Source organism: Desmodus rotundus, chromosome 4 (assembly GCF_022682495.2).
Source record: "Desmodus rotundus isolate HL8 chromosome 4, HLdesRot8A.1, whole genome shotgun sequence".
NCBI classification, from domain to species: Eukaryota; Metazoa; Chordata; class Mammalia; order Chiroptera; family Phyllostomidae; genus Desmodus; species Desmodus rotundus.
This window is the reverse complement of record NC_071390.1, coordinates 125,825,960-125,970,138: the sequence shown is the minus strand read 5'-3', so window position 1 is coordinate 125,970,138 and position 144,179 is coordinate 125,825,960. Positions and strand designations below refer to the sequence as shown.

At 37.7% G+C, this 144,179-nt stretch overlaps 2 protein-coding genes and 1 non-coding gene across 4 annotated transcripts; all 3 read left to right on the top strand.

Moving 5' to 3' along the window:
• The first annotated feature begins 56,989 nt into the window (after positions 1–56,989).
• LOC112296408 (U11 spliceosomal RNA) lies at positions 56,990–57,122 on the top strand. Its single transcript, XR_002973879.2, has one exon. It is a non-coding gene; the product is annotated as a U11 spliceosomal RNA (small nuclear RNA).
• A 19,645-nt stretch (positions 57,123–76,767) lies between these two features.
• LOC112320054 (sulfotransferase 1E1) lies at positions 76,768–102,396 on the top strand. Its single transcript, XM_024577437.4, has 8 exons — positions 76,768–76,898; positions 82,227–82,388; positions 87,612–87,737; positions 88,544–88,641; positions 93,158–93,284; positions 94,875–94,969; positions 98,768–98,948; positions 101,452–102,396. The coding sequence occupies exons 1-8, from the start codon at positions 76,796–76,798 to the stop codon at positions 101,562–101,564; spliced, it is 1,005 nt and encodes a 334-aa protein (XP_024433205.2). The 5' UTR covers positions 76,768–76,795; the 3' UTR covers positions 101,565–102,396.
• A 4,125-nt stretch (positions 102,397–106,521) lies between these two features.
• LOC112320065 (sulfotransferase 1 family member D1) lies at positions 106,522–136,816 on the top strand. 2 transcript variants are annotated; one of them, XM_024577446.3, is made up of 8 exons: positions 106,522–106,679; positions 115,748–115,905; positions 119,016–119,141; positions 120,182–120,279; positions 126,650–126,776; positions 129,659–129,753; positions 134,270–134,450; positions 136,448–136,816. In XM_024577446.3, exons 2-8 carry the CDS (start codon positions 115,758–115,760, stop codon positions 136,558–136,560), a joined length of 888 nt encoding a protein of 295 aa, XP_024433214.1. In that variant the 5' UTR covers positions 106,522–106,679; positions 115,748–115,757; the 3' UTR covers positions 136,561–136,816. The 2 variants fall into 2 exon arrangements, with proteins under 2 accessions (XP_024433214.1, XP_045041428.1); XM_045185493.1 differs by lacking the exon at positions 106,522–106,679 and adding an exon at positions 111,349–111,483.
• Positions 136,817–144,179: the final 7,363 nt, after the last annotated feature.

Here is a 144,179-nt window from a genome sequence, read left to right as displayed (position 1 = left end):
ATAGAAATGTCTAAACAAATGAAATTGGTAAAGCTTGTTTTTTAAGTAAACATAAAATAATTCATATCATAAATTTATACATTTAAATGTAGAATTTATAACAAGTATTTTTTTAAGATTTTAAATAACAGGTCATCTTTCAGAAAAATTTTAAAACTCTGGTAAATATTATTTTGATACACATATATAGTGTCCACCTGCCTAATTAAACAAAGATGATTTATTGCATAACCTATTTAATTTTCTCTACTTTTGCTTTTTATCTGAGCATATTATATTGCTCTTTGATGCCACCTAATGACCAAAGGTGATACTTGATTTCTGGAAAAAAAAAAAAAAGAAGCAAAATTAAGACAGATCTACTGTTCCTTTTTAGATCAGGGTAATTCTGCCTCGGTTGTGCAGGTGTATATATGTGTGAAAGAGACAGGGGTGGAGGAAAGAAGTCGTACTTTGTAGTTTCTCTTAGTCCATTCGTTTAGCATTGCATGGCCTCCATAACTACATCCCTGTCACAAAATTCAAACATTTTCATTTGAAGTGGTCAGAAAACATCTAACCGAAAATAAAACTTCTAACTTCTTTAAGACTTGGAGTATGTCTCTCAAGGGTGTTTACAGTTAAAATCTATCTTAAACTTTGGTTTTCTGCTTAGCTTTCCATGTTTCTTCTATTGCTTTTAAAAAAATTCCTTAGGTTTTACCTCCTCCTACTGGAGCTAAAAAGAATATCACTTTTAACACCAACAAATTAAAAATATCATTTAAAAAAATATTTAGTAGGCTTTTCCTGTAAAACCATTCTCATATTTGTTTTCCGTATAATATTCCATTACTTATTACATTTTTAAAGGCTATACTACTATTTAAATGTTTACTAAATTATTTAATTTGTTAATAATGGTAGTAGTATAGTTTCCAATAACCATTAAAGAAATATAATCAAAATTATGTTTTAAATTTTTCTTTGTATTTATTATTGATTAAAGTCATATTTTATCAACATTGTCTCCATTTCATCTTTAACTTATTGGAAAATAAGGGTGAGTATGTTCATAGATGCCTTACCACTTTCATTTCATAAATCACTTGTTCTTATTTCCACCATTTTTATATGTGTGATATTTTAACTTACTCTATTTTGCTTGCATTTTTTCTATTTTATTATTTATGTAAAATTATAAAACCTGTTTGTTTTTCTCCTCTAAGCATTCTTTCATTTTTCTGATCTTATTTGTGATACTGACAGCCTGTCTGGACCCCTGGGAGTGGCCTGAGGGCAGGAACAAGAGGGGCTGCCAGGGGAGTTAGAGGTAGGCCGTGGGAATAGAAGCGGGGAGCCCCTTGTGCACCCACTGAACCACACTCCTCAGAGATGGAGGTTAGAAGTTTGGAAGGCATGGCATGAAGCCAAAGAATACCTTTGCAAACTGCCTCTTCTCAGGGCCATAGCAAGATCATTGAGTTTTACAGTGCAGTAGCAGGCTGCACTACCAAGGGACTATGAGGCCATGTTGCTGGGAAGCTGAGTACAGGCCTTTCAGTCTTCCTCTCCTGGCATGGAGCTGACTGAACACCACAGTAGTCTCCCCCATTGGCCACGATGGTGGCAGGATTAGCTTCATATACTTAGTGTGCAAAAGGCTAGCAAGATAACTGGACAAGGAGAAATGCCCTTTTCCCCTGCTCTTCCGGTACCAGATTTTGGGGTGGGATCAGGGGAGGGCAAGCACATGTGCCATAGATGTCAAGGTGGTGGCAGGGGGAGGTGCTAGACCAGAGAGGCCTGTCAGTCTGGCCTGGGGAAAGGAGGGGTTAGTTGGGAGGTGGGCCCAACCTGAAGCACATGAAAGTTTGGGATGTTAACTGGTCATCTTGGGAAAACACCTGTCCTGTTTTACACCCAAAACCAATACAGTCCTAGGGGTAAAAAGAAACTCTTGCTCATCATTCACAGTCCGGAACAAGCACTCAGATGGTACACTGGCCTGTCCTCTTCAGGGCCATGTGGCTTTAGTAGCAACATAGCCCATACCTCTAGGAGCTTCTCTCCCTCTCTCTCTCTTTCTCTGTCTGTCTGTCTCTCTCTCTGTCTCCCCAATCCCTGACCTGGTGAAGCATTTGTCAATGCATTCACGTGTTTTCTCATCTGGGAGCACGCAAACTTGTGGCCCAACCAGACCCATGGCCATGGCCATGGCCATGCCAGGTCCACATGCAGCCTCCAGGAGGGAGCATGAATATGAAGCCAGACAGCAGCTGGGAACAAGCTAAGCTAACAGAATGACCACTCAGCAGTCACCAGCAGGCCCCAAAGATGGTACTTTAAAATGGAGCAGGAATTCTGGGCCTTGCTTTTTGTTCTGGTCTTGCTGAGGACAGCTGGGCTTTGTCTGGGTTTTGCAGAGGAGATGAGCTATGTGTTGGGGAGTCCCACATTCTCCCAGATTATGCAACGTACAAATAAAACCTCTTTTCCTTTTCTCAGCACCCGCTTCACAAATTTGGCTTTTGTGGTGGCAGGCAGATCAACTTCCCTTTTTGTTTGGTAACATTTATAATATTGAATTCTGCATACTTTGAGTTTAGTCTGATTTTTCTAGTGTAAATTGAATTATTATCTCATTATTTATTTTAATTTTAATTATGTAATTTTGTTGTATTTCTATTTTTACAGAAAAATTATAAAGATAGTAGAGTTTCCATATACCCCACACCCAATTTTCTCTACTATTAACATCTTACACTAGCTTCGTGCATTTGTCACAGTGAAGGAACCAGTATTGATAATATTACTAACTAAAGTCCATTCTTGATTTATGTAAACATAAGAAATGTTCAAACCTATAGAGAATTTTTATGAGTTTATTTGAGGCAAAGTTATGACAATTTCCAGGAAGCAAAACTAATGAGTTGAGAAAATGCTTTGCAAAATGGTAGTTTTGTACCTTATTTACACATTACAATCAAAAGAGGGATGCAAGTGGGTTACATGAAATCCATTGGTGGTAGATTAGGGAGTGGGAGGCAGGAAAGGAGGGAAACCTCTGGGATTGAATAAAAAGGAAAATGATAGACACATACTTCTTCTGCATGGTGGGTACAGGATAGTTAACTGTCAACAACTAACATGATGACAATAACAGTGAGGGGATTTGTGGTCCCTTGTGGGGTGTGGTTGTTGTGCCCAAAGGAGCCTGGAGAAAGGGAAGTTACCTTGACCTTACAAAGGAATGCTACTGTAGATTCCAAAAGACAATATACAGGCCCAATTAAGATAAAGATTGACTTCCAGGGAAGATTCTAGCCTAAGACATGACTGCTCACCATAAACTGCTTTTAGTTAAAAAGTTTTAAGTTCAGACCGTCCTATACAGGCCTCCCCTGAGCTTGTCGGGTTTAGTATGTGGCCCCTTTTTGTCCACATTAGATTTCCTTAATTTTACTTAATGTCCTTTCTCTGTTCCAGAATCCTGCCTGGGCTACCCCATTTTGTCCTTGTTGTGTCCTAGGCTGCTCTTAGCAAGGACAGTGTGTGTGTGTGTGTGTGTGTGTGTGTGTAATTTTGGTTTTCATGATCTTGATAATTTTGAGCAATAATTCTTAAGCATTTTGTGAAAGTCTCTCAACTGGGATTTGTCTGATATTCCTTCCCATCATTAGACTGAACTCATGGTTTGGGGGAGGAAGAGCACAGATGTAAAGCTCCATTTCATTTCAGCATAGTAAGTGTATATGCTATCAACATGATTTATCATTGTTAATGTTAACCTTGATCTTGACCACTGACTGCAGTAATGTTTTTCAGTTTTTTCCTGCTCCAATGGTCTCCTTACCACTGCCCCCACCACCACCACTTCTACCATACTCTTTGGAAGTGAAAGGCACCAAAATTCTCTCACCCTAAAGCTGCTTCTTGGGATTGATTTTAAATTGCTTATTAAGAAACAACAACTCATAAAGATATTTTGACCCTCCCCTTTTTCTTGCCCAAGAGATTCAGACAGAGAAAATTGCTTCAGGAGTGAGAGTTTATGGTGTCCTCAGTCTAATCTGAATTAAGTATGATAAACAAAAGGGCACTGGGTCAGGAGGACTCCAAGCCTCTTAGCCAGATAGACCCTGGGTCTCAGTGTTGCTGTGTTGCCTAGCAAGAATTTGTTCCTTTCATCCTCAACTACCTATAAATTGTGCTTTCTCACTTTTGAAACCTAATTCCCCATTTCCACCTGTTTGGGATGAGAAAAACAGTCCTCTTACCTTTTTGGTTCTTCTAGATGGCTGAATAATTCAAACAATAAACAGCAGATTAACAGGAGAAAATCAAAGGCTTAATACATATGCACAGGGAATATATATAAGTATTAAAATGTCAAAGACAGTGAGGCAACATTGGGCATATAAGACAATTTGGACAAAGGAGATAAAAGGGGCAGGTGGTATTAGATTTTAGAAGTGAAAATGAGCGACTTACACGTATTTGAGAAAGAGAGGAAAATATATGGCAGGAAAACTCTTGCTAGGCAACTGGGAAACAATGGCTCACTACTGGAGGGGGTGGGTGAGATCAGGGAGCTAGAATATTCTAGCCCAACAGACTTGGTTTCTTCCTAGTGGTGGGATATAAAATTCTTAAGGTGGTTAAATTATAACTCTTGTCCAAAAGCAGGATTTTCTATATGAATATTTTTTAAGAAAAAGGGGAAGTAGAAAACTATTACTGAGTTTGTTGGGCTTTAACTGATTTTAGTTGGAAATAATCCAAATGCCAGGGTGGCACATTTTAAGGACACTTGCTGCTGAGAACTATAGCCTCCTTCTCCTTCATCCAAAATGTTTTATATACCCAGTGTTGCCTCACAGCCTTTGGAATTTTTATGCTTATGTGAATTCCCCATGTGCATGTATTAAAACTTAGATTTTCTGCCCTGGCTGGTGTGGCTCAGTGGATTGAATGCCAGCCTGTGAACTAAAGGGTTGCTGGTTCGATTCCCTGTCAAGGCACATGCCTGGGTTGAGGGCCAGGTCCCCAGATGGGGGCGAGTGAGAGGCAACTTCACACTGATGTTGCTCTCCCTCTCTTTCTTCCTCCCTTCTGCTCTGTCTAAATAAATAAATAAATAAATAAATAAATAAATAAATAAAATCCCTTTAAAAATCCTTAGATTTTCTCCTTTAAATTTGTCTCTGTTAATTTGATTAATAGCTCAGCCAGAAAAAAACTTAGAAAGTGGAAGGGCAATATTAATAGTTTTTAAGCTCCTGCAAAAGTATTGCCAGTGGAAGAGGACTCGCTCATGGGATTGAAAGAAAAGCATCCCAGGGACCTATATGCGAGGTGTGGTCTTGTGGTAAGGTTTGTTCAGGTGGAAGGGGGCCCCTGTGTCCCATCTCTGTCTGTCCCACTGTGCAGAAGTTCAATCCTGTCTTCAGCAAGGCAAAAACAAAAGCCAGTGTCCAGAGTTTCTGTGCTGTATTAAAGCTCAGTCCTTGGCAGCAGTGTCAGTCCCCATTCCCATAGCTTAGCTTGTGTTCCAGGCTTTACTGTTATATCCAGGCTCCCACCTGGAGGCTGTGCTTGGAGTCTGCTAGGGCCATGTGGTTATGGAGAATGAACACACAGGTTCACGGGGTAAGCATGAGTTCCATTGTTGAGAACTCATGGGGGCAGGGGGGACTTTGTTCCCCTGGGATTACATCATCTGGCTTGGGAAAGATTAGGAGCTTTTTCAAAGTAACCATGTAGCTTCCCAAGCCTTCCCAGTCTTGCACTGGGACCATCTCTCTAACAACTATATTATTTCCCCAAGCTAGACTGATAGTCTCTCTGGTCAAGCACTTCTCCTCTGTGCCATTTTCACGTGTATCCCTCATGTGCTTACCATGTCCTGCTCCCTACGACAATCCAGTACTGGAGAGGAGAAGGGAGGGTTGTGGGGAAATGTTCTGATCCTCTGGAGTATGTGAAGTTGTGGCTTCCTGGTGAAGCAAACAAGTTTACCCTCCCCAGCCCATTAGGCTCAACAATGTCTGATTATCTTTGTCCCCTTTCTTATTAATAACTAGTTACTACCTCCAGTTACAGAAAGAAGTTATTATGTGTACCCACACTTAAGGAGAGGGGAGTTATGTTCTGTCTTCTTAAAGGCAAAGTACTACACAATTACTTGAAATTCATTTGCATGGGAGATTTGTCTCTTCTCCATTTATTTATTTATTCGTTCATTCATTCATTCATCATTTATTTAATAATTTTTTATTAGTGAGGACTTTAATGAAAAGCTTGGAACAACATAATCAAGCTAAAGGCAACACCTTGAAATTTGTTTTATTGCCAAATAGCACTTTAAAACTCTTTTAAAAACCCACAAATTATCCAGAATCAGCTTAAAATGTTTTCAATATTCTAAACTATAACTCCTGTGATCAAAAAAGGAAGAATGGCAGGGCAAAAAAGAAAGAAAAAAGAAAGAATTAGAATATCAGTGGTTTCTGTGACTTGGTAAATATCCAACAAAATGCTCCATCCAAATATTATAGTAACATCTTACTTCTTTCTCGACAGCTTATTAAAGAGAGTGCATGAGAGGGCAGGATTTTGTTCCTAACCATGGAGAAAAACTGCGTAATAAGTTTATAAGTTGTAAAAGATCAGCTTATGTGGCAATGTTGTGCATGTCATTAAGAGATAAACCAGGATTAACTTTTTTGGAATTCTAAGGTGTCCTAGACATAATTCATTTGTTTCAGTCATAGTAAGCCATTTCAGATTGTGCAAAAACAGTTTCTCATTGCATTTTCCCATGGTTTCAGCAACACCGCAGTAAATAATTTCTGTATGGGGGTGTTCCCCTTTTAGTTGGACAACTAGGTAACTTAATTGTAGCAAGAAGTTAAGTGCAGAAAACCGCTGTAATATCTATAGTGGAACCAGTTATTAATCTGTACACATGACCATTTTATAATGCTCAAACTCCATAGGATGGATTGAATATATAGGGAAAGAATTGAATTATAATTGCATCGTTTTCTTTCCACAGTCCTATGTCCTAACTTTTGAGGAACAACACAAAACATGCCATCAAGGAGTACAGCCTGCAGATGCCTGTGGCATCACAGAAGGGGTTTGGCAGCTGCCTGGGCTGCTGCCCACAGGGAGGTGCAATTGCCAAGGTACAGCCCAAGGCCAAAGTTACAGAGCACCTACCACCTAACACCCTCAGACCTGGTGCAGCCCCTGCTGATGGTGCTCCTTACTATTCTTCCATGTCTTTAACTTGCTGAAGAAACCAGGTCTATCTGAATTTTGAGGAACTCCTGCATTCTAATTTTTTTCAGAGGGCTCTCTTGTGATGTTAACTTGTTCTTTTTTCCCACATATTTCTTATGACTGGGATTCAGATCTAAACATTAAGTTAAATTAAAGTTTATTATTTTTTCACGAACACTTCATAAACAGTTATAAACAAAGTTGCATCCCGTCCGAATACCACTGTTGCCTGGCTCTGTCACACTTAGGAATACTGACTGACTGTGCATTCAGGGGATGACAGACTTCCATTTACACAATGGTGTTGCTGTCCTACGAAAAAACCTTACCCTTGTAGGCTGACTTGCTGAGAAATACTGATTTTTCATGTACTGGGCCTCTAGAGACTCTGAAATCCTGTTTTTCTTGGAAAGACGAGATACATGCAAGGGACCAAAGCGTTTCTTTCTGAAGTGCTCAGAATAATTTGGTAGAAATTAAGATCAAAAGCTGGGGGGAAATATAGAAAATTATTTAACTTAAGAGTTAAAAAGCAGCAATATGTAAATCAAAACCAAATTAATCCTATTGTACTGTTTATGATCAATGTTATTGTTGGGGTTAAAGAAAATGTTAATACTTTTCCTCCCACCTTTAAGTTCTTCTAGGCTGAGCTAATAAACAATTCACAGATACAGATTAACAGGAGAACAATAAAGTTTAATACAAGCACACGGATTATTTACATAGGCATGATGTTTCATAAAAATTCCAAAGACAGTGAGACAACATTGGGTATATAAGACATTTTTGAACAAAGGAGAAAAGGTTGGGGAATGAGGTGTTAGATTTCAGAAGGGAGATTGAGAGACTTACAGGTAGTTGAGAAAGATCTGAACTTTCTCAAGTTGGCAGGAAAATTCTTGCTAGGTAACTCGGAAACAATGAAGGTCTAAGCACCTGGTGGGCCCCTCATCTCCTGGTCCCACAAGCATTCCTGTTCATGTAGGAAGCAATGCCAGAGGCCCAGAATGTCCAAATGCCAAAAGCCCAGAGAGAGGGCTTCCACACTCTAAGAGACCCTGTCCAAAGGAGCAACTTCTCCATACTAGGTGTGTGTTAGAGAGAGGGTGTGAGCCTTTCTGCTGTTAAGTCTTGCTCTCTTTAAAAACACCCCAAAATGAATAGCCCTACATCCTTCTGCTAAGCCAGACCAGTTTCAGAATATGCCACTCAGAAGTACTGTCCTTCAGAAACACAGAAGTCTGCAGCTTATTCCTGGTCCCAGTTTAGCTCCAACCATCTCTCACAAGTCTGGGTGCACCAGCCTGAGTCCTTCTCCCAACATCTATTTCCCTCCTCTGGAGCTGCCTTTACCCCAGCCATCAGCTCACTAGTGTGTCTGTGTGCTTAGCCAGGCAGGTCCCCTGCAGCTCTGCCAGCTCTGTTGTGGTCTTCTCCAGGCAAACCTCCAGGCTGACCTCCAGAACTCATGGCAGACCTCCTGGCAGATCCAAACCTCCTCTCTTTTCTCTCAGCCTGCTCCAATTTTAAATGCTCAGCTCAGAACATCTGGCTCTTCCCATGGTGCGTTAGCATCACCAATTTTTATCAGCTTCCCAGTCTTTGACATTCTTTTGGCTGCCATCTTTAGTTAGGGCAAGAGTTGACTGCCATGCACAGATATACGGGGCGGGCATCTGCCCCTGCAGCTCACGCTGGTGCTGTATGAGCTTCTCCAACTCTGGCTACATCATGAGTCACTCTGCCAGTGCAACAGTCACGTACACAATTTGCCCCACACAGCAGCAACCTCCTTCTGCAGCTCCTCCCTTCAGGAAAGCACAAGGTGTTGTTACAGAGCAAGGGAGGGTGTGGTTCACGATAAATTATTACAGAAAGGATTCCCCCTTTCTGTCTCTGGAGGTTCCTTCCCCCACGCCCACCTGCTAGGTTCGAAATGCCCGCCACCAGAGGAAAGACGTCTCTCAATGCCAGAGACTGGTGAAAAGGAAAGGAATTGTTTATTTAAAAGTTACACAAACTTAGAATAATGACCTAATGTTTTCAATAAGATACTAAAGTCCTTTAGAACACCCACAGATGCACAGTCCTTCCCTCTCCCTGTGCCCAGTCCGGGGTACCGTGTCTCAGGAAAAGAAGTAGAAGTCCATGATTCAGGCTCCCGGCATCATCAGCTGTGTGGCTGCTGCGATCTCCAGTTAATCCAAAGCCATGTGGCACCTTCTCATGGCCCAGCAGCAAGAGTCCTTTCTCCCCTTTTCTTCCCGGCAAAGTCTCTCCTGCTGCCTAAGCCACGTGGCAAAAAGAAGCACACCAAAACCTCGTGGTCCTCTTCCTTTCCCTTCAGAACCGCATGGTCCTCTCTTTACTTCACCAAAGCTGCCTGATCCTGGCCCTCTTTCTTTCCCCTCAGAACCTCGTGGTACTCTCCTCTTTTACTTCAGAACCACATGGACCTCTATCTATCTACTTGCTCCAGAACCTCGTGGTTCCCCCATTTACTTCAGAGCCGCGCGGTCTACTCCCTATTTACTTCAGAGCCGCATGGTCTACTCCTTTCTCCCCCAAAACCTTGTGGTCCTCCCCCAGTCAGCTATACCTGCCAGCATCTCCGTATTCTTCCAGCTTTACTGGGCTGCCATAGTAAGTTCGGGCAGGTGTGGCCCCATGGCATGGAGCCAATCATCTCCAAGCTCTCACGCAGGCCCTGTAACCAGGGGGAGTTGCTTCCTAGACCAATCTTGGGTGGAAGTCACTCCCATCTCCCTGGCTCAAAGCAGGGCCACAGCTATTTAACATATCTATGAAACCAGTTAAAGGTTATAGATATGTTAAATGACCGTGCCATCGGTTAGCTGCAAAGCTCTTGCTACCTAAAACATCTCTGAATGGCCCCATTCCATGGGTCCCATGCCCCCTGGCTCAGGCCTGTGGGGGTGAGGACATCCTATATACATTTTTCTAATATTTCCTGGACACCCCGAGTCTTGGACCCCATCACAAATCCCTTCTTGGGGCCCTCCTCTTGGCTGCACCCTGCTTCAGTGTTAATCTGCTTTTGTTATGCAATGTACTTCAAACTCTGTATTCTCCACTCTGTGGGCATTCCCCACTATGCCTTTTTGCAGGATTTAGGGGGATGGTGGAGTTCCCCTACTTTCAAGGGACCCATGCTCTGTACGCAGTTACAGCAGGATAGCAACCTTCGTTCATTACCTGAAAAGGCTGCTCTGAACCCTATAAGCAAAGTACCAGGATGTCTTCCTGTAACGGGGTGCCCCATATAGGGATTTGTAATGGGGTCCAGAACTCAAGGTATCCAAGAAATATTAGAAAAATATATATAGGATGCCCTCACCCCCACAAGCCTGAGCTGCAGGAAAGGATGCAGGGAGGTGGGCCATTTAGATCTGTTTTGTATAGCAACAGCTGTGCAGCTAACCCCCCCCCCCCTCCCTTGGCCATTTAACATATCTATAGCCTTTAACTGGTTTCATAGATATGTTAAATAGCCACGGTCATGCTTTGAGCCAGGGGGATGGGAGTGACTTCCACCCAAGATTTAACTGGGAAGCAACTCTCCCTGGTTACAGCACCTGAGTGAGAGCTTGGAGAAGATTGGCTCCATGCCATGGGGCCACACCTGCCCAGACTTACTATGGTAGCCCAGTAAAGCTGGAAGAATAGGGAGTGCTGGCAGGTGTAACTGATTGTAGGAGGAGTCTGAAATGGGGCTGCAGAGGAAGGCTGGTGTTGGGATTTAAACCCAGGTGTAGCAGCCATACCTGAGAGAGGACCACGCTGCTTTGGCAGAGTGGGGACCCCATGACGGTGACACAGCTGATGGTGCCGGGAGGCTGAATCACGGACTTCTACTTCTTCTCCTGAGTTACGATACCCCAGAATGGGCAGAGGGAGAAGGAAGGACTGTGTGAGTCTGTGGGTATTCTAAAGGACTTTAGTATTTTAATGAAGACATTATGTCATTACTCTAAGTCTGTATAACTTTTAAATAAATAATTCCTTTCCTTTTCACCAATCTCTGGCATTGAGAGATGTCTTTCCTCTGGCAGAAGGCAAGGTGAACCTAGTAGGTAGGGGGTGATCCCCAGAGAGAAAAGGGGAATCCTTTCAGTAATAGTATATTGTTCACCCCCCTCCGGGTCTGTTCTGTAACATTCCCAGGGGTCTTTTGTTTGTATTTAAAGTAAATATTAATTCCTTAAATCTTTCTGGTGACATCCAGAGTCTATGCATATCTCCCTAACCCTGCCATTCCAGTCAAAGTCTTGGTTAATAAAACCACTTTTCAATGGTATGTTATTATAAAGAGAACTAATTCTTGTTAAATTAATGTGAACAATTATATTACCATAAAATAATAATATTTATTAAAAGTTTCCAAATTCTGAATGGATAAAGTAGGGGAAAAATATCAATGTTTCATTATTGCTAACACAGGTATAATTTACCAAATTGCTCTAAGAAAAAAACAAACAAACAAACTAGTAAAAAGATTTCTTACATCTGGAAAACAAAAAAAATTAAATATCGGTAATATTTTGAACAAGAATATGTTAAAAATGATAAATATCCTCAGTTCATTCAGTCTTATCTAATGAATGTGTGTTTATACTGATCATTTGCCGATATTTTAATGAATGCAGTTATTTCTTAGAGTGCTATACATTTTCGCATAGTCCAAAGGTATAATATGAACACTGATTCTCAGAAAACTCCATTGTAGAAGGAGTCAGAGCCTTTTCAGGAATCTTGTGAAGACGAAGACAAGTCTGTACAAGCATCAGTCACACAGGGACACAGGGCCTGTAAGTGACAAGCCTTAAAGTGCAGGCCCATACCTCTGTGACTGCGAGAACTTAGCTTTTCTGAAACAACATTCCAAGACAAAAATTAAAATTGTAAATGAAATTATCTCAGGACTACACAGACTATTGGAGATTTTTATATCATCTCCAGATAGGTATATAAATACGACATGCTATTATATTTTTATTTGACAAACTACTCATTTAATTCAAGTATATTTAATATACCTTATTAGTTAATTTTTCTCTTATGAGAAGAAAAAAAGAGCAAAATTTTGAAGTATTCCAAGGGCCTTGTGGAATAACCCAATGCCAACTCCAGGTTAAGAAAAGAGTCTCTTTTTAAAATGTAAAACTTAAGAAGTCTGTGAAATTATTTGACCAAAGAGCATATCCCATTGTAAAACAATATTAAATTATTTATTTACACAAAGTGACAAGAAAAGTTATCAAACAAATACAGGCTACCAAAACTTTTGTTCTTAGAATTGAGAAGATTTTTTTTTAAGTTGTCCAGGACCTGATTAAGACAATATGACACAGAACTATCTTAATAAAACATAGAATCTTTGCTTTATGGGTAGAAGATTTTTCATAACACCTTATTTGGAGAAAAAGACAAAAAAATCTTTCTCCTTTTAACAAACTGAAAAAACTAAATTCTTGTTTTCCTAGAGCTTACTTTTGATATTTAAATTAATTTACTTAATTATATTTATTATTTAGCTTAACCATATATAAAGTTTCATTTCTTAATATTTCTTAAGGTGAAAAATACAAAGAAGCAGCCAAAATGGGAAGTCAAATTTACACGATGGAATACTATGCAGCAGAAAGAAAGAAGGAGTTCCTACCCTTTGCGAAAGCAAGGATGGAACTGGAAAGCATTATGCTAAGTGAAATAAGCCAGGCAGTGAAAGACAAATACCATATGATCTCACCTATAAGTGGACCCTAATAATAAACCAAACAAGCAAGCAAAATATAACCACAGACATTGAAATTAAGAACAAACTGACAGTAACCAGAGGGGAGGGGGGAGGGGATAATGGGGAGGAAGGGGGAAGGGTTTTCAAGACTGTATTAAAGACACATGGACAAAACCAAAGGGAGTTAGAATCAAGGGTGGGAAGCGGGGATGGCTGGGTGAGGTGGGAAGTGGTGGGGAGAAAATGGAGACAACTGTACTTGAACAACAATTTTTTAAAAATTACAAAAAGAAAGAAACAGACCCCAAATGAAAGAACAAGAGAATTCTCCTGAAAAACTAGATGAAATGGAGGCAACCAATTTGTTACATAGAGAGTTTAAGTAATGATTACAAGGATACTCAACAGCATAAAAAAAGACATAGAAACCATAAAATGGGACCAGTCAGAAATAAAGAATGTAATATGTGAGATAAATAATACCCTAGAAGGAATAAACAGTAAGTTAGATGAAGCAGAGGATAAAATGAGTGTTTTGGAAGACAAGGTAGAAAAAACACCTGGGCAGAGCAGCAGAAAGAAAAAAAGAATTTAAAAAAATGAGGAAAGCTTAAGAAATATTTTGGGCAACACGAAGTATAACAACAACCACATCATGAGAATACCAGAAGGGGAAGAGACTGAGTAAGGGATTGAAAACCTATTTGAAGAAATAATGACTGAAAACTTCCTTAATCTGGTGAAGGGAAAAGTCACACAAGTTTAGGAAGCTCAGAGAGTCCCAAACAAGCTGGATCCAAAGAGGCCTATGCCAAGGCACATCATAATTAAAATGACAAGACTTAAAGGCAAGGAGAGAATCCTAAAAGCCACAAGAGAAAAGCTGGTAGTTACCTACAAGGGAGTACCAAATAGACTGTCATCTGATTACTCAACAGAAACATTTCAGGCCAGAAGGGAGTGAAATATTCAAGGTAATGAAGCAAGGACCTAGATCCAATGCTGCTTACGCAGCAGGGCTACCTTTTAAAATCAAAGGAGAAATAAGGAGCCTCCCAGACAAGAAAAAGCTAAAGGAGTTTGTTTATACCAAACCAGTATAGCAACAAATGTTAAAGGGCTTTCTTTAGGAAGAATAAAAGGAGGAAAAAAAAAACCCAGAGGAAAACAGTCTAACAATAAAATGGCACTATATATGTATCTATCAATAATCACCTTAAATGTAAATGGCTTAAATGTTCTGACCAAAAGACATAGGGTAGCTTAATGCATAAGAAAACAAACCCCCTATATATGCTGCCTCAAGAGACTTCTCAGATCAAAAGATACACACAGATTAAAAGTAAAGGGTTGGAAAAAAATATTTCATACAAGTGGAAAAGAAAAAAAAGCTGGGGTAGCAGTACTTGTATCTGACAAAATAGATTTTAAAGCCAAGGCTACAGTAAGAGACAGAGAAGGATACTACCTAATGATAAAGGGAACAATCCAACAAGAGGATATAACCCTAGTAAACATTTACACACCCAACATAGGAGCACCTAAATATGTGAAGCCAATCTTGATGGACACAAAAGGAGAGATCAACAGAAATACAGTCATAGGTGGGGATTTTAACACCCCATTGACTTCAATGGATAGATCTTCCAGGCAGAAAATCAACAAGGAGACCACGGCCTTAAATGACACACTAGATCAAATGGATTTAATTGATGTCTTCCAAGTATTTCACCCCAAAGCAGCAGAATATACATACTTTTCAATTGCACATGGAACGTTTTCTAGGATAGACCAAATGTTAGAATACAAAACTAGTCTCAGTAAGTTTAAGTAGGGGGTCTGAGTCACCTGGCTGATTTGATGTTTCACCCAAAAACTCTGCATGAGATGTGATGCATGAGAGGGTGTATTGTTGTGATGAAGCTGCCAGTCACCACTTGCCCATACCTGCGGCCTTCTGAATCATACAAATAGTTTCTGAAGAGGAATGTTCAAGCTTAATGCAAAATTTGATGCAGATTCATTGCTCTACTCACTCAATCATTTTGAATGCGACAGCCACACAGTACACATGCTCACTCAGTTAGTGGGAGTCTACTGCACCCACTAACTAATACAATGAAGTCATCATTGTTCACATATGCACATTCCAGTCCACTCTCCTTGGCTGCTGGGTTACATGGATGCCACACAAGCCATTCTTGTTATATTAACAATGGCTGGACTTTTTCCAGACAGTCCCTGTATTTCTTAATTAATGTAAGTGCTTCATTTCTTCAAGCCAATAAAATATTACAACCTAGTAATATTTTATTACTTCCATGTGGAAGCAAAAAATAAATACATATACACATATATACAAATATATCACAAACAGATCATATATATAAACAAAATACTAAAAATTGTAGAAACGACACAAGATTTTTCCTTTGCCCTATAAAATTTTTAAAGAGGCTGGAGAATTGGGAGTATCAAGGGTGACTTAGTCACTTGTGTTTTTAAAAGTGTCAGATTTTTTTTCTTTCTTCATTTACCTCAGCCTCAGACTTCAGTGGGCTGTGTTTACATTTCTGATTACGCAGCAGTAAGACTTGTTGAGACTTTAAAAATATTCCTATCAGTCTGAAAAATCAGCTTCCAATTTTTGACAAATTTCTGGTTAGTTATTAAATTCTTGAAAAGCTGTTCAAATATACCAATTCTCATAAATCTTATATCTCAGTAAAGTAGTTTTTAAATAGGTTTCACCTAGGGAAATCTGTAACTTTCCTTTCTGTTTTTTTAAAAAATATTTTGTTAATTGACCTAATTAGTGTCCGTAAGACCCAAAAAGCTAAATAGCAAATTCAAAAAGTTTTAAGACAAATTATATTTCTGTGTATTTATTTTTTTTCTCCTTAAGTGACAAACAATTCTACTTCCAGTGTCTTAATTTTTTAACAATATCTGCAAATATCTGAAGTTAAAGAAGATGGGTTCTATGTGGACTTTGATTTTTGTTCCAATCTCTGTCCTTCAATCTCATTAAGGGTGTCTTAATGGCTAGTTATTATACAAATATGAGAGCTCTCTAAAATTTTCAATTTAGAAGTTTTTCCAATTCAAAACATCCACCATCTGGCCAGTGAAAGTAGGATTTTGTAGTGACTCAACTAATAAGCCTTTTATAGCTTAACTAAGTAAACAAAAAGGCTTCCACAAAGACAGTGCAAATTATACAGCCCTCATAGATGAAAGTGCATTTCCAAAGAAAGTCAGAGAAAGCACAGACCTTCATTGCACAAGTGATCAGAAGGGTGGGGTGTATGTGGTGTCTCTGGTCTCCCACAAAAGGTGATATATTTTTAGCTAGAAACTCACAAATTGTGGCATTAAGCAGGCTTTACTAAAATAGGATTTTTCAGCACTGCCGACTAACAAAGGATTTAGATAACAAAGGCCTCTTATGCTCCGGGACCCCTTATGACAAAGTCCCCTGAGAGCTGGTCCAGCTGGACAAAAAGACTCTTAGAAACAGTCTGCTGGGCTGCCCACCAGGTACATACATCCCAGTAAGTGCACCTTCCAGATGGTGGAGACCAGAGAAAATATTTTTGTTGGCCACGAGCGGGGCACTTAAGATACAGAACGAGATGAAAGGATTTTTCTCATCTGATTTTTATGTTAAGACTCACAGCAACATTTGTCTTGACGGACGCTGGTCTGGAGAGAATTGCCTAACTCCCCAGCCTGTGAGGCTGGCTCAGACATCAGGCTTCCAGAGAGTTACTTCCTGTGTTCTATCTGCTCCTTCTTATGAAAAAATGGCATAAGACATATAGACAGAGAATGACACAATAATCATCTGTCTGGGAGAAAAGGACCAATAAAAATATAATTAAATTAAAAGAAATTCGAGAGTCACTATGTCTGAAAAGCTAGCTTCACAAATATTTCCTAAATTTAGAAGAGGGAAAAGGACTCATCACTTTTAACTTCCACCTAACACCACAGACCGTCTGACAGGGTAAAACGTTCCCCACCTCTGTAGGCTGTGCTCAAACGTTCACGATCTCTCAGCTGTAGCAGGCCAGTACGCCAGGTACATACAGTAATGCTTCTGCCTGGTTTGCCAAAATGTGTGAGCTAAAAATATATCAATACTTTTCCTCCCACCTTCTAAGATTTTCTTAGAAGGTCTTAGGCTGGGGTAATAACCAAATTAACAGATTAACAGGACAAAACAAAAGTTTAATATGTGTGCATGGGGAATTCACATAGACATGATAATTTCATGAAAATTCCAAAGAAAGTGAGGCAGCTTTGAGTATATAAAACGTTTTTGAACAAAGGAAAAGGGGAGGAACAGAGTATTAGGTTTTAGAAATGAAAATGAACAATTCATAGGTGGTTGAGGAAGAGCTGTAAGCATGTGGCAGGAAAAATCCTTGCTAGGTGTAGTGAACAAGGAAGCATCCTTGAATTAAGTCACTCACACAGATTTGTGTCTTTCCACAGTGCCAGGTGTATTAGGGGAGTCTTCCCCCAAAAGCTAATAGAGTCATAAGCAGGTTACACACAGAAAGGGGAGTTTAGGTGGTGGAAGCAAGCAGAGAGCGTGTCAAGTGCACAGTCCCAGTCACTGGTGGTGTCTGCAAATGGAGATTTGGGAGTTAGCTTGAACCAGCAGCTATAATGGTGCCTCACATCTGGTGAGGTAGAAACTCAACAGAGCTCTGAGTGTGACTCATGGTACAGCCAAGCTTGAGCAGGGAATAGTCAAATCTTTGAGTTCTTATAGCCCACCATGGGCAGAGGTCCCACTCGTATCAGTGTCCAGATGGAGTCCTTACATTAAGTGTCCATACTTGTGATTTTGAGCTTTCCAGGCTCCTCCCAAAGGCATTCCCATCACACCCCAATACCTCAGGCTTGACATAGCGCTTGCAATAGCTGTCGTCTGACAATGATTCCATATTGAATTATCAAAAGTGTCCAAAAATTTTGCTCTGCTCTTGCTCTATACAGTAGGCAACTCAGAAACAACTGGACACAGGGGATATCAAGCTAACAGGCCTCTGCATGAAGCCCTTGTGTTTACCATATTTAATTTAAATTAGGCTAAGTCAAACGTTCTAAGATCTCCTTTCTGAAGCAGTCTTTTCTGTCTGAATCTCTTGGGCATAAAAGGGGAAAGGGTCAAAAGTTCTTGCTGAGTCTTTTGCTTCTTACTAAAGAGCTTAAAATCAATAATTCCAGAAAGCAACTTCAGGGTGGCAGGATTTTGATCCTTTCATTATGGTGTTTAAGATAATGTGATCTTGGATTGAGTAGTAATTAAGCAAGAAAAATGGAGTACATATGTATAGGAGGTATTGAAATAGATTTGAGCAATTAGAATCTTGGTATTTTCTGAATTAGCTTAAGATAAAACTAAGACATCCTTTCATCACATCTTTGGTAACATTTTTCTGTTTTTATGAAGTATTGTCATCCCGTATTTCTTCACATCTATTTAAATATATTTCATACCCTGATGCTGTCCCAAATGTCCTAATCTTTCTGTTTGTTTTTCCTTCTTTTGATGGGCACTAAGCACAGAACATGCCTTTTTCCTACTTCTCCAGTCTCACTCTTATCCAGTAAATACTCATAGATATCTATCGATGAAATTAAGTAAAATCTCCTTATTCAGGCAAACAAGGCCATTCTCAATAAGCCTCCACTTATTTTCAAACTATACCTCCTATTTAGTATTTTGTTTTCAATCATATTATATTAATTGATGTTCTACAAAAATGCACTTGATTTTCTTTTTTTTAAATTTCTGCATTTGTGCACACTGTTGTCTTTGGCTGTACTTGCCTTTCTAGCATTGTTGACCTACCAAAGTTCTACTCATCTTTCAAGGCCATTTCAAGGGTTATTTTGTTTTTCTACAAAAGCTTTCCATGTCTTAGGTCCATAATTCTCAGAGCTCTGTTTTTTATTTTCTTTCTTATTTTATATTACTTCATATAGCAAAATATTTATACAGTAAGTCATTAATTCATTTTTTGATTGTAGAGTAAATTATAGTGTTAGGGGAAGTAAAATTAAATGAATGTATTGTGGATCATTTGTTAAGTATAAAATAGTTCATAAAATATTTCTTAAGTATTCTTATCAAAGCTCTAACTAAAATAGACACCAAAGCAATCAGGCTAGAAACTATTATTTAAGTTATTTATTATCCTTTCAGTGTGTTAGTTTGCCTAACTTGACCACGTAAAAGACTTCTGGGAGAAGAATAATTGTGGTGTATTTTTTCTGTACTATGAGATAGTATCTAGGAGGTGAGGACAATCCTTAAAATGAGAAAGAAGCAAACAGGAACATGTAGAGTGTTTTCCAAAAATAACACTAGGAACTAAATTTAATTTATACTACTTTGTGGAACAGTAAAATCTAAAGCTAGAAGCTAATAGAAAATTATCCAAGGAAGTGAGTGGTAGCTCTTCCACTTATACAGCCAATTGTTTGAAGATAATTAAACATACAGGAAGAGTTTTGAAAAGTAAACATACAATATACATTAAAGTTTAATCAGAGGTTTGAGGAATTCCAAGTTCTACAAACATAGGCCAACAGGCCAATCCTTTTAAGGAAATTAAAACCAGCTGCATTGTGCTCCTTCATTGTGCGTTCACAAGTTTCTGTAACCAGTGGGCCTCCTCCCACGGCACTGACTCCAAGGTTGATGCTGTTTTCCTTTGAGTCCTTAGCCAAAAAAATCCCCAATATTTTCATATTTTTGTGCAGGGTGGGTGGGTGGAGTTTTTTACATGTAGAATGTATACTGGGGAAATTTTTTTGGTGGATGATGAGGAGTGAGGCACTAGGGGTGAAAATATCCAGTGATCTAGTATTCTGAAAGCTGAGATATTTAATAACCATTCTTGTAAAGTGATTTACTAGAAGGCGCATTGTAGTTCTTAGTTTACTGATTGCCTAAAAAATCAGGATTTTATCTCTTTTCCTATAAGATCCAAAGCATGAATTATAAAAATGTATGCAATTTCTAGAAAATGACTTTGCAAGCAAAATTATAAATATAATTGTCCACGACACTATTCAGATTGGTAATGGACAATCCACAAACATTATATAGCACTAAACTCCTTTGAACTGGCCCATAAAAGTTTTCCATATATGAAAAAAACTGAGTTTCTGTTAACTGTCAACTATTCTACACCCACCTATAAAAGAAGTGTGTGTCTATTTTTTTTTTTTTTTACTTTTTAATTCCAGTGATTTCCTTGCTTTACTCTCTCCCACTTCCCTAATCTATCACCTGTGGACTTTATGTAACTCCCCTAAGTCTTTCCCTTTGATTCTGATGTATAAAATAAGTGGTAAAACTGCCATTCTCTGGAATATTTTCTCAATCTGTTGAGATTCTATTTCCCAGCAATTGCCATTGGTTTGGTTCATATAAACTCACAAAAATTTTCTACAGGTGTGGATATTTTTTATGTCGACTTTTACTTGATGTAGTGCAACAGGATTCCAAAAGAGCCCATAAAGGACCACCTTGCAGACCTGGGCTCATTGTGGGTACCAGCAGGGGCCCATTATGCGCCACTGGCTCCTTGTTTTGCATCAGGTGAACTTGGGGGAATATCTCTTGAAATTCTGACCTCCCTGTTTTAAGGTAAGAGATCCTGGCATATTTTGAGCTGTTTTTGTTTTGTTTTGTTTAACAAAATCCTTGAAATGGTGTAAAAATTTAAGGGCTGAAGTAATCCAGGTCAAGACAAGGACAGGAACTAAAAATGGATGGCTGGTTTTAACTTTGGTTTTCAATTGGAATTGCTTTCTGAGGGTGTGAGCAAAATATTTTGCTGGTTAAATGAGGGCTTGAACTCATTTAGTTCCAAAGATAAGGGACACTTCCTTTCTCTAGCTTGAATCTCAAGTTTTCTTAGCTGACTAAGAACCTTTGTGGAAGTATCAGAGAGCATTCCTTATGATGTGCAGGAGCCCAGTGGAAGATGAGAGAGGCTAATAAGCCAGGACTAGTAAAAAAGGGAAGCTGAGACATATAGTTAAACAAGCAGTTTGCAGTCATCTCCCCCATCCCCAATGGTCTATCATTCAGCAAGACAAATGCTGACACTAAGACTTCCTAAATATTCCTAGCACTATGGAACCATGTTATACAACCAAAGGTTTGTCATCAATGCATCCTTTGGGTTGATTTGTGGCCAAATAAAGCAAGTGTAGACAACACAGGAGCCACACACTAAACCTGACAAGCTCAGGGGAGGCTTGCATGATAACCTTACAAACTCAGAGACCAAAAATAATCACATAGGATGGTCTGAAACTTTCTAGCTAAAAGCACATCATGGCAGGTAGTCAAGTTGGCATATTTTTTGACAAAGGTCAATCTTACATTAACTGAGCCTGTCTATTGTCTTTTTACATCTACAAAAGCATACCTTTGAAATATCAGGGTGATTTGCTTTTTTCGGACCCCTCAGGGCATGAACTCCCATAAGAGCAGGAGACCACAGAGCCCTTCATTGTTGTCGTTATTGTGTCCATTGTTAACTGTTAACGATCCTATACTTACCTATATTATGCTAAGTGAAATAAGCCAGGCGATGAGGGACAAATACCGTATGATCTCACCTTTAACTGGAACATAATCAACAGAAGAAAAAAGGAAACAAAATATAACCAAAGACATTAAAGTTAAGAACTATCTAACAATATTCAGGGGGGGAGTGGGGAGGGGATAGTGAGGAGAGGGGATTACAGGAACTACTATAAAGGAAACATGGACAAAATCAAGGGGGAGGGTGGAGGTGGGGGAGGGAGGTAGGTTCAGCTGGGGTGGGGTGGAGGGATGGGGAGAAAAGGCATACAACTGTAATTGAATAACAATAAAAATTTTTTAAAAAAGAAGTATGGATCTATTGCCATTTTAATGTTCATAGCTTTGATTTTCTTTTTCTTATATAAGTCCCTTTAACATTTCATACAATAATGGCTTGATGATAAGGAACTCTATCAATTGAATCTAAAATGCAAACTAAGCAAACATGCAGAACAGACTTATAGATATGGAGATCATTAGGGTTATCAGTGGGGTGGGGAAAGGGAGAGAACAGGGGAAAGAGTGCAGGGATTAAGAAGTACAAATCGGTAGGTACAGAATAGACAGGGGTTTGTTAAGAACAGTATAGGAAATGGAGAAGGCAAAGAACTTATATGCATGATCCATGGATGTGAACTAAGGGTGGGGATTGATGGAGGGAATGAAGGTACTGGGTAGAGGGGGCAAAAGGGAAAAAATGGGACAACTATAATAGAATAATCAATAAAATATATATTTTAAAAAGAAGTATGGGTTCTTCTGGCCAAGATGGAGGTGCAGGTATATGTACTTTGTCTCCTTACACAACCAAAAGAAGGACAATAACCAATTTAAAAACAAAAAACAACCAGAACTGCCAGAAAATTGAACTGTATGGAAGTTCAACAACCAAGGAGTTAAAGAAGAAACATTCATCCAGACTGGTAGGAGGGATAGAGATGGGCAGCCAGGGCAGAGAGGATGTGTGGCAAAGCACTGGCTGGGGATCAGGAGGTTCCACATTCATGTGTGGATAAATTAGGAGGAACAACTAGAGAAGAGGAAAACCAAGAAATTGAAAACTTATTTGAAAAAAATAATGGAAAAAAACTTCCCTGATCTGGTGAAAGATATAGACGGCAAGTCCAAGAAGCTCAGAAAGTACCAAAGAATTTGGACCCAAGGAGAAACACACCAAGACACATCATAATTAAGTTACCCAAGATTAAAGATAAGAAGAAAATCTTAAAAGCAGAAAGAGAAAAGGAGAGAGTTACCTACAAAGTAGTGCTCATAAGACTATCAGCTGATTTCTCAAAAGAAAACTTACAGGCAAGAAGGGGCTGGAAAAAAGTATTCAGTCATGAAAGGCAAGGACCTACATGCAAGATTACTCTATCCAGCAAAGCTATCATGTAGAATGGAAGGGCAGATAAAGTGCTTCCCAGACAAGGTAAAGCTAAAGGAGTTTATCATCACCAAGCCCTTATTATGTGAAATGTTAAAGGGACTTATCTAAGAAAAAAAAGATAAAAAGTATGAACAGTAAAACAAATGACAACAAACACAATTATCAACTGAATCTAAAAACAAAAACTAAGCAAACAACTAGAACAGGAACAGAATCACAGAAATGGAGATCACAAGGAAGGTTATCAGAGGAGAGGGGGAGGGGAGAAACTAGGGATAAAGGTACAGGGAAGCAGTACAAGTGGCAGGTACAAAATAGACAGGGAGACGTTATGAATAGTATAAGAAATGGAGAAGCCAAAGAACTTATATATATGATCCATAGCCATAAACTAAGGTGAGGGGGGAATCCTAGATGGAGGGGGGTACAGGGAAGTGGGAAGAAAGGGGAGTAAAAAAATGGGACAACTGTAATAGCAAAATCAATAAAATAGACTTAAAAAAAGATGTATCTATTTGTTTTATTTTTTATTCAATCCCAGAGATTTCCCTACTTTTCTTCCCTCCACCTCCAAAATCTGTCACCTATAAATTTCATGTAACCCCTTTACCTCTTCTCCTTTGACTCTGATGTCTAAAATAGGTGGTAAAACTGCCACTTTCCAAAGCATTTTCTCAATCTGTTGAAATTTTTGTTCTCAGCAATTGTCTCAATTTGGCTCAAATAAACTCACAAAAATCATTACAGATTTGTACATTTCTTATATTGATGCCACAAAAGTATCAGTTTCAGTGAAATTGAATACTGGTGTTGTAGTAAGGTTTTAATACCTTTTTTTTGTTCATGTTATCTAAATGTGAACATGACGTTTTTGGAGCAAAAATAAGAAGTATTATTACCTAACGTGATAACCTTCCCAGTTCCCCTTTGTCCTTTGTGGGGTGGTGCTGGACAGGGATCCTCCAACCCCCATAAAAGAAGCCTGGCCAAAGGGCCCCTGGCCAGGAGGAATGTGTGTCACTTTGGAAATGGATTGTAATTCCCTCCTTATCTCCTTTTGGGACCAGTCTCTTATCCTGTGTTACCACTCCTTGACCTTTTGTCCCTGCATGTACACACTGAGGTCATGTAGTTTAGAGTCACATGCAAGACACATGCATACCCTCCTTGTCTGGGACTCCTTAAAACAAGTCTCAGACTCAGGGAGGTGCGGTCCTGCTTGCTGATCCCTGTAATGTGCTCCCTGTAATGTGAGTAGTAAAGGCTACGTCTGCTCCATCCAGTCCTCCATATGGATTTTTCTGCTTACCCAATGAACTGTTGAGAGCCCCTGGCTCAATTTCCTGCTCTACATCCTTTAACCTTGTCTTGCTCCTTCTGCAGCAATGCGATAAGAGCCAAACAGGGAAACCTGTAAGTGGAAAGGCTACTTTTGCACTATGGGAAAGGAATCACAAAATATAAATTTGTAAGTTTATTTACCTGTTGCTCTCTTCTAGTCCTGAGAGAAAGAGAGGTTTAATCTGCCTAAACAAATTATTATATAATTAGAAATGTAAGAGAGAATTTTAACATTATTTTCCTTTGGAATGTAAAGAATTTCAAGGGGAGGAGGGCGAGGAGAGAAGCCAAATGCGTCCAGCTTTGCAGACTCGGGAAAAGTTCTCACATTCCACATTTTATTCCTTTTAAAATGTAAACATATACTTCCTGGGAAAAGTAAATTTCAATCCAGTCATCTTTTAACTTCCAAGCCTTTTTTTGTTAACCTAAATTCCATATTTATTTGTTCAGAGAGCCTTAACCATATAAAAATATTTTCTCTACAGTCATACCATTCATTCATTTTTTTAATCTATGCGTTTTTCTTCTACTGAGTATTTATATTTTTTGTTTTCACAAGTTGCTTTTAATTTCCCAAATAATAAACACACACCACACACAATTCTACACTGTCACATTGTATATATTCAAACCATTAGATAAAACAAAGTACTATTTGGTGCCACCCAGTTTCACATCCTTTTTGTGTGGTCTTTCCAGTCAGTTTGCAAGCGTTTGTTTGTATATGCTAATATACACACACATGTATTAAGAAATATACAAGTTTGGGTCATTTTTTTGCAGTTAGGTGGTCACACTATTTTCAGTTTTTGTACTCAGGAATGTCTTAGAGAACTTTATTTAAATATATACACATCATTTTTTTTTAGTGCTAAATATGTAGATGCCATGTATCTGCTCTGCTCTCTAATTAAAATGCTATTTCTCCCCTTTATCATTTGAGAAATCCTAGTTGTTTTTTAAAACATAACTTAAATATTGTCTTTAAAAAAGCCTTTTCTTAGCATTGAGGCCGTGGTAATTTCAGCTCTAATGGCCTGTGAGACTTTGGATGAAAAGAGAAAACCCCTGCAGGATTAAGGGAACTAAACTGTGTGGGGGGTTTGTCCCCTAGAAGAGAATTCATAAATTAAAGCACAAAATCCAGTGGACAGTGCATGTAAGTGTGGTCGCTATTCATATCTATAGGAAAGAAGTTTTTTAGGAGGGAGTCTCTGATAGTGGTGACATTTGTAAATCAGTGGGTAGGAGGGGGAAAGTGGTTTGTTGAGGTTCTAGTGCCTTTCCTTGTTTTGAATAAAATTTTCCTACTAACTATAGGGACTAGGGAAAACCTCTGATCCTAAAGAAGACAGAATAATGGCACATATAGAATATTATCCAACTAATCTGAAGTTCACAGAATTGCAGACCCAGTATAGGGACTATAGAAGATTTTTTTTTTTTAATTAACACACTTTTGAAGTTAATGACAAACCTGAAGTAACAAAGAAATAAAGAAAATTATTTCTGAGGAATAATCTTAAAATGTGAAAAATAATTAAAAACACACTTCTCCTCTACCAAGCTTTATTGCATTTGGTTCAAGAACTAGTGGGTATGACACAGTAGATTAAATTTTTTTCTCTGAAATTGATCAAGGATGGGAAGATTGAAGGTATTTACTCTCTTCTTTGTAGTTTCTTTGTGTTTTACCATCATGTTTAATGAAACTTCCTGGTAGTGTTATTACAGTGTGAGCTTTTTACAGGTAAGATTTACCTATGATTGAACTACGTGTATGCAGTGACTAACTTAATGTCTACTACTTAGCTGATGCAAAGAAATTGTCAATGCAAGGGACATCCAAACTTGTAAGAATTTTTGTGAGTTTGTTGCAGGCGGGCACAGTTAACCAGGCTTTTGGTGATCACAAACACAGAGTCCACTTCACTGAATTGAAGAAACACAGAGTTTACAGCAGAGAAAGAGTATATTTATTAAGTGATAATATACTCCACAGAATATGGGAACAGGTGAACTCTGAACAGAGATTGTTCAGTACCTAGAGAGACTTTATTCTTTTAAAAAAAAAATTTTATTTCTTTATTGTTTAGAGAGAGGAAGAGAAGGAGACAGAGAGAGAAAGATCAATGCGTGGGTGCCTTTCATGCACCCCTACTGGGGACCTGGCCTGCAACCGAGGCATGTGCCCTGACTGGGAACCCTTCAGTGTGCAGGCCAGTGCTCAGTCTACTGAGCCACACCAGCCGGGGCGGATTTTATTCTTGTAGGGTGGATATTTCCTGGCTAGTTTTGGTGGGCTTTTACCATGCCTGTGCAGTTAGTTATGTTACACTTAAGCTACTGCACATGACATCTCCCATGATTTTCCTTGATTGCCCACCAAGGGGAGGGGCAATGCTCACTTACTATACTGCTGTAATGATGAAGCAGGGGTCATGTAGCATCCTCTGTACAGATGCAGTCATGATTTGCCACAATTCAGCACTTTTCCAGAAAGCAGGGGCAACCAGTCTCAGAACAGGGTCTCTCCTTTATGGATGTCCTTTGTCTTAGTCCTGGGGTACCTCTGGAGTTTCCTCACTTCTTACTTTCTCCTGCTTCAACTTCCCCCTGAGAGACATTGTTCTCAAAAATCTTTTTGGGGTTCTTGGGCAAAGATCATTCTTCTATAACTTCATCTAGCTTAGATGGGACAGTAGTCCCTGCCTATTGAGAATCACAGAACACTTGCCCTTTTCTTTCTAGAGGCTGAAGAAGAACTCATGAGGCCATCATGATACTGCATGTTGGTCAGCTTCAACATCATCTTAGGGATTGGTTGGAAACCCCAAAGCATCATCATTTTGGTGTGGAACTGCTTAAGCCTAGAAGATATGAATTTAACAAGTAAATTAAACACACAAGGTCCTGAAAGTAATAAGAGCAGCAATGTTATTAAGGGACCTAGGAAGGGTAATAGCCATGTTAAGCTAGGGAGCCAGAAAGTCAGGTTATCCCCAAGTGATTGGCCCTACTTGTTGTATTTATGTAGCCACTCTGCCTGTTCACACATTTTTCTTATATTAGTGTCAATCACTCCAGAGTTATTTGTATAAGTACAGCAGGTCTTGTTAGTGACTGCACATACCTCACCCTCTTCTGCCAGAAGACAGTGAAGGGCAAAGTGGTTCGCCATGACTATCTTTGCCAATAAGTCTACTGATCTTCATAGTCCAGCTAGGGCATCGGTTGTACCTTTGGAGACTTCTTCTATAATCTTAGTGTGTTCCTTTAGGGTGCTCTCATGGTGAGTAAAGCCTCCCTAGAGGGCCACAGCCACTAGAGTGGCAGCAGCCCCAGCTACTGCTAGACCAAAAGCTTATTTTCTTTTTTCTGCTGAAAGACTGACTTCCAGGACCCTGGGTTATGTTCAATGGTAAGGTCTCGAAGTGCCAAGGTCCCTAAGGCACAGTCACGCCCATGTTTAGAGTTGCTGAGATCCGTATAAGAAATAGCTTCTTGAAGTAATGAATGATCTGTTAGCCAGTTATTAGGGGTCCCACATAGCTAGATGAGGCCCAGGGGTGCTGTGTTGACTGTGGCATTGGTGGAGTTATATTTTTTAAGGAGGACGTATGTCAAGGGAAATCCTGAAGAAACCCTAGGCTATTTCCCCAATCTTTCCTTCACACAAGAGGTGCTAAAAATTTTTCTAATACCCCTTGAGTGGTTGGCTCAATTTCCAACCAACACATTCTGTAGTATTGTTGGTATCTGCATTATGAGTTTTGTCAAAGCAGCAATGGGTATTTGCAGTTCAAATGCAGTTTGAATCATAATTCAGGTAGCATCTTATATGTGACCAATTCAAAGGTTTGAAAATTTCTCCCTCAGAAAGATTCTCTAGAAAGCTCCAATTTAAAAAAGAGGCCAGGGTTTCAAATGGTTTAATGGCCCTAGTATGAGTATTATTATAACATGGGGTGCATCCTATGGTACTGTTGTATTCAAGAAAGGTACTGGAATAATTAAATGACTTTAATTCTAGTGGGGTTATATGCAAGCAAAAGGAGGGTTCTGCTCCCATCTGACTCTTAAAGAAAAAGAGGAATGCAAGTAATTAGCAGAAGAGTTTGAAGCATTGATTAAAGATTCATTAGCTATTGGGTAAGCTTTTATATGAGTATTATATCTGGAAGAAGTTTCTAGGTTAGGGTGACATATCCAACATTGGGTCAGATTTTCTCCTGCTGTTAATGTTCAAGAAGTGTTCACTAAAAAATTTTTGACCCACTCCCCTATACAGGGTGTAGGTGAGTAAAGAATGGTTAATAGAAACAACAAAGAGATTTTCATTTTGGACATGCATAGATGTTATTCCACCCAGAAGGAAGTAAACAAGCCTTCATACAGAAGACCAGTACTAATAGAAAGATTCCGAGAAGGGTAACTATTTAGAACAATGGTGACTTTAGTACATCATCATCAATCATTACTTATCTTTTAGGGCTTCCTTTTTTTGAATAGGAATTTGAGGTCCTCCAGTGGCTCCCAGGTGTAATCTGAGTTTTGGGTCTCCAGCTGGTCCTGGGTCAGATTTGGATCAGCAGGAGCTGGCTTTACTCTGGAAACATGAACCCAGTTATTGACCTCTAAAATCTTTACAGCTATAGGGGTACTCCAAACTACCAGGTATGGTCCTTTCTATTTAGGGTTGAGTCGGTCTGCTAGTGATCCCTTTCTCCAAGTTTTAAGAAGTACCCATTCCCCTGGAGATACAGGAGTTTGAAAGTTCCTTTTCAGTGCTGGTAAAACTTTGTTTCCATATTCCTGTAAAGCTTTCTGCACTTACTCTGAATTTATTGTATACTTATTTGCTTGATGGGTGTCTGTATCAAATGTTAGATTTAGTGTTAAAAAGGGTCAACCATACAGTATTTCAAATGGGCAGAGCTTAGCATATGTGGGAGCTTCTAATTCTCATGAGGGCAATAGGTAGCAATTTAGCCCAGTTCTCAGAAGTCTCCTGACAAAGTTTTGCTAATGTTCTTTTTAAAATTTGATTTGCTGTTCTACCTGTCCAGAGCATTGCTGTCTCCAAGCAGCGTGGAGATAATATCTTATGTCTAGAGCTTCATAGACTGCTTGAGTGATCTTAAAAGGGAAGGATGGCCCATTATCACTTTGTAGTAATTTTGGGAGATTGACTCAAGGTATTATTTTCCTTAGGAGAGCTTTTTCTACTTCTGTGGAATTCTTCTTCCTTGTCAGAAAAGCCTCAATCCATCTAATAAAGGTATCTATCTGGACTAGTAATTATTTCTGTCCTCTACAAGGAAGCATTTTGGTAAAATCAATCTGCCAGTCCTCTCATGGATAGGTCTCTCTTCACAAGGGAGTAGGGATGGCTTTTGTCCAGGATTGTTGTAGGCACAAAGAGGACAAACCTGGCAAATATTCTTTATGGTAGTAGCTATTCCCCTGCTTATGAATAATTTATTAACCATTGTCATCGTAGCATCCCTTCCAATGTGGAAGGAGTCATGCAAAGTTTTTAAGAATTTCCACTGGGAAGCCTGGGGAAGGAAGAGTTTCTGGCCATTATATTTCCAAAGTCCTGCATGGACACCTCCTTTCCCCAAAGCCCAAGATATTTCCTCAGATTATATAGTTGGGCTTGATGTATAGTTGGGCTTGATACCTGAGCCCTTTATAGAGGGTAATAAGACCATTTGTTTGGCAGTCCCTAGTGCTGCTGTCTTTGCTTCTTGGCCTGCTCTCCTAGTTCAATGGGACACAGGGGACACATTCTTTTGGTGGTCTTCATAGTATATGACCGCCATTTGCTCCAGGTTACCTGCTTCCAATGGATTTAGGATTTCTGGTCTACATTTAATAGGAGAATTCTTAGCAGTGAGATGCCCTCTTTCTTTCCATGTGGCCTCAGGAGTGTGCAGAACAAAAACTGCATACTTGGAGTATGTATAGATATTAACTCTTTCCCCTGTCCTAGGATGAGTGCTTGGGTAAGGGCTATAATTTTAGCTGTTTGGGTCGAGGTTGAGGGTGGAAGGGGTTGTGCCTTGAAGGTGTTATATAAACTAACTATTACATATCCTGCTTTTTACTACCCATTCTGTACAAAGCTTCTTCCATTGGTGAACCATTCTTCAGGGTTTTCTAAGGGTTGGTCTAGCAAGTCTGTCCTGCTGGAATGAGTAAATGGATAATCTCTGAGCAGGAATGGGTCAAATCTGACGATGATTCCGTAGGCATTAAGGAGGCTGGATTTAAGCTGTTACAGGTTTTTGCAGTTACTTCAGGACTTTCCAGAAGAAGGATTTCATATTTGGTCAGTCCATTTCCTGGTAGCCAAAGATGCCCTTTCATTTCTAATACTCCTTGTACCTGGTGTGGAATTAAGACCTCTAACTTCTGCCTAAGAGTTAGTGTAGCAGCTTCCTCAGTTAACATGGCTGTAGCTGCAGCTGCTCTTAGACATGGAGGCAATCTAGTTGCAACAGTATCCAACATTTTAGAGAAATATGCAACTGGTTGAGGTTCATTCCCTAGTTTTTGGACTAAGACCCCTAAAGCAATTCCTTGCTTCTCTGCTATGTATAAAGAGAAAGTCTTGTTTAAGTTAAGGATGCCTAAGGCAGGGGCCAAAGCTAGGGCCTGCTTGATTTTATTAAAAGCCTGATCACATTCCTTTTCATATATAATGGGTTCTGTGTCTGCCCCTTAGTAACTTTGGCAAAGGTTACAAAGGTTTGGCAATTAGTCCAAAGTTGGGGATCCAAACCATAAAAAATCCTGCCATTCTTAAAAATAGAGTGAACCTGCTATTTAGTAGCAGTGGGAATTAACTCAGTAATGGCTTTAATTCTCTCCTGTTATAACTGCCTAGACCCAGAAGTCAGAATAAACCTTAAGTAATTTACTTTTTTTTTTTTTTTTGTAATCTGAGCCTTCTTTTTTGATACCCAATGTCCTTTTTCAGCTAGGAAGTTCAGAATTTGAATGGTGTTTTAATCAGAAGCCTCCTTGGAAGGACTGCAGATTTGTATATAATCTACATATTGTAAAATGGTTCCTCTTATAACTGTAGCTCTCTAAGATCCTTTTCTAACACCCTCTCAAAGAGGTGGGGACTGTCCCCGAACCCTTGTGGCAATACAGTCCCAGTATATTGCTGATGTATCATTGCCTTTGGATCAGTCCACTCAAAGCAAGCATACTGGGAGTCAGGATGCAAAGGGATACAGGAGAAGGCATCTTTCAAATTTAACACTGAATACCACTGAGCATCATCAGATACCTGCAAGAGCAAGGTATAAGTGTTAGCTACTATTGTGTGTAAAGGGGCTACTGATTCATTCACTCACCTTAGATCCTGGACTAGCCTATACTGTCTGGTTGGCTTTATCACCAGTAAGATGGGAGTGTTGCAAGGAGATTGCCAAGGAACCATGAGCCCATGTTGTGTAAATTTAGTTATGATGGGCTGCAACCCTTCCAAAGCCTATTGCTTAATAGGCTTCTATGAGGATAATTCGACCCAGGCTTTAATTGGATTTTAACCAGTTACACAGCCTTCACTCTTCCCGGAATCCCTGACTCCCGAACGAGCAGGTTTACTGTGTCCAGAACCAAACTTGGGATCTCCTCTTGGTTTTGGCTCCTACTGATTATCATGACCTTGCTTAACTCAAGTGACTCTTCAGGGAACAACAAGATGGTTCCCATTTGGGCTAAAAGGTCCCAGCCTAAGAGAGGGATAGGGCACTGAGAAACAATTAAAAAAGAGTTTGAATATTTGGCTTTCAAATTGACAAGTGATAGGAAGTGTATAGAAATAGGACATAAGGTTTCCTTTGACCCCTGTTGTCTTAGCTGATTTAGAGGAGAGAGTTCCGGAGTAAGAATTAAGAACAGAGTAAGTGGCCCCAATATCAACCAGAAAGTTGATTTTCTTTTACCTGCCACATCCAGAGTTACCTGGGGCTCCTCAGTACAGATGAAAATATGAGAATTCCCTGGGGTCAACATGTTCCCCAGGCACCCTCAGTCCTTGAGAGTAGCCATGGTCTTGGGTGTGACCCTTTCCCACGCTGGGAATGGGGGCAGTCTACATTCCAGTGTTGGGGCTCGGAACTGATATTCTTGCATTAGAGGACAGGGTCCCGGAGGCGGTCAAGTGCAGTTCTTTTCCCAGTGTCTGGGGTGCTTACACTTGTAACAGTTTTGCTCTTTTTGCTCCTGAATCTTTTGAAGCTTCCCTGAGCTGCCTGGTGGGTCTGGTCTCAGCCTACAGCACTACTAAAGGCTAGTGCAAGGGGCTCAGCTTGCTTCTCCTTTTCCTTCTTTCTGTTTTTCCCCTCCAAATCCCTACTGCAAAAGACTGAAAAGACCATATTCATGAGCTTGTCTAGGGGTTCTGTAGGCCTATTTGTAATTTCTGAAGCTTCCTGCTAATATCAGGGGTGGACTGGCTTATAAAATGCTGTCCTGTCAAGATTCAACCCTCCAGGGAGGATGGATCTAAGTTTGTATATTTTTGGAAGGTTTCTACTCATCTGTTTCTGAAGAGAGCTGAGTTTCCTTCCTTGATGTGAGTAATTTCCCTAATCTTTTCATAATTTGCAGGTCTCTTGATGCAGTTTTTCATTCCTGCCAGCAGGCAATCTGTCATTGCATCCCTCCTCCAAATTCCCATTTGAATATTGTATCCCCAGTGGGTATCCTGGTCTGGGATGGCCTGGGCAGCAGACTAGTTAGTGTTGGGGTCCTGGGTATGCAACAGGTCTGCATGTTTATGGGCCTCCTCCCAGATCTGCTGTTTCTCATCTGGGGAACAGCAGGTGGTCAGAAATATGTACAAGTCCCCCCACAACCTACTAAAGGCTCAAGTAAGAGTCTGGAAATTACTAGTGAAATGAAAAGAGTCCTCTGAAAAACTCTCTAGCCTGTCTTTACATTGTTGTAAATCAGTTATACAGAGAGGCACTTATACCCTGACAGTGCCTCTGATGCCTGCTACATCCTTCAAGGGTAGGAATGTAGAAGTGGTAGGGAGATAAGAAGCACCACTCCTAGTATTTCCTGCTGGGCTGAGTTTTTTCTCATCTGATGGCTTTGGATCATCTATAGCATAAGGCGGTGGAGAGGCTGATCCCTCTGAGGTAGGAGCAGAGGCTCCCGAACTCTGGAGTCCACTGAATTTCCCCTGAGAGACAGGTGGAACTAAAGAGAGTATCTTCTAATTGAGCAATACGCACCCCTAAGGTATGTCTGGCTGGGTCCAGAGCAAAACAAGAAATCTCAGTACAGAGCCATAAATGCCTGCACATGTGGCATTTTGGACCATTTGCCTTCCCTCCAGTAGAATAAATCTAATTGTAATATGGTATTATAATTATTGCTCTCATTCTCAGGTCATATTTCTTTGTCCCCTAGTTTAAATTGGAGCCACACAGTGTTACAAAAGAGAACTAATCTCTTCCTTTTTAAATTTTTAGGGTTAAATTTATCCCAATTGCTAAGCACGCTCGTCAATGGTAATTTGGAAGGGATGGAAGGTATGGTTCCCATCTCAACTGTGGCAATCCTAAAGAGAAGAAAAAGGCACAAGGATACTCCCTTGCAATCTAGAGGTGTCCCTCTTTGCTTGTCTCAGGAACTTTTCCTAGTGGGCTGTGGGGTGTCCCCTGGGATACCACCATCCTACTAGATGTCTCTGGTGAAAGAGGCCCTAATGAGAAAGATACTCCCTTGCAATCTAGAGGTGTCCCTCTTTTCTTGCCTTTGGAGCATCTCCTACTGGGCCACAGGGTGTCCCCTGGGATCCCACCAACCTACCAGATGTCTCTAGTGAAAGAATCTTAGCAGGGTGTCCAATCCACAGCCCATGTACCATACACGGCCCAGGATGGCTATGAATGCGGCCCGGTACAAAATCGTAAATTTTCTTTATGTATTATGAGATTTTTTTGTTTTCCTTGGTGTTTGTGTATTTAATGTGTGGCCCAAGACAAATCTTCTTCCAGTGTGGCCCAGAGAAGCCAAAAGTTTGGACATCCCTGTTAGTGAGTGTCAGCCAACAGAAATTTGAAGGACTTGAGAGGATTGCCATGGTCTAGCTGTGTTTCTTTTCCTATGCTCGATTTGGACATTCTGAGTTCCCTGGACACTATCTGTATGATTCATGGTCCTAGTGAATATCCAGTCTGTGAAGAACTGCAGGGAGAGAACCACTCCAGCATCCTTGAGCAATTGCCTGTAATCTTGAAGATAGACCCCAGACCTGCTGCTCTACCCAGGTGGCCTGAGTACATTTCCATTCCTGTATCTTCCATCTATGGAGATTCTCATCTTCCTATAAGCCTTCAGATCTGGGGCAAAAGAGGTGTCTTACTAGTAAAGTAGTTTCTGGCCCCCAAAACCACCAAGAGGGGCATTGAGACGATCTCATTATAAAATGACCCTTTTCCAAATCGCAGAGAGGACTCTCAGGTATTCTTCTATCTAATTTTTTCAGACCTGAGTCTGAAATTTCCCCAGAAGGGACATCAAGAGGTGTCTAAAGGTCTCCTCTTTATACTGGAGGTAGATCTCATAGGGCAATGGCGGCCTGAGATGGGAAGTTAAAATACCCCTAGAAAAGAGAGTAAACTACTGTAAAATTTGAAATTCAATTAATTGGGTAAGAGTAGTCCCTTGTGGCTACTCAGTAGACTGCAAAAGGAACTCATACTTCCTTTTCTGACATCCGATATCACATATGAAGGTCAAGTTATGACGGAGTGACCGCAGGATGGGTTGGTGTCTTATGGTTTTCATAGTGTGCCCTACCCATGTGCAGACATCTTCTTGCACCTGGTGGGGACTAAAGCTAACCCTGTTCTGCACCCAGGTTGTCCTATTATGGGTGTCTTCAAGAGGTGGGTACTCTTGTGATTTTTAACTGCCCCACTTTTGCCCACAATGTAGCTGGTGATCTTGCATCAGAGAGCATCAGACTCACCAAAACAGAATAAAAACATATGATCAAGTAGATGGCAATGGAAAAGAGACACACCCAAACACCAAGACAGTAAAGGGGGCTTACCACTCCAGCGTTTCTCCTAGCTGGTTTGCCAAAAACTGTCATAGGTGGGCAAAGGTAATCAGGTTCTTGGTGATCATGAACAATGAATTGAACTGAACATACAGAGAGTTTATAGCAGAGAGAGAGGGCAGCTTTATGAAGCAATAGTACACTCCACAGAACATGGGAGTGGGTCAGCTCCGAACAGATTGACCCTCAGTGGCCAGAGGGATTCTATTCTATAGTGTGGATATTTTCTATCCAGTTTTGGTGAGCTTTTACTGTGCATGTGCAAGTAGTTATATTACTTTTAAGCTATTGCACATGTAATGTCACATGACTTTTCTCTATTGCCCACTGTGAGGGGGCCCACAATTGTCATTTATTATAACACTATTATAATGAAGCAGGGGTCATGGTGTAGTTAGTGTCTTCTGCATAGGTGCAGTCATGATTTACCATGATTCGGTGCTTTTCCAGAAAACAGGGACAATGGATCTTAGAACAGGATCTCTGTCCTGTACCGATGTCCTTTTTCCTAGTCCTGGGATGCCTCAGGAGTTTCTTCATTTCTGACTATCTCCTGCCTCAAGTTTATTTCAGACAAACTGATGACAATTGGTGGGAAGCAAAATGTCAACAAATTGATAAAATGCTCTGGAAAATGACAGTTTTACCACTTATTTTAGACATCAAAATCAAAGGAAAAGACTTAAGGGGATTACATGAAATTTGTTGGTAACAGATTAAGGATGCAGGAAAAATTAAGAAGAGGTGGGGGAACCTCTGGGATTGGATAACAAGTAAAATGATTAGACACACATTTCTTTAACAAAGGTGAGGACAGGATGTTAACAGTCAACAAGTCAACAATTAACACAATGACAATGAAGGGAGTAGTGGTTATGGCTCTGGTGGTTGTGCTCTGACAGGTCCCTGGAACAAAGGAAATCCTTTATCAAAGGCATGTTATCAGGTATGTTCTCCTAAGTGCACAAAGACAACAGACAAGCCAAGTTAAAGTAAAGATTGACCTTTGTTAGGAAAAAAATAGCAGCCTAGGACGTGACTACCAGCCAGGAACCACTTTCAGTTACAAAGCTTTAATTTCAGACCATCCTATGTGGTTACTTTCTGTCTCTGAGTTTGTAAGGCTGACACACAGGCCTCCCTGAACTTGTCAGGTTTAGTATGTGGCCCTTTTTTTGTCCACAAAATTATTTCTTGAATTAATTTTTAAGTAACAATTTGAATTGAATTTAAAAATAAAACTCAGATTCATTAACTCTCACAGAACTTATGAAAACAACAGAAAAGGAATAGAAGTGACTACCTTTAAACTTTCTGATGAACTTTGGTACTTATTACACTGTAAGCCAGAAATCCACAAATGAAATAATGTTGCCTTGTCAATCGAGCAGAAGATACTGTTCTGTGGCACTAGAGTGCTGTGTGGTCCTCTACTGCCGGTAACAAAGATTTTCTTCTTGACCAAACTTGAGTCAGGCTTGTTTGACCCATCAACTTGACTGACTAGACCTGATCTTGGCCTTTTTTCTCAGTGCCTGTAGAGTCTAGTTTGGGCAAGAATCCTGTTAAATTCTTTTAGCCGGAATCCCCCATGCTTGATATCTGATCACTGTCAATATATGACCAAATTTTTCATGCTTTATCACTTCCCAGGTAGTTTCTAATTAACCTGGTCTACCTGCAGCAGGAATCGTGTCATATCAGTGTAGCAAAGAATTGCACTCTACTCTCTTAGTAATAATCTATCCATTGACTTTCTCTCCCCCTATGTTTAACCTGCTCCTTAGCTGTAATCCCCAACTTTCCTTGCTGTATTAGAAGCTAAATTCAATCTGTCTCCTCTACAGCCAAACCTCTTGCAATAATTTCTATTTTCATTGCAATAGCAGCCTTACCATCTTTAACAAGTCTCATGAATAATTTTATTCTTCAACCTAGCATAGTTTCAAGCCTCAGAAAGCTTGGGTTGATCAGAGGGCACAAAAATCTTCAATGGTAAATTACACTAGTTACTTATAAGGAAATGCACTATATGGATTAAAATCAAATAATAAAATATGTAGTTTTATTCTCAACGATCTGATATTTACATAATTAAGTGACCTTTTCTTTTACTATTGACATTGCATCAATTTTGTTCAAGCCCTTCCCAAATTCCCACATAGTGAGACTCAAATAGGAGCCTAAATACCAGAGTTTGGAATTATATTTATTTATTTATTTATTAATATACCTTCTTTTCTATAATATGTTTGAAGATATGCAAGGGGAGACACAAAAAACCCAGAATTTATTTATTAAAAATTTTGTATTTATTCTTACACATTTAAACTTTAGTCATCTTCAAAGTACTCTCTATTTGATGAAATACCCCTATTGACACATTTTTTCCACTACTCAAAACAGTTTTTGAACTCATTGATTTTGATGCCTTTTAGTGCTTCTGCTGTTCCTGTTTGTTTGTTTCACCTTTTCCACATGGCAAAATGTTTTCCTTTCGAGAACTTTTTTCATCCAAGGAAACAAAAAAAAGTTTCTCAGGGTAAGATCAGGTGAACAGGAAGGGTGGGGCATGGGGGTAATACTGTTTTTGGTCAAAAAACTGATCAACACTCAGTGTGATGTGGGCAGGTGTGCTCGTAAATCACCCACCATGAAATGGGCAAACACACTGAGTCTTCAAAAACCAAGTTCACTGAAGCTAAAGGCAGCCTCTCACAACAAGGTCAGCCGATTCACTGATACACATGGGTTCCTAGAACACTCACCTAGTAGCAGAAGCCTGTGGCTACAAGGGGCTGGCCCTCCAGAAAATAATTCCAGTGTTTTTTGCATCCCCCCACCCACATATATCACAACAGAATAAAAATCAATTAATGAGTGATTATTTATAGGAAGTGTAAGAGACTTCTGCTTTTTGTTTAATCTGCAATATTTTTGGCTTGTATGTTTTTTCATACAATGACTCTGTATGCCTTTTTAAATTAAAATGTAGATGTGGGGGAAATACTTAAAATGTTTTGTTTCAACTTGTTTGAGTTGATATTGGCCAAAGCTGATAATAAAGAAGTGAAGGCAAGAAGGGCGAGGAGAGAACTCACTGGTGAGTGCCTGGTAACCACCACCACTTCTGAATATGAAAGTCTCACGGTGACATGCGACTACAGTATGAAAAGCTGCAATTAATCAGGGAACCATTGGTAAAAGAGATAGTAAGAACCCCAGCTATTCACAAAACAACAGTAATAGCAAGAAAATAATGACAGCAACAAAAATGAACTACCCCTGACCAGATGGCTGGAATTATTTAAGACATATTAAAAACAAAAAACAGAAAAACATGAAACCTACAGAATGGTACAAACTAAGACATGAGTAATTGAAAGATTCTGTGACTTTACATAGTATGACACAAACTCATACATTTAATAATTACTCCTTAGTGAAACAAAAGTAACATTAATATTAAGCTCGTTTCATAACTTTTTAGACCTGCTGAATCTAAGGAAGATCATAAAGCCCCTGCGAGGTGGCACCTTCTTCTGTTCTCCCTGGGTTCTATGACACCCTGTCTTCTTGCCTCTTCAGGCCAAGAGTGGTGACACCTTCCTACTGAAACAGATCTCTGGTTGCCTGATTATTTCTCATTATCTCTCAATCTTGTCCAAATATTTAAAAACATCTCCTCATTAAACTGTCTTTGGTCAAACCCTTTTGAGGGGAATTCTTTCTTAGTGAAAATCAGTTATTGTTTATAAATTGTTTTCATTTGAGAGTTGTTTGTCTTGAAGATTTAAGCTGGAAGAGAACAAATCAAGCTTTTGAGAGACTATTTTAATGCAGTAATAGTTAAGTATATTATGATTTTCATTTAAAGTAATTATTAAGGTGGCACATGGTGTAGCCAATGCTGGTTTTATCTATAAAATACATCCCTTGCATAAATGCATGGATCATACATATGGTCTCTCCTTTGTATTTAATCTATTTGTATTCGACATTCAGTTTTACTTTCTAAAAACAAAAAGAGAATACATATTGAAAAGTTTATGTTACATAAATATACAGCTACTGAAACTACACATGATTTTCTAGTGAGGTACTTTGGGTTCTAAGGGCAGTGCGTAGCCTTCAGAAAAGCACTGAAGACGAAAGGGAAAAGCTCCCAGGAATGTATCTTTTCCTCATCTGTTCTCTCCTCTCCCAGTGTGGCTTTCTCTATTCCTCAAATCACAGTGCACATGAAATTTAGGTTCTCTTTTGCCCTAACTGACTTGCATGTTCAAGGGACCCACCCCAAATGATCCAGAACGTATAGATTTATATTTTCACTGATAATTTGATTAGTTTTACTTATGAAAATGTCTGCTTCCTCCTTGACCATCTCTGGCCAAAGGGAAAGGATGACCTCTATATAATTGACTGTAGAATTCAGATCATCACTCTGGAAACATGCCCTAATAGTGGTTTCTTACCTCCAGGTGTTGTGATAATCTTTTTCAACATGTAATATTTGAGAAACCCTGTGTAAATAAGTAACTGTATGAACCCCACTTATAGGTAGAGCCCCAAAAGTTGTGGAAATAATATAAACAGAACCACATCAAAATAAAGTCAGAGCCGCCATCACAGAAAAACTGCCCTTCATGTCTTACCCCACACACCCTTAGAAAGATCGAGCTGGGCAAAATAACCTTTGGACTGGGTCAAACCAACATTGCGTTCCAAACAACTGTTTGTTAAGCTAACAATGATTAAGTGACCCAATTTAGATTTACATTCAAGTCTGCCCTAAGTCTAAAGTCAAAACTAACCCTCCCCATTATATTCATGTATAGAGGCCTGGCTCGATGGAAATGTTTCTATGAGGAAATGAAACAATTCACTCTAAGTACACAACTCTTTGATGGTGTGGCTTAATCCAAGGATAACATTTTAAATATCAAGAGAAACAGATAGAATTCACTCCCTTCAAAGAGATCTCCATAAATATTCCTCATTATAACCAGGCTTTTTGTAAGTACTGGAGAGCAGAGTAGTCCAAGTCACTATCTCTGGCAAGTGAACCTTAATTTGTTCTTTTCACTGAAGCAAGATGTGGAGGCAACTGGGACAGGGGAAGCAGTGTGTTCTAACAAACTAGGAAAGAGGGAACACCGAGCACTTCCTGTCTTCTTGTACCTCTGCACTCACTGATTTGTTCAGCCGATGTTCATGTCACACATATTAAAATAACATGATTTTTACATTCACAAAAATATGTTTATAAAATTTTAGTATTTGTCCCATTTCACACAGTAAGAGGAGATAAAACGTGTCTCTTTGGCATAAGGGTTGTTTTGGGATGATTAGAAATCTCCATTTGTAAGGGTATCTGCCCCTCTGCACCTTATCGATAAAGAAGGCACTGACCAATATGCATAACAACCATCTACTTGTTTACTTGTTTTCCTGGCGACCTCACCTAACTCACTCCCCATCCCCTACGTCGTCTTTTGTCTTTAGCTGAAGATGGTATTTCAGGGGATGGTTTTGGCCATTTGGGGGAGTCACTAAGTTTTCTGGACTGTCTTCCATATACATGGGAGGTATACATGTTATTAAACCTCTTTTTTTTCTCCTGTTAATCTGTCTTATGTCATTTTAATTGTTTGACCAGGCCAAGGAACCTAAAAGGTGAAGATAAGGAATATAGAAAATGGACTCATTTTAACCGAGCTGCTAAAATTACAAACACTATGAAGGTTGACGCATGAGGAAAGGTTTCATTCTTACTTTAACTTGCTTGAAAACTTCACTTCTTTGAAATTTACAGTTCTGCACCAATGACTGAATATACATCTGGACTTCCATGTGACCATCTCATTATCCCTTGAGGGACTCATATATCTAGGCCACTGGATTACCTCCTGAAAATCTCAGAGATAAGTCTACTTGACATGTATTATCCAGACCGCTGGGACCTGAGCAGACACTCTGGCACCGCCTTCCAGAGCACCTAGCATCCATCGTCCTGACTGCCTGGCAAATGGCTGATGCACGTCCAGACTAATCCTGGCACGAAGAATGCGGGACCGATAATTCCTCCAGACTCTTTTTGAGTTCATTCCACAACAACAACAACAAAAAAAAAAAAGAAAAGAAAAGATTTTTTCCTCATCTACATTATCTTTTAGATTTAGAGATAGTGGTAAAAGTAACTATTCTGCATCACTCAATTGCTAATTATGGGGACTAAAAAACATTAATACTTTTCCTCCCATTCTATGTTCTTCTAGTTTGGCTAATATTCCAAAGACAATGAGGCAATATTTTGGGTATATAAGACATTTTAAACAAAGGAGAAAAGGAGGTAGATAGGGTTTTTATATTTTAGAAGTGAGAATGGGCTATTAACAGCTAGTGAGGGAGAAGAGAACATGCATGGCCCGAAAACATCTTGCTGAGTGACTCAGAAACAGTGGGAACCAAGGGTATCTAGCTCATAGGTTTGGAGTCTTCCTGCCTAAAGTCCTCTATTGACAATACTTAATTCAAATTAACACAAGGTGACATAAATATTCCAAGATGTTCTTTCTGCAAGAGGTTTCTTTGTCTCAATCTCTTGAGCAGGAAAGGGGGAAAGGTCAAACATTCTTTCTGAGTCTTTTATTCCTTGATAGCTGAAAGTCAACATCCCAAAAGGGTAGTTTCAGGGTAGCCAACTTCGGTTCCCTTTAAAACACAGCAGACTGCCTGACTACTAAGTCTATTCTTATTCACTGTCTTGTGTGGTTGGTATTGTATAAGTTCAGAGCAAGACACACCAAATGTGACTCTGTGGTATGTGGGTTATTTTGTGCTAAAAGCAATGAAGGTCCTGAAGGCTCAAGAGAAACCTTTAATCCACTCAGCTACCTAGAGAAATTTAAATTAGTGGTAGTGCACATGCTAAGAGATTATCAGACATAAGTTTTTGATCTACTGTGCCATATGCTAAGCCTGACATGCTCAGGAGCGGCCTGCACGGCAGCCTTACAAACCTGGAGACCTAAAGTTACCACAGAGGAGGCTCTGAAGTTAAAACCTATTGAGTTAAAAACAGTTCATGGCAGGTAGTCATGTCCTAGGCTCGAATATTCCCTGACAAAGGTCACTCTTTACCTTAATTAAGCCTGTCTCTTGTCTTTTTGAATCTCTGATAACATACCTTTAAATGTCAAATTTTCTTTTTCCAGACCACTCAAAGCACAGGCACAAATTTCTTCATTGTTATTGTTATCATGTTAATTGTTGACTGTTAACTATCCTGTACCCACCGTGTAAAAGAAATATGTAACTATCATTTTACTTTTTATCCAATCCCAGAGGTTTCACCACTTTGCTTTCTCCCGCCTCCCTAGTCTATCACTGATGGATTTCATGTAATGCCCTTATAAAATCCATAAAGTAAGGTACAAAGCTATCATTTTCTGGAGCGTTTTCTCAACTCATTGAGGTTTTGCTCCCTGACAATTGTTGTCAGTTTGGCTCACACAATCTCACAAAAGTTCTCTACAGGTTTGAGTGTTTCTTAAGTCAACACTGTCTAATGTCAGGACAAACTAGTAATTGCTGAGCACCTGCTCTTCTCATCCTGCACTGATCCTCCCCTCCGAAGCCCCACGGTACCTTACCTCATCCTTAGCTCAGAATATAATATATACTTTGTTTTTCCTTTTTGTCTCTGAACCTCTAATGTGTGGATAGTACCTGACTCTCTCATGTATTGGTGGGGGGGGGGGCATTCCCATGTGTGCAAATTGAATTGGACTTTCTCTTATCAATTTGTCTATTCAACCAGCCAAAAGAACCAGAGGAGGAAAGGGATAATTTTTCCATTCCCTCATAATAACTATAATAACTATGGAGGGCACTGTGAGCTTCAAGAGGAACAAATAACAACATCTGATTCCTCATTTTAATGTATGTACATTTTGTGACATTTTTGACAATGCTGAGTTTTACCTGAAGCCTGTGTTCCTGAAAAACAATAAAGGTTAAAGAAATCCCTCACCATTTTGTGTTCTAAAACAGACTTTTTCATATGACTTATTAAGACGCATAGATATATAACATGTACACTCAGAAATAGTTAAAACAGTACATTTTATGTTATATGTATTTTACCTCATTAAAAAAATGTACTATGTAAAAAAAAAAGACTCATGAATAATGTTTTGTTTTCTGGTGATGAGACCAGAAACAGATCCTCCACATTCCCATTCTTTGCCTTGTAAATGATTTGCTGAACTGCCTGGGCCACTATCAGTAAAAACAAAATGTTTGTTAACTAAACTTTGGTTTAGATCTTCTTCCCTACCCACAGGACGCTGAATTTTGTCTGCCTTCAGCCTGAATCTGTAAACAACCTTTCCTCCGCATACCATGTTGAGAATAGGCTGGTCTAAATGTAATTTTTTTTTATCTTCTGTCATTGTGCCACTCTTTTATCTCAGTTCTGCATACATGGTCAATTCTTACCTTATAGACTTCTTTGTAAAAAGGAAAAACACTTTTGCCTAACTCCTCTCTCCATCCCAGCTTTATCGAGGTATAAGTGACAAATAAAAATTGTATATACAAGGTCTGTCCAGAATGTATCCAGCCATGTAACATGAAAAATGGAGACATTTATTGAAGAAGATACAAGAAACATTGTACATAGGACAATGATACCTCTGTCCCCTTCAAAGTAGGCACTTTGGGACCTCTCACCATTTTCCCAATCACCATCAGCTACCCCATCGGATTTTCCTGAACCTCATAGTTGGTCTGAAATCGCTTCCCTTTCAAAGATGATTTTAGTTTTGGGAAAAGCCAGGAGTCACAGGGTGCCAAGTCTGGGCTATAGCAGGGCTGAGTTACCCGGGTGTTTTGATGTTTTCAAAATGCTCTGCAGGAGATGTGATTCATGAGGGGGAGCATCGTCGTGATGAAGCTGCCAACCACCAGTTACCCATAGCTGCGGACTTCTGAATCATCTGAATAGTTTCTGTGGAGGAATGTTCTAGCTTAATGCTAAATTTGAGGAAGATTCATTGCTGTACTTGCTCAGTCATTTTGAATGTGACAGCCACAGGGTTCACATATTCAATGGTGGCTACCACCCCCACTGACCAGTACAGTGAAGTCATCATTGTTCATGCAAGTGCATTCCAGTCCACTCTCCTTGGCTGCCAGGTTACACTGATGTCACACAAACTATTCTTGTTATATTAACAATGGCTGGACTTTTTCTGGACAGATCTTATATTTAAGAGGTACAATGTGATAATTTGATTTCAGTATTTATTGTGAAATGATTACCACAATCAAGCTAGTCAAAAATAGCCATCACCTCACAGTTACCTTTTTTTGAGGGTACTAAAGATATACTCTATTAACAAATTTTAAATCTGTAATGTAGTATGATTAACTATAGTCACCTTGCAGTACATTAGACACACATAAATTATTTATCTTACAAGTGAAAGTTTGTTCCCTTTGACCAACATCTCCCCATTTTTCTCTAGCCTATTCTCTGCTTCAATATGTTTGATTTTTGAATTTTTTAAAAATATTTATTTTTACATTTAAATAATAGTGGTATATAACATTGTAGTAGTTTAAGTGTACAGCATGATTGATATATATAGTGAGATAATTGCCATAATATAAATATTGTAAAAATAAATTTTTTAAAGATTTTTTATTGTTGTTCAGTTAGAGTTGTCCTGCCTTTTCCCCTGTTGCTCTCCCTGCCCCGTCCTCCCCCCGAACCACAGTCAATCCCTCCCCCCCAATGTCTGTGGCATGAACCCTCTATTCGTGTTTCTTACCTTAACTCCTCCCTGTCTTCCTCCATTATCTCCCTACCCCCACCCCTCTGGTCCCTGTCAGTTTGCTCTTTATTTCCATGTCTCTGGTTCTATTTTGCTCATTCATTTGTCTTGTTGATTAGGTTCCACATACAGGTGACTCATATAGTATTTGTGTTTCACTGCCTGGCTTGTTTCACTTAGCATAATGTTCTCTAGCTCCATCCACACTGTCATTAAGGATAGGAGTTCCTTTTTTCTTTCTTTTTTTTAACTTTATTTTGTTTTATTTGTTTATTTTTAGAGAGAGGGGAAGGGAAGAAGAAAGAGAGGGAGAGAAACATCAATGTGTGGTTGCATCTCACACAGCCCTACTGGGGACGGGGCCCACAACCCAGGCATGTGCCCTGAATAAGAATTGAACCAGCAACCTCATGGTTTGCAGGCCAGCACTCAGTCCACTGAACCACACCAGCCAGAGCATCCTAGATTACTTTAGTGCCCTGTGTAATATTTTTCTAAAATGAGGTGTTCTTCCCTTGTGCTAGACTATATTATATGTGACATATGTTAATATAACTATTATTTATTTAATCAGATAGATTCTGATCAGATGGATTAAGAGCTCACCATACTAAAATAAGTTATTATCTTGACTAATTACATCTGTAATGACCCTGAAGGGGTAGGTAAATCTTCTTCTAAGTTCTTTGGCTGGTCCAATAATTAAATCTATTTATTTCTTTCTTTATTTAAAAAATTTATTTATTTATTTTTAGAGAGGGGAAAGGAGGGAGAATGAGAGGGAGAGAAACATCAATGTGTGGTTGTCTCTCATGCGGCCCACACTGGGGACCTGGCCTGCAACCCAGGCATGTGCCCTGATGGGGATTCAAACTGGTGACCCTTTGATTTGCAGGGCAGCACTCAATCCACTGAGCCACACCAACCAGGGCTAAAAATTAAATTTATATAAAACAGATTAACAAAGAAAGACAAAAGTTTAATAACATGTATATCTCATGTATTCATGGTAGAGACACAGAAAAAAATGAATAACTTCTTGAGATGGCTGAAGCTGTCACCTTAAATACTATATTCAGCTAAAAACAAAAGATGTTGGTGGTAGGGAATCAGTATAGTAGGTCACTAGGAAAAATACAGTAAACAAATACATGGCTGTTACATAGATTTAAGTCTTTGCCTTCTCCATTGGTAAGAGTTTCTAGAGACTAAAAGCCATCCTTCTCTTCCTGGAACAAAGAGTGAGACACAAATGGAGATTTCCCTGATACATGTAAATATTTCTTGCAAAAAGGTAATCTTTCAGTTCTCAGAGCTTCTCTCATGTCTGCTGCCCTTTGAAAATAACCAGCTTAAAATAATCAGTGTGCTTAACAGGCATATTTTAGGGTGGCAAATTCTACCCTTTTCATAGAGTCACATTCTGAGGTACTGGGAATTAGAACTTTAAGGTCTTATTTCTTCTTATTTTTCCTTTTTTGTGTTTTTTGTTTCTTTTTCTTATCTTTCTCTTTATTAATTTTTATTTTTTAATATTTGTATGTATGGGGGAGGCATAATTCAACCCAGGACAGCCATAGAGGGAATACATTATATCGACATAAGAACATCTAATCCTGTGGAGAACTTTCCTAACAATTTGAGTCAAAATTAATAACATATGTATGCTGAGGAGCAAGATCTTAAATGCTTCTGAGAATAACAGTTGGCAGCTTCTTTTATGCCTTTGAAATTTAAAGAGGGAACATAAGGAAGATTACATGAGGAGGAAAGCAAGACTGGGATTGAATTAAAAAGTAGTTAAGATTATATGTTCTCTTGAGGATAGTCATGCTTTAGGAAAAGGAATATAAAAGGGTGGTCGGTATTAGAAAACGGGGTCTGAAAGGGGGCAATTCAAAGGTGTGTAAACCTAGATGTTCAGTGCCGACTGAAAAATAATACTCACTGCTGTTTTGTCACCAAAAAAGACTTGTCTGTGAAAAAGAAAGTGTTGCAGCCCAGTGCGTGCATCCATGTGCACACTCTCCCTGCCCTGGGTGTCAGGACGGAGGAGTATTTTTATAAGGGGAAAGAAATTTACGGGAAGGGGAAGTTAGAGCCGTAGAGCTTTATTATAAACATAGCATTCTTCCTGACGGGTTCTCGCTTGCAGGAATCTCCCACTTAGAGTGTGAGAATGTCCCTAAGCCCCAGCTCCTTCCATTAGCCCTCCGACTGATTATGTTTCCTTAAAGTTGCCGTTAGCCTTTATTGTTTCCCCCAACCCCTTTTTTTGGTTAAAATCTTCCTGTAAAAGCATCACTGATCCATGGTCAGGTCTTCCAACTTCAGCAGTCTTTTTGTCCCTCCATGTCAGAAAGAACCTTTTCTGGGTGTCATCTTTCACATCAGAGGGAAAGTGCATTAATAAGAAACAGTGTGCATGCAGGGTTAAGAAGCAACAGATGCAGAACTTAATAACAAGAAGAATGAGAACAAAGTACAATCTAGTCTACACGATGCATTTAAACTAGGGGCTCAAACCCGAAGACGATAAAATAAAGGCCATTATTACCTTGGCTAGATCAAAGTTCTTGATGATACACTTAATAATCAGAAAGTTTTTCCCCTTTCACAATAGCTTAGGAAATGTAACACAGCCATGTTCCTTTCAAGCGAAAGAGAAAAATAAAATAAGAATTAAACTTGTACAGACCTGCTTCAGTTATTTGCCTATTTGTTTACTCCAGAGGCTGCGGGCTGTAATTTTTGACAGCTTCAGTTTCAGGTCATCAGACTGAGTGCAGTCAGTTCCAGTCAGGGTTTGGTGCTTCCTTAGGTGTGACACACGTGTCCAAGAATCTACTCCCTGGAGTTTAGCATAATCACCTTGCACAAGTTTGCTAAATTTTTTTAAATGTATCATCAGCCTTTTCTACCTTTCCTGAAGACTGAGGTTTCCATAAGCCATGTATATAGTAGTTAGTGTGCAGGGTTTGGGCTATATTTTGAGTAATTTTGGCCATAAAGGAAAGGCCATTGTCACTTAAGAGGCTTTGGGGCAGTCCAAACCTCAGAATGATCTCCTTAGGGAGGGCTTTGGTTATCTGGGCTGCCTTTTCAGTCTGAAGGTCTCTCTATCCATCCAGTAAGAGTCTGTGAATACCAGAGACAGCGGAAATCCTGGGAAGTGAGCATTTTTGTAAAATCTGCTTGCCAATCTCCTCCTGGGAAGGTACTCCTTGTCTGGATCGGCTTGAGAAGAGGGGAGGCTTTATTTTTTATCTCTGGCTCATTAACTGAACAGAGGTCACAGGCCTGAGTGACTTCTTTTATGACTCAAGATAAGCTTCCTTAATAAAGATTTTTAATATTAAAAAATAACTAGCACATCCACTTAGATGGAGAGAGTCATGAAATGATTTTTAACTTTTTACTGTTCCTTAGATCAGTAACAGCTTCTGATCTCTCATCCACTATCCTTCATTGTTTAGAAGCAAACATTGCCTTTTTGCCCAGGTGTTTTCATTAGGGGCATAACTTGGTTTGATGGGCAGAGGAAGAATATATGGAATTGGGGCCATAATAGAGGCCTCACTTGCAGCCCTGTTGGCAAGTTTTTTTTTTTTTCATATATACGTTACATGGGTCCCTTTGATGTCCCTCACAGTAGAACACAACCACTTGTGAGAGTAGGTTTGTTGCTTCTAGTACCTTACAATCTCTGAGGCATGTTTAATAGAGGAGTTTACCCAGTTCCCGCCAATTTATGTCCTCTCAGGGAAGTTGCAAACAAGATGTGGGAACCATTAGGGTTTACGTCCCTTTTAGCATGACAGCCCAACAGAAAAAAAAAAAAAAAAAGGCAGGCTCTCAGAAGACCCAGGTTGGTTTATAGGTAAATTACAAGCTATGACGCTGTCTTTTGACCTGATCTGGAGGCTCATTCGTATTGTCTTGTCCACCTACCGAGAAAAAGACATAAGATCTCGTGAGCAGCCCAGTGACGTGCTTCTGCAATGGTGATAGGTCAGTTAGATAGACACCCACTGAGGGCACCTGCAGTCCCAGCCCAAGATCCAGCTTGGGACTACAAGGTAGGACAGGCAGACCTTGCTGGGAAGAATCATATGACACATTTCCTTGTAAGTGGCATGAAAAATGTGTCATCAAGCCTGTCAATTATGAAAAAGAAAAGAGGTAACTAAAAGAAAATTTTTTTTTTGCTCTGTTTCAAGGCAGACTGATTGAGGACTTAAAATTGTACCAATACAGATTACTCTGTTTTTGAGGGACAGGCCTTACTCAGTCAAGATTTTATCGGTTAGTTATCAGGCAGAAGTTACAAAAACTTCATTTTGACCCTGATGGTTCAGTTACTGAAAACAGCCTTCAGAGTCTTCAATAACCAATATCAAATGAAAGGGATGAAAGGGCCAAATGTGAGACCAGACAGGCCAGCAGCAGTCTCAGCCCCAAGGTCACCCAGGAGGCACGTTGGACGCCTGAGTAGAGAACTGCTGGGGCCCACAAGGGGGCTTGCTTTAAGTGCAATGAGCCCGGTAATTAGAGAACACAATGTGTCCAAAGCCAGGGCCATGGTGTTCCCTCTCCAGGAAAAAGCCCCCTCACATTTCTGTCTTTGCAACCAACAAGGACATTGGAAAAGTAAATGTCTTCAGCTTTGAAGGGAGGGGGTACACCTAGACATATAATGGCCTTTTCTAAATAAGGATGAAGGTGCTCGGCTCGGGTTCCTGGTGGCTTCACACAAAAGACATCTCATGACTACAGAAAAACCATGAGTGACTCTTGATGTAGCAGGTAAAAAAAAGTTAATTTTTTAATTGATACAAGAGCTACTGGCTCAATCTTAATGGAACACACAGGACCCTTGACATCTGAGGCTTGTATCATTATGGGGGTAGATGGGCAGCCTATAAGAAAGACTTTTACTATACCTCTCAGCTGCTGCCTTCCAGATGTTTAGTTTCTCAACAATTCCTGGTAATGTCATAATGTCCTTCTCTGTTAATGGGGAAGGATTTAATGATGGTCTTAGGTACTAACATTCAACTTCTTAGTTTAATCCAGAGAAATAGCCTCTCTATATTTCTCAGACTGTACCCCAGCCCATGTACAGTCTGTTTTCAACCCAATCGTCTGGCACAAGGGACTACCTGGGAAGACCACCCAGGTACCCCTGTACAAATCTCCATAAATGGCAACACCATGTGGGATCAGAGGCCCTTTGGGGAGTAAAACCTCTGATTGACAAATTTCTTCAGCATGGACTCATAGTTCCTTGTCAAACCCCTTAAAACGTTCCTATACTGCTTGTAAAAAAGTCAAGGGGAGAGTATCATATGGTTAAGGACTTACAAGGCATTAACGAAGCTATGATTCCTGTTCACCCCATTGTACCCAATCCATGTACTCTCATCCCAAGTTTCCCATGGAGCTAAATGGTTTATGGTGCTTGATTTCAAGGATGCATTATTTTTTTTGCATGCTACTTCACTCAGTCAGTCAGCTTCTGTTTGCCTTTGAATGAATGGATCTTGGCACCCACAGAAAAGCTCAGTATACACTTGGACTGTCCTTCTTCAAGAGTTCCAAGACAGTCTTCATATCTTTGGACAAGTGCTTGAAAAAAGTCTCCGGGAACTAGAGCTACCACATGGGATCATAATTCAGTATGTGGATGATATTCTAGTTTGTAGCTCCACCAAACAAGACTCTGACCACAACACTATCTTTGGCCTCAATTTCCTAGGGGGGGAAAGAGATACCAAATGTCTCCTAATAAGACCCAGATTTCCTCCTCAACAGTCAAATATTTAGGCTACCACCTAACCCAGGGATCTCACTCTGTCTCTCCGGAACAACAACAACAAAAGAAGCTATTCTAAATATTTCAGTTCCTCAGACAAAAAACAATTAAAAATCTTTTAAAATGGAGGTTTCTGCCAAATCTGCATCCTTGATTTTGGGCTGATAGCTAAGCCCCTTTATGAGGCAATAAAGATACCTGATTTTGAGCTGTTAGGTTGATACCAGGCTTAAACTGAGCTTTCAAGCCTCTCAAATTGATCCTAATGGAGGCCCTAGCCTTAGTCCTCCTTGACCTAGAAAAGTTACTTGCTCTATATGTAGCAGAAAACCAAAAGATCACTTAACAGCCTTAACCTAAAAGCTAGGGAGCATTCCTAGGTTGCTGGCTTACTTCTCAAAAAAAAATTAGACTCCGTGGCAATTGGGTAGAGGAAGAAGCCACTAAGCTGACCCTAGGCCAGCCGTTAGAAGTTCAAACTCCACATCAGGTTTAAACTGTCATTTAGCCACAAAATATCACTGGCTAACAGAAGGAACACTTACTAAATACCATGTACTCATCTTAGAGTCCCCTGAGCTCACTCCTAATTGAAGGATAGTATTGTAATTTAAGGTCCCATTTTCAGGCCATGTCTTCTCATTTCCTAATTCATATTGGTCCATGCTGTATTGTAGAAGAAAATAGGATTTTGTTTGTTTTAAGCCATCTCATTTGAGGTCCTTATAGTTGGCTAGAATGGAACCTAGTAGACCTTCCCACAATGCCTGAATAAAGAAAAGGGGTTCAGTGATGAGTGCTAGGCATCCATACCTGTCCACCCACTAGGGCGTGAACTGAGGACCCCCTTTCACCCTTTTCACCACTTGTTGAAGGCAGCCTAACAGGGTCCCAACTTAGGTAGCTGTGGTCTTCCACACCCATTAGTCTGGCAGAACTGTCCCTGGTGGACCAGTGGGGCCCTTTGTACTGTGAACCCATGGCTCCCCACCCAGTGGGGATTTGTTTACTTGTCCAAGCATAGGGAGGCTGAAAGGGGAAGGAAGGCCATCACAGGGAGCAGGTCTGTGCTCCCTGTGATGCTGGGTGGCACTCGAGGAGGCCAAGGGAGGCATTAACAGGATCCAGATTCTTGTTATGGAACAAGAAAAAATTCAAGAGCATGACAGAAGGATTTAGCAAAGCACAGTAAACTTATTAGAGTAAATTTATGCATTCAAGAAGTGACCTTGGAGGTTGAGATGCACTGATAGGGTCTGGATTGAAGGTTTTTATTAAATGTGGGCAAGAGGTGGATAAGTTGGTCCTCAGCCTTTGGTGCTGGTGAGGAGACTGCTGATGTGACTCATCCTTCTCTCTCCTTTCCAGATAGCTATTTCTTTCTGATCCTCTCAGTTACAGACAACTGGGAAGGACAAAGCTGGTAAACATGTGGTTAGTGAAGGTTGCATCTGTGATGTTCCAGCCAACACAGAGAAGGGGATGGGTAGAGCTCGAGGCCTTTGTTTCTTATTCTAACTTTTCTGCCTCAGATTCATGGAAAAACAGCATTGGGAGGCAAAAACGAAGGTAAGGAAGGTGGTAGTGAAATGTAAGATGGCATCAGAGGTGGAGCTTGAGTCAAAAGAAGCTGAGGAGAAAGCGCGTGTGCAAGCTGGAGAAGAATCCTGAGGCCAAGTCTCTGTGGAAGAGTAGGGCAGATCAGAAGACGGGTCCTGAGACAATGGAGGAGAGCAGGGAAAGGAAGACAACACCAGAGAGAAAAAACTCATGGTTTCAGGTGCCATTTTCTCTCTTTTTAAATTTTCAGTAGCCTCTGTTAATTGTAAGACTTTATTTTTCAAGGAGGAAACTGCAGATTCTTTGTCTCATTTGGTGTTGGGAACCGCCCTGCCTGGTTTCAGAGGCTGTGACCCCCCATGGTTAAGGCTGAGTCAGAGTTGGGACCATAAGCCACTAAGGAGACAAAGCTTATCTCCCTGGCAGGTGTGCCACCTCTGCCCACTTCACCCTGCTGGGCCCTGAGCTTGGCCAGTTAGCCAATGACAGGTAAGAATCCTCAAGGGAGGATCAACCTAAGACAGGTTCTGGTCACCAGGAATAAACTCGCAGGGAAGGACTCGGGGGGCTGTGGAAAAAGGGGGTGATGGACTCTTGCCCCTCAGCTTTGAAATAGCCTGAGTCCTCATTCTGTCTGCAAGAAGTCTCCTAATCTCTTGGCTGCCTTACTTCCCTTGCCTGACTTAAGCCTGAAGCAGTAACACAGGGCAGTGCAGTCCTGTGCTGGGAGCGGGGGATTCCCTGGGGAATCAGGCCTAACAAAAATACATACATTCCTGTGAAACCTACTTAATTTGTACCCTCAGTTTAAAAGATAAGGGTCCAGACCTGAGATGAGTCTGGCGCCTAAAGTTTTATGGCCCTCTAACTAATTGGCTGTAACTCAGAATAAGCCCTCAGAGTTCTCTGTAAATCATGTATTGTTTAACCCTTACTGGCTGACAATGATTGATGAGCTTTATCTGTATTCCTATGCGAATAAACCTAATAAAAGCCCATGGAGAGAAAGACTCTAGGCCCTTCTCCTTTGAGAGATCCGCCACCTCTCCTCCCCAAGCAGATCATGTCTTGGTAGTCTTTTTCTTCATCCATGGCGGACCGGGGGCCTGTGTTAACCGCCCCCCCAGACAATTTGGAAGCCTCAAAATGCCATACAAAATAGGCACTCCATTCAGTTTTACCAATTTTAGTGTTATTATTGTCCAATTCAGTTTTAAGAAAATTGTTTGGAAATCTCAAAAGTTCCTAGAGTGGCCACTGATTCTCTGAATAACTTTTATTTAGAACTGTCTGTTTAATTAAATATGCACATGAAAATTGCTCCTAGCTTTTAATTGGGTACTCTGCTGGCATTTCTGGTGGAAGAGGAATGGCCTTAAAATATTTAGATAGCTGAGATTTCATTTTTAGATGCTCTTCTCTAGAGCAGAAACCCAAGAAAATTTACAACAGTTTGAGCAACCTACAGGTCAGATACCAGTCAGCCTCACTCTAGAACAGTCTGATCAGAGAGGACTAAGCCAAAGGTTAAAAGCCACTTCTAGGGAAACAAACAAACAAACAAACAAACAAAAAACCCAGCCCTTGGAAAGTACAGCTATAGGCTGAGCTGAGTGCTAAGTGGAATTCCTCTCGATGAAACCGCACAGACTAATACTGGGCCAAACTGACTAATTTCAGTAGAAAGAACCTCTGTCCCCAAAGGAATTTTTAGGCAAAAGCCATCTTTGTCTTGAAGGACAACTTGTTTCCAGCTGACTTGCCAAATGAAGTACTCACCGACAAGACAGACAAACAAGCAAGGCCTTTTAACACCAGCAACAACAAAACTCTAAGCAACTCTCGAGTAAAGCCTGGAGAGCTTCAAAATGCAAAAAGCAGAAGCTCAATTCCAGAAGGAGACTCACTCCAAGCTTCTGAACCAAAGACCAAGCAGTGAGCCAAAGCAACCGCATGGGGGTTGCTAGCACCTGGATGCCTACCTGCCCTGAAGCTGTTGGGGCTGTTCTCTGGAATCCTGAACTAACTCCCAAAATGTCAATGGAAAAATAACATAGACTAGGTGTCTCATCACCAAAAAAAAAATTTATTCAAGGGAAAAGTCAGTTTTGCAACCCAGGGCATACAGATACAGCAACCCTCATGCCCACTCTGGTGTCGGTGCCAAGGTGAAGGAGTGTTTATGGAAGAGAAAAGATAGTTAAGGGAAGGGGGAGTTAGAGCCACAGTGTCTTATTATAAATACAGAGTTCTTCCTGTGGACTCATGCGTAGGGTTCTCTCACTTAATGTGAGAATGTCCATAAGATCTAGCTTCACGGGAAGACCCTCTTGATTGAGTATGTTTCCTTAAAGTTCCAGTTAGTCTTTTTCAACAGAAACAATGAACAGGGCTTGCTTCTGACAAAGATGAACCTTTAATAAAAAAGTTATATGCCTGGGGCCTAACTACTCACCATGACCTAAACAATTAGAAATTCACAATCAGATCAGATCACCTTTGAGGTTGCTTTTCAAAGAACCCCCTTTTTCACACACAATTCTTGTAAAAAAATCATAAATCTGCCATGTTTTCTTTATCTTTGTCTCTGATTTTTGAAAATTATAAACTACAAAACTTACCTCAAATTTGAGGATGCAGAGAAGTGAATTAAGATTCAAGACCAACTCCTTTCCTAGGGTTATGGCTGTATAGAGGTTCAGAACAGGTCTCCCCGAAATGTGCCACTTTAGCACGTGGATTATTTTGAGCTGAGGACTACCAAGCTCTGCAGACTCACCAGAAAGTTTTACCTCTTCTTACAGAATTTAAATTAGGGGCTTTGTCCATAATCATTCTCTATGACCCATCTACGAGGCAGGACACACTTCTAATTTTTAACCATCTGCTCTTAGCATCCTGCTGTGACCTTTTAAACCTCCATGGAAGCTTATCTCATATCTAGCTCAGAATGCCATGCATACCTCACTTTAGCTTTCTATCCCTTAAGCTCTCATATATGCGCAGTTTCTGACTTTCTCAAGTATGTGGGTTTCCAATGGATATGCAATTATTAAACCTGGGTGTTTTTTCTTACATACCTGTCTCACGTCTATTTGATTATTAGACTAGCCAAAATAAAGAAGTTTCTTTCCCTTTCACAGTTGGTAAGCAGAGTACCTCACTGGCTGGGTACTGCAGTAGAAAGGCATTGAGATCTCTAGCATGCTGATAAAGGTAAGAGTTCTGGCTAAGTCAGGCTCCCAGATCTCTACCTACTGAGTTCAGTGAAAGCAGAGTGGTAAGAGGTTTTTTTAAAAAAAGATTTTATTTATTTATTTTTAGAGAGAGGGAAAGGGAGGGAGAAAGAGAAGGAGAGAAACATTAATGTGTGGTTGCCTCTTGTGTGTTTCCTACTGGGGACCTGGCCTGCAACCCCGGTGTGTACCCTGACTGGGAATCGAACCAGCAACCCTTTGGTTCGCAGAAGATCCTTCCCCCCCCCCCCTAATTTTAGATTAGTAGAAGAGAATATTTGTGCAACTAGTTTCTTGGACTTGGTGAGTCTTGGTTATTTGGTATATGTACTCATGGTTTTGTTAATTCTGTTTTTCACTGTCTTTGTCTGGCATCTCTCCTTTCACCTTGTTATATGTCCTGAGAGTTTGGTCATTTTAGCCAGTGAGAATATTTTCTCTGGTCTCCATCACCTGAAAGGTATTCTTACAAGGGGTCTTTGTAGTTTCAACCTTTGTTGCTAGTTAGTACTAGAAAAATCCTATTTCAGTAGTGCCTGCCCTATGCCACAAATTAATGGGTTGATGACAGAAGGTGATCCATATTTTTGTGAGAGAATCCTTACCACCATCCTTACCACATGTGCAACAAAAGTCTTTGCTTTCTCAGACCATTTTCTTGCTTCCTTGGTTAAGCTATACCAGGCTTATCATTTTGCGTAACTATTCAGATCCTAATGAGCAAGGGCGGGTGATGGGTCCTCTGAACTGAAAAAACTTCTAGATTGAGTTTTTTTTTCCTTAGAAAGCTCTTATATTGTTATAATGGCTAGTCATTATACCCTTAATAAAATACAAAAACAGAAATTAAAACAAAAATCTAAGTCCACTCTCATCCTTTCCTATTTGCCTTCAAACATTTGCAGATATTGTAAAAAAAGAAAAAAAAAATCAGGACATTGCAAGTACAATTGCCCTGCACTTAAAAAGAAACATAAAATAAGAATGGCAAAATCTTACTAAAAGACAGCCTAAAGATTTTGTCTTAAGAACTTGACTTGAAAAAAAGAGCTTCTGTCGTGAACGGCAAACACAGGGCAGTTTGATTACTTTGGGTGCAGGGTAGCATCGAGAGATTTAGACGGCATAACTTTTTAGTATCTGGGAAGCTGGCGATTGTTGGTCCTGGCATCTGAAGGAGAAAAAAAAAGAAGAAGAAGAAGAAGAACTTGACTTGGTAACTGTTAGGTTGGAAACTCTAAAATATGACCAGACAGGAATGTGGGCTAAACCCTATTTATGGCTAGGGGCCTACCAAATTGTTGCCAGCCCTCAAGGAAATTATAACCTAAAATTACAATGTCTATGATGAGAAATCTTCCAATTAGATTAGATAATTTTGAAGTGCAGTTATAAAGCAAGGGTTTCCAAATCAAATAAACAGAATGAGATAACTATTTTTAAATATTAATAAGGGTGAAACAAAGAGAAGACAGGAGGGTCACAAGAATGATACCAGCAGGATGGCAACCTTTAAATGGTTATTAATAATTTGGGTAAATAAAATGGACATTGATGGGGTTAACACAAAGGCTTTCATATAGCATTAGCAAAGGCTAAATGAACCAAGAAAAACCCTGTTGGCTCCCCACACACACACATTAAAAAGACCCAAACAAGTCTGCTCTATTTGTCTCGGTTTGGAAAAACCTAAAAAAACTGAAAGGCAGGGATTAAAATCCAAAACCTTACAACCAATTGCTAGAAGGAAGCAGTCAAGCTGGTACCATTAAATCAACTTAAGGATGGATAGTGGGGCCTGATAACAGGGCTAAGTTCTTTGGCTTGACCTTTCACTGGGACCCAAAGCTTTTTTACACAAAAGTGGGTAAAATCACCAAGGGATAGAAAAGAAAAATTTCCAGGACTCCTTGATGTGGACATTCCATGAACTGAAGTACAAAATCCACTAGTGAAGCCCTGACTCAGTTTGCAATTAGTTAAAACAAAAAAAAAGAAATGTAAGTCTTTTTATTTAAAAAAAATTTTTATTTTATTTATTTTAAACAGAGTGGTAGGGAGAAAGAGAGGGAGAGAAACAACAATGTGTGGTTGCCTCTCTGGCACCCCCTACTGGGGACCTGGCCAGTAACCCAAGCATGTGCCTTTACTGGGAATCGAACCAGTGACCCCTTTGGTTCGCAGGCTGGTACTCAATCCACTGAGCCACGCCAGCCAGGGAGAGAAATGTAAGCCTTGATAAAATCATGAAAACTGGAATGTTTAAACAAGCTTTATGTAAAGAAGTTATGTTAACTTTACCTGAAAGTGTTATGGGAATAGATATTACGACTGGCTGGGAACACTTCTCTATCAGTTTTTTCTTTTGGCTATCAGAGGGAATGACTCTGAAAGATCAAGACCTTTGCCTTCTTGAAAGAGACCTTGAGCCTCTTGAAATTGTTTAGCATTGTCAAATGTTTACTATTTGTCCCAGCTGAAACTTGGCCAGATATTTGAAAGGATTTAATAACTCTGCCATTTGAAATTTGGCTAAATTGGAAGCTGACATTCAGAGACTGTTGGGAATTTTTTATGTTGAGTCAACTCCCCAAGCTAAAATAAAACTGTGTACCCAGAGAAGATGAAGATTAGGAAGATGTAGACAGGTAGATCTACCTTTGATGATACTTAAGTTCCAACCCGATTTTGAGAATAATTGTTCTTATGTTGAAATCTTTCTGAAATCAGAAATTCTGTTGTAGAAGCCTACTTATTTTTATCATCCTTAATTCCTAAGACTGACACAAAAAATGGGAAACCAAGGGGTGTTTTTCTGAATGTACAAACCACTTCCAAAAAATTTTAAGGCTTCCTTACCAAGGAACAATATTAATCTTAATTACTTTCTCAACGAATACTAATAAGAAAAGCTTTAGCCATCTAAGCAGTTAAACTTAACTTATTCCATCTGCCAGAAACATAGCTTGGATGCATATATTTTTTTATCTGTACCTATCTTATGGCAGTAATTTTAAGATGAAGGCTAAGAGGTTTCTGTATCTTTCTATATGTTTATATGTGTTGTATGGCATTTTCTAACTATGGGTTTTATTGCTAATTTATATTTTAAAAACTATCTAATTGGCTTAAACAAGCAAGTGCATATATAATAATTCTCAAAAATATAATAGAAAGTAACTTAAATTCTTTTCAGAATTATGGTATTTGGGAAATATTTGATGTTAAAGCTTAAAGATGTCAATTTGGTTAAATACACATGTTTTTAGAATTATCAGAATTAAGTATAATCTTGTACTCTACTTGGGTTTTTAGTCAAATAAATTCATGTTATGCAGATGTAAAATTTGTCAGCAAGAAAAACAACTTGATGTGGTAAATTTTTCATAAGTAATCTAAACATAATTATTAAGAACAATTAAATAAATATAGGTAAGATAAAAAGTTAATTTTTAAGTGAACTCTTTAACAATAATTATACTATATGTGTTTACGATATAGAAAAAAACCCTGTTTTTCCCACTTGGGTCATATTTTCCCCAATCTCTAGTGATTCAGGCACCTGCTTTACTAAACAAATCTTACAAGATTTGAAGGACAGCCTTGAGAACTTCTTGGAATTTTTATTGACTGTCACCCTCAATTATCAGGCAGGGGTGAGAGAACTACTTGAAAAACTGGATTCACGCAGAAAAAGTTGGTTTTTTTAAAAGATTTTATTCATTCATTTCTGTAGAGAGTGGAAAGGAGGGACACAGGTAGGGAGAGAAACATCTTTGTGTGAGAGAAACATCAATCAGCTGCCTCTTTGCACGCCCCCAACTGGGGACCTGGCCAAAAACCAGGCAAGTACGTGACAGCCTTTCCGTTCACAAGTCAGTGCCCAACCCACTAAGCCATACCAGCCAGGGCAGAAAAAGTTTTAATTACACAAAACAGAATGTCCTGAGGCAATGGCTACAATGTTTATGAGTTTTTGTTTGAAACATTGCTGGTTCTTTTTTCCAGATGTATAAGGATTTTTTTTCTTCACTAAAGCTAGCTGTGGCTTAGAGCTTTTAGTAAGTTATATTTTTGTAAACAGAACTGAAACATTTGTCTTTTACTCCTTACTTAACTTCTCCAGAATCAGAAACTGACAGTGAGTGTTCTCATTTTCATGGCAATATTTTTACCTACGAAAGTTCAATAAGAATCTGTTCTCCCTGTAACACAACACAGTTGAAACTGGTTATTTACCCAGCCTTTTGTTACTGAACAAAACAGGGGGACTCATCTGCGGGCCACCACAAAAGCCAAACTCGTGAGGCAGTTGCTGATGAAAAAGGAAAGAGGTTCTGTTTAGATGCTGTGCAATCTGAGAGAACGGCAGACTCCCCGTGTCAAAGTTCATCTCCTCTGCAAAACCAAGACAGAGTCTAACTGTCCTCAGCAACACCAAAGCGAAAAGCAGCGCCCAGAATTTCTGCCCCATTTTAAAGTACTGGCCTTTGGAGCCCTACGTAGTTTAGCTTGTTCCTGGCTGCTGCCTATTTCAGGCTCCCTCCTAGAGGCCACGGGCCATGTGGATGCTAAGGCCACATGGCCCATGGAGAGAAGAACTTGCATTAATCTAATACAGGTCCTGAGCAGCGAGCATCGAGCAAGAGAGCCTTCTTTTGTTCCTCTGGGTTTATTTTAGCTTGGGTGGAATGGACCAGGTGCTTTCTCAAAATGACCAATCAACTTCCTAAACTTTCACATGCTTTGGTTGGGCCCACTTCCCGTCCAATGCCTTCTTTCTCCAGCCTAGATGGACAGACCTCTCTGGTCCAGCACCTCTCCCTGCACCATTTTGACTTCTGTGCTGCATAAGCCTGTCTTGCCCTGGTGCCACTCCCAACCTGGAGCCGGAGGGGCAGGGGAAGGGCTCTCTGTATGCTCAGTGTAAGAACCTCCCTCTGCTACCATCCAGGCCAGTGGAGGAGATTCCCTGGCACCCCTACAAACCACCCCATGGTAACACTTTGACTGGAATGTCATATTTGAGAGAGACAGTCAGAGACTCAAATATGACCAGACAACTTTATGAAATTAAGATTGATTTATGAAAGCCAATAAAAACTCTGGGAAATATTAGCCTGGTACCTAGCTTATAGGGTTCCCAGTAGAATATATAGTAAAGAATGTCACTTTTCGGCAGGTGCAGAAACCTCAGATATCAGGGGGACATCAAAACCAGAGGAACTCATCTATAGGTATTACAGAAAATGTCTAATGACAAGTCCTTGCCTTGGCTTTTTTGGCCCCAAGAGTTCTGTGTATGTACAATCTCAAAATTCATAATGAAAACTTCTAGCAAAGCAGGTTTAAAAGAGCCTATATGGTTAATCACTATTCTTGCTGAACTCACACAAATGATTAAGCCAAGTTTATTGAAATTAGCATTATCTTGTAAATAACTCAGTCTTGGCTATCTCCTAAAATGAGGGTGATTTTACAGAGAAAAATTGTTTCAATAATACACTTTTTATTGATATTAGATCTAGTGCTGTTCATTATCTTTGAAGGTGTTTGCTTTCTACCTCTAAACTGGACTAGATATTAAATTCCTTTATTTTCCTCCAGTATTGGAGTATGTCTTCCCAAACTAACATTTGCAATTTTTCAAATAATTCCAATTTGACATGGAATTATTGAGAAATAAGCTGCCCTTTTCCCAAGGCCATGCAAGCTGAAGTTGGGCAACTTGGTGTGGACTTCAGAGAAATCACCACAGCAGCTAATATATGGACAAACTTTGTGCCTGTTGGAGAAATACCACCAGAGATATACATGCAAACTGAAGCCTAGGAGAATCTATCAGGTTGCTCTTCCATGCCTTCTCTCCATCTAAAGATACTTTGAGAAAGACATTTAGAAATTCCCTTGACTGACTGCCTTCAGAACTTAAAAGTTTGGATTTCTGCTCCATTCATTGACCACTGATTTTCTTGTGTTTCCACAGAGATACCTCTCATTGAATACCTGATTGCTTGAACCATGGGCTTAATTTTGGGAGCCCACATACACCACTACCTCCTGAAATGAGAGTGGTTTAATGAATTATGAAAATATTTATCAGCCCGACTTCTGGAATATAAAACTTCTTAGGAATTTTCAGAGGAGAAAAATGCAGGGGTTCAGAACTGGTCTCCCCAAAATGTATCACCTTGGCATGTAAATCATTTTGACCCGAATGCAATCAAGTCCCTGTAAGCTCACAAGAAACTTTTAACCTCTTACTTAAAGAATTTAAATTAGGAGCTTTGATCATAATACAAATACTTACTAGAAATATTTTTTTATAACTTACCTATAGGGCAGGGAAAATTTCTAATTTCTAAACATCTGCTCTTCTTATCATCCTGCTATGACCATTTGAAGCCACAAGGAAACTTCCCTCATCCTTAGCTCAACATGTTACATAAACCTCTAGTTTCACTTTCTGTCTCTGAACCTCTCCTGTTTGTGGGGTCTCTGACTCTCTCCTGTGTATGAGTTTCCCATACATACATATGTATAGAACTTGGTTACTTGGTCTTGTTATTCAGTCTCATCTTTATTTGATTATTAGACCAGCCAAAAGAAACTTGAGGTGAGGGGGAAGTTCCTTCCTTCCCCAAACCTAAAATGGCAGAAAGCGGGCTGCCTACAGGGTGGCGATCAGGGCAGAACTTACGATGACAGTGGACCAGCACGGGTACAAGCTATTTTTGTGGTTTTAGGTCTTCAGAACCGACCCCTACAGGACCAGTCCCTGGGCTAGTTGGCACTATAAAGATTCCTGGGGGCAGTTTGAATGTGGGAATTTCATCTGAGTCTCTGTAAATGCAGGCATAAGTCATTAAGTAGGTTGGAATTATTCTGAAGATATGTTTTATTCTTTTCAGAACTGACTCAAGTTTAACTAGGTGATCTTATCAGAGACAGAATGATAGGAAGCTAGTGAAGAAAAAGATAAGAAACGTGAGGAGAACCAAGATGGCGGCGTAGGTAGACACACTGCGCCTCCTCACGCAACCAGAGCTGACAGAAAATTGAACGGCAAGGAAGTCCAACACCAAGTAGATAAAAAATAAACATTCATCCAGACCGGTAGGAGGGGCGGAGACGGGCACCGGGGCGGAGAGGACTCGCGTGGCCATGTCGGGATTGAGACTGGCGGAGTGTGGGACGAACAGGGCAGGCAGTCTGACCACTAGCAGACCCTGCAGCCCCACATTCACACACAGATAAACCGAGAGGGCCGGACTCAGAGTGGCGGAGAGTGGGGCAGGCAGAGCGGTGGGTAGTACCCCGCAGCCCCACACTCGTGCACAGATAAACCGGACAAACGGCAGGAAGCGAAGCAGACTGTGTAACTCAGGGCTCCAGCGCAGGGAAATAAAGCCTCAGACCTCTGATTGAAAGCGCCCATGGGGGTTGGGGCAGCAGCAGGAGAGACTCCCAGCCTCACAGGAGAGGTCGTTGGAGAGACCCACAGGGGCCTAGAGTGTGCACAAGCCCACCCACTCAGGAACCAGCACCAGAGGGGCCCAATTTGATTGTGGGTAGCGGAGGGAGTGACTAAAATCCGGTGGAGAGTGGAGCGGGCGCCATTGCTCCCTCTCAGCCCCTCCCCCACGTACAGCATCACAGTGCAGTGACCAGCGTTACCCCGCCCCAGTGAACACCTAAGGCTCCGCCCCTTTAAGTAACAGACAGTCAAAGACAAAAAAAAAAAAAAAAATGGCCCAAATGACAGAACACTTCAAAGCTCCAGAAAAAATACAACTAAGTGAGGAAGAGATAGCCAACCTATCGGATGCACAGTTCAAAACACTGGTAACCAGGAAGCTCACTGAATTGGTTGAATTTGGTCACAAATTAGATGAAAAAATGAAGACTATGCTAAGAGAAACAAAGGAAAATGTACAGGGAACCAATAGTGATGCGAAGGAAACTGGGACTCAAATAAACAGTGTGGACCAGAAGGAAGAAAGAAACATCCAACCAGAAAACAATGAAGCAACAAGAACTCAGAAAAATGAGGAGAGGCTTAGGAACCTCCAGGACATCTTGAAACGTTCCAACATCCGAATTATAGGGGTGCCAGAAGGAGAAGAGGAAGAACAAAAAATGGAAAACTTATTTGAACAAATAATGAAGGAGAACTTCCCCAGTCTGGCAAAGGAAATAGACTTCCAGGAAGTCCAGGAAGCTCAGAGAGTCCCAAAGAAGCTGGACCCAAGGAGGAACACACCAAGGCACATCATAATTCCATTAGCCAAGATGAAACAGAAGGAGAGAATCTTAGAAGCAGCAAGAGAAAAGGACACAGTTACCTACAAAGGGGTTCCCATAAGACTGTCAGCTGATTTCTCAAAAGAGACCTTACAGGCAAGAAGGGACTGGCAAGAAGTATTCCAAGTCATGAAAGGCAAGGGCCTACATCCAAGATTACTGTATCCAGCAAAGCTATCATTTAGAATGGAAGGGAAGATAAAGTGCTTCTCAGATAAGGTCAAGTTAAAGGAGTTCATCATCACCAAGCCATTATTATATGAAATGTTAAAGGGAGTTACCTAAAAAAAAGAAGATAAAAAATATGAACAGTAAAAATGACAGCAAACTCACAGTTATTAACAACCACACCTAAAACAAAAGCATAAGCAAACTAAGCAAACAACTAGAACAGAAACAGAACCACAGAAATGGAGATGACATGGAGGGTTATCAATAGGGGATTGGGAGGGGGAGAGGGAGGGGAAGGTACAGAGAATAAATAGCATAGATGATAGGTGGAAAATAGACAGGGGGAGGGTAAGAATAGTGTAGGAAATGTAGAAGCCAAAGAACTTATAAGTATGACCCATGGACATGAACTATAGGGGGGGAATGTGGGAGGGAGGGGGTGTGCAGGATTGAGTGGAGTGAAGGGGGGGAAATGGGACAACTGTAATAGCATAATCAATAAATATATCAAAAAAAGATAAGAAACATGCTGCAGGAATTCAATGGGTCTTTTTTTATTCTTTTCATTTCACTGCTTGAAAACGTAGGTTTTATTGTTATTCAGGTGTAGTGAGACTGGCAGGTTGGGAGACAATGCCAATAGAAAGACAGTTGGTGATACTCCCAAGTCCCAGGAGGAAGGGGGATGCCAAGCCATGGTGTTACAGAACAGATGGGGGGTGGTTCACAATATATTATGGAAAGGATCCCCCCTTTCTCTCTCTGGGGTTCACCCCGACACACACACCTACTAGGTTCGAAACACCCGCCACCAGAGGAAAGACGTCTCTCAATACCAGAGACTGGTGAAAAGGAAAGAAATTATTTAGTTAAAAGTTACACAGACTTAGAGTAATGACTTAATGTCTTCATTAAGATACTAAAGTCCTCTAGAATACCCACGGACGCACACAGTCCTTCCTTCTCCCTCTGCCCAGTCCAGGGTACCGTATCTCAGGAAAAGTAGTAGAAGTCCGTGATTCAGGCTCCCGGCACCATCAGCTGTGTGGCTGCTGCAATCTCCAGTTAATCCAAAGCCATGTGGCACCTTCTCATGGCCCACCAGCAAGAGCCCTTTCTCCCCTTTTCTTCCTGGCAGTCTCTCCTGCTGCCTAAGCCATGTGGCAACAAAGAGCACCCCAAAGCGACATGGTCCTCTGACTCTATGGCTGCCATGCCTAAGTTTAAATACTGGCGCCCGTCTTCCTCTGCAGCCCCATTTCAGACTCCTCCTACAACCAGTTACACCTGCCAGCATTCCCTATTCTTCCAGCTTTACTGGGTTGCCATAGTAAGTCTGGGCAGGTGTGGCCCCATGGCATGGAGCCAATCTTCTCCAAGCTCTCACTCAGGTGCTGTAACCAGGGTGAGTTGCTTCCCAGTTAAATCTTGGGTGGAAGTCACTCCCATCTCCCTGGCTCAAAGCCTGGCCACAGCTGTTTAACATATCTATGAAACCAGTTAAAGGTTATAGATATGTTAAATGACCATGCCAGGGGTTAGCTGAAAAGCTGTTGCTATACAAAACAGCTCTGAATGGCCCTGCTCCATGTGTCCCTTCCCCCAGCTCAAGCTTGTGGGGGTGAGGACATCCTATATATATTTTTCTAATATTTCCTAGACACCTTGAGTTCTGGGCCCCATTACAAATCCCTATTAGGGGCCTCCTCTTGGCTGCACCCTGTTTTAGTGGGGGCCATGTGGAAATTCTCTGGGTGGGTCAGGAATCAGGGGTAGGAGAGCAAGCACTGGTGGGAGGTGGGGATGGCTGGGGTGGGGGGGAAATGGAGACAACTGTACTTGAACAACAATGAAAGAAGGAAAGAAAGAGAAGAAAGAAAGGAAGGAAGGAAGGGAGGGAGGGAGGGAGGAAGGAAGGAAGGGAAAACAAGCACAAGAGCCTGTACTGTGGTTTTCACTGGAAGGTACAGAAGGTCAGCGAGCCCCAGACTGGCTGGTGCAGATAACTCCAGTGGCTCTGGGCAGAGAGGCTGCCCTGGTTGTCAGGTGCTGCCCTGGTGTGTTCATTTATCTGCTCTCTCTGGGAACTGACTAGCCCTGGGAGGGGCAGTCCCTCCAGGGTCAGCAGGGCCCAAATGTCAAAGCATCAGAATGGAAAATCTGAAAGACATGGTCAACATACAGGTCTAAACCACAGGCTTCAGTTTCCCCATCCAGGAAAGGAGAGTCCTGGGGGGACCTTCTAGGTCCCGTTCTGCACTCTGGGGTCCACCCAGCTCTCTAGGCCTTCCCAAATTCTGATTCCACCTCTGGAGGTGCTGAGACAGCCTGGCCAAGGCCCAGCCCCTTCTCCTGCATTTCAAGGCAGGCACTTCCGCAGTCCCGCAGACCCACAGTCCACACGGCCTGCGGTCTCCAGGGCCTGGAGTTTCCACGGCCTGGGAGCCTCTGTGGAGGAGATGGCTGGGAACTATAACCTGAGGCTATAGGATGATGACAGTCTCTGCAAATGGCACAGCAGGCTCTGGGTGGGAATACTAGAGAGTTGTTTGCAAAGGGAAGTACAGAAGGTCCAGGCAAAGCACAAGCTGCAAAAGCCCAGGAGAACGAAGACGAGGCTCTGGGTCTGGCTCCAAGACTCTGAGTGCCCACATGGGGTGGTAATCAGGAGCTCAATCCTGCCAGATCAGAGAGATGAGCTGGTGATTCATTCTGAAGGGTACACAGCCTAGAACACTTCTGGAAATAAACTCACTTTCATAAACACAGGAACATCCTGAGAAGGCAGTGAAACAAGATTGGGAGACAAATCACACACCCCAGGAAAGGGAAGACCACGCGGGGCACTCACAGGCCCATCGCCTGTTAGATAGCAGACAGCCCAACTCCCAGTGCCCCCACCACCACGGTCCATCTGCAGCCACACTGAGCAGCCTGGTTTGTGTCCAGGGGGTGGGCGCATGGCATGAGAGGGATCTGCCGGGCCTCCTTCTTGTGTCTGTCCAGAGGGATGTTACTCTCAGGGTGTGCTGATCCTACCCCCAGAAAGAACAGTGGCTAACTGGTCATTCCTTCTAGCCCTTTCCCCACAGCCAGCAAGATCAGGAACCTGACCTATGGGGCATAATTGAGCCACTTTGCTTATCTTGAGTTTGATTCCCGACTGTACGCCTGGCAACGTGAGTATCTTCATATGCAGAAGGCAGTGGCTCAGAGGACAAAGTGACCTGCAAGGCCACACAGCCAGTCAGGAAGGGCTCAGACTCCCCATTCAGCCCCTTCCCACTCGGACATGGCCTGCAGCGGGCAAGCACAAAGGCAGTTCCTCTGAGCAGAGCCATGGGGGTGGGCTCCAGAACCAGGGACAACAGGAGAGCCCAGGCTCTACCAACGGCAAGTGATGTCTGTTTATTTACAGAAACAGGCCCAGGGCCAAAACATCCTTCTGGAGGGTAGAAGGCAGGGTCATCTGGGCTCCATGTTGCCATGGTAGGAGGAATCCTGGTCCTCAAACTCTTCTGGAGGTACGATGGACTTTGGGGCCTTGCAGCCTCTATAACCAACTCCAGGGCCCCATCAACAGTCACTCGGCACACCTTCTCCCTCTGACCGACTGGATTTCTTCAATATTCCTCTTCCCATCCAAGTCAGAGAAACAGCCCAGGATGTCCGCAATGATATGTTGGTTTTGCCAGGCAGGGCAGGTCACAGTGACCATGACCTGGTGAGAAACAAGGCAGGAGATTTGCTTGGAGGACCGGGTTCCACAGAACCTGTAGGTGTAAAGGAGATGGTAGTGCACCACCTTGGGCCTGGGCTGGCTAAGAGCTCAAGTGCCACCAGCCGAAGTCCCGGGTATGTCTCTGCCAACCCTCCAGAGTGGCTCCACATCCCCAGGACCCACTCAAGCAGGGCCTCTGGGACTGGCCACAGTTCACCAGCGGCTACAGGCTGCACAGTGCCGCTGGCAACATCCCTCCTGTGGCCCGACCCTCTGTCACCCAGTGCAGCTAAGGTCGTACCGCCACAAATGTCACCAGGTGCCATCAGGTTTGAGAATTAACTGACTAGGAAACAGTTGAGAAAATTCTAAAAATCAGTCTCTTTCCAGCATTGCCCCCGACCCTGCCCCAAAGGTTTTTTTTTATGTATCATTACAGAAATCCAGCAATAAGAATCTGATAGAAGTAATTTAACAATACTAAATCCAAGCCCAAAACTTTCTGGTTCCCATAGCTGTGACATCTCCCCATGCTCTGAAGCCAATTATGCCAGGAATTTTGAGGAAGCTGGAAGAGTGGAGACCAAATGAGGGTTGGTACAGAGAGATTAAGATTATTTAGCTACTACAGTCCTTTGCCATAGGATTCTATGAATGGGTTCTTGGGCTAGTTATCTTGGGCTCAAATTCCAAGTCAGCCTAATGGCAATAAATTTGTGCAACATACCAAGCCTACTGGGCTTTTTAAAAAAGATTTTATTTATTTATTTTTAGAGAGGGGGAAGGGAGGAAGAGAGTGAGAGAAACATCAATGTGTGAGAGAAACATCAATGTGTGAGAGAAACAAGGATCAGTTGCCTCTCGCACATGCCTTGACCAGGGACCAGACATGCAACCCAAGCATGTGCCCTGACCCGAATGGAACAGGCAAACTTTCACCTTGCTGGATGCCCAACTAACTGAGAAACACTACTCAGGGCACCTACTGGGCTTTTATTCTTTTGTTTTATGAGGGAAGATTCCCCACTCCAAACAGGACTATCTTCTGGAGGGCAGACCCCTTGTAGTACAGGCTTCCCCCGCTAGGTGAGTGTGTTCTGGGAACCCATCTGTATCAGTGAACCAGCTAGTGTTGTTTCAAAAGACTGTATTCAGCTTCGGTGAATTTTTTTTTGAAGATTTTCAGCGCATTTGCCCATTTCATGATGGGTGATTTATGAGTATACCTGCGCACACTGCACCGAATGTTTAGCAGTTTTTGACCAAAAATTGCATGACCCCCATATCCTACCCTCCCTATTCTACCCTACCCTCCCTACCCTACCCAGTCTAGCCCCAAGTGACTTTTTTTTGTTCCCCTGTATTAAAAAAAGTCCTCAAAGGGAAATGTTTTGCCGGTGAAAGAGGTGAAACAAAAAAACAGCATAAACACTGAAAAGCATCAAAGTCAACGGGTTCAAAAACCGTTTTGAGCAGTGGAAAAAAGGTCTTGATACGTGTTTGTTGCATCAATGGAGAATACCTTGAAGATGACTGAAATTCGAACATGTAAGAATAAATAAACAATCTTTCATAAATACATTCCGGGTTTTTTTTTTTTTTTGGTCCCCTGTTGTAAAGTGAGGATAATAATGCTAATTCGTTAGGGTTATTGTGAAAATGAAAAAAGATAATCTATGTAAAGTTCCTAACATCATCCTGAGATATAATAAGCCCTTATGAAACATTAAATAATGTTATCGATATTTAACTATGATTTAGCAGTTTTACAAACCGTTTCTTATGACTAGGACTGTTTCTTATGACCCAAACCCTTATATCCCAGGTTTTCACTTTTCCGCCCCATATCTGAATCTTCATCTGGTTTTCCTATTTCCTCTCATACGGGAATCAGACTTGATTTTTCTCTTTTTGTCTGGAAATTAGTACTGCTTTTGGGCAACAGCCTTGTAGCAACAGCTCTACCACTTGCTTGCCTCCTTCTCACTCTGTCTGCCAGCTGCCAGTGTATAGCCTGACTCTTAGAATACCACAAATCCCCCTGTGCTCTAGTTCCTGACACCACATGGCCACCTGTCAATTATGTCATTACGACATTTCCGCCCATTTGCTATGTGATTATTATTTTTGATCAAAAAAGTGAATTCAAGTGTAGGTCATTTTAAAGATTAATAATATGCCTTCTGGAAAGGGTTTATAATTAACCCAAGTTCTCACACTCTCTTTTTACCATGAAGCTTCTTCTTGCTGCTGGATTCCAACATCATAGGTGAGTCTTCCCACCTGCCGACCAAGCCTCACAACATAGTTCTAGGATGTATGTCCATATACTAAATGTAAAGATAATAGATAACTATACGTAAACTGGGTGGCATTTAGTAGGTATTCTGTTAATTTTATGATCTCTTATTATCTTTGTTGCTGCTGAAGATTTATGAGTAAAGAAAGAGCTTAGTACTAGGTACAGGTTAACACAGTACCAGAAAAAAAGGCTAACTTCTATAAAATAAGTATGCTATTAATGGTTTTTTTTTTCAAAATGTTTTTAATTAGTCTAGAATTTAAAATAAGGAATTCAGGAAGCGGTAAGTGAAAGAAACTTAAATCTACACATTGATATCATCTTGGAGAAATATACCCACTGAGGAGGAAAGGAATCTAAACAATGAGAGGAAAATGTGGTTTCACAGTCTTCCTGCCAGCTCATACTTGCTTGAATTCAAGGGAAAAACTACCTACAAGATAAATAAATCCAAAAAGAATAGAGCTATAATGTGAGAAGTTTCAGAAGTGTTCACAAATTTATTGTGTCATTTTTTAAAGTATGGTAATACTACACTAATTTTTGTTGACCTACTTGGGGAAAAACCCATGAATTATAGTCTTTTTAACATGTAGTTTATTACTTTAAAATGTACAAAGTTGTTAAAATGTTTGGATAAGTCTAATTTGTTATCAACACTACAATTTATAGGCCAATGACTCCTGTTTTTAGCTTTAAAGCTAACTCAACAATTAGATAAAAAGAACAAATCTGATATGAATGACAATGAGAAGATAAACTAAGTTTGACATTGCCAAAATCTGAATTCAAGAAATTTTCTTTCACTGACATTAAACAAAGATGTTGAGTTTTGTAAACCATTTAAAATTTCTAACATATCAAAGTACCCACATGCTAAAATGATTGCTACTAAAAAATTTATTGATGGCTTTCTTTCCTGATAAGATCCCCAGGGGCTTTTCATGAGTTTGCGAAGGCTGTATTGAGTTTTACTTTTCTAGACTGTTAAAAAGATAAACACAACTTCCAAATGGAGTCACTTGTGCTAAAGCCCGTGACACTAAACCTAGACTTAACACCTGACTGAATTGCAATTTCAACCTTCTCCACAACTGTAATTTTATTAAGTCAGTATGGAATTTTCTGGTCAGTATTAATGAGGTAATCTGTCATGTGATCATTCTTCATTTCCCCAAAGGAAGCCAGAGACAATCTGCCTGGTAAGACCCCTTCTTTCCCCTAATGGAAGGTAAACTTCCTTGAAACAATCCTTTCTTTCTTTTTGCTAATAACTTGTCCTACACACTTTCTGCCTATAAAAGCCTCCCACACTGTATGGCTTCTAGGTCCTCCTTCGTACTTGCTACACAGGATGCTACTGCCCTTTTCATGAATCATTTAATAAAGCAATTAGATTTGCAAATGTATTTGATGGGATATTTGTTCTTTAACAACAGTCTTACCATACTATCCAGCAATCCCACTCTTTTTATTTTTTTAATTTTATTTATTTTATTTTTAGACAGGGAAGGGAGGGAGAGAGGGAGAGAAACATCAATGTGTGGTTGCTTCTCACTTGCCTTACTGGGAACCTGGCCCACAACCCAGGCGTGTGCCTTGACTGGGAATTGAACTTGCGACATTTTGGTGGTTCGCAGGCCTGCATTCAACCCAGTGAGCCATACCAGCCAGGGTGCAATTACACTCTTAAGTATTTACCCAAATGAGATGAAAACTTCAATGCACAGGAAAGCCTGTGCATTAATGTTAATTGCAGCTTTATTTGTAATTGCAAAACCTGGGAGCAGCCTAGATATCCTTCCATAGATGAATGGATAAACAAACTGTGGTACATTCAGACAATAGGATATTATTCAGCAATCAAAAGAAATGAGCTATCAAGCCACCAAAATACACGAAAGAATCTTAAATGTATATTGCTAAGTCAAAGAAGACAGTCTGGAAAGGTTACCTACTGTTCGGCTCCAACAATATGGCAGTCTGAAGAAGGAAAAACTATAGAGACAATAAGAAGATCAGTGGTTGTCTGGACTTCAGGGGAGGAGAGTGAATGAAAAAATGGGCTTCTTTGAAAAGTAACCTCACCAGGCGATCGGATCATAAATAGGTCATGATGGATCACAGTGGGTAGTCATAACTCATTCATATAAAGTCTCTCTCGCATGCTCTCTCTCTCTAAAAGGCTTACCTTGCCTTAAGCAAGCCCTGCCCATTGTTTCTGTGCATCTACATTAGTTAATGCACCTTTAAACAACCATCCTCAAAGGAGTGTCTAATCTGATTATCTATCCTGTAACCTGATCTCTGCCTTACTTTCTCCCGCCTCCATGTAATCTTCCTTAGTTCTCTCCTTGATTTCAAATGCGTAAAAGAAGCTGCAAAGCATTTGAGATCGTGCTCCCCAGCATATGGTGTCAGGTTGGTTCAGAAACTCATAAAAATCCTCTACATGTTTGGATGTTTTTATATCAACAACAGGCAGGATGAATAGCTGGAGCCCAAGAGGTGTTTTAGATGGGAGAAACTCTTCTATGTGATACCATAATGGTGGATGCACGGCACTGTGCATTTGTCAGTAATGATAGAGCTGTGCGATACAAAAAGTGACCTCCGATGTAAACTACGGACTTTATTTAACACTAGTGTATTAATATTGGTTCTTCATTTCTAGCAAATGTACCACATTAATGCAAGATGTTAATGAATGGGGGGGAAATGTACAGGGGAGAACATTTTTTTGTACTAGCTGCTCAAATATTTGTACATTTAAAACTGTTCTAAAAATAAGATGTTTTAATAATAATTATTTAAAAAGTGCTCAGTCACCCTGTCACTTATTTTTTTCATTATTGGTATTAAAATCTTGTCATTTATAAAACAAAAGCTAGGATCCTCAAACTTGACCCAAGAGAACTCCATGTGATACAGAAGGAAAAGAAAAAAGCTTGATGGTCACTAATAAGGAACAACCATTGTCTTAGAAACATTATTTCTCACAGACATGCTAATTCCACACTTATTTTGAATGTTTTAGAACTTGACAGCAGTGGTGTCACAGAATGGACCTGGGCGGGGGGTGGGTTGGGGTGAATGATATAGTATTACCAAATGGACCCACCCTCGTGCTCCAGGGGTTTCCCCCACCCCCCCACCCCGTAGTAGGTTCGCCTTGCCTGCCACCAGGGAAAGACGCCTCTCAATGTCAGAGACTGGTGAAAAGGAAAGGAATTATTTATTTAACAGTTACACAGACTTAGAGTAATGACTTAATGTCTTCATGAAAATACTAAAGTCCTTCAGAATATCTAAAGATGCAGTCCTTCCTTCTCCCTCTGCCCAGAAAAGAAGTAGAAGTCCGTGGTTCAGGCAGCCCCTTGGTCCTGGCACCATTAGCTATGTCGCTGCTGTGATCTCCAGTTAATCCAAAATCATGTGGCACCTTCTCATAGCCCACCAGCAAGAGTCCTTTCCCCCCTTTCTTCCAGGCAAAGTATCTCCTGCTGCCTAAGCCATGTGGCAAAAAGGGAGAACCCTAAAGCTACACGGTCCCAACCTCCACCAAAGCTGTGTGGTCCCAAAAAGCCCAGCACGGCTGCCACACCTGGGTTTAAATCTGCACGCCAGTCTTCCTCTGCAGCCCCATTTCCAACTCCTCCCACAATCAGTCACACCCACCAGCATTCCCGTATTCTTCCAGCTTTACTGGACTGACATAGTAAGTCCAAGCAGGCATGGCCCCATGGCATGGAGCCAATCATCTGCAAGCTTTTACGCAGGTGCTGTATCCACAGGGATTGCCTCCCAGTTACATCAGGGGTTGAAGTCACTCCCATCCCCCTGGCTCAAAGGATGGCCACAGCTATTTAACATATCTATGAAACCAGTTAAAGGTTATGGATATGTTAAGTGACTGTTCTAGAGGTTATCTGCAAAACCACGGCTATTCAAAACAATAGCTCTCAATGGCTCTGCTCCATGTGTCCAGTCCCTCAGCTCAGACTGGTGGGGGTGAGGACATCCTATATATATATATATATTTTTATAATATTTCCTGGACACTGAGTTCTGGACCCCATCACAAATTCCCAGTTGGGCGCCCCCCTTGGCTACACAGTGTTACAGTGGTACGACAGGAATGATAGCAAATCTGCCTCAATTCTAAGAACTGAGCTAAATATTTTTAAAAGTAGGTGCTTATCTGGAATTTTTTTTTCCTGGATTGAGGGTACAAAGGAGGAAAGGTCAGACCAATAACACAAACATTTTGTAATTTCTTTTGTACTTACTGCTCATGGAGAAGAATGAAGGTTAAGCTGGCTATTTTGCCTATGGTTTTATTTTTATTAGCAAGGAATCCTCATTGTTTAGCAGATTTTCTAAGGATAAAGGTGTTTTGGCCATTGGTGGTTGTCAGCATCACATGATTTAAAGCATTGGTAATATCCCATCAGCCAGGTGCTTATAATTGAAAGATAAGATAAAAATGGGCAGAAGGTTAAACTGTTCGAATTAGCTTGTGCTCACATCCTGACATTTTAGATGAAAGAATATTTTTGGTAAACAAAAAGGGAACCTCACAGATCCTCATAATTAAAGACTAATACTTAAAAAAAAAAAGCTATGCAACATGGGCAAAAATTATAGTCCATAATATTATATTTGCATATTTGAAGATTAAATGTTTTTAATACATTTCGTTATACACAAATAAAAATAAACTGAAAATGACCAAATATATAAAACCAAATAATATAAAATATAAACTTGAGTTCCTGGGTTCTCATGCTCCACCTTCACTTTTATTATGAAATGCCCTATTTCTCAGAAACCACTTAACTATTCTTTTTTACTTTGGGTACAGTTGGATAGTAACACCTTCTATAACCAACAACTATGGTTCTCTTAATTCCTTTTCTTTCTTAAACACTTCAGTCACTTTTATTTCATTAGTATACAGGGTCCAGCAGCAGTAATGCCACTGAGTGTGGTTGGGAGGGTACGTGAATGTCTCGCAGGAGATGGACAGCAATTTGAACATTTCACCTAAAATGTCACATGGTGTGCTTGAGTGTGATATTGTTATGTTACAGAGTTACCTGCTTATGATTTTGTAATAAAATATTTTTATGTAATAAAAAGGGGGGGTTGTGCCGGACCCTGTATTTTCAATCCCTAGACCGCAGATGCCATGAAATGTGCTAATTACAGAGTAAGACCCTATTATTAAGCTATCTACAGTCTAATACGTTTTTTTCTTCAACCCCTTCATAAAGAAGGTGGAGAAGTAAAATATAACTTTACCACAGTGGAATTAGGCTCATTTACGGCAATTAAAGGGTTTGAAGGTCATTCAATGGAATATTCAGTCTTACAAGAATCACCAAAGGCCTTTCAAAGGATGTGCAATCTAATGAAAAATTGAGAGACAAATGAGAACTAATCAGGTTTGGAACTGAGTTGGAGGTTTTGAGGGGATGGAGGTGTGGTAGCAAGGGAAAATTTTGTCACCTAAAGACAGAGTAGGTACAGCGATGTGAAAAACAAATGTGTAGAATTCACAGATTCCACAAACACTTGGCATTTTACCTTTCTCATCTTTTTATCTAAATTCCAATGATGTCAAATGGATAACTTGACCCGGAAATTCCACAATAAACCTTGTATTAAGCCTGTGATTCAGAGCAGAGAGAAGTGAGATTTTGAAAGTAATAACCTAAAGGTGAGTGATATTTACATGCTTTCCTTAGCTGTCATCTGGTTTTGGTGTTCAGGGCTGCTTAAGACTATAGGCAAACATTTTAAATAGAAGATATTTTCCAATTGACTTGTTAGGGCATGACCAAGTACTATAAAGCTTTCTTTGACAGGTGTTAGTAAAATGAGTTGGTCTCCTGATACAGGGTCTTCACGGCCCTCCTGTGTCTTCCCTGTCATTTTCTCCTCTCCCCTCACTCCTCCAGTGAATTTATACTTTGGAGGTCAACCTTAACAATTTTATTATTCATCAGTGAGTAAGTAAGAGGTTTTTCTTCCCAAGCTCTAGTATATTTTGCTCTTATCTTCTCCCTTATCTTCCCCTTCGTTTGCTGTTCGTCCCTCTCCCCAATCCACTGATGGACTTTGGCAAATCTAAGAATTTGAGTATGAGCCAAGAAGGAAAAATAACAGCAGAGGCAGTCCACATCTGTCTGAATGAGCATGACTGTGTGTGGCTGACTGCATTTGCAGGTATGGATCTGTATTTGTGTTACTCCATTGCATCACAGACTCTGGAAAGCCAAGCCCACAAGTTAATCTCCGCCTCCTTCTCTGGCATTAGGAATAAAAGCTCCTCAGAAACATTCCAGATGCACACACAACTCATCTTTTTTTGCCGCTTAAAACCTGAGTGGGGATTTGAGGAAAACTACACTGAATCACCCAGTTTCCTTCACAGGATCATCTGGACAGGTTGTATTTTTAATATTATTATAAAGCTGTTAAAAAAGAAATATAGAAAGAATAAAGTCTTTATCAATACTTTAGTCACTTTGTAATGTAAAGCATTTAAAGTCTTTTTAAATCCTGTGTGTCAATAAAAATAGCATCTTGCATTTATGTAGTGCTTTTCTGTTGTAAGAGCTTTAACATAAGTGACAGTATGATAGTTACTTTGTAAGACCTGCTCACTAGATATATTCTCCATTTTACTTATGAAGAAATAAAGCAAGCGGGGTAGAAACACAGTGAAGACTGACTTCTAGTCTGGTGTTTACTTGTGTGAAATATACCTGAAAAAGTCTGTTAGTACCATGGGTGCTGCAAACATTACTGTTACTGTTAAGAAAGAGACATCAGATAAATACAGCAGGAGTACAAACGTTTGGGCAAGTACTGACAGGTAGATCATCGGCAGGATGGCACCTATTTTTATCTAGGAGTCTTTAATAAAAACTAAAGAAACCAGAGAGACTTGAATTAACAATTAAGTTTAATAAATATTTTTGAGCATCTACTTTGTGACACAGTGCTGAGGCCTGGGATAGAATTATGTACAAAGGATGTTCTCTGCTTTCAGACATTTTACCTAAAAATAGGTAAGTCTGAGACAGTGAGGACTGACTGAGTCCTATGCATGTACTCACCACAGTATCCCAGCGCTTCACACTGTTCCAGGGGGTGAAGTAGGCACTCACACAGAGAGTATTTGCTGAATGAAAGGCAGATTGGGGGATGGAGAAGGGGAAGCCAAAAAAAGGAAGAAAAAAAGAAGCAGGAAACAAGAAACGAGAGAGAAAGAAGAAAAAAATCTTTTTCCGAATTCAATTGAATTTATGAATTAGAGTTTTAACTTTTTTATTTTTTTTGCTGGTGTTTCTAGACAACAGTAACCTACATGCTCACTTACAAAATAAAACTGACCATTTCTAATTAAAACATATCTTTTGAGAAAGAACAGATTAGCTAGAAGGTGTGTCCATACATTGTGATATGAGATAATTTACCAAAAGTAGTTAAACAAAGAAAGAGATTTTATTATACGCCACTTAGTTTAATCCTGAGTCCAGAATTGATCACAAAGGGGCCGCCAGAAGTCAGACAACTCTTCAGTGATAAATCAGCTACTCCCAGCTGACTATAAGCCAATTCTTTCACATTTGGCAGAACACCAAGAAAGTTGTTCACATGAATAAACAAATTAGTAGGCAGGGCAAGCGTGGCCTTTTATACACACTTCTTCCAGTGAAAGGTCTATTTTCTGAGAACAAGGGAAGGTTTGGAGAACAAGCTGATTTATTAACAAGACTGGTTCTAATAAAATATCAATTTTGGTGAGATTACATCTGGTATATCTGAGAGGGAGGTTTTGAGAGAGTTGAGTTTACCCTTATGGACTGTTTTTTCCCCCGCTTTTGGTAGGAACGGCCATGAGTAGTGTTGTTTTGTGGTTTACCAAACACATGTTAAGCCATTATCTGGTTAAAAACAAACAAAAGAAAACCTCTTACATTGTGTCTCTCTTCTGTTGTGCAATCTGGGGCCCCAATGGAATGAATGTCATAGCAGGTTGTACCAGAGAACTTTAGACAAGCAAACAGGGACAAAATTCATATTAGACATTTATAGTATTTACCTCCTCCAGTAGAAACAGATCACTGACTCTGATTTTCTTCAGCTAACTTTCTGTGTAGATTCTTAGGAATTTTTTGACGACACATACTTTCCTTGCTTTGAACAGATATTACTACGTAATGTGTACTATTACTGAGAGGGTCCAAGTGTCTAGTTCTTCTACTTTATCATATAGATGTGCCATAATAAAAATAAAAGCTCATACTTATTAAACATTTATAATCGGCCAGGATTATACTTTAATTGAATTACCAATAATTGTTTAGGCAAGTATAATTATTAACATCCTCAATTTGTAGATGAGAAAATGGAGCACAGTCAAGTTACTTTGCCAGGATCACAGCATTTCAATTAACAAAGCTAAGATTTAAACCAAGGTGGTCTACTTTAGAACTCATATTCTTAACTATTTCCTCTACTATGTGCACATTAATCATCTAAATTAATATAAATGTGTAAACTTTTAACACATATGTGTTTTTCATTATATGTGCACCTTTAAATACTTAGTAACCATACCAATCATAAGGCAAACATTTAACACACTTGATTATATGCACAATAAAATGCTATGCAACAATATTACAAAAGTAGAAAAAAACATATCTTTGATATACAAATCAATAATAAATTACTAACTATAAATCAGGAAAAAGCATTAATTCTGATGGGAAAAATGGATCAAAATGATTAAAATAACCAATAAACTTACAAAATGTGAAAATATGAAAAATTACAAAACATCTATAAAATACAGATTTAAAAATATATATTCAATTATAGGTTGTAATTGAAAGATTATAACAAATAATTTCCAGTGTTGGTGAGGATGTGAGAAAATAGGAAATTTCATATACCGTGCAAATTTGTACAATATTTCAGTGATTCGTTAATAATATTTATCAATACTTTGCACATGCATAACTTTTATTTTGGCATTCCCAATATCACCACAAAGATAAGTGTAAAAATATAGATGCTCAAAGACATTCATTAAAGTACTACTTCAAAAAATTGGGAAAAATAGGAATTTCCATCAATAAAGAATTGTATCATCTATGTTACATCCATACTATGGACTACTATGTGTCATTTATAAGAATAAAAACAGAACTTACATATCAACACCAACATGTGTTCACATTATATAGATCAGTGAACAAATAGATTACAAGCCCTGGATGGTGTGGCTCAGTGGATTGAGTGCCTGCCTGCTAACCAAACTGTTGTCACTTTGATTCCCAGTCAGGGCACATGCCTGGGTTGTGGGCCAGGTCCCCAGTAGGGGTGTGTGAAAGGCAACCACACATTGATGTCTCTCTCCCCTCTTTCTCTCTCCCTTCCCCATCTCTAAAAATAAATAAATAAAATATTTTCAAAAGAATTTAAATAGATTACAAATAAAAGTAAAATATAATACAATAGAAAATATATACATAAGTATGTTCTAATATATATTTGGAAGCATAACTGCAATACTACTAGGAGTGATTTTTTCTTAAGAGTAGAATAAAGAGAACACTTCCTCTTTTCTCTAATATTTCATTTTTTCAACAATCATATAAAATAATATATTTATATACACATTTACAAGTATGCATAAATATGTACATATTTATCCTTCTTTGTGTAAGGCAAATATGGTTCCATCTTCAAGGAGTCTTGTGCAGGACAAACAAAACTTAATAATGATGTCTGTTTTTACATAGAAACTGTGACTTATAAATATGATTTTAAAATAAAACCTTTTAAGTCTGACACAACATAAATAAATAACATTCATTTTCATCCCTCTGGTAGTTACAGAAAGAGGATATATGAACTTTTTACAGGAAGGCCAATGGGAAGGCTATTTATATATATTAAATCAATAGTTGGAGAGGTTCCTGACTAGGGTAGTGACCAAACAATAGGAAAAGAGGAAAATAACAAAGATAGAATCAATGGGATTTAGTGTCAGATGCTGGTGAGCAAAGGTTAGGAGGCAACATCTGAAAGTTTCCATCTGTAATGTGCAGCCTACAAATGTACCAGAAAAAGCATACAGCATAAGTCAATGGTCTAATTATTTGGTTTGATTTGTAGGACCCTTATTTTTCTAAAATTTTACCATCAGATATTCCTTCCTTAGGGGTTAACTCATTTGTTACAGTATCTGCTAATTTCATTTCTCTTTGCAATGTGTTTCTCCTGGATTAGGACTCTCCTTGAAGAGGAACATATTAGGTGGCCAAGAGAACGACTGCCTCCTGTTGTGATACAAACTCTCTGACAAACACAATAAAAGCTACAGCGGCTACAAATCTATGGGTGTATAACAACCTACCAGGCAGCTTTTGGAACAAAAATGAATTAAATAGAGATCTAGAAACACTAATGTCAAAGAAGGATAAAATTAGTTGAGATGCTAAGTAAAAAACTGAAAATGGAGAAATCTGTGGGCAAAATGGTAGTGAAAGAAGTTGAAAACCAATGAAAGAAAATTTACTTAAAAACTGTGACTGACCCTGAACATGAAATGGGTTGTCATGGGATCAGGAGATGAGTTATTAAATGATAACCATCTGGTTTAACCTTATAATTTTCAGACATATCACTCAGTGGGAGTGTCCACTACTACAGTAATGATTAAGTGAGACAGAAAGGTAAAGGTAAGGTCAAAGGTCACAGAGGAACCGTCTATACCCTCAAGAATCACGTCAGTGTTATTAATGTCATCTTTTTTGTTTATTTTTTTCCAAAAAGATATTTATTATGTAATGCCATTTACAGTTTTTTACAGTTACTTAGTTGTAACCCACATAGTTTTTTAGTAGCTCTTTAGAACATGGTTCATTTCTTTCTTTCACTGACTGGAAAACAGACCTCACTTTGGTTTACAAGACCAAACTGTAGAAAGTGGATGCTAAACCTACTTACTCGTGAAAAAACAAACACCAATTTCTTTTTTTCTTTTTTTTAAAAAGATATAATTCTTCCAATTTTATTTATTTATTTTATTGTTGTTCAACTACAGTTGTCCCCATTTTGTCCCCACCACTCTCCTACACCCCACCCACCCCCACCTCCCACACTCATTAATTTCATCTGTTTTAAAAATATACTCACCAAGCATTTGAACTTCTTCACTAAATAAAAAATGTTCAGGAACTAAGGGAACTCTGTCTTGGAGAACTTGCAATAGCTATCAAAGATGTCCATCAGTTCATTGTTATTTAATGTAGATGTGATTAATCAAAGTGATTATTTGCCAAAATATTGTTGTATTTTTTAACCTCTTAGTCTTTTTATATGCCCAGCAATTTTGAAAGAGAAATTGAAGGCTCCATTGTTTTCATTCATTATGGAATGTATTATATATAAATATTACATATAAACATGATAATACCAATGTACCACATATTTTATATAGTTTTAAACATTTTACTTTATAATGGCTTGTATTTTCTTATTTTTCATATGTTAGACTTATCTTCTGAAAAGGATTAGAAACTCTTAAAGCACTGAGACTATGTTATATACTCCTTAAATACACATTTAGCCAATATGCTCAACAGCTAAAAAATGCTGGATGGGCAAGAGAACCTCAATACACAGAGCTATTATTACTGTTAAAACATTATAAAGTACTTACAAAGTGGAAAACATGCCTTATTTGTCTTTCAGTGTACCACTCTATAATGGATTCTTCCAAATGTGATGATTCTGAATTCTTTGGTAGAGTCCATGGAATTTTAATGTATAAAGATTTTGTCAAATATTGGGATGATGTAGAGGCATTCCAGGCAAGACCAGATGACATTGTCATTGTCACCTATCCCAAATCTGGTAAGTCTCCTTGTTATATCTAAGCTGTTCCCTTTTCTCCTAGGAATGGCAGACCCACCTTGAATGGTAAATATTAAGCTGTTCACTCCTTCCACACTCACTCTCTATATGAAATAAAGACAGATAGAGTAGTTTTTGTAGAGACAGAAAAAGTGGCATTGATAGCTCTATTCTAAGATCATAATAATCTATACCTATAAATTGAGTAATACCATTAAAAATGGGTACTAGCTTCTGGCAAGATGATGGTATATAAAAGTGGTACTTGGAACCTCCCACAATCACATCAAAATTACAACTAAACTGCAGAACAACCGTCATTCAGAACCACCTGAAATCCAGCTGAACAGAAGTTGTGTAAATAAGGATATAAAGAAAAAGCCACATGGAGACTGGTAGGAGGGGTGGAGACACAAAACCAGCTGGTCCCACACCCACGAAGTGGTACTTAAAAAATAAGAAGATATCTTGGTTGCAGAGGTCCTCTGTGAAAAGGACGGGTCCCAGCCTCACACCGTGTGCCCCAGACCAGGGTTCCACTGACAGGAGTTGAAATTCCCATAACTTCTTGCTGTAAAAACCAGTGGAGACTATGGATGAGTGAGACAGAGTACTTTTAGAGTCCCAGGTGTTCATCTTAAAAAGCCCATGCACAGATCAACTCAGACTCACTTCTTCTGAGCTCCAGTACTGGGGCAGCAGATCAAAAGATGCCTTGGACATACTGAGAATAACTGGCAACAGGGCAAAAGCTAGAGGAGTAGCTTTCTCCTAGTCAAAAGTGCTGGCAGAGGCCATTGTTCCTTTGCTGAGCCTCTCCACACAGAGCTGGTGATTGGGTGCCATATCTGAGTTTTCGTCAACCTGGCTCACACTGTTTGCCCCACCTTGGTGATTCGTTGAGACCCCATTGTACCCACCTTGGGGCCCACCCAAGCATTTTCAGTAGCTTTTCTATACAAATAGCTTCTCTTGGCTCATGCTATGGACTTTCATAAAATCTCTCAAACAAGCCTCTACATATCCTATACTCTTGCTAAGTGGTCCCAGGCCTAGCACAAACAACAGCCACCTTTGCTTGGCAACTTGGTTTCTGCAGGGAAGCTTCGAGCCCAGCAGCCTTCTGCAGATTGCTTTGTAGCCTATGCCAGGTGGCCATAGGCAGGGCACAGGCAGGGGCTGACCTTAGTCTGCACCTGCTGGGAAGGCCCAGAGTCAGCACACGTGGTGGACAAGATGCACAGCTTCAGACCAAGCTGAAGAACCACCTACCACTTCCATGAGCAACACCCTCAGGGGATGGACTCAGCAGGTACCTTAGCCCTGCTGAAGTGAGTTCTTCTCCGTGGGGTTGGCCCTTGCACAGCAGATCCTTTATGGCAGTTGCGGCCAGTCTTCACAGCCAAAAGAGTCAGTATCAGCAAAGTAAAAGGATGGAAAGAGATATTTCATGAAAGTAGAAACAAACAAACAAACAAACAAACTGGGGTAGCAATACTTATATCAGACAAAATTAGATTTTAAAATAGAGGCTATAACAAAAGACACAGAAGTACTCATCAAATTCCACTTCTGGGTATTTATCTGAATAAATCGAAAACACTAAATGGAAAAGACATATATATCCATACATTCATTGCAACATTATTTACAATAACCAAGATAGAGAAGCAACCTAAGTGTCCATCAATAGATTAATGGATAGAGAAAAAGTGGTGCATACATGCAATGGAATATGTCTCAGCCATAAAAAAGAATAAAATCTTGCCATCTGCAAAAACATGGATCAATCTAGATGGTACTGTGCTGAATGAAATAAGTGAGAGAAAAACAAATGCCATATGATTTCACTTGCGTGTGGAATTTAAAAAGCAAAATAAATGAACAAACAGAACAAAAACAGAGTCCGATTTAGGGAATATCATGACAGTTGCCAGATGGGTGGGAGTTTGGCAAATGAGTGAAAAAGGTGAGGGATTAAGAAGGACAAACTGGTAGTTACAGAATATTCATGGGAATATAAAGTACAGCATAGGGAATATAGTCAATAATATTTTAATAACTATATATGATGTCAGATGGGCACTAGATTTATTGGGGTGATCATTTTGTGAGTTATGTAAATGTCTAATCATGTGATTGTACACCTGAAACTAATATGATATTGTATGTCAACTGTCATTGAGAGATAAAAAAATGTTTTAAAAACATGAGGAATAGGAGACAACTCATAACTTCCCTTTTAAAGTGTAATAAGAGTATATTGTTTATATTACAGAATTGCCCCAGAAAATTTGAAAATACTTCAAGGTAAAATTCAAAAGGAGTTAGGAAGAATCATAAATATTCAACATAATTTGTCAAACATTATGAAATTTAGCCATGATCATGATTGGAAAGATAGAAGTTGAGGAGAAGTGAGCAGGTAAAGCTGAATTCTCAATGATCACAGGTAAGAGAAAGGTTACATTAGTGAATAAAAGCTGTAGTCAGTATCAGCACAGTTTACCAAATAAACTACAAGATATACCTAGTTCTTGGTGCCCCGTGCCTAAGCTTATGGGGCCTCATGGAAAATAAAGTTGAAAAAAACTGTTTGTAAAAACAAACAAACAAACAAAAAACCCAGCATGATTTGGGAGGATATTCCTTAAAATAGAGATTTAAAAATATATAAAATGTAAAATAGAAGATCTGTAAAAATTATGCAAAAGAAAATATACCCATGCAGGCTAACACAAACCTCCTGCTTCCCCGTAATAGTCATCAATTCTTTTTCTCCAGAAACAAGTCCAGCTGTCTCTTGAGCTCATCTGTACTCTCCTCCAATTGCCTTTTCCTGTAATTTATTCCGTATGTTTATTATCCCTTTCATGACATTCTCTGACCAGCATGGAAGCAGAAAAAGGCAACCCTTCATGCCAACATCTGGCTGCCTCTCACAAAGCTGAGACCTTTCCAGTGCTTCTCTTATGATTCCCCTTCATACACCCTGAACTGATTAGAATGTTCTTCATCCCCTAAGAAAATTCACAACCAAGAGTTCAGTAAACTTCATTCTATAAATAAATTGCCCATTATCAAGCTACTATCTTCATAAAAAGCTTAAAGAGTAACATAAATGCATTGCATTTATATTTTTGTGATATTGTGTTCCCCTTGGGAATTAAATTCCTTATGGGGAGCACTTCCCATTCCACTGACCTGCAATATAACTATTCCGTTTATCCTATAGAAATCAATTGCATTTAACTATTCTGATTCCATTTGTGTAAAATAAACTCAAACATATATGAAACTTTCAATTTTAAATGCATGTACATGTGTATTTATTTATAAAATATGGTATATAAAACTATAAATGTGTAATCATTTGCACAGGTAGGTAAACATGTATTTAATTACTTTGTGATTTTTTTCTTCAACTTTTGTATGATTTAGTAGTTTATTGTCTAATTTTCAGATTTTTTAAATTGATTTTTAATTTAATTCCATTATGGTTAAAGAATATATTCTGTATGGTTTCAACTCTCTTACATTTACTGAACCTTGTTTAACAGTTCAGAATATACTCTAGGTGATGAATGTACACTTGATAATATTCTGCTGTTGAGTGGAATGTTCTAGAAATATCAAGTTTGTTGATAGTTAAAAATAAAAGGGGAAAATGGGTATTTTTGGCCACATTAGAAAATTATGTACTGTAGATGGATAAGTATAGCGCCATAACTAAAATTTAAGACTACTAACTATGTTTATCTGATGTCATTATTGTCATTGTTGCATAGACAAAGTATAACCAATTTTAGCAGATTAAAAAAAAAACACCTCTTTGTCGGCTAACCAGCTTTTCTGTAAGTTCATCCCCAAAATTTCATATTTAAACAACATCTTTTTTCTGAGGTTAGCACAACTGTTATAGTTCTGAACTCATAATCATAGACCTTCAGAAATTAGGAGGGTCCAATTCAGACTTCTCTATCTTGTTTTTCCATTTAGCATTTAAATATGTCGAACACTAAGTATGTCTTTGGCCCTTCTGACTCTCTGCTCTTCGGACTCTCTAACATTGCTCTTCCTCCACTTCCTTGTCAGGATCTGTGTCAGTGTAACACCAGTTACCTGAAGAGGAAGCTTGAGAGCTATTCCACATTCACTCCTTGCTTCTTCATCGCCTACATTCAGTCGAAATGTTTTGTCTCTCATGTCTTGTAGATGTGTCTCACAGTCAGTCTCGTCCAGGTCTCTTGCCTCTCCTTGTTGACCCCTCACTCCATTGTTCTATTTACTCTGCCACTAGAGGACTTCTTCCAAAACACACCGCTGATAATCTCATTCTCTTACTTAATGTATGCCAATGCCTTTTAAAACTTTCAGAAAACAACTCTGCAGGGCATTTTATGCTTGCTGCCTGCTTGCCTCTATCGCCTCATTTCCCCCAGCTCTTTAGGTAGCTTCTTTGATTTAGGCCTTACAATCTATTTTCAATTCTTTTCCTCACAACTATATTATTCTAAAGTATTTGACCTTTGATTATTTTTTTAAAATAATAAGTTCTTCTACTTAAGTTCTTCTACTTAAAACCCTTCCCTACCTCACAAAACTGGTGAATTTATGCCAGTAATTTGTTAAGGCTAAGCTCAATTATTATGTTCTCTTAAGGGCATTTCTTGTTGAAACATCACAGCAGCAATGTCATGCTGAACTAAATGTTCCTCTTTTGCAGTCCTTTTAATCCCCATGCCTGCTGGTATCATAACATCTTAAGGAAAAAAGTATTGTAATTATTATTTCTAACTCTTCAAAGGGCCTTTGATCACCACAGGGCAAGGGCCAGATTTATTCTTTTCTATATCCTCTGAACGAAATACTCAACTTGAGGCATAAAAAGCTATCAGTAAACTTTGTGTCTGAAAGCATGCTTGAGTGTATCATCTATTATTCAAGTCTCCTGACTTTTTAAATGTAAATATTCAGACCCAAACTGTTATCAGCTTGCACAATGTCACAATTTTTCATGGACAAACTGGGACTCCTACCACAGGTATGTTTTACTATAATATTCACCCATATTTATCAAGGCTATTTTTGGGTCTGGGGCTATTCTGATGCCTTTCAAATATTACATTGGTAACATCCTACTTTATCCAGCTATAAATGCATCACTTCTATCACCAGCCCAGCATGGTCAGTGGGAGTCTCAGGTTTGTTTAATTTTCACAGGCACAACTTGGGTGAGTGAAATTGTAGACATGATATATAAAGAGGGTGATGTGGAAAAGTGCAAAAAAGACGTCATTTTTAATCGAATACCTTTCCTGGAATGCAGAAAAGACGAGATGATGAATGGTAATATTTATATTGATTTTAATAGCTATTTTATATATATATATTAAAGTGTGGATGTAGATGATATAAGGAAAGAGACTGTAATTGAGAGTGGCAATTAGTATTATGTCTTCTACGTAGTAAAGCATATACATTTAATTTAAAATCTTGATGAAGTTTATGGTATAGCATATGCCTGGAAAAGAGTGAATAAGGATAGCTCTTATATGTCTTCAGTAGAGCCTAGCGTTAAGTGAGAATTTATCTCTCTATGGACTAAACATGATAATGCTTTGAACACTAGAAAAATATCCATAAATTTTTAAGGATTTATGCAAAAGTACATTTATTACATTATTTTAATATTGTAAAAAATAGAAACACCATAAATGTAAGTTAAGAAAAGAATATTTAGAAGTGTTATATTGACACTAAAAATAATCAAAATTGTAAGGATATCATATGTTTCTTGACATTGCAATATCAGTATAATATATTGAGGAGAAGGATAATTAGAAAATACTAAAAGTTTTAGGTATGTTATGGTATTTGATAGCTGTGAATCTGGACATATGAATATATTTATATAGAAAGCTGTTTATCCAAATGTTAATAATGATTTTGCCAAAGTGATGAAATTTTATTTGATCTTTTTCCTTATAATTTCTTCTATCTAAAATTCTGTCATAGTTCATGTGAATATGTTAATTACAATATCATTATTAAAAGAGAATCTTAAAACTACTTTTATTTTTAAAATATATATAAGATCCATGTAAATGTTTATAATTTTTGAAGTTGTCTAACCTTTATTTTTTATAAATCAGGAGTAAAACAATTAAAAGAGATGACATCTCCTAGAATAGTGAAGACTCATTTGTCAGTGAAGCTTCTTCCAGCCTCATTTTGGGAAAAGAACTGTAAGGTAACCAGAGCCAAATATCCTCAAAACTTTATCCAAGTCAAAGACATTTTAGAATGTTCAAGTCATAACTGTGTTGTATACACACTTGTTTGTTAACATTTCATTGCATCTGTAAACATTTGATAAATGTAGATTATAATCAGCATAGTCACAGTCTAGATTCCAATGTCAACTTTAGAGGTGATTCTGAAAACAAACAAAAAACCCCAAGTAAATTCTCTAAGCCACAGTTTCCTCATCAGTAAAAGAAGGATAATAATAGCATGTTCCTCTTCTAAGGATTAAATGAAATAATGTTTTTAAACTGCACAACATAGTGCCTAGCATATAGTAAACGATCAATGGTAGCTACTTTCGTATTTGTTGCTTTTACTAACTGTATTGAATGTGCTCCTTTTACAAACTTTTGTGCTCGGCAAGCACATGAACTAGACAAGGAGAAACCAGACAAATATCATGATAATTACTTACTGTCTATCATGTGCCAGCAATACAACAATTAAGTCATATGCAGTCCTTACCTTCATGGACACACAGTTCATTGTGATAAAAGGGCAAGCAAATAGAGAATGCATTGTCATAGGTCAGGTATGCAAAGAATTCTAGCCTAGACACTGAGGGTAGGGAAGACATCCGTGGGGGGCAAGTAACATCTCAGCTGATGTTTTCAGAATGCATAGCAGTTAGTCTGTACATTCCCAGAGGGAATGACGGGGGATTTACAATGAGTTTGGCTGGAAAGTTGAGTGTACATATCTATTGGATGAGTGAAGGAAGATAAGCTAGGGCTTGATTACAACAAACATTAAAGTCAAGTTAAGAAGTTTGGAGTCTCTTTAATAATAATGAGGAGTTATAGACATATCAACTTGCTGACTAACATGATCAGTTTTTTTAAGAAAGAATCACATGAGTAACCCCAAAGTATGAGCATAACATTAATTCTTAAACCACTGAGGCTGTTCTTCAAGATCTTTCTAGCTTTTTTAAAGGCACACTATGACCCTTACTATATATATGACATACTAAAATACTATATGCTGTCATTACTAACAAAAAGAGGGACTTATCACAGTCATGAAACATTTCTACTTGGTACTCTGATGTTACATGGTGTATTTGAACTTCTGGAGATTCATGGTCCAAACTTCTGTAGATCCCAATGTTGCTTGCTTGTTTGCTTGCTTTTTTAAAAATAAGCAATCCTAGATACACCACATGCACTACACTAAAGTCATTCGTTCTCTCTCAGTATATTTTCTAGGAGAGATGTCATTACCATTTTTTCAAGATTTGACCAAGTCACTTTTTTTCCTTTGAAGAATGGATTGTAACCTTGATGTTGCCACATTTACTTTTCAAATGGAAATAGATACCGTTCTTTTAGAATGGTTTCCTAAAACTTCACAAAACTGCTTATCATATCAAAGATCATCAAAGAGTAAGAAATAGTTAAATGGATTTATGTTCTGAATACTTCCAGGATGATTCACTGGAAGACAAGGAGACAGAAGAATTGAGATGATTAGTAAAACTGTGTGTAGAGGTGTAGACCAGAAATTATAAGTGATAAAAAAGAAAAAGGAAGAAACAGGCATAATAAATAATAGGCAATTAAGGGCAATAGAATTGCGGCCTCGGAGTGGTTGCAGGAAAGGTATATTGGAAATAACTGATAAGGAAAAGGGAGAATCAGGACTTTCTTGAAGAAAACATGATACTGCAGGATAAGGCTCCAGAAGTTAAACTTTTAAGGTACTGACAAGAATCACAACCTGATTATAACATTGGTTGGCTGAGGTAAAATAGGTAATGATCAATGAATACAAGAACCTAGAGGATCAGACGGACAGATACTAACATTACACAGAATGATAACCAGATTTGAAATGGAGAGTAATACTAAGAGGCAGGTATTAAAATCTTTCATGAAATCAAGAAAATGACCACAAGCTTAGAATGGCGTCCGCTGGTGGCAGGTGCCATTGTATCTTCTTGAGCCCCTCCCAGATCCAGCCTGCAGGGTGCAGAATCTGAATCCCGTTAATCTTTCTAACACTGATCTAGCCCATGCCTGGTGATTTTCTGAGACTCTGCTCTACAAAATTCAGACTGAAGCTCTTTTCAGAGTCTAATCCACACAGGTGGTCAGCCTGGGCCTATGCTGCAGAATTTCCTAAAATCTGTCAAAGGTCCACAAACCCCAAGCATACAGCGGCTTGCCTCTGGAGGCCCTGGACTTCTTTGCTAAGGGGCCCTAAGCCTGGCACTAGGGGCCACCAGTGTCGGATCCCAGCAAAACTTCTCCCAGATGCTTCCAAGCCCAGCACAAGCAGCTACCAACTGCAGATCACTTTGTAGCTCCCTACCTGGTGGCCCCAGGCCAGACACAGGCAATGGTTGATCTTGGACTGCACTTAAGCCCCTCTTATAAAGCCTCCAAACCAACACATCTGGTGGCCAGCTTCAGACCACACCAGAGCACCACCTGATTAACCCCACAAATGACACACTCAAAAGGGTGGACTAGAAAAGCTTCAGAGCCCAGATAAAGCAAACTCTCTGCTCTGTGAGGTCAGCCCACACACAGCAGCTTGTCAGCTATAGTCACAGCCAGTCTTCAGAGTTAGTCAGCCTGATGAGTTGCCAGGTGGGAGGGGGGTTGAGGGACTGGGTGAAAAGACAGAAGGGATTAAGAAGTACAAATTGGCAGTTACAAGTCATGGAGATGTTAAGCACAGCATAGGGAATATAGTCAATAATATTATAATAACTATGTATCGTGTCAGGTGGGTGCAAGATTTGTTGGGGGATCACTTTTGTAGGTTATATAAATGTTTAAACACTATACTGTACACCTGACAGTAATATAATATTCAATGTCAACTATAATTTTAAAGTATTTAAAAATAAAGTCAACCCAATTTAAAAGGAAACCAAACACTCATAGTAAACAATATTAACATAAAAATGGCATCAGCTAGGAGAATTATGTATTGAGTGTCATAAAAACAGGGGTCTTTCAAGTGTGGTACTTTTAAGATGAATTATGGTCCCAAGTGAACTATGGTAAAGTAACTTTGACTCTAGAGGAAGCTGCAGTGAAAATCATAGCTTCAGGAAAGAGCTAGCGTTTCCAAGAAGGTTGCAAGAGCATGTGTAGTAAAAAGTTTGGGTTATAGAACAGGATCTGCCAAAATGAAAGCTTGGGGGGAGAGGGATTAATTTTGTGCTCCCCACCACCATCTGGGAAAGTAAAAAACTTCATGGAAGACATGGAGCTAAGCTTTAAATATGGATAGTATGAGATGCAGAGAATATTCAAGACAGAGGTAACAGCATGAAGAAAGTAAAGGGGTGAAAAGTCTGAAGGAAATTCATGGATAGAGTGGCGAAGAGTTCCACTCAACTAATAGGCAAAAAGAACTAGGGAGAGTTGTAAATAAAATTGGAAAATTTCAATAAGGCTAATAATAGCTTTGATAAGAAAAATAATTTACTTTTTTTTCTGTAGTAATTAAAGTTTTTATGGTGGGATCTTAAAATGAGATCCATAGTTCTTAGAATAAAATAGATTTCCTTGGAATTGTTTGAAAATATGGAGACTTGAGTAAGACAAGTTAGTGAGCTTAATTATATCCCTTAAATAGTGGACAAGTGAAGAGCAGTCTTTCTTCCCTGATGGCATTGCTCGGGTGACTGAGGGCGCAAGTGGAAGGCCACGGGGATATGGAATTTGCTTTTGCAGATCTTTTCCTGTAGCATTGCATATCAGACCTAGAGGAGACTACAGAGATCTGAACCAACTCACTTGTTTGTGGATAACAATTTAGGTCCAAAATGATTGGTGCTTTAGGTCCAAAATGAAAGGATGATAGAGCTTCTTAGTGCCAGAACTAGCTATGAAAAGCAAGGCTCCTGATTATTAATTTGCTGGTATTTCCTCCATATGTAAGATAGAAATTCAACAAGATGTTGGTGGAGATTATATTTTCATTGAGGTTAATGTGACCCTCATAAATATAGTTGTTTTCTAAAGATCATGAGTGAGAAAACAGCAGGCCTTTTTTTTTTTTTCTTTTTTAGTATACAGAACAAATGGTAGAGTAGAAAGATCAGAGGACTTTATTACTGAGTGATTTACCAAATCATTTGCTCTCATTGATTTATTCACAGTGTTGCATTGTGACTCAGCTTCAGTTTAGTTACTTTACTTATATTGAGGATAATAATTTATCTGGCCCAATTTATAACAATGGAATTGTGACACTCAAATGAAGTATTATGTGAAAAATACCATGAAAATGAAAAGTTAAAACAAACATTGAACAACACTGCAAAAGATGCTGTCATCTCAGGCTATTGAAGGGCTTTGCTTTTTTATAATTTTACATACTTTCTAAAATGCATATGTATCATGTTTATAGTTGAAAACTCAAATGCTTTCTTTTAAAATCTTAATGAAACTACATTTGAAAATAATAAGGTGATTTTGGATTTGATTTTACCTTCTCAGATGATCTATCTTTGCCGGAATGCCAAGGATGTGGCTGTTTCTTATTATTATTTCTTTCGAATGGTAGCTGGTCATCCAGATCCTGGAACTTTTACAGAGTTTGTGGAGAAATTCATGGAGGGACAAGGTAGGAACAGCTTCCTTTCTTTGAATTCTTTCAATGTAAATGATACAAGACAAATGACATTTCTGAACAAAATTTTCTGTTGCCTTTCCTGGTCTGTTATCTTCCCCATTCCTTAATTAAAAAAAAAAACCAGAAGTTCTAGGTGCCCTTGAGCTTTAGAGCAAGCATAGGGTTTCGAGGTGTGGATGGCAAATTGTAGAATATAGACAGCTCAGTTCAATGCCTAAAAATAAATATATATATATAGGGCTTGGAGGTACCAATTTTTCTCTTTAAGATTGAGACTCAGTGTCAAATTTTTTTCTCCTGTCTTTTTTTATTATTCGAAAATTATTTTGCAGCATGTTATTACAACTCTATTGAACAAGAGGGGAAAGGGAATAGAAGAGAGCGATTGCCCATTTGTTTCTAAGGAAAATTTTAGGTGCTACACGGGGGCAGACTTTACAAAGAAATCTGAAGTTTTTACTCATTCTACCCAGTGTACAGTCTGAATGATTCAATTAGATTTCTCAGAACAGTACTAGAATTACTTGAGCAGAAATTCTGGAAAATTTTGCCTTTTTATTTAACTCCAGACTAAAGCAATTGAGTATGTAGATTTGAGGAAGAAAGAGTTTGGGAGATTCTAGTATTAACTGAAGGCCATCCTGATCCTGTAATAATTGTAAGGAAAATGATAACAATACCACTGTTATTTCCATAGAAGCTAATATTGACTCAATAAAAGTAGGATATATGCATTTTATGTCTGTTGGTATATTTTGAGAAACTTTATGCTAATGCATAATAAATAAAATATATGCCTCAAGATCATGAAAACCCACACTGTAAGGAAGAGAAAGATAAAGTTGTACCTCCACAAAACAAATGAATAAAATCATTATAAGTACCATCATATAATTTCCTCTGTAAAGAAAATATCACCAGTAGAGTAAAAGAACAAGAAATATGCAATGATTTAATGCAAAACAGAATACTTTGACTCACACATTCTGATATCATTCTGTCAGCTTTTGTTGGGTGAACACTTGGATATGTGTCAGAGAAGATAAGGGAAGAGAAAGGAAGAGACAGAATTTGGTCCTATCACATCATCTCCAAAGTCTTCTAATTCTCTTAGAGTGAGAATGACACTACAGGTCCTTAAAAGAACAGCTCTTATCATCTAACTGCAAGTAGTAGAATAAATAATTGTATAGTTACTAGCTTCAGTTGCCAGAGCCAGTTTGTAAATGGCAAATTTAAGACCTGGGCTGAATTCTTATTATAAGAACATTAGTAACATAGTTCCAGTAACTCATCTCCTTTCACCAACAACCCAATTTTACATACATACACACACACTTTTTCTCTGTGACATAAACCGTGTCATAATGATGAAAATTGAGAATATGTTTCTGTATATGAATCATTCAACATATTTTGCCTCCTTGCTGCAGAAAAATTTGCTTAATATGTGAGACTGATCTCTAGTTTTCATTCTGTGATCATTTATTTATATTAATTTGTTGCTACTGTTGTTTGAACACTCATTCTAAAACTATATAAAGATGATACTATGCTCTTATGTTTTTTCTCTAATTTTAGTTCCTTATGGTCCCTGGTATGAACATGCAAAATCTTGGTGGGAAATGAGAAAGAATCCACGTGTGCTATTTCTTTTCTATGAAGACATGAAGGAGGTAAGAAGCTGAAAACAGATGAGCAACTTACATTTTTATAATATTTATAATGTTATATTTTAGTAATTTCTAAAATGTTATCATTTAGCAACACCCTAGATACAAAAACCTGCCTTTAAATGAATGGTTAAGCTACCTCCAAAAATTACAGTTGTCCAGAAACTTTAGCACAGATTTAAAGTTAGTGAATAAAAATCTGTGAATGAATATGTTTAAACCAAAGTCTCAAAATATTACCAAAAACAAAATTTGAAAGAAAGTGAAATGAACCAGGTGGTGAGAGGCAAATACCATATGATCTCACCTTTAACTGGAACATAATCAACAAAAGAAAAAAGCAAGCAAAATATAACCAGAGACATTGACGTTGAGAGCAATCTAACAATAACCAGAAGGGATTGGGGAGGGGAGAGTGGGGAGAGGGGATTACAGGAACTACTATAAAGGACACATGGACAAAATCAAGGGGGAGGGTGAAAATGGGGGTGGGAGGTGGGTTTGGCTGGGGTGTGGGGTGGAGGGATGGGGCAAAAAGACAGACAACTGTAATTGAATAACAATAAAATTTCTTTAAAAGAAAGAACTTGACTTTATAAAACAAAACAACAACATACATAGATATATACACACAAGAAATCACAACAAACAAGAACAGTCAGCTGGTCTCCAAATCTATAGATGCTAGAATTATTAGATAAGGGTTTTTAAATAACTATGCATAATTTTTAGTGAAATAAAAGAAGAAATTATAAATTTTACAAAGAAGCAAGAGGTTACTAAAATTAACAAGTCAGATTGGAAAAATAGCAAAATAGAATTTCTTTTCTTTATTTTAAAAATATTTTAAATTTATTTTAGATGGAGGATGAGGGGAGAGAGAGAGAAAACGAGAAAAATAAACATCAATTTGTTGTTCCACTTATGTATGCATTTATTAGTTGACTCTTGTATGTGCTGTTAATAAGATTGAACCCCACAACCTTGATGTATTGGGATGACACTTGAACCAACTGAACTACCTAGCCAGAGCCAAAATAGAATTTCTAAAATAATCAGTTTAAATTAATCATTAAGAGATAGTTTAAATAATGTCAGACATACGTAAATCATGAATTAGTAATGTGGAAAGTGTAGCTGAGTTAATTCTATAAAATTTACCACATTGAAATAAATAGAATACTTTTCTTTAAAGTAATGGATATGTCAGCTAGCATGATAAGGTTCCACGTGTATCAATTCCAACTTTCAGAAGGAGAGAGTGAAGAGAATGCTCAGAATAGCAATATACAAGTCCGGTGGCCTCAAAATTTCCTTATACTCTAGTTTTTTTCTAGCTTCATCAATGATCGGGATAATACCACATAAAAACTACCGTGAGTTGTTATTCCATACCCACCATACTGACAACAATTGAAAAATTTGACAATAATAAATGTTAGGATTCGGATCAGTGAGAAGTAACACACTCCCGATAGTAGTGTGAAAAGACACAAACACTGTGGAAACAACTTGTCACTATCTACACTATGTTCTACAAAATATGAACATAGACGAAGACCCAGAAATTCCACTAGTAGATATATACTCTTGAAAAATTATGGCTGGTGTATATTATATACGAGGTCCATTATATAAGAGGTCTGTCCAGAAAAAGTCCAGCCATTGTTAATATAACGAGAATGGTTTGCGTGACATCGATGTAACCTGGCAGCCAAGGAGAGTGGACTGGAATGTGCATGTGTGAACAGTGGTGACTTCACTGTGCTAGTCAGTGGGGGCTGTAAACGTCATTGAGTGAGCATGTGTACTGTGTGGCCGTCACATTCAAAATGACCAAGCAACCGAGCAAGATCATTGTGGAGAAACAAGTCTGCATCAACTTTTTTGTTAAGCTTGACATTCCTCCATGGAAACACTTGAATGATTCAGAAGGCTGCAGCTATGGGAAACTGATGATTGGCAACTTCATCACTACAACAGCTCATGCATCACATCTCATGCAGAGTTTTTTGGTGAAACATCAAATCATCCAGGTGACTCAGCCCTTTTACAGCCCAGATGTGGCACCTGCAATTTCTGGCTTTGCCCCAAACTAGAATCACCTTTGAGAGGGAAGGGATTTCAGACTGTTGATGAGATTCAGGAAAATAGGATGGGGCAGCAGATGGCAATTGGGAGAACAGTGTGAAGTCCCAAGGTACCTACTTTGAAGGGGACTGAGGTGTCATTGTCCTATGTACAATATTTCTTGTATCTTGCATCTTCTTCAATAAATGTCTCCATTTTTCATACCACATACTATTTTTTCATGACTGGATACCTTCTGGACAGACCATATATATGCATATATGTATATACGTATATCACATCTTCATATATACACACCACACCTTCATACATATATATATCACATATCACATCATCTTCATATATGTGTGGGGGGTTATATATTACATCCTCTTTATCCTTTCATTTGTTAGTGAACTCTCAGGTTGCATCCATAGCTTGGTTATTGTAAATAATGCTACAACAATCATATCTTTGTGAATTAGTGTTTTTATTTTCTTTAGATAAATACTCAGAAGTAGAATTGATAGGTTGTATGGTAGTTACATTTTTAATTTTTTGAGCAACATCTATACAGTTTTTCTTAGTGGCTGCACTCATTTACATTCCCACCAACAATGCAAGAGGGTTCTCTTTTTGCCACATCCATGCCAACCCTTGCTATTCATTGACTTTTTCATAATAACTATTCCGACTATAACTATTATGTGGGGTGATATCTCATTGTGGTTTTGATTTGTATTTTTCTAGTGCTTAATGATGTTTAGCATCTTTTTATGTCTCTTGGCCATCTGTACGTCTTCTATGGGGAAATGTGTATTCATGCTCTCTGCTTATTTTTTAATCAGATAGTTTTCTGATGTTGAGTTGTATGAGTTCCTTATATGTTATGGATATTAACCCTTTATAGGATATATCATTGACAAATATCTTCTCCCATTCAGCATGTTGTCCTTTCTTTTTTATTTGATGATTCCCTTCACTGTGCAGAAGCTTTCTAGTCTGACATAGTCCCATTTGTTTATTGTTTGCTTTTATTGCATCTGCCAGTCATTATATAAATACATATATAATGGAACAGACACACACATACACATATATATATATATCCAAAAATATATTGCTAAGACCAGTGTCAAAGAGTTTACTGCCTATGTTTTTTTTTTCAATTTTTATTGTTATTCAATTACAGTTGTATGCCTTTTCTTCCCTTCCCTCCCCCCCACCCCAGCTGGACCCACCTCCCTCCCCCACCCCCACCATCCCCCCCGATTTGGTCCATGTGTCCTTCATAATAGTTCCTGCAATCCCCTCTTCCCACTGTCCCCACCCCACTCCCCCCTGGCCACTGCTAGACTGTTCCCTGCCTATGTTTTCTCCTTGAAGTTTTATGGTTTCAGGTCTTACAGTTAAGGAATTCATCCATTTGCATTTATTTTTGTGTATGGTATAATAAAGTGGTATTTCGTATATTGTATGTAAGAAATTATATGGTGTAAAATATATTTTATGTCCATTTTATGGCTGATAAAAATTGTGTTTAGAGAAATTTAAAATATACCACTTCTATAAGAAGTATTTTTCCTCATTAGAGGCCTAATTCCAATATCAGTGTGTAGTGGTGAGGGGGGGGCAAAGAAAGGCTTTTTTCCCTCTCTTTCTTCTTTTAATCCAAATAGTAATGTATTCAATTTTAGTATTTGAGTCTTCAAACTATTTTTTTATTTCTAGGACATCAAAAGAGAGGTGATAAAACTGATACAATTTCTGGGAAGGAAGCCTGCAGAGGAGCTCGTGGACAAGATTGTACAACATACCTCATTCCAGGAGATGAGAAACAACCCATCTACCAATTACACAACACTACCAGACTGCATCATGAACCAAAAAATATCTCCCTTCATGAGAAAGGGTGAGTCGGTCACGTGATTTGCCTCTGTTGCTACAGGAAATCACAAGTTGAAATAGTTGTAAGCAAACACCCATTGAGGCCTATCCATGCCTGTGGACTCAGCTTGTTTGCTTCAGAGTTGTTTCACATTTGAAGAATCTCTTCATTGTGTTTTAAGAGTTCCTCAGAGACATAAAATATTACTAATACTTCTACTAATAAGTTGTAATTGTTGATTATTTAGTGTATGTAGCATATTATGCTAAGAATGACCAGCAGCCACTGCAGCCTCAGCCCCAGCAATTGTACCATGCTCAGCTAGCCTACCATCTACTAGGCTTGTGTGCCTTGGTGCTGCACCATGTACATTGTATAAATAAATATAAATTCAAAGTACTAATTATCTTTAAGTTTTTATTAGAGAATCAGGAGAGAGCTTCTATTATTATTTCATTTTGAGATGAAGAAACAAGTTTAGAACAATTAGTCAGCTTTTCCTTGACCAAGTGGCAGACATTTTTCAAGACTACATGGCAAATGTCCAAACTCATCCAATATTATGTACATAAATATGTACAGGTCTTGCTTCACAGTCTGGAGCTCAATCCACTGAGCCACACCAGCCAGTGCTGTACAGGTCTTTATATATCAATATACCACAATAAAATTGTTTTAAAAAAGACTAAGCTTCAAAACCCCTAGCACAAATATGGCTCTGCTTAGCAAAAATATCAAAATTTCAAAAATGAAGTGACTTTCTATTGAGAGGAGGCATGATCTGATGAGATGTACTCAGTTTATAAACCCAAAGACATGGGGGATATACAGAATACGGGGATATCTAGTCTTACTGATATGTGAAAAAAAGTTGGGGTATTTTTGTGGCAGAAGCAGACTAGAGAAAATCATGCTCTTTAAACTAAATTGTCAGTGAGAAGGCCAGGGAATTTTTTAAATAATAGGAATAATAAACCTGCCACTGGGTGAAAACAGGGAGCCCCAGGAAAGAGAGTTAACATGCAGATTATATTGTATTGATCCATTTCTCAGATTATCTGTCTTCTTTCCCATAATATCCATATATTTTTTAAGATAAAATCCTGGACTTTAATTATCATTCTTATAAAGGGCTACTTACTGCTATACCCTCAGACCCTACCCAGAGCACATACTGAGTTAGCCAAAATGTCCTTTTAATTTTTTCCATGAGACACATTTTTCTCATTTTCACCAATACCTTTATTGAGTTGGATATTTTGAGTGTGTCGTCTATATCCCACAGGGTAGAACATTGATTGTTCTCGATTAATGTCTGGATTTGATCACTATCAACTTTGACTGGTCTATCTGACTGTGGAGCATCATGCAGTGAGAAGTCTCCAGCATGAAACTTTGCAGACCACTTTTGACACGTTCAATAAGTCACAAGGACCTTCTGCATGCACTACACAAATCAGTTTTTATGTTTCAATTGCATTTTTACCTTTCTTGAAATAGGCATCCAATGCCAAAAATGTTGCATATTTTCTTCTATGTTCAATGTTAAAATGACTACATAAAAATTCACCAATTTTGTTGTTTTTTTAATGCACTCTGATATGACAGCTGTCATAATACAAACAAAATTGTTTTGAATGAAGTTAAAATAAATAAGCACTACTAGAACCATCTTACAGAAAAAAGACAAATGAAATTTTCAGCCAGCCCAATATTTTCTATTATTTACTTTTGAGATTATTTCACTGGGAACATTTAGAGCTTCTTGAGCTAAGGTGGAAAGTGAACTACTGACTGATTTAAAACACAGGGTGACCTCCTTCTGCCAGGAGAAGGATGGATGTGACAGAAAGCAAAAGCAAAGGGCCTGCTAGACTACTGTCATAACCCGGGAGAGAACCGCTGAGGCATTTCTGTCGGTGGCAGCAGAATTAGAGAAAAGGCAATGAGTGTGGAAAAAGTCTGAGTATGAATAAAAAGTTAGATGTAGGATTGAAGGGACAACTTCCTAATTTATGCCTTGGGTTCCTGGTATTGCCGTTAATCTTATTATGGAAAAGAGAACTCAGTTTGGTAGGGACGAAATGAATTAATGTTTGAACTAGTTGAATTTAGGGTACTTGTATGGAACACAGGTGGCAATATTATACAGGCAGATGGATATGGAAATATAAATCTGGATGTGAGTGTTATCAGCATGAAGATGGACGTGGGTAAAATGTGGATCTCAACTTAGGAGGAAACCCCAACATTTGAGAAGAAATTGGAGAAAAAAGTTCAATGAAATAGCATTAGGGGAAGAGTCAGAGAAAGATATTTGCTGTGTATTGTTGTTTTAACAATATACAACAAGTCCTTCTTTGCAAGCTCAAATATGTATATTATTTGTGGTATATATTTTATTACTATAATTGAGGGTTACAGGTATAAAATTTGTATAGGTGTTAATGAAAGTGATGAATATTAGAAAACTTTATGACTCTGGCTTGAAGACACAATATTTACTGTTTTTGTGCTTTTGTTACAGGAATTGCAGGAGACTGGAAGAATCACTTCACGGTAGCCCTGAATGAGAAATTTGATGTGCACTATGAGCAGCAAATGAAGGGGTCTACACTGAAATTACGAACTGAGATCTAAGAAAGGTTTTCCTAACAGTCAGGGCCAGGACAAATAATGCCCCCGTTTTATTACAAAATCATAAGCATGTAATTCTGTAAAATAACAATATCACACTCAAGCCCACCACATGACATTTTAGGTGAAATGTTCAAATTAAAATTATAAATCATTACACCCATACTATTACCTTACCAACCATACGCAAGCAGGGGTTACTTGTGCTGGACCCTGTATTAGAGATTAAATGTTTTCTTCTCAGTATTTCTCAACTTTTCTTGTTTTAGACTGGTAGAGAAGAAGTCATATGAAAGGTTATGGTCAGGTTCACATGATTATTGAGATCTCAATATAAAAAGGTGAAGGATTTTTTTCATGGTATTATCTTTTTATTTTGTTTTTTTCTTTTTCTTCTCCTTCTTTTTACAAATATTACACAAAGCTGTCATCTATGGGAATGATGTAGGAAAACACAGTTTAAGTTAGAAGTTCATTAAAAATAAGCAAACATTCCAATTTTTTATGCTAGTTTTTTCCCATTTCATAATACATTTAGTATATGTATAAACTTGGAAAATCATGGGAGAAAGAACTAAAAAAATAAATAAATTCAGGGACATAATTATACCTATTCTTTTCTTCCTGATTTTTTTCACTTTCTACAAAATGATTGAATTTGGAATTTATCTTAATCTAATGTAAATTTTTCCTATAACTTGATCATATGTCTAAAAATACCCCCAATAAGTGTTATTTACATTTAATGTCATATATATATTGTAATGAATTTATATTCTGTAAACTAAAGGTTTGAAAAATGTGATATTAGCCAATAAAACAAAACCAAAAAGAATGGAGAACAATTATTGTTTTTATATAAACTGATGTTTTCATTTATGTCTCTTATGTCTCTGCATTCTATTGGCAATTTTTCCTATATTATGTTTATTTTAACATCCAATGCTTCCTTTCTCTAAATCAGAAGACACACAAGATCATAAAAATTTCACTATGAGTCTTCAGTAGATTATTACATCTGTAATTCCTAATCTACAAGTTCAAATCTAAGGAGAAATTAATATGGTTTGTTTTCTTACTCTTTAGAGAAAAATCGAGAAATTTCTGAACTCCATGTTTAATAGTATGATTTTTCAAAATCAAAGCTTCTGGAGTAAGTAAAAACACTTATTTTTTTTTAAAAAGAAGCATAACATACTTATGCAGTATACAAAAATTGGAGAGTCTTAAAAATATAAACTCTTTATCTATGAGGTTTTTGGGGTTTTCCACCTTTTTCACCCAGCATAGCCTTTGTTTTAAAGTTTATGTTTGTCTGTTATAAGTATTTCTATCCCAGATATTTTTGTTTTGTTTTATTTCCATTTTTATGAAATATATTTTTTCATCTCTTTACTTTCACTCTCTATGTGCCTTTGAATCTGAAGTATCTTGTAGGCACCATATGTAAGGGTTTTATTTTGTTATCCATTCAGTCACCATATGTCTTTTGATTGGAGCATTTAATCCTTTTGCATTTAAAGTAATTGCTGATATATATGTATTTATTGTCATTTTATTATTTACATTTTTAATCTGTTTTTGTTCTTCTTCTTAAAGAAGACCCTTTAACAATTCTTGTAATATTGGTTTGGTGCTGATGAACTTTTTTAGCTTTTTTTTTTTTCACTTTGTACCTCACAATGTGGAGTCCACAATTTATGTCACTTCATTTTCCAGAACTTTTCATCTTTGCTCTTTCCTAGAGCCTTTGACCCACCTCCATTATTTAAATTACAGTCTCCCATCTATGTATTTTATTTATTTGTTTATTTATTTATTATTTTAATATATTTTATTCATTATGCTATTACAGTTGTCCCATTTCCCCCCTTTATTCCCTTCCGCCCTGCACACCCCTTCCCACCCACATTCCCCCCTTTTGTTCATGTCCATGGGTCATACATATAAGTTCTTTGGTTTCTACATTTCTTACACCATTCTTACCCTCCCCCTGTCTATTTTCTACCTACAATTTATGATACTTATTCTCTGTACCTTTTCCCCCCTCTCCCCCTCCCACTCCCCTACTGATAACCCTCCATGTGATCTCCATTTCTGTGGTTCTGTTCCTGTTCTAGTTGTTTGCTTAGTTTATTTTGTTCTTGTTTTTAGGTTCGGTTGTTAATAGCTAAGAGTTTGTTGTCATTTTACTGTTCATATTTTTTTACCTTCTTTTTCTTAGCTAAGTCACTTTAACATTTCATATAATAAGGGCTGGGTGATGATGAATTCCTTTAACTAGACCTTATCTGAGAAGCGCTTTATCTGCCCTTCCATTCTGAATGAAAGCTTTCCTGGATAGAGTAATCTTGGATATAGGTCCTTGCCTTGCATGACTTGGAATACTTCTTTCCAGCCCCTCTTGCTTGAAAGGTTTCTTTTGAGAAATCAGATGATAGTGTAATGGGAACTCCTTTGTAGGTAGCTGTCTCCTTTTCTCTTGCTGCTTTTAAGATTCTCTCCTTATCTTTAATCTTAGGTTATGTAATTATGATATGTCTTGGTGTGTTTCCCCTTGGATCCAACTTCTTTGGGACTCTCTGAGCTTCCTGGACTTTCTGAAAGTCTATTTCCTTTGCCAGATTGGGGACTTTCTCGTTCATTATTTTTCAAATAAGTTTTCTATTTCTTGCTCTTCTTCTCCTTCTGTCACCCCTATGATTCAGATGTTGGAATGTTTAAAGATGTCCTGGAGTTTCCTAAGCCTCTCCTCATTTTTCTGAATTCTTGTTTCTTCATTCTGCTCTGGTTGAGTGTTTCTTTCTTCCTTCTGGTCCATACCATTGATTTGAGTACCAATTTCCTTCCCGTCACTGTTGGTTCCCTGTACATTTTCCTTTATTTCACTTTTCATAGCCTTCATTTTTTCCTCTATTTTGTGACCACACTCAACCATTTCCATGAGCTTCCTGATTACCATTGTTTTGAACTGTGCATCTGATAGGTTAGCTATCTCTTCATTGCTTAGTTGTATTTTTTCTGGAGCTTTGATCTGTTCTTTCATTTGGGCCATATATATATATTTTTTTCTCGGCATGCCTGTTATGTAGAAAGGGGTGGAGACTTAGGTGTTCACCAGGGCAGGGCAACCCATGTTGCTGAGTTGTGACACTGTATGTTGCTGAGGGGTCTGAGAGGGAACAAAGCCACTTGCTCTGCTGTCTACTGGTTTTTAGTCATTTCCTCGGCTACCCACAATGAAATTGGGCCCTTCTAGTGCTGATTCCCAGGTGCAAGGGTTTGTGTACATTCTAGGAGGCTGTGGGTCTCTCCAACGAACTCTCCTGTGAGGCTGAGAGTTTCTCTCACTGCTGCAACCCCCACAGGTGTTATCAGTCAGAGGTTTTGAGGCTTTATTTCCACACACTGAGACCCTGGGTTGCACCATCTGTCTCACTCCCCAGTTGTTCCTCTGCTCTGCCAGCTGCCACCTTGCCCGCCCTGGTCCTCCAGCTGCTGCCTTCCTGCGAGTGCTCTCTGCCCCGGCTGCCCACCTCCACCCCTCCTACCGGTCTGGATGAATGTGTCTTCTTTAACTCCTTGGTTGTAGGACTTCCATACAGTTCAATTTTCTGTCAGTTCTGGTTGTTTTTTGTATTTAAATTTGTTGTCCTCCTTTTGGTTGTGTGAGGAGGCACAGTGTGTCTACCTATGCCTCCATCTTGACTGCTCCCCATCTATGTTTTTTAAACATCAACTTTCCTCTAATCTGTAGCTTTTCTCTTGCCAGTATCTTATTTTATCTTTCCACTTCCTGCCAGATTTCTATATTTTAGTCTTTCCTTCATCCTCCCAATTGGTTCTTAATCTCTTCTTTTTTTCCAGTAAACATCTTGAATTTATTATTCTCTTTGTGTTCAATTATGTATAATTTTAAAAATCTGCTATTCTTTGGGGGGCTGGTGACCTTCTCCAGTAATTGGTGAAGTCCTTTTAAACAGTCAGCATGCTTCAAATGTGCAGTGGATGCCAGGTCTCCTCCCTGGGACAGAATCAGATGCTGTTTTCTTGTCTATAAAACTCTTTATCTATCCTCCAATTCTAAATAATAGCTTTGCTGAGTAGAGTAATCTTGGTCATAGGTCTTTGTTTTTCAAGGCTTTGAATATTTCTTGTCAGTCCCTTATGGCCTGCTAAATTTCTGATGAGAAATCAACTGACAGTCTTATGTGAACTCTTTTGTATGTAACTAACTGCTTTTCTCTTGATTCTTTTAATATTCTCTCTTTGGCCTAACCTTTGTATTTTCATTATGATGTGTCTCAGTGTAGGCCTCTTTGGGTTCATCTTGTTTGGGGCTTTCTATGCTTCCTAGTCTTGCATGCCTATTTCCTTCACCATGTTAAGGAAGTTTTCCATCATTGTTTTTTCAAATAGGTTTTCAATTCCTTGCTCTCTTCTCCTGAGACCTCCATGATGCAAATGTTAGTACATTGGACATTGTCACAGAGGCTCCATATACTCTCCTCATTTTGGGATTCTTCTTCTTTTGCCGTTCTGAACAATTGCCCAGGAATTTTCCTAGCTTCCTAATATCCCGCCTCAGACTGTGCTCCAACTTTCTGGCTGCATTTTTGCCCTTCACTCCTATGCATACCCTTGCCTGTCTAAATTTCCCACACAGGTTTGGAGATACAGAAAAAACACCTTTAGTGAGGGTTTCTAATAAGATCACTGGAACCACGAAACTGCTATCTGTGTTTTGCTTGGCTTTTATACTTGAAATCAGAAGCCAAAGGAGAAGTCAGTGTAAAAAGCCTTCATTTACTCTACATAGTTACTTGATGTTAGTTAATTCTAGTTGCTTCTCATGGGCTTTTTGTTTCATTCTATTTCCTCCCATAAGCTACAGCAAAAAGCCTTCCCTTACACTTTTAGTGTTCAAAACAACAACAGACTTTGTACACACAGCTTAATCATTAATTTGATACTAGTCTGTAGACTTCACCTTTCGTTTTCTTAATGTGTATAACCAGTTACCCTGGTTGACTGAAACAACATGCAGGGAGAAACTTCCACTAACCAATTACTGTAGAAATGAAATCTGGACCTCCAGCTCCTCAAGACAACTACCTAGTAAGTGATTTATCTGCTGTCTTGAAAGTGTTGATATTTTGTATAAAACTAAATTTAATAATCAAAAATTAAAGACTGAGAATTGGAAATTCTACTATGAATGTTTTGCCTTGAAAAGGGAATTATTTGGGAATTATTGGGTCCTGATTTCCTATCATAAATGGACAGGATTATATTTCATATCTAAAATTGTGCTGAGGTAGTCTGCTCTACTAATTTTAAGTTTATAAAACTAAATATACTTTTAAAATTTATTAGTCTTTTACCTTGTCAGCATTTCTATTTAGTTTAAAAGAAAATTCTTGTAAAAACCACTGCTAGAATGAGTTCTTAAAAATTCTATGTGTGGGAACATAAAGATCATATCTTGCCCAAAATAATTTTCACAAGCCTGCTTTTGAGTATGTCTCAAGATTCTCAAAAAAAAAAAATATATATATATAGTACCGATGGTAGAAAAATACGTTCTCCATCAATCAGTGCTTTATCTCCTATTTCAAAAATATTTTAACTGTATGGAATATTTTTCATTTCAATATGTATTCAATCTTTTTAATCATTAACTCAGAGTGGTTTAATGATTAAACCACTATAGTGATATATTCTTCAGATTTTTAAAAATTAATTACTGCCTCAAGGGTTTTAAAACAAGATTTGTTACTTTATTTTTTTATACGCATTCTCCTATTGTCACTTTTGTGAATAACCATTTTCCTGTGGACTTGTTTATATCTGTTTATCTTTTCCCTTGGGTTCTTTGTCAAAGCTAAATTCTAAGAACGACACATCAGTACAGAAAGCCCTGATAAATGAAGAATCATGTAAACACTTGATGTTTTAATGACAAATAAAACAGACAATATGTTTTAATTAAAAATATTTATTTTCAGATATATTTTATTAATTATGCTATTACAGTTGTCCCATTTATTTTCTCCCCTTTATCCCTCTCCACCATGTATCCCCCTTGCCACCAGCATTTCCCCCCTTAGTTTGTGTCCATGGATGGTACATGTAAGTTCTTTCTTTCTCAATATATATTATTTTATTTTATTTATTTTTTAATGATGCCAGAATGTCACAGAAATATTTTATTTCAGAGCTTGTCATATGGTATGAAATAGCATTTCAGCATCTGAAGTTGACATTAAATGGTATCAATATAACACATATACTTTGAGCATTAACAAATAATAAATTTTGGAGAAAACGTCACATAGAAAAGTTGTGTGTGTGTGTGTGTGTGTGTGTGTCCCATACCATTTATTTGGTTTTTTAAAAATTTCTTAAGCGTATTTTATTGATTATGCTATTACAGTTGTCCCATTTTTTTTCTCCTCTTAATAGTCCTCCACCCAGTACCCCCATTCCCTCTAGCATTCCCACCCTTAGTTCATGTCTATAGGTTGTACATATAAGTTCTTCAGCTTCTCCATTTTCTATACTACTCTTAACTTCCCCTGTTTATTTTGTACCTACCAATTATACTTTTTATTTCCTGTACCTTTTCCCCCATTCTCCCCCTTTCCCATCCATGCTGATATCCCTCCATGTGATCTCCATTTTTGTGATTCTGTTCCTGTTCTAGTTGTTTGCTTAGTTTGTTTCTGTTTTTGGTTTTTAGGTTCAGTTGTTGATAGTTGTGAGTTTGCTGTCATTTTATTGTTCATTGTTTTGATCATCTTCTTTTTCTTCAATAACTCCCTTTAATATTTCATATAATAATGGCTTGGTGATGATGAACTCCTTTAACTTGACCTTATCTGGGAATCAATTTATCTGCCCTCCCATTCTAAATGATAGCTTTGCTGGATAGAGCAATCTTGGATGTAGGTCCTTGCTCTTCATGACTTCTAATACTTCCTTCCAGCCCCTTCTTTCCTGCAAGATTTCTTTTGAGAAATCAGCTGACAGTCTTATGGGAACCCCTTTGTAGGTAACGTCTCCTTTTCTCTTGCTGCTTTTAAGATTCTCTCCTTATCTTTCATCTTGGCTAATGTAATTATGATATGCCTTGGTGTGTGCTTCCTTGGGTCCAACTTCTTCAGGACTCTTTGAGTGTCCTGGACTTGTATGTCTATTTCCTTCACCAGATTGGAAAAGTTTTATTAATTGTATTAATAAAATTAGTTCTTCATTAATTTTATTAATTTTCACTTATCAATTTTTCCTTCAAAAATTTAATTCTCACAACTATCCAATATAATGGGACATAAAATAATTGTACAAATGAGGACATTATGGTAAAGAAAGTTTACATAAATTATTTGAAATGTTACTTCAAAGGTCTTTTAAAACTTAGCCCAATCTGTAGTTGATGTTCCATAAATGTTTATTTCTCCACTCTCACTTACTTCTGATTTAATAAAGCAGGAAACTTTCAGTCTACCTGTCTTGAAACCAACTCTGCAGGATATTATCTATTTCTCAATCTCCTACTCAAATCTGCAGGTAAAATCATACAATACTATGGTGATAGGAAAACAAATCATTAAAGAAAGCAGCAAAGATGAAATAAAGTTCACAAACCCACATATACAAACACACACATACAATTATGTTTTTAATGTTGTACATGTTTATTATCTTATTTCAAACATATATTTAATTTAGGCTGACAAACAAGCAAGACCCATTATAAGCAGTGTTATTTATGCTTTTAGGAACTGAGATGATGATCTCATCAATGTCTTCCATTGCTATGATACTGGGAAGCTGTTTTCTGGATATCATTAGGCCCTTGGGACCCCAAATTAACTCTTTACCAACAAATGCTTATGTTAAAAGACCCTAACAATAAAATACTGCTTAATAGCAAATGGCATCCAGTATTTCCTATGTACAATTAATTGTCTGAGGATATTAAAGAATGGAGTATATTTAATGTTAGAATTTCTGTATAAGTTGGAGGAGACAGGTAAATGCAATTATCTCCACTTAAAGGCTAAAGTTCCCAAACATTTATAGGATTAATGACTTGCTAGAGACTGATTATAAGGCAGAGAGATTAAATATAAAACCTTAGACCCATAATCTCTTTTTTGTGTGGCAGCGAGTGATGAATAGTGAATAGTTCTCTAGGTGAAAGAAAATACATTTTTCTTTGATTTGAGGCAGTGTTGAAAATAAAAAAGAGCATGAACTTCCAGATTAGGATGGTATAAATGGAGATAAGATGATACTTTTAGTAATACATGAACTATATCGAGCATTTTTTACATGCCAGATAGCATGTTGCATCTTTATACACATGAAATTATTTCATTTATGAAATTATAAAAAATGACAAGGATACAGTGACAATGATTTTATAAATTGGATACTACCCAATAAAATGAACATTTCTGTGATCAAAAATAAAAAAGTTCACTTTCCCCAAAGCTAAGAGTTGGTAAGTTCTAGATTTTTCTAACTGTGGCCTTTCTAGCTACAAAGCTAAGTGCTTTCCCATTAGGTGTGTTACACCCTAGTATTTGAAACTTGATTTTACTATTTATAAGTTTTTTGTAGTTGGGCAAGTTGCACAAGCTCTGAAAATTCCTAGTGATCATATGAATTTCAAAACTATTGTTACAAGTAGAAGTAGAAATATATGATATGGAAATTATAATGCCTATAAGTGCTCAATAAATATTAATCTTCCTCATAGCCTATGCCTTAATATTATTCCATGTTTTTTTACCTAACTAAATTTGATTGTGGAACGGAAAGTAAGATTGTTTATAAAATAGTGTGTGCTGGAAAAGAACATGGCTTCTTTTCCAGGTGTGCAGTGAACAACAAAATGCAACCGTCAAAAGCCAAGAAATCGCCTCAGTTATTTCCGAGGTAAACTGCCACAGGTCATGTGTAAAGTACAGAACAGCATTTTAACACTTTTCAGTTCAGTTCAGTAAATTAGAAACTTTTATTAAAGTAGACATTCAGTGTTTATACAAGTGAAACTGTATTTTTATGGGATTTTTCAGTGGTAAAGTACTATTTTGTTCAACTGCTCATTCTTTTCTTGTTTCTGTTGTGACTTAAAGAATATAATCTGCTAATCAAAGAATATTAATCTCACTTAAAGTTGTATAATTTTAGAGGTGAAACAAACTGGAGTGGTCACTTTGTACATTTGCCATATTTTTTATACAGGTAACATGACTCAGAAATACGAGGTATGTGTGAGGGTCACACTGCCGGTTTGTGGAAGAGCTGGGCTCTGATGCCTGTCTTGAGGTTCCCAATGCTGTGTTTAGAAAACCCCCACAAATACAGCATTCCTATCCTTATAATAGTTTAGCTTTTACATATTTAAAAAGAAGCTAATAAAACCTGTTCTTTTTAGGTCAAGAATCTGTTAAATATAAAAATATCACTTTCTAGAAGAATAATGCATTTTCAGTTTACTATTCAATTTTTCTTAATGACTAAGGCACCTCATATCTTTAGGTACAATATTTCACAAACTATGAAACCTGATTTTTTCTACTTCTACCTGTAACTCACCAATGGGCATAAGAGTCAACACTCTCAGTCAGGTAAACATGGACTAACAATGACTTTCACAGCATGACAGACATTAAATTGTTTCCACGGTCTTAAGTTATCCTCTAGAGGAAGTTGTATTTCAAGGGACATCTTCAGAGAAGTAAACAAAAGGTGCCTAAGGGACATGATCATCTACAACATTTCATGAGCTTTTACCAACTCAGTATCTCTCGCATAGCGTTGTATGCCACTCAAGGATATCATCCTTTTAATGATTTTTTGGCTCTGATTCTTAACTTGAGGACCATTTAAAGTTCTCAGGAGTTTAAAGGTAAGTTAAATTTGACTTCATTGCTTTGGTGTTTTAGGAGTCGTAATACTAATTTAAACTATTGACTCATGCAAAATTTGAATACACTAATGTGATTAGTTCCTCCTCAAAGGATGACCTAAAATAACCAGATATTAACAAAACACAGATATTCAAAAAGATACAAAAAATACATAAATTAAATTAAAATAGTTTGTTATACAGCTTTCACAAATAAAACAAGGTTAAAAATATACAATTTGTCCCTTTAGAAATGGTTCTAATAAAATTGTATACACTTAAAATATATAAATAATAAATAAAAATGTTATTGAAATAAATCATTAGTGTGAATCAGTTTTCTAAAACTCATTTCATATACACTATAGTAGATTAAATCTCCATATATTCATAAAGCACCTTAATGTGTACAATATTGAACAAAAAGGAATACTGTTTATCTTTTCTACCTAGAATATTCTTTTTAAAAAAAATTAAATAACAGTTTATTGATTAACTTTTAGGGCTCTCTAAAGCTTTCCCACAAATTTCCACTGGGCAAAAATGTCAGGCATCTCAGTAAAGGATACAATTAACATCTTATTTCATTTTGTGAAGAAGTGTCTAAAGAAAACATCAAAAATTTTAAAAAGACAGTTCTTGAATTTCATACTAATTGTGGGTATTCACATTATATACCACAATGAATTCTTTAAAACAATTTTTTTTTTCAAAATTTAAGCCAAAGGGGTTAGGTTTGAGGGTGGGAGGCAGGGATGAGTGGGGCAGGGGCTGAGATGGGGTGAAAATGGAGACAACTGCACTTGAGCAACAATATAAATAAATAAATAAATAAATAAATAAATAAATAAATTAGTCAGAAAAAAAGAATCTTGCCTAGAATATTCTTTTGTATCTCCAACTAAATTTCATGGTGAAAAATCAAATCACACTACCTGTACGAGAGACTTGACAAGCACCTTAACATAATATGGCTATTCTCTTATGTTGCCTTGTATTGGAATTTGCCTTTTCAATGTTTATATTTAGAAGGTAGTACAGAAAAGTAATTAATATTGCTGACTCTGTTGTCAGACTATTTGGGCTCAAGCCCAGTCCTGCCACTTACTGACATTGTGACCTGGGCAAGTTTATTGACTTTCTCTTTGTTAATTTCCTCCTTGATAAAATGGGGATAAAGAGATTTAAATTAGAAGACTTTTGTGAAAGTTAAATAACAATACATGTACTGAAAACAGGGTTGTGGGGGTGTATGTGTGTGAGAGAGTGTGTGTGTGTGTGTTGAACAATGATTTAGAATATAGACTCCTTGTCGAGTGGGTTTATGACCTGTTGACTGATACTTTCCAGTATATCCCAAAATGTTAGGTTGTTAGCCAAAGTTCTAAAGTTATAGTTACAAAGTTACAAAGTTCAATCCCTGGTTATTCCTCCTAGAGCATTAGGGAAAATTCATTTCATTTCAGTATACATTTATTAACCTCAAGAAAGTAAAGGACTCCTGGGACTAGGAGCCTAAGTTCTAATCAAAGAAACAGACATTGTGAGCTGATAATAACAGCACACTAAAAATGTATAAAATAATATCAGTATATTCAAGAGAGGAAAATGGAAAAGAGAGACTTTTTCATGGAAAAGAGTTTGTAATGGAAATGAGAGATTTGTTTTTAGGTCATGAGGAAGGCTTTTAAGAGGATGTGTAATTTGTACAAGATTTTGAGAAACAAACAGGAGTTTTCCAGATAAATAAGAGAAGTAACTGTATCAGCTCAAAGACAGAAACATGCACTTACAACATCTAGAAGTGAGGGGGTGGATGCTTTTTTTTAAAATTTCCTCTCACTAGAGGCTAAAGTCTAAGTGCAGTGAAGGTAATCAGAGGGAGGATCAGCTCTTGAAACTTTACCATTTCAGTTAGGTGGTTGTGCTCAGGTTTTGAAGCCATTTTACTGAGAGTTGGCAGGGAGAAGGGAGGAAATGAGCTTGGAGATAAGGGGATACATTTTAAGACTATTGCCATAGTACAGGGTTTATGATGATAAGGACATACGTTAAGACATACCTGTATTTTTATGGGGAATAATAATAATATTAATAATAGCTACCCTTTACTGAATATATACCATGTTTTATTAACATGTACATTATATCTATCATATTATTTCTCTACCACAATAGCTGCATAAAGTTAGTAAATCTTCACTTCCATTTTTAAGATTAGAAAATTGAATTCAGAATTTTGATTTGCCCAGAGTCACATTGGTAGTGAATAACAGACCTAGCATATTCATTATAAATCTGGAGACCTTAGAGTCTTAACTGCTAAGCTAGTTCATGAAAAGAAGCTGCTTTTCACACAGATACTTGAAAGAAAAGAAAAATCATATTTGTGAGCCTAGTGGATCTGGAAAAGTCAAGGAGAAGACAGAATCTGAGATGACTCCTAGATTTCGGACTTGAGTGGTGAGGTGAATGTGTTCTCACTAAATTATAAGGTAACATCGTGACTCTAAGACAAGAACTGGTCATTGAAGAGCAAGGTTCATGAGTTAAAGTTGTGATTATTAAATGTGAGATGTCTAAGGAACATCAGGGGAAAATGTACAATAGCATTTGGATATGTAGGTCTCAGAACAAACAGATGATAAATGTACCTTCTGGAGGATCAGCTCACAGGCAGTGGTTAAAATCATGGAAATGTGTGTACAGTAAAAGAGCCAACTAGGAACTATGGGACTACAAGGAAAACAACAATTCTGTCCTGAATATTCCTTTGAAAAATTGACAATTAAAGAGATGAAAGATCAACCAGAATGTGATAACCTTCTGAAAGTGTCAGAAGGATATATGGTCAAAAATATCAAATACTATACTTAAGTATAGTTTGAAATCATGGAGCAAGATGCCTGTCTGGCGTTTTTCTTCTTTCTTGAGATTGCTTTGGTTTGCTTTGGGTCGTTTTCGGTTTCATAAAAATTTTAGGATTGTTCTATGTCTATAAAAGATGTCATAGGAATTTTGGTAAGCATTGCATTGAATCTGTAAATTACCTTGGGTGGTACAAACATTTTAATAATGTTAATTCTTCCAGTCCATGAGCACAGAATATCTTTCCATGTATTTGTGTTTTTTTCCAATTCTTTCTTTTAGTTTCTTATAGTTTTCATTATATAGGTCTTTTACCTGTTTGGTTAAATTTGTTCCTAGGTATTTTATTTTTTGATGCAATTACAAATGGGGTTATTTTATTAATTTCTCTTTGTGATAGTTTTTTATTACTGTATAGATATACAACAGATTTTTATGTATGATTTTGTATCCTGCAACTTCAAAACCTTTTAAAATAAAAAGGTACTTGGATGGGGTAGGATAAGGGTGGAACATAAAGAAATTAAAAAAGAAGATAAAACATTGGCACTTTGGAAAAAGGTACAAGTTAAGTTATATCCATTGACTTCAGAGACTTCTGATTTTAATTACTGCAGAGAGATTCAGCAGCTGCTAAAGGGCCTCAGGAAGGCTTTTAAATCATTTTCCTAGAGCTTTAGAGAAAGAAAAATAGCCATTCAGCTCATGCTAAATTGGGAAACAACATGTTTTGGAGTAGGATTTAAGTTACATTTCAGGCTTTTCCACTTTTTACACATGACATCTAAAGAATATAAAATGACATATGATATCACGAATACTGAAAAGTTCATCACAGCAATGTAGTTCAGTGCTACACCTACCTCAGGTTCTTTTCTTCTTGACCCCCTTCTGTTCTTATAGTCTCTTATAGATAACTTAGAATAATTTACTTTTACTAGCCCAGGCAGTGATTTAAGAGAGGGAAGTACCAAGTTAGGCTACTCCTGGTTTTATAGTTAAGACAGCTCAGTGCAATTATGGGGCTTATTCGGATTCCCACTGCAATGAATTGGCAGTGTGGTGGTGAGGAAAGACACTTCAAAGTCCTGTAACTTTATTACATATCCCAGAAATCTTTGCCTAAGGAAAAGCTGTATACCATTAAGTACACATAAAAAGTACTGATGATATTACTATATAAATAGCACATATGAAATAAATGGTGCAAGACCTCAATGGTTTTTACAAGACATTTTTTCCTTCTGCTGATTCATAATGCACAGTAGTACTGTGATCTGATGCTGCTGGATCTAGAGGGATGGAATATTATTTCATTTAATAAAACTTATTTTTTATTTAATCAATGCTATTAAAACAAAGACTTTTTAACTTGTGCCTTTTTATATCAATCTAGTCTTTCAAAAATGGACAACAAGCCAAATATCTACAGAAGGGAGTTAGTGGATGTTCAGGGTGTCCCTCTCTTCTGGAGCATTGCTGAGGAGTGGTCCCAGGTGGAGTCATTTGAATCCCGACCAGATGACCTTTTGATCTCCACCTACCCCAAGTCTGGTAAGAACTTTTTAAATTTATTTGTATGGTTGGCCTTTGAACAACATGGGTTTGAACTGCAAGGTCCACTTATGTATGGATTTTCTTTAAAAAATATACAATTGACCATCCATCTCCTTGGGTTGTACATCAGCCGATTCAACCAACCACAAATGGAAAACAGTATTTTCGATCCTCAGATGGGAATCTGTGGATGTGGAGAGCTGACTATGTGCATTGTCCTACATCATTTTACATAAGAAACCTCAGCATCTGGGGATTTTGGTATCTGCAGTGGTCATGAATCAAACTTCCTGTGAATACTGAGGAGGGATGTCTGTAGTTAAGTTTTGGGGGAGTCAAAAGTTAGGGTCGGCACCCCTAATCCCCTCTCTGTTCAAGGGTCAACTGTACTTGTTGATCAGTTATTGATCCATAAGTGTAAGCCCGCTGCTCTGCAGATCACTTGTCAAGCAACACTGTAGCTGTTGCTGGGATAATTTTGTCCCAAATTAGACAAACTTACTTCTTATTCTAAAAGGCCCACAATTAAATGGAGACTCTATATGAAGGAAAATCAATGCTGTTGTTTTGTTTCCCTTTTTGAATTAAAATAAAAATTATTAAAATTGCATATAAAAATGATAGTGGTATATTGGTATATGAATATATGGATATATATGTGTCTATACACTTTAATATTTAAATATTTTGTTCATTTTAACATTTGAAAATTATTTTATAAAATATGAGTATTTTATTACTTTAAATATATTTTATAAATATGTTTAGAAGTACTTTGTTATAAAGAACTGCTGTCTTTAGTATACGGTCTCAGAAAAGAGAATTTAAGATAACTCAGTAAGAATAATTTTTATTTCTTCAGATCTTTTTATGACAGAGTCTTCCAGTTTACCCAGGGATAGATGTACAGAGAAATATCAGAGAGATGAGGCTCTCTTCAACCTGTTAACCAACTCTTTTACTTGAACCCATGATCAGTCAGCTGTTCTAATTATTAAACTCTCACGTCAACTTTCATTTATATTCTTGTCTTGTTTCTTAATGGAAATGAGAAAAAGGTACTTTTAATTAGTATATTAATAACTGATCTTCTTTTCAGCTTAGAAATATTAAAATTACTTCAGAGAAATATACAACAAGTCCTGGGAAGAAAGCCTCGAATTCCTGGGATTCTAATGTGCCAACATTAGAAACATTGTGAGAGCAATGGGGGCCTACCAGAACGTACACAAACGAGCCATACAGATTTTTGCAGAAATGAAAACCAAGCTTTTTTGGGTAAAAGCTTGTTTTCTTCTTTCTTTTCTTACTACTTACTTTGATCTTTGAGTAGTTCCCTAAACGCAAATTATTTGGACAAAAACTACTTTGCATTTTCTTGTTGAGATACAAGGTTAGAGAAGGGAGGGCAATCACTGAGAATGTACACACTCATCTGTTTTATCTATTTTTTGATGTATTTACAGATAGGAAACTATTAAGATAATCTTTGGCAGGTATAGCACACAAATAGCTCATCTACAAAGGTGCTGTTTGAAGTTGAATTTTGTTTCTGATGTACTAAATGTTAGATGGCTAAATGGCTACAAATAAATAAATCATATACTCTCTTTGGTCGTATTTTTCTTTTATTGTGTTCCAAGTTAAGATCCAAGTTAAGTAACTCTTTATATGAGCTAAACCATGACTTTTTTTAAAGTCACAGAAAATAAACACTCAATTCAAAACATATCTATATTGGCATTTCTTTCAATCAGATACATTGGCCAAAATTTGAACCACCTACTGATAGAAAATGTGTTGAATTTAGGTCTCTTTTGTTCTGTGAATCATTGCTTAAACCTAAGCCAGATCAGGCAACAAAATATTTAGGTGTAGTACTGATATGCCTCAACTTTCACTTAGCACTGTAACTTTCTGAGTCAGAAGGATGGGGATGAGAGTCTTGTACTCATGATTTAGGGACAAGAAGGAGTAAGAATTGTCCACAGAAAGGACTAAATAAAAATGAGGCCTAAAGTACTCTAACATCTGGAACCAATTCAAAGGTACTTCCAAATGCAGGTCATTTTTTCTAAAAATTTGCTGTTTATATACATTAATTATTTAATGTAATTTTTTAGTTTTCACACATGATTATTCAATTTAGGGACTACCATTACACATTTGGTAAAGAGGAAGGAAATAGGAAGAGTTAAGATATTTTCCCCCTATGTCTTATAGTGGCTTTTTCAGCAGTACCTCGATAACTTGATCCTCAAGTCACATAGTTAAGTAGACCATATACTCATGTATATTAGATCCATTTCTCAGAGGCTGAAGACACAATTAATAAAGATCAGAGTGACTTGATCCACGTGTGCTTGAACAGGATATAGAGTCTTTGATTTTGTTAGTGTCCCACAGATGCAATCTGTGGTTTTAGTGGTCACCACAGATACAATCACAAAAAGTTCCCTTTGTTTCCCTTCAGCCCCTATTTCTCTTCACCCCTCCACCAAATGTTGAACACTTGCACCAGAAGTAACCTTCAGCCCCAAAGGATAATAGTCTGTTTGATATTAATAGGAAATGTACAAATTGGTGTTCAGAATCATTAAAATTGGCTGCTTCCCCTATCTGTCCCACACAGGAAGATGAGCTATTATTACTTACACAAAGTCTCTCTTCCTTTTTAAAAATTTTACTTATTGATTTTGAGAGAGAGAGAGAGAGAGAACATGAGAGAGACTGGTTTGTTGTTGCACTTATTTATGCACTCATTGGTTGCTTCTTATGTGTGCCCTGACCTGAGCTCTAACCCTCAAGCTTGGTGTATCAGCTCCAACATAACTGAGCTACCCAGCCAGGGCCCACAATGTCTCTTTTATGCCCCACGTTTTACTTTCTTTTGAAGTTTTACTTTTGTGAGTATTTTAATCAGATTTTACACACACAATACATACATATATGTTCAAGATAGATAAGGATGTCTACTAGGAGAAAGGAGAAGAGAGAAAGGGAATAAATACAAGGAGCACGTTTTTGTTGTTGATGTTACAAAACCTCTGTGACCCTCACACTCTTTTTGACAGCAAAGTTTAGAGTTCCTTCTATTTTTTTTTCAGGCACAACCTGGGTCAGTGAAATACTGGATTTGATCTATAACAATGGGGATGCAGAGAAATGTAAACGGGGTGCAATATACAACCGAGTGCCATTCATGGAACTTATAATACCTGGAGTCAAAAATGGTATTTTCTCTTAATGTTCATAGGAGTAAATTCCCGTTTTTTTTTCTTTTTTCTTTCTTTCTTTTTTTTTTTTTTTTGGTGTCTAAAGGAGTCCTAATAGCAAATGATATAGACAGAGCTTGAACAGTTGAATCATAAGTTTCTATAATAGAAGAGTAAGAATTTTTGGTTATTCTAACAACCATACTATACTCCTCTTTCACCCAAAGATAATATCTATATGAGGAGATTTTGATGGGTGTATTTTTTATTAACAGGTCAGGAGGAAGTCTTTAACATTTGAATATTAAGTGATCATTATGCAGTAAAATTTCAGTGTTTGATCCAATATAGAGTCATATCTGCTGTTAGTTAGCTGATGTTCACAGACTCAAGAAAAAGAATTATGTGCATATATAAGGTCTTACATTATCAAAAATTTTAAAATTAGCCATGAACCTCACAACTTTCAGAATTTTAATATAAGAAAGTTGGAAAGAGATTAAGAAGTACAAATTGCCCATCATAAAAATAGTCATGGGGATATAAATGATACTAGACTTAAACTGGGGTGATTATTTCATAAGATATTATAATGTATAATCACTATGTTGTATACATGAAACTAATATATAACATTGTGTGCCAACTGTAATGAAAAAACAAATTAAAAAAAGATATTTTAAAATGTCAAAAAAGAAAACTGGAAAGGGATTTCCCACAGTGTAAATTAGACAAAAAAGAAATTAAATGAAAGAAAATTTGGACATTTTTACACTTGACATACTGCTGTTTGTGCCTCATCAAGATATATCTGAAGATTTTATAGACATGCATAGAGGTAATAAACTCTACTACTCATAGGCAATAAAACAGCCCAACTAACCAGGATTTATCATTTAAAAAATGTCTTTGCAGATTTTAGAATTATATGAGGCCGTTTAGCCATATAGCCATTTCAAGCCATATAGTGAGGTTAAAGTTTACAAAGTGTTAGATTATGTTGCAATTCACCTTTATGACTCCACATTTATAATGTAATTTAACTTTTATGCTTGTAGGCATTGAGGATTTGAAAAATATGCAGTCTCCTCGATTAGTGAAAACACACTTACCTGTTCAACTTCTTCCTTCTTCATTTTGGAAGAATAACTGCAAGGTAGAAAATTTTAAGAAAAGATCCTTATTTGTGTTGTAATTTCTTTTACTAATTATGTAGACATTAGGAGGGGGGATTTCAACCTCTGGGAAAATCATTGGAAAAATAATACTGTGGTCCCTATAGCCTAAAGATCAAAATAGTACCAATGGATTTCAGTGCTGTCGGTAAGGGGTTACAGTCAGTGCCCAAGCCTTGAGATTCTCTCAGGTTTTTAATTCTCTAAAATGCCTGTCTTTCTGTCTAAATCTCTTCATCACTTATGAACAGTAGCTATTTAAATAATCCCAGACCTGTTTAATCATGAATTCAGTGTAGTGGCAATTTATAAATATATAATTATATATAAGGTATTTATTATACTTATAAAACTATATAATTATATTTAAATTATATATACAATGTATGGTATATAATATAAATGATATAAATTATTTATATAAATTTTATATTTATATGTTTATAGATGTATATATTTTACATATAAAATATATAATTTATGGATCAGTTTTAGACTTCTCTTTTAATAATCATCTTAATTCAAAAGTAATATGAGGGAGAAAGTGCATATATTATAATCTATACCTTGATGAATTTTCACAAAGTGAGCATAACCATGAAACCAGCACCCAGATCAAGGAACTGGACATTACACCCTTGCTGGTGTGGCTCAGTATACTGAGCTCTGGCCTGTGAACCTAAAGGTCTCCAGTTAGATTTCCAGTCCGAGCACATGCCCATGTTGTGGGCCAGGTCCTGGGTGGGATGCTTGCAAGAGGTGACCAGTCTATGTTTCTCTCACACATCATTGTCTCTCTCCCTTTCTTCCTCCTTTCCCCTCTCTCTAAAAATAAATAAAATATTTTTTAAAAATGAAATTGAACATTACCAGCACCTCTGTTCCAATACTTTTCTAGGCAAGAATCCCTATGTTCAAAGATAACCCATATCCAGAAAGTTCTCACCATTAATTAATTTGCTTGTTTTGTCTGTAATCATCAAATATATAGTCTTGAATATTTAGCTAACTTCATTTAACATGTTTGTGAGATGAATTCTTATCATTCTTGTTATTTTTGTTTCTGTTTTGTTTAAGGTAGCCTTCTGGATCACAAAATATGGTACCCTGGGCAAATTCTTAGGCCCAATTCAGACGTACTGAATCAGAAACAGTGGGGGTGGGGTCCAGACATCTGGGTTTTAATAAGACCTGATGAATTTGCTTCATGCTAACATTTGAGAACCACTGATATAAGGCATTTCATTATGTGTATCTGACTTACTTACTTTTTCTACATCTAAGATGGTCATGTGGTTTTTATCTTTCATTTTGCAAATATTGTGTATCACCTTAATGAATTTGCAGCTATTGTACCAACCTTGTATCCCCTTGATCCTTTAAATCCAAACAAACCTTACTTGATCATGGTGTATGATCCTTTGAACATGTTGCTGGACCTGGTTTGCTAATACCTTGTTGACGGTTTCAGCATCTGTTTTCATCAGGGTTATTATCCTATAATTTCCTTTTTTTTGTAGTACCTTTATCTGGCTTTGGAATTAGGATAACGCTGGCCTCATAAAAAGAGCTTGGAATCTTCCCTCCTTTTTGAATATTTTTTAATAGTTTGAGAAGAATAAGTGATAGTTCTTCTTCGAATATTGGGTAAAATTCACCTTTGAAGCCATTGGGTCCAGGATTCTTGTTTATTGGGAGTTGATTACTGCTTCAATTTCATTATTTGTCATCAATCTATTCATATTCTCTGATTCTTCCTGATTCAGATTTGGAACATTTTATGTTTCTAGGAATTTAACCATTTCATTCAGATTATTCACTTTGTTGTTTTATTTTTGTTCATAATTTTTTGTACAATTGTTCGTATTTTTTTGGTGTCAGTTGTTACTTCTCCCCGTAATGATTTTATTTATCTGGGTCTCCTCTCTTTTTTTCTTGATGAGTCTGGTTTAAGGTTTTTCAATCTAGTTATTCTTTCAGAGATCCAGCTTTTGGTTTCATTGATCTTTTGTATTGTTTTTTAGACTCTATTTCACTTATTTCTGCTTTGATCTTTATTATTTCCTTTCTTCTACTCATTTTGGTCTTTGTTTGTTGTTTGTTTAATTATTTGAGATTTTTCTTGTTTCTAACATATGCCTGTAATGATACGAATTTACCTCTCAGGCTGCTTTTGTTGTGTCTCATAGGTTTTGGTTATTTTGTTCTCACTTTTATTTGTTTCAAAGTATGTTTTGATTTTTTTTCTTGATCTCACTATTAACCCATCCATTGTTTGGTAACCTGTAATTTAGTCTCTCTGTCTTTGTGTGTTTTTCAGTTTTTTTCTTATGATTGATTCCTAGTTTCATACCGTTATGGTTAGAGAAAATGTTTGATATGATTTCAATCTTCTTAAATTTATTGAGACTTGTCTTGTGTCCCAACATTTGGTCTATCCTAGAAAATGTCCTATGTGCACTTAAAAATGTTGTGTATTCTACTGATTTGGGGTTAAATGCTGTGAAGATACCAATTAAATTATTCTGGTGTAGTGTGTCATTTAAGGTTGTTGTTGCCTTTTTGATTTGCTGCCTAGAAGATTTATCCATTGATGTTAATGGGCTGTTAAAATCCCGTACTATTAGTGTATTACTGTTGGTCTCTCTCTTTATGTCAATCAAGATATGCTTTATATATTTAGTCGAATCTATGTTGGGTGCATAAATGTATACAAGAGTTATATCCTTTTGCTGTCTTGATCCATTTATCATTATGCAGTGTTCTTTGTTTCTTTATAGTCTTTGTTTTAAAGTTTATTTTGTCAGATGTATTATTTTTTGCATGAAATGTCTTTTTCCATATTTTACTTTTAGTCTGTGTGTTTTTTCACTCTGAGGTGTGTCTCTTATACATTGTATATATCTTGTTTTCTTCTGCACTCAGCTACCTTATGTCTTTGATTGGAGCTTTTAAGCTACTTGCATTTATAGTAATTATTGATAAGTATATATTTATTACCATTTTATCCTTCACAACTATCTTCCCCCTTCTTTTTCTTCTTCTTCATGTCCTTTGTCCTCTCCTCCTCCTTCTCTTTCTCCTTCTCCTCCTCTTCCTCCCCCTCCTCCTTCTTCTTCTCTTTCTCCTCCTTCTCTTTCTCCTCCTCCTCCTTTGTCTTCCTCCTCAAGAAGACCCTTTAACATTTCTCATAATATTGGTTTGGTAGTAATGAACTCCTTTAGCTTTTTTGTTTGTTTATGAAGCTCTTTATTTCTCCTTCAGTTTTTTTGATATATTTATTGATTATGCTATTACAGTTGTCCCATTCCCCCCCTTACTCCACTCCATCCTGCCCACCCCCTCCCTCCCACATTCCCCTCCTATAGTTCATGTCCATGGGTCATACTTATAAGTTCTTTGGCTTCTACATTTCCTACACTATTCTTACCCTTCCCCTGTCTATTTTCCACCTATCATTTATGCTACTTATTCTCTGTACCTTTCCCTCCACTCTCCCCCTCCCAGTCCCCTATTGACAACCCTCCATGTGATCTCCATCTCTATGGTTCTGTTCCTATTCTAGTTGTTTGCCTAGTTTGCTCTTGTTTTTGTTTTAGGTGTGGTCGTTAACAACTGTGAGTTTGCTGTCATTTTTACTGTTCATATTTTTTTATCTTCTTTTTCTTAGATAAATCCCTTTAACATTTCATATAATAAGGGCTTGGTGATGATGAACTCCTTTAACTTGTCCTTATCTGAGAAGTACTTTATCTTCCCTTCCATTCTAAATGATAGCTTTGCTGGATACAGTAATCTTGGATGTAGGTCCTTGCCTTTCATGACTTGGAATACTTCTTTCCAGTCCCTTCTTGCCTGCAAGATTTCTTTTGAGAAATCAGCTGACAGTCTTATGGGAAGTCCTTTGTAGGTAACTGTGTTCTTTTCTCTTGCTGCTTCTAAGATTCTCTCCTTCTGTTTAATCTTGGGTAATGTAATTATGATGTGCCTTGGTGTGTTCCTCCTTGGGTCCAGCTTCTTTCGGACTCTCTGAGCTTTAGGCTTGCTGGGTAGTCTTGGTTTTAGGCCAACCTTTTCTGAATCTCCACTCTTCCTACCAGTCTTGATATGGCTTCTTCTGTAAATCCTTTGTTATAAGACTTCTATTTAGGTAGTCTTCAGTTGGTTATTCAGACTGATTTTTCTATATTTTTGTTGCATTTTCAGTTTGTTCCTGGGAGGAGGAGAATGTAGGTTCCACTTAATTCACCATCATCTTGGATCTCTTAAATTTCATTATATCATCATCTACTGTGCATTTCCTTTTTCGATTTTACAATAATATCTTAATTTTGAGATTACTCAGTATGTCAGGATATCATTTTTTTTCTTAAATGTTAGAGCATTCTGTATGTTTTTAAAAATGCCATCTCCCAGATCATGATGATATTCTCTCTTCTGCTTACTTCTATAAGCTTTGTTGTTTCAATAATCACATTTAAATCTAAATATATTTCATATCTCTAATTATTCTTTAAATATTTTGATATATGAATTAATATTCTTTATTTTTCTCATACATATGCACACATACATAAACATACTTATATTATTTTCTAAATATTTGTTGCTAGTATATACACATAAATCTCTTATCCTGATACCTTGATCATCATTATAAAAGCAAATATGAATAAGATATTCTCTGTTATCTAAGAGTATATTGTCTTATTTAATTTCTACAGATACTATTGAGCTTTATCTGCTTGCAAGTCACTTTTCTATGCTATATTATGCAATGGTTTAAATAGCATATGGTCCTGCAGAGTACCTCAAATAGTGGGGAAAGGGCATGTATATGAAAAATAATTACATATTAAGAATATAAGTGCTACTATGGGACAACAGCATCGTATAGATGAAGAAAGATGTGATCAACATGCTAAAAAAAAGAGTAGGAGCTTTTTTTTAGATGCACTAGGTCATTTTACAGAGAACAAACTGTGTACATAGGCTAGCAGATGTGAAACAGCAAGATGTGTGTCAAATTTTACAAGAGGTTCAATGTGGTTAAAAAAATGAATCTGGGAAGGTAAGCAGTCATTAATCCTAGATCTGAGAAAGATGTTTAGAGTATGCTTTACCACAGTATCTTTAATAGAATGACCAAAACATCTGTTGTTTTTCTTTTGAAAAATTGATTATAATTTCAGCTTTGTTATACAAATAGTCTTTGTTCATGTATTTATGTATTAGTTCTTTTTTCACTCGAAGTCTAATTAAAAACAAAAGTGATAAGAGAGTAGAAATAAAGTTTATCATTTTTATTCCAGAAATAAAAACCCATAGAAGCCCCCAGAATCTATGGCCTTGTACTTGTGGGAACTGGGGGATATCTCCTAGATAGCCTTCTGCCCACCCTGAGGCAAGTGGAAACAGACCTTAATAAGGATTTTAAAGTGATGGTGATAGGAAAAGAAAATAATTCATTCATTACCATAACCTTTTGGTATTGAAATAGGAAGTAATTGGTAATGTTAATAAGGTTTAGTATTTTCTTCCTTCCCTCATTCTTGTCCTTAAATATAAGAACTACTGCCAGTGACTGGGGAGTATAAAAATTCTGATTTCCTTTTCCTCTCAGTTGGAAAAGAAGAAAATCTGAATTTGCTAAAATAAATGGAGATTTCTTCCTGAACGCATTTTCTCTTATAAATGTTTTTACTGCATGTGTGGCTGGAAACTCAGTATTATTAGGTATATTTCAGGAGAGAATTAAACTTAATGGAATTCAGCATACTTGATGGAAAACTTAATTATTAATGAGGCATAATAATGTCATTTCTATTGGAAAATATATTTAAAATTTCTGCTTATAAGCATACGGGAGGCCTTCAACATAAAATAAATTTTAATCTCACACTAATCATTATAAACATGGACAGAATGAAGAATGTGTAATATTTATTGATGAAATTTACCCAAATAATAATTTATTTAAATGAAACATAAGGCATTTTGAACTCTAAAAATTGTTTCTTTTTATTAGCTTTGATAAGTGATGATACAGAAAAATGTTCTAAATTTTAGAAAAATATTGTTTTGTTAATATAATATTTACTGTTATTCTTATTATACTTGGTTTTCCATGTTTCAAGAGATGTTCTTTTCAAAGGAAAGAGAAAATGAGTGTGTGAGAGTTGAGAAGTTTTTACATTAAGACAATTAGGTAGTTGTGAATATCCTATATCAGGACATACACACCCTGATCAGAAAAAAAGAAAGAGAAAGTAGGCATTCTGTCAAGGTAAGCAAAAGTTTACCAACTATAAAGGATAGAAACAAAATTATGATTTCTCGTATTCCCCGCAGATGGTCTATGTGGCACGGAATGCTAAAGATGTGGCTGTGTCTTACTATTATTTCTACCAAATGGCAAAATTACACCCAGAGCCTGGTACCTGGGAGGAGTTTCTGCATAAATTCATGACTGGGAAGGGTGAGTCCAACCCTTATTATAATCAATAATGGAGTTCCATAATAAAAAAGATGGGGGGGTTTGTTATTGTTGTTTTGTGAGGAGATATAAAATTCAGATATAATTTTGTATTTATTATAAACCTAATATGTGCCCAGCACTCTACTAATGTACTAAGAAGACAATAGAAGAAGAATCCATAGTCATCTCTTCCCTTTAAGGATGTTTAAAGAATATGTGACACAGATTTTCAGCCCTTTGTCTCATTGTTTCATTAGTACTTGGTGACTACTTCTAGGTACTTTCTTCTCTTGTTGTCTGTGTCACTTTATTGTTTTGATTTTATACATATTTCTTGGACTCTCTTTTCTTTACCATTCCTTCAGGTTTCTTTTAATAAACTGAATATTCTTGAATGAAGATTTTATATTTAAAGTTTTCTTTTTCTGTCTGTGTATCCTCTCTTTCAGGAAAACATACTCACACCGATGGTAGTAACTCTACTTTTAATTCTCATATAAACATTTTCTAATAAAAATGTTCATTTGCTGCTTTACAAGGCAAATACACCCCTATGATACCTTACAAATTTTTACTCCTGCCATCGTTTGGACTATTTTATACCCATAGAATATCTACTCATTCTGTTTTCTCTAAATATTTTCACATGTATTTCCTGAGAACAAGTATGTTCTCTTACATAAATACAGTTCTGTGATAAAACCCAGGTATTTATATTGATAACAATGCTATAATCTATGGACCTTACTCTTACTTTGTCAATTGTCCCAATAATTTTTTTTATAGCAATATGTACATATTTCTGGTCCATGATCCAATTCACAATCACACATCACACATTGCATTTAGGTGTCATGTCTCTTTAGTCTGTGGTCTATCTTTGTCTTTTATGACTTTTACAACTGTAAAAGTCATAAAATAGGACACACCAGTTGTTTTTCAGACTGTCCCTCAGTTGGGGTTTGTCTGGTTTTTCCTCATGATTATATTGAAGTTATAAATTTTTGGTGGGACACCATAGAGGTAATGTTGAATTCTTATTGCATCATATCAGGAAATGCCTCCTGTCAGTTTATCATTTTCTGGTAACACTAACTTTGATCACCTAGCCTTCCAGCTATGTCCACTGTGAAGTTGCCACTCTTCTTAGAACCCTATGTACTTTGCTTCCTCCAGAGCCCTTTCTTCACCTCTCCATCCCAATGCTTTTCTCTCCTTGTTTCTCTCTGCTATGAACATCTATACTATTTATTGTCTGCATTACTATCTGCCATTTTGCTTTTCTAATTTTATTTATCAAAAGTTGTATTCATTCGCTAAGGCTGTCACAACAAAGTACTACATACTGAGTTGCTGAACCAACAAAAATTTATTTTCTCACAGATTTGGAAGCTCAAGTCCAAGGTCAAGGTGTCCTCATGATTGATTTCTTTTGAGGCCCTTTTCTTTGACATGTAGATGGACGTCTTCTCTCTGTGTCTTTACATGTTCTTCCCTCTGTATATGTTTGCATTGTAATTACCTCTTTTTATAAGGAGACCAGTCCTATAGGATTAGGATTTGTTTGGGACGTGGAAAGTTTCTCCTTTCCCTGTTAGTTCTTGGGGATGGTAGAATGATTATAATGACCTAAGGCAGACTAACAAAAAAGAAATCAAATTTTAATACATGCACATGGAGAATTCACATAAAAATGAACAATTCAAAGATAGGAAGGCAAAATGATATACATATGTCACTCTGAACAAAGAAGGAAGAAGCAGGGAAGTAAGGCAAATGTACAAGAGGTTTTTAGTAAACAAATGTATATGTCTGTATTAAAACAATGGGACACATGAAGAGCTTTGATCAAATGGGCTTTGCCAGGTTCCTTCCTGTCTACTATTCTTAGTTCATATTAAACTGGAATTATCTGTAATGATATCACCCTTCCTGGAGCACGTCCACTATCTTAAATACTTTTAGTTAGTAAAAGGGAGGGCTAGAGTTTCTTCCTAAGCTTCTGAGACTTGACTGTTTTTAGTTTAAAATAATCTGCATACCAGAATGACACACCTTGGGGAAACTCATTCTGAACCCCCACAGACCTACCTTAATAACCTCATTTTAATTTACCTCTTTAAAGACCCTGTCTTCAAATATAGACATATCTTGAGGTACCGGACTTAGGACTTCAACATGAACTTTAGGGTATACACAATTCTACTCTGCCTTCCAGTCCCCCAAAATTTATGTCCTGATGTGCAAAATGCATTCATTCCATCTTCAAAGCTCCAAAAGTCTCAAACTATTCCAGCATCAACTCTGAATCTAAAATCTCATCTAACTATCATGTAAATCAAGTATAGGTGAGAGTTAAGGTATGACTCATTTTGAGACGAAATTCCTTTTTAGTTGTGAATTTATGAAAACAAGTAATCTGCTTAGAAAATACAGTGGTGGGACAGGCATACAATAAACATTTTCATATGAAACAAAAGAAAGATAAGTCAGGAAAAAAAGCCTGAAACCTAGCAAGGCAAATTCCATTAGATTTTAAGACTTGAGAATAGTCCTCAGGATTAAGACCTACCCTAATGACCTCATTTTAACTTAACTACCTCTTTATATGCCCCATCCCTAAATTCAGTCATATTGTAAAGTACTTATTGGGTTTGGGGAACACAATTCATATTCTAACAGAAGTACTGTGTCCTTTTTTTAGACTGTAAATTCAGTGAGAGCAGGGATGATTTGATATATTTCTGTCATACTACTGTCTTTTTTTCTTGAATGAATAAGTAAACAGTATGTATGTATTAATAGTGATAACTTGGAATAACATTTAACAATATTTTATGTAAATAGTTTTAATTTTGCAAGCATTTTATTTTTGAATGTAGTGGCTTTTGGTTCTTGGTATGACCACGTGAAGGACTGGTGGGAAAGAAGGAAAGATTATCGTATCCTCTACCTATTCTATGAAGACATGAAAGAGGTAAGAGACAACCACAATTTCTTCTTTATTTTTTAAGGAATCCTAAGCTTCATCTTGTTTGTATCACACTTTCCTTTACTCTTGATCTGTAAATATGACTAATCTACTAACTCTGCCTTGGAAATTCATCTTTCACTCGATCCACTTCTTTCTACCACCACTGCTTCCTACTCCAGTTCAGGCAACTCTCTAAATTTATTCGGACTATCTCATTTTGTGTCTATTTTCCCCTGAGAGAGAATGATCTTGAAACCTAAATCAAAATAATACCAACTCCCTTTTTCAAATCTCTCCATGGCTTCTATCTCTTTGTGAAATATAAAATGATTAAGATAATATATAGAGTTAAACATTATTTAGTTCCTGTCAATCTCTCCAACTTCTACAGGTGCCACCATTTCCTTTCTCTGTAAGGAAATGTCTTCATTTAATGTCTTTACTTAAATGTTACTTCTTCACAGAGTTCTTTTACTGCCAAAATGTCAAATAATCTACCTTGTTATTATCTATTAGAGTTTGTTGTGCTGCTATTGTTCTCTTCATAGTATCTACTACCACTTCTAATTATTTTATGTATGTATTTCTTTATTTATAGTTTCTTGTCTCCTCTACTATAATGTAAGCTCCATGAATGCAGAGACTCAGATTATCTTGTCCATAATTGCTTCCCCAAATGGCATGCACAGTGGAGAAACAATGTAATTTCCTTATTTATTCTAGTTTTTATTTTCTCATCTTTCACCTGATTATTAGAATGGAAAATAACTCACTCCCTAATTTGATCTAAAACTTATTCTGATCTATTTAAATGATCTATTTTTAAAATGTTGTTCCACATCTCCTTATAAATAGAGAGTAGGCTGACAGCTGTTGGGGGGGGTGTTGTTGGGTGGGGAGGGTGGGAATTGAGAAAAAAAGGAGAAAGAACTCATGGACATGGACAACAATGTGGTGATTGCTAAGTTGAGGGTGGTAGGGGGAGATAGAGGAAGGCATAAGGGGAATAAGTGGTGATGGATGGAGATCTGACTTGGAGTGGTGACACACAATGCAGTGTAGAGATGATGTGTTGTAAAATCATGCACCAGATACCTGTATAATTTTGTTAACCAGTGTCACCAGAATAAATTCAATAAAATAATGTTCCACATTTCTTAAATTGATTTTTTTCTCAGATAGCTTGTCTATACCTCTCTTTTCTCTTTAACGTAATGTCTATGTTTGTGGGGCAAAGGATAAATTATATAAGACATAATAAGAATGAGGATAACCAGGACCCCTGGAAACAATGTCCATTGACCTCCCCCTCCCTGCAGTGTATCTGGTTTATCTGCTTCAGTTGCTCAGATTCTAGAACCTTGACTCAGCCTTATCTTGATCCCTTCAATTTCTCTGAATCCTTTAGATGACTATGACTACTATTCATCTTTTATCTGGAAAATCAAATCTACAGCCTCTTGGGAAACCACCTTACTCAGCTAAGGAAGATCTCCCTTGGTAGATTCCTTAGTCAAATTCTCAGTCTCTTCTGCATCCTATTCAAGTTACTTTGTACCTGTGACTTTGAATTACGCTGATATATTACCCTACTTGTGAGTCCAAAAGCAACAAGTAGTGGTTGGGGTGGGTCCTGAAGAGGATAGGCATTATATTGGAAGGAAAATTCCCAAATGACATCATAATAAGGTTTCAGAAAAGGAAGTTTAGGTTCTTCAAATATGGGATGAAAGTCTATACCTGCTGCCAGAAAGGCTCACAATAACTCAAGGGTCCCAGAGTCTCAGAGTCTTTGTGGATCATCAGATCCACCCCAAATTCTTATTACAAGCTAGAGCAGTCCACCTTTTCTCCATCACTCTTCCACTTAATTTTCACATGATAGACTTGGCACAACTAGTAATTCAACTTTCTTAGTGATTCTTCCACTAGAATAATTAAGGTGTTTGTCTAATTTTCAGCAAATTCAGTTCTGTAGCTAGAAGAAATAGATTATTTTAGATCCACTACAGAAACTCTCTGGTTCTGTTTCTATGAACTGAGATGGGTAGCTCGGGAAGGCTAAATCTCAGATTCCCCTTCTTTCCAATCTCACCAGGTCACTAAGATTATGGCTCTATTTCTCAGTTTGGTTTGTACCACCAAGAACACTTCCCAGTGGGTAACAGGGTACAAACTCTTTGGCCTAAGCACCTTTCTTTCATTTTATCTAACATGCCATCCTATGCACAATCTGAAGTACAGGAACAGGAAAGTGAGACTTTCCTAAAATGTGCTAAAAACCCCCCACAACAGCTGAGCCCAGCCCCTGTATCTCTATCTGACTGGCCCAAGGCCTGGCACTAGCAGTAGCCATCTCCAGATTGTTTTATAGCTTATACCAAGGGGCCCCAGACAGAACACAAGTGGAGGTTGACCTTGACCTGCACCACTAGGGAAGCCTCAGAGCCTGTGCACCCAGTGGACAGTTACAAAACACATCAGAGTGCCACCCAACCACCTCCACAAGCCACTGAGGGAGATAGTTGATGGCCAGTGGTCATAGACAGTCCTATCAGCTGTCTGAACTGAGTAAATCCCTTCCACTGACCTGCTGACAGTAATCAAGACTCATCTACAAGAGGAGAGAGTACTCAGCCCGCACAGAGGGTGCACCTTGAGTACACTTGTTGGGAGATAGGAGAGGCTATGCTAATGGACCCTACAGGACACCTACTACATTAGGCCATGCTACCAAGACATGGAGTGAAAGCAGATCTCCCTAATACATATAAAAAAATACAGGGAGACTGTCAAAATGAGTATACAAAGAAATATGGCCTAAATGAAACAAACTAAGCAAACAAGCAGAACAGAAACAGAATCACAGATATAGAGAACATGGAGATGTTGGCCTGTGAGGAGGGAGTTCTGGGGGAATGTGGGGAAAGATGAAGGGTTTAAGAAGTACTAATTGGTAGTTACAGAATAAGCAGGGGGATGTTAAGAATAAGTATACGAAATGGACTTGCCAAAGTACTTATATACATGAACAAAAGAGGGGGGATCACTAGAGCGAGTGGGGGGTGCTTGGTGGAGGAGGGCATAGGGGAAAAATCAGGACAACTGTAATAACATAATCAATAAAAATAAATAAATAGGATAGAATAGAATAAATAAATAGAAAAAGGGGACAACCACAATTGCATAATCAACATTAATTAATTAATTAATAGAAAAAAGCATAATAAATACATCAAAGTAGTCTCTCTTCTTCATTGCTGCCTCTTTCTCCTCCTTATCATTCTTTAGGCTGGAAAATGGACAGGGTTTTATTTTACTTTCTCTTAATGTATTTGTACTGTCTAAAAAATATCTATGTGGGTGCGAGAGGTATAAAGAGTATCTTTTTTCCACTTTAAGAGAACTCTCTGAGACAAGTAATCTATTCTTTTATTGAAATTTGACATGGCATTAGTTGTAGGTGAATAACATAATGATTCAATATGTGTATATATTGTGAAATGATCACCACAGAAAGTCTAGTTGACATCCATTACCACATATAATTACAATTTTTTCTATGTGATGAGAACTTTTAAGATCTACTCTCTTAATAACTTTCAAACATATGATACAATATTATTAACTGTAGTTAACAATTGTTCTGGATCTTAGAGGGATTATTTTCAGCTTTTTACCACTGATTATGTTAGGTATGGGCCTGTCATATAAGGCCTTTATTGTGTTGAGACATGTCCCCTCTATCTTCTTTATTGAAAGTTTTTATTATAAAGGAATGCTGAATTTCATCACATGATTTTTCTGCATCTATTGAGATAATATAATTTTCATCCATCATCTTGTTAATGTGCTGTATCACTTTGATTGGTTTACAGTTCTTGAACTATCTTTTCGCTCCTGGAATAAGTCCCACCTGATCATGGTTGTATGTTCCTTTAAAAGTGCTGTTAAATTTTGTTTGCTAGTATTTCGCATCTATGTTTATCAGGGATGTTAGCCTATAATTTTCTCTCTTTTTTTATACTCCTTTTGTATGGCTTTGTATCAGGGTAATGTTAGTCTTACAAAATGAGATTAGAATTGTTCCCTCCTCTTTTATTTTTTTGAAGAGTTTGAGAAGGATTTGTATTAATTCTTCCTAAAGTTTTAGTAGGTAATCTGTTCTTGATTTTAGCTATGAAAAAAAAAAAACAGACTGAGGGATTTTGTAAATTATATCTTATGATAATAGTAACTTCCTTTGTCACCATCTGTTATTTTATAGGTTAATTCTATTTTTGAATGTGAAAGGTTGAATATTAATTCAATATTTTTTGGAAACATATTTCTTCTAGAAGATGATTGCCTGTTACAATCAAGAATTGCATATGTACCTGGGAAGGGAAAATGAAAAGTGTGGATAAAATATAAAATAATTTCCTCTACCATATTAACATATGTAGAACCTAATTGAATGTATTTATGACTACTTCATGACTAGATCTATTTGTCTTGCCTTGTCTTTATATTTGTTTAGGATCCAAAGCGTGAAATTCAGAAGTTGTTAACGTTTCTAGATAAAGACCTGCCAGAAGAAACTGTGAATAAAATCCTCTATCATAGTTCTTTTGATGTGATGAAGCAGAATCCTTGTGCAAATTACACTACTATACCAGCATTTGATATGGACCATACTGTGTCTCCCTTCATGAGAAAGGGTGAGAACATCATATCTTAGCTGCTGTAGATCTTGCTAGTCACATTAAAGAGAGTACAGGATTACTACGAGCAATATTATAAGAAATGGAAAGAAACTGAGAGAAAAAATTAGGAAAACCAAACTTAAGAGAAAATAATTTATGGCAAAGAAACTCTATCATTGCTGTAATACTAACATGTAGGACAAGTCCCTAATGAGAAATGTTTACTCAGGAGCCTATATATCAAGAAGCATGAGTCTTGGCACAAATTTCTATATCAGAAGAATGCTCTTCACTTGTCTCAATTATCTAGATATCTATTCTTCATTCCTTAGAAATACCATGGTGGCAGTTAGCAAGCTTACATGATACTAGACATTTTAAATTAATGAGGGAAAGTATCACCTCCTTGAGGTTGTTGCTATGATTATGGTAAGTCATTGCACCCTTGGCTTTGAACTCAATGTATAGCTATCATCTTGCACAAAATAATACTTTAATAAATAATAAATATGAGCTGTATTGAAATGTGTGTGTGCGCGAAAGAGAGGGAGAGAGAGGAAGATGGATTCTGTCAGTTGTCTATGTGTTAGTCAGCTATTTTATAAAACCAATTCCAACAATCTCAGTGGCTTAAAACCACAAGATTAATTTTCATTTAATGTTAGTGGTTGTTGGTCACCTCTGGCTGTTGCAATTTTGCTCAGCTCTTTTTGAGTCTGATCAGTGTTTATTGGCTCTTATGGACTTAACCTTTTGGGCCTTCTCTTTCTGAAACCCAGGCTGAAAGAGCCGCTGGTTTGTGGGATGTGCCAACATTATGGTATAGAGAAAGGAGGTAGTGGAAACTTGTAATGCTTTTTTAAAGTTTCTGTTCAAATGTAGTATATATTGTACCTATTCAAAGTCCATTGGCCAAAGCATATCAAAAGTTCAAGCCCACATTTAGAGAGGCAAGGAAGAATCATACAGCATATGACAATTGTCAGAGATGTAAAATCTTAAGTGAATGAGAGAATGAATCATACAAACTAAGACAGTTTGGGAGAAACAGGTGTTTTGGTGAGAGCCTACAAAGGGAACTATTAAGGGTAAATTTAATTACAATGTGTCATTATGCATTCTAGAGAGTTTTCTTTTAAAAAGTAAGTATGCATAGATAAGCATTGCTGGGGAATCTCAATCCCAAGCACATAAGATTTTGCCTCCTAGGAGACATTTGGCAATATCTGGAGGTATTTTTGATGATCATGATAGGGGTATGTAACTGACACCTAATATGTAGAAAAAAAGATGCTGATAAACACCCTATAATGCAGAGGGAAATCACACATCCCCCCCCCCCCCAAAAAAAAAAGAATTGTCTGGCTTCAAATGTCAAGAGTGCAGATACAAATAAAATGCCAAAGTTGAGAAATCCTCAGCTTCCAGATGTATCTTCTGCGTTACTCTGAGAATTCTATGAAAATGGCATTGTTTTATCACCTATTTATTGCAAATTCTGTGTCCTGTATCCTTCCTTTGAGATTTTAAATATGGTTAGTATTTTGAAGATTGAAAAATCCTACAATAAGATATATTCAATTACATTGAACCCAGTAATTTTCCAATCTTCCTTGATCATAGAACTTTTTAAAAATAAATATCATTTGACATTGAAAAATAAGGTTTTAAAAGGACTGAAAAATTCTCTGTATCCTTTGTTAACAAATCTCTTAAAGCCAAAGGGTAAAGATTTGATATGTTGGATATTCTCCCAGTGACATTTCTTGAAGCTATTTAAAATATTTTCTTCTTTATATAAGATCCAAGAAAAATGCATAGGAATTTTTGGAAAACTAAGAATGTCTAGGAGTCTGGGAATGGGAGTAGGAGTTAAGGAATAGAGTTATGGAGTAAATATGACATTCTAAAGTTAAAAGCTTAAAAATGTAAGTGTGATCATGCAAATTAAAACTGATCTTAGCAGGAACTTTTTCAGTAATCTCAAATTTACCATTTATCTTTATTTTCAGGTATTGCGGGAGACTGGAAAAACAAGTTTACTGTAGCCCAATATGAGAAGTTTGAAGAAGATTATGAAAAGAAAATGAGAGAGTCTACACTGAAGTTTCGTTCAGAGATCTAAGAAATAAGTGCTCTTTGTCCAATGCCTTTGATGGCATTTAAATTAGAAAAATATCTCTTTAAACATTTGGTGAAAGAAAATTCTATATGTGATATTTCCTTATTTAATAATGTTAGTGATTTGCAACAGAATATTCAAAGAATTTCAAAGTCTACATATGAAAAATCAGTACTGTTTCTATGATTTTAAATACTTTCCACAATGTTTTTATTATTTTTAAAGACTAAATGAAATAAAGTTTAAAATTATAAATCTACCTGCTTTATGTTTTTAATTCAAGCTCTGGATCTCTGAACTTGCCAAGAAGATATTTGAGTCTTCATGATAGATTGAATGGAACCAAATATTCCCCCAAAGACATTAATTTCCCTTTGTTATAACTTAGAGTGACAACTATGTGTGGTGATGGATGATAACTACACTTATTGTGGTGATCATTTCACAATATATAAACCATTAAGTCATTTTCTTGTAACCTGAAACTAATATAATGTTATACATCAATTTCATCTCACTTAAAACAACAATTGAGAGTGCCACTGTCAACTCCTTTGTCTCCCTAGAAATTCTTTGTTTTCTCAGAATATTTGTGGTGCTATCATACATGACTCATGATCATCTGACATGCGTGAAACCAGAAAAATCAGTGTTTGTGCTGCCTGTCACTACCAGAGCCACTAAGTAGAGACAAGGGTTGAATCTCTATGGGTGCTTTATTCAGATGCCACTGATCTGATAAAATGGTGGGTTATGTCCTCTCAAAACCATCTTAACATCTCATTTCAAGCCAATCTTTTTATAAGGAGAAGAAACTGTGGATAAGGATTTGGAAAAAAGGTTAATTGGATAAGAGTTGCCATCTGGGGATAATTTTCCTAGTATTTATTTATCTGCTGATCAACAATTCTTTTTTTCCCCATGCATTTCTTTTCTTTTAAGTATATTTTATTGATTATGCTATTACAGTTCCATTTTTTTCTCCCCTTTATCCCCCTCTGCCCTGTACCTCCCCACCCACCAGCATTCCTCCCCTTAGTTCACATCTGTGGGTGGTAATATAAGTTCTTTGGCTTCTCCATTTCCTATACTATTCTTAACCTACACCCCCATCTATTTCATAACTATCGATTATGGTTCTTATTACCTGTATCTTTTCCACCACTCTCCCCCACCCATTCCCTCCCTGCAGATAACCCTCATGTGATCTCCATTTTTGTGATTCTGTTCCTGTTCTAGTTTGCTTAGTTTGTTTCTGTTTTTGGTTTTTATGTTCAGTTATTGATTGTTGAGAGTTTGTTGTCATTTTACTGTGCATAGTTTTGACTTTCTCCTTTTTCTTCAGTAAGTCCCTTTAACATTTCATATAACAAGTGCTTGGTGATGATGAACTCCTTTAGCTTTACCTTATCTGAAAAGCACTATTTCTGCCCTTCCATTCTAAATAGCTTTGCTGGATAGAGTAATCTTGGGTGTAGGTCCTTGCTCTTTATGACTTCAAATACTTTTTTCCAGCCCCTTGTTGCTTGAAAGGTTTCTTTTGAGAAATCAGCTGATAGTCTTACGGGAACTCCTTTACAGGAACTCCTTTACAGGTAATTCCTTTTCTCTTGCTGCTTTTAAGATTCTCTCCTTATCTTTAATTTTAGGTAATGTAATTATGATGTGTCTTGGTGTGTTTCTCCTTGGGTCCAATTTCTTTGGGACTCTCTGAGTTTCCTGGGCTTCCTGAACATCTATATCCTTCTCCAGATTGGGGAAATTTTTGTTTATTATTTTTTCAAATAAGTTTTCCATTTCTTGCTCTTCCTGTTCTCCTTCTGGCACCCCTATGATTTGGATGTTAGAATGTTTATATTTGTCCCAGAGGTTCCTAAACCTCTTTTCATTTTTTTGAATTCTCGTTTCTTCATTCTGTTCCAGTGGAATGTTTATTTCTTCCTTCTGTTCCAAATTGTTGATTTGAGTCCCAGTTTCCTTCCCTTCACTGTTGGTTCCCTGTAGATTTTTTTATTTCACTTTGTATATCTTTCACTTTTTCCTCAAATTTTGCAACCATACTCAATCATTTCTGTGAGCATCCTGAATACCAGTGATTTGAACCGGGCATCAGGTTGGTTGGCTATCTCTTTGTAGCTTAGTTCTTTTTCTGGAGTTTTTATCTTTTTTTTTTTTTTCATTTGGGCCATATTACTTTGTCTGGGCACACTTGTTACATTGTAAGGGGCAAAGCCTTAGGTATTTGCCAGGATGGGGCAACTCACTTTGCTGCATTGTTGAGCTGTCTGTCGGGGAGGGGTCTAAGAGGGAACAATGCTGCTTACTCGGAGCTCACCCCACCGTCAGTCACTTCCCCCACTACCTATAAGCAAATTGGGCCCTTCTGATGCTGGTTCCCACGTGTGTGGGTTTATTTACATTCTAGGATCCTGTGGGTCTCTCTTATAAACTCTCCTGTGAGGCTGGAGTTTCTCCCACCACTGCAACCCCCTAGGTTTTTACAGCCAGAGGTTTTGAGGTTTTAGTTTCCCACACTGAAACCCTGGGTTGTGCAGTCTTTCTTGGTCTCCAGTTTTTCCTCCTGGTTTATCTGCACACGAATGTGGGACCATCTGGTCCACCAACCACCACCTTACATGCCCATTCTGCCACCTTGTCATATGTCCTTTCCACCCCAGCTGTACTCCACCCTTCCTACCAGTCTAGGTGAATGTTTCTTCTTTAACTCTTTAGTTGTCAGACTTCCATACAGTTTGATTTTCTGGCAGTTCTTGTTGTTTTTTGTTTTTAAATTTGTTGTCATCCTTCTTTTGTTTGTGGGAGGAAGCAAAGCATATCTGACTATGCCTCCATCATGGCAAGAAGTTCTGATCAACAATTCCTTATCTGTGACACAGATGTTCCCTCCCTGGAACACAATGGCTGAGATACCGTTTCCATTCAACAAAGGTTGAATTGCTTAGGTCACGTATTCCAGTTCCTGGAATAACAACTTTCCACATGCATTAATAACGTAAGTTTATCAACTAAATATAAAATCTTTAACTCTTTCTGCGTTCCCCTATCATAAGGACAAAGTAGGAATGCCAGTATGAGTTTATAAATTGTATTGGAATGAAGTTCAATCCCTTTATATTTGTCATTATATATAATTATACATTATTGCTATATATATAAATGGAGAGAAACAGTGAGAGAGAAGTATGAATAATATAAATATTCATATATAATTGAATAATATGTATAGAATTATATATATATACACACATGTGGATCATATTTTGTTGATTATGGTGCTCTGTGGAGTGCAAGCATGCTACTGGAGACCAATCTTATAAATCACAGATAATTTTGTAGGTCATAATGTCAGAATGCCTCAATTTAGATGTATCAAATTTCAAAAGAATGGGTCAACACTACTAATTCTGAATCATCTAAAGCAAGGAAGATTAGAAGGATACAATTACTTTTATTTTTATGTCACATATTGAAAAAAATTCTGTTCTGAAATTCTGTTGCTGTAACTGGCGATATTTTCTCAAAATATTGTCAGCAATGACCAAACTTTGTTACAACATTATTTAGATTTAGATGGCTTCTGCAAGGATTTCCATGTATAATCATACACCCTTTAGTCAGACCTCTTTTCTTTACCTGGCTTCTGGCCTATAGCAGAGTACTTGCTAAATAGCCCTTTTCCCTCTGGCATTCACCATTCTTAGTTGTGGACCAAATGCTTTCATCCAAGATTCACTACTGAGCAACAGAAAGAAACATCAAACAATTTGGAAAAATCTCCAGGGATTTATGTGGAGAAAAACATCTAATCTCCATACATCAAAGACTATATTTTTCATTTATACTGTAAAAAATGAAATAAACAGAGCCATCCTAAAATGGAATCTGAGGCACCAGTCCAGAGGAAATGCTTTGCACGCCTTCCTCTTTGAAGCCTTTTGAATATTTGTCTGGAGCAAAATATTCTTTGCACTGGTCTAAATCAGCATTATCTTATAAACAACTATAAAGCTAACAAGAAAAAGCAGACATCCTGACTACAAGGACTAAGGATTATGGACATTCTTTAGAATCAGTAAACAACCATGTATAGCTCAGGAGAAATTTAGCTTGTTAACATCAATAGAAATTCCTTTCTCTATTCATGCAATTATTTCTTTTTCCTTTTCTTATAAAACCCCTTAACTTCACCCTGCAACTGGAACACTAATTGGGTTTCTGCCTGAATCAGTGCTTACAAGATTGCAATCCTTTGATTTCAAATTAATGGTTATTTCTCCTCACTTTGACTTTTTACTTTTAAGGTTAATGATATAAAATTCTTCAAATGACAAAATTTATGAAATGGAGAACTGATTAGTGGTTGATAGAATTTAAAGAAGGGACTTCAGTGAAGTAGATGAAGCTATAAAAGGATAACCTGTGGTGACAGAAATATTCTGTATCCTCACTATTAATATCCTGGTGTTGATATTATACTACAGTTTTGCAAGATGTTACCATTCGGAAAAACTCAGTAAAAAGGCGTTAGGATCTTTGTATCATTTCTTATAACCTCATGTGAATCTGTAAGTATCCTCAAATTTAAAAATAATAATTAAGAAAAGTTTTGAGAAAGTCATGTAACTACAGTCTGATATAAAGTTTAGTTAAAGAAAACCAATTATGATCAATTATGGTACACTTTAAGAGGGTTCTAAGGCTTTATTAAGGGGTGTGATAAAGGGAATCTTCAAAGAGGAAGGCATATTTAGTCCCTGGGCACTTGGTTACCTGTTCATAGGGCTCACTCAGCTCTGAGCCTTGAGAGATGAATATGCCCTCATCTTAAAAGATTAATAGTCTTGTGATATTAACAGGCAAATATTAAAAAATAAACATAGAAATTTGTTCAAATTTCTATAATAACCTTGATTGAAGTAAGATTGAATCAAATATTTTTCTCAATAGTTTGACCTTTCAAGTACTGTTTGTAGAATAACAAATAAAGGAAATAATACCCATGAGCACCTGGTGGTCTTTTAATAATGGCCTCACATTATTCAATTATATATAAAGTAGTAATTAAATGATTTATATGTTAATCTCTTAACACAAAAGCAGTGTAATGCAAGCTGATTAAAGAGACTGAGTTCCCAGGAAGAAAAAAGAAATTTACACTCAGACTGTTCCAAAAGGAAAAGAAATATATCCATATTGTAGAATTGAGACTGCGTCTTTAAAGCCAGAGGAGTAAATCATTTCCTTTTTTTCCGAGACAAAGTCTATTGTTTATTTGTTCATCTCAGTTACATGCACCTTTACCATACATTAGATAAATACTTCTCAGGTTGTCAAGGCATTCTCCAAAGTGAAATAAAATATTCTACTTATTTCAAAAGTGTTGTTTTTGCATCAAATTCCAAAATTTTAGATTGCCATCTTTTAAGTATAAAATGTCAAAAATAATTTAGACTGGTTCTCTACCGTAGTAAAATTACTTCTCTTGTATATTTTCATTGTCTTTGATTTGTTAAACTGTGTATATCTACTCAAATGAAGTATGAAAATAGGAAATTTATTCTTCCAAAATAGAAACAATAAACTATTTTGAAATGAGAAAGATATCTTGTGTTTTTTGGCAATAAAAGGAAATTTCACAACCAAATAATGGGTGAGTTAATAATATGCTTTATTCTTTTTCTCATATATTGCAGCTAGTTTTTAGATCATGTCACCAGAGTTTTGATTCAGAAAACATTGGCACTGTGCTTGTAATACTTGACTTAATCATTATAAAATTATACTTTGAGCTTTAAAAATATTAAATGTTGCCTATATATGCACTCATTTGTCATGGAAGAGTTCAAATGGACTTATCTAAAATGTACATTTGATGTAAAATATTTGATGTTCAAATGATATGAAAAGTATTCATAAATACCGCAAACTCCTGTCTTTTTGACGACCAGGTCCTGTTCTACTCTCAACTAATTCTACTTTTATGATAACCCTCAAAAGCTATAACCTGAGGCTAAAAAAATTTCAATTTACTGAAATTTGTAGTTGAATAAATAAGTTTGGCATTTTCAGTCTTTATTAGAAAATGTGTAGTTTTGTTACCAAACCAATGTGGGGTTTGGCTGCCCACAACCACCAAAAGGCAAATTCTAGAGGCAGAGGCTGGTTCTAAATATAGTCACATGACACGTTTAAAACCAAAATGGACAATGAGGTATCATCTCACACCAGTCAGAATGGCCAACATAAACAAATCCACAAACAAATGTTGGAGAGGATGTGGAGAAAAGGGAACCCTTGTGCACTGTTGGTGGGAATGCAGACTGGTGAGGCCACTGTGGAAAACAATATGGACTTTCCTCAGAAAACTAAAAATGGAACTGCCCTTTGACCCAGTAATTCCGCTGCTGGGATTATACCCTAAGAACACTGAAACACCAATCCAAAAGAATCTGTGCACCCCAATGTTCATAGCAGCACAATTTACAATAGCCAAGTACTGGAAGCAACCGAAGTGCCCATCAGCAAACGAGTGGATCCAAAAACTATGGTATATTTACACAATGGAATTCTACGCAGCAGAGAGAAAGAAGGAGCTTATACCCTTTGCAACAGCATGGATGAAACTGGAGAGCATTATGCTAAGTGAAATAAACCAGGAAGTGAGGGACAAGTACCATATGATCTCACCTTTAACTGGAACATAAGCAATAGAAGAAAAAAGCAAACAAAATATAACCAGAGACATTGAAGTTAAGAACAATCTAACAATAGCCAGGGCGGGGGTGGGGGGGTGGGGGCGGGGATAGTGGGAAGAGGGTATTACAGGAACTACTATAAAGGACACATGGACAAAACCAAGGGGGAGGGTGGAGAGGGGGGAGGGAGGTGGGTTCACCTGGGGTGGGGTAGAGGGATGGGGAGAAAAGGCATACAACTGTAATTGCATAACAATAAAAAAAAAAATTAAAAAAAAATTAAAACCAAAATGGAGATATAAGGAATTAAGTCAAGATTAAGACTGTAGGTGGTTGCTCAAAGCAACAGTCTTATGTTACAATGAATAACGTGCAGATGCTTTTCTTATTAGCAAACCAATAACCTACTAAAACATTATTTTAAATGACCCATTTCTAGTTGATTGAATAATTTTATAAAGTGTACAAAATATTTCATAAATTCTTTAACAATGTGGTCTGTCCAGGAAAAGTCCAGCCATTGTTAATATAACAGGAATGGTTTGCACCACGTCAATGTAACCTGGCAGCCAAGAAGTGTGGACTGGAATGAGCATGTGTGAACAATGATGACTTCACTGTACTAGTCAGGGGGGGCTGTAGACACTGTTGAATGAACATGTGTACTGTGTGGCCATTGCATTCAAAATGAGCATGTAGAGCAATAAATCTGCATCAAATTTGGCATTGAGCTTAAACATTCCTCCATGGATGATTCAGAAGGGTACAGCTAAGGGTAACTGGTGATTGGCAGCTTCATCACAACAATGCACCTGCTCATGCATCGTGTTTCTCGTGCAGTTTTTTTGTGAAGCATCAAATCATCCATGTGACTCAGCACCCCTACAGCCCAGATTTGGTGCCCTG

Bases quoted from the DNA above. Each gene is read 5' to 3' on its own strand.
- LOC112320054 (XM_024577437.4), top strand. From the start codon at position 76,796: ATGCACACACAACTCATCTTTTTTTGCCGCTTAAAACCTGAGTGGGGA. The intron at 87,738-88,543 runs GTAATATTTATA...TTTATAAATCAG, and splicing joins AAAAGACGAGATGATGAATG to GAGTAAAACAATTAAAAGAG. The intron at 93,285-94,874 runs GTAGGAACAGCT...CTCTAATTTTAG, and splicing joins GAAATTCATGGAGGGACAAG to TTCCTTATGGTCCCTGGTAT.
- LOC112320065 (XM_024577446.3), top strand. From the start codon at position 115,758: ATGGACAACAAGCCAAATATCTACAGAAGGGAGTTAGTGGATGTTCAG. The intron at 119,142-120,181 runs GTATTTTCTCTT...TTATGCTTGTAG, and splicing joins AATACCTGGAGTCAAAAATG to GCATTGAGGATTTGAAAAAT. The intron at 134,451-136,447 runs GTGAGAACATCA...CTTTATTTTCAG, and splicing joins GTCTCCCTTCATGAGAAAGG to GTATTGCGGGAGACTGGAAA.